This window comes from Budorcas taxicolor, chromosome 20, assembly GCF_023091745.1.
Source record: "Budorcas taxicolor isolate Tak-1 chromosome 20, Takin1.1, whole genome shotgun sequence".
NCBI lineage: Eukaryota > Metazoa > Chordata > Mammalia > Artiodactyla > Bovidae > Budorcas > Budorcas taxicolor.
The window spans coordinates 35,823,794-35,967,972 of record NC_068929.1 but is presented as its reverse complement, the minus strand read 5'-3'; positions in this window follow the sequence as shown (position 1 = coordinate 35,967,972).

Sequence of the window (144,179 nt, the reverse complement as noted above, 5' to 3'; positions counted from 1 at the left end):
TTTGAACAAACTCCAGAGGTGGTGATAGACAAGGAGGCCTGGTATGCTGCAGCCCATGGGGTCATGAAGAGTCAGACACAGCTGAGAGACTGAACATGAACTGAAACCCTAGTACCTCGGAATGTGACCTGATTTGGAGACAGGGTCTTTACAGAGGTATTCAAGTTAAAGTGAGTCCTTTGTTAAAAGTTAAAGTCCAGTTCAGTTCAGTTCAGTTCAGTCGCTCAGTCATGCCCGACTCTTTGCAACCCCATCAATCACAGCACGCCAGGCCTCCCTGTCCGTCACCAACCCCTGGAGTTCACTCAGACTCATGTCCATCGAGTCCGTGATGCCATCCAGCCATCTCATCCTCTGTCATCCCCTTCTCCTCCTGCCCCCAATCCCTCCCAGCATCAGACTCTTTTCCAATGAGTCAACTCTTCGCATGAGGTGGCCAAAGCACTGGAGTTTCAGCTTTAGCATCATTCCTTCCAAAGAAATCCCAGGGCTGATCTCCTTCGGAATGGACTGGTTGGATCTCAAGAGTCTTCTCCAACACCGCAGTTCAAAAGCATCAATTCTTCAGTGCTCAGCCTTCTTCACAGTCCAACTCTCACATCCATACATGACCACAGGAAAAACCATAGCCTTGACTAGACGGACAAATTCAATAAGACTGATGTCCTCGTAAAAGGAGTAATTTGGACATGCATAAAGAGGTATGCATAAAGGCAAAATGATATGAAGAGACACAGGGGAAAGATGGCCATCTACTAGTCAAGGAGAGAGTCCCCTCCCTAACACTCCTTAGAAGGAAAAAACCCTGCCAATAATCTTAATTTTGGGCTTTTAAACAGTTAATTTCTGTTCTTTAAGCCTTCCAGTTTGTGTTACATTGTTACAGCAGCCCTAGCAAACCAATATATTGCTCTAAGAGATGGAAGGCTAGTTTAAGACAGAAATCTTCTTATATTGCCATATGACACTGTGGTGTCTCTCAGGCATCATATATGCATGTGATTCTGGTGCCCTAATTATTGGGCATCAGTTATTGTATTTGAATGTAACCTGAGAATTTTATTCTGTACATCCTTTTGTTTAAAATGTTTGGAGTTTTGAGGATACAAATATGAATGAATAGAAAAATACAAATATTTTATAGAATAGATATTGGTAAACTTTTCCCTAAAGAATCAGATAATAATATTTTAGGCTCTGTGGCCATATGGTCTCCGTGGAACTGCTCAGTTCTACTACTATAGCATGAAAGCAGCCATGGTTAATACATACATCAATTAAGTCTGGCTGTGTTCCAATGAAACTTTGTTTATGGATCCTAAAATTTGAATTTCACGTAGTTTTCATGTATTCTTCTTATGATTGTTCCCTATTCATTTAATAAATGTGAAAATCATTGTTTTTTAACTTGTGAATTATACAAAAACAGATGGCACGCTAAATTTTGCCTGTGGGCTATGGTTTGACTACATTTCCTATAAAAATGATCCGTGAAATTTGGTAGTTAATTTTATGTGTCAATTTAGCTAGACCTTTGTACCCTGATATTTGTTCAAACATTATTCTAGCTGTTTCTGTTAAGATATTTTTTATATAAGATTAGAAAGTGAAGGCAATGGCAACCTACTCCAGTACTCTTGCCTGGAAACTCCCATGGATGGAGGAGCTTGGTAGGTTGCCATCCATGGGGTCGCTAGGAGTCAGACTCGACTGAGCGACTTCATTTTCGCTTTTCACTTTCCTCTTTCATGCATCGGAGAAGGAAATGGCAACCCACTCCAGTGTTCTTTCTTGGAGAATCCCAGGGATGGGGGAGCCTGGTTTGCTGCCGTCTGTGGGGTCACACAGAGTCGGACACAACTGAAGTAACTTAGCAGCAGCAACAGCAGCAGCAGCATTTAAATTAGTAGACTTTGAATGAAGGAGATTGTTCTCCATAATATGATTGGGTGTCATTTGATCAGTTGAAGGCCTGAAAAGGAAAAAAGCCTGAGCCCCACCCAACCCTCCCCAAGAATAGAAATTCTAAGTCTGTCTTCAGACTTGTACTCACTCTTCCTTGGGTCTCTGGCCTGTTAGCCTACCCTGCAGAGTTTGGCCTTGCCAACCTACACAGTCATGTAAGGCAATTCCTTAACAGAAATCTTCCTTTCTCTTGATATGTGTGTATTTTGTTGTTCAGTCACTAAATTGCATCCAAATCTTTATGATCCCATGGACTACAGCATGTCAGGTTCCTCTGTCTCCCACTATCTCCTGGAGTTTGCTCAAATTCATGTCCATTGAGTCAGTGATGCTACCTAACCATCTCGTTCTCTGCCACCCTCTTCTCCTTTTGCCTTAAATCTTTACCAGCATCAGGGTCTTTTCCAGTGAGTTGGCTCTTTGTATCAGGGGGCGAAAGTATCGGAGCTTCAGCATCAGTCCTTCCAATGTATATTCAGGGTTGATTTCCTTTAGGATTGACGGTTTGATCTCTTTGCTGTCCAGGGGACTCTCAGGAATCTTCTCCAGCACCACAACTCTAAAGCATCAATTCCTTGGTACTCAGCCTTCTTTATGGTCCAACTCTCACATCTGTATATCACTAGTGGAAAAACCATAGCTTTGACTATATGGACCTTTGTCAGCAAGGTGATGTCTCTGGTTTTGAATATACTGTCTAGGTTTGTTATAGCTTTTCTTCCAAGGAGCAAGCGAATTTTCATTTTAGAAAATTAGTGTCCTAAAGGAGGTACAAGCTATAAAAATTTAGAGGACGAAGTACTTACCACTCAGATTCTCTCTCTAGTAAACATTTCCTGGTAAAATACCTGCTTTTGTGTTTTTTTTGTTTTGTTTTGTTTGATGACTAATTAAAATAATCAGGCTTCTCCAGGTAAACAAAATCAATAGGATATATGTGTTTATATACATATAGCCTTGTATACTGGTTTTGTGTGTATATATATACATATGTTTATATATACACATATCCTATAAGTTTTTTTTCTCTGGAGAAGCCTGACTATTGTAATTAGTCACTAAAAAATCACAAAAGCAGGTATTCTTATCAGGAAATGTTACTAGAGAGATGATCTGAGTGGTAAATACTTCTTCCTCTAAATGTGTATAGCTTGTACCTACTTTATAGCACTAATTTCTTAGAGTAGCATTGCATTATTTAAATTTATACAAATTAATAGGCATAGTTTAGCAACAGTTTCACAGTAAAAATTCAACAGGAAATCACTGTAAAAGGATCTTTTGCTTCTTTCATCTTTGTTATATTTCATATATTAATGTGTATATTGTGCATTTAAAAACACTGCAATTAAACTGTATATGCTGTACTTTTTGGAAAATTTAAGAGGTTTTCAAGATATGTTTTGATTACACTTCTTTTTCCACAATCTAGGAATTGATTTTAAATTCTAAGCATCATGTGAGCTATGAAAAGAAAAAGAAAGTGAAGTTGCTCAGTTGTGTCCAAATCTTTGTGACCCTATGGACTGTAGCCTGCCCAGCTCCTCCATCCACAGAATTTTCCAGGCAAGAATACTGGAGTGGATTGCCATCTTCTTCCCCAAGGAATCTTCTGACCCTGGGATCGAACTCAGGCCTCCCACTTTGCAGGCAGACTACCCTCTGAGCCACCAGGGAATCCCATGTGAGCTATAGAGAGCTGCAATTGACTTACGTTAAAATTTTAAAACTACTATCCATTCTTAAAGTTAATTTTGCAAAATCCTCAGGGGTGGAAATCTATATTATTCTTTTTATTCTTCAAATAAAACATTTAATAACTATTTACTAATTATAATTCATGGATATGTGCTACATCTAAGAGGAAAATTTTATATTGCAAATATGCCTAGATTGAGTCCCCAGTCACTTTCTTTATCTATTTAGCGGTGGGTGGGTAATACAAATAGCTTTAATGCAACATTCGTTTTCACCTAGAGCTAATGAATATGATTCTTAGGTAGTCTAATTCATTAGACCTTAATAGTCTTACTTATAATATACTTAAGCATTCCTGTAAAATTATATCTTTTCATACTTAAATAGCAAATCCATTCCATCAGTTGTATGGAATCAGTACATAGTTGATTATTTCTTCTAGGTTGTACATTTTATTGGCATACACTTATTTGTAGTAGTCTCTTATGATTTTTTGTATTTCTGTGTTGTTTGTTGTAACTTTTTTATTTCTGATTTTACTGATTTGGGCACTATCTTTTTTCTTGATGAGTCTGGCTAAAGATTTATCAATTTTGCTTATGGTTTCAAAGAGCCAGATTTAGTTTGATTGATCTTTTTATTATTTTTTTTAGTCTCTATTTCATTTATTTCTCCCCTGATCTTTATGATTAATTTCTACTTAGTATGGGTTTTGTTTGTTCTTTTTTCTCCATTTCATATAGGTGCAAGGTTGGCTTGTTTATTTAAGATTTTTTTTCTTATTTCCTGAGGTAAGCTTGTATTGTTATAAACTTCCCTCTTAGAACTGCTTTTGCCATCTCTAGGTTTTGGATTATTGTGTTTTTGTTTTCACTTGTCTCTTTGTATTTCTTTATTTCTTCTTTAATTTCTTCAGTGATCCTTTGGGTATTGTTTGGCGTCTACACGTTTGTTTTTCTTGTAGTTGATTTCTAGTCTTATAATGTTGCAGTCGGAAAAGATGCTTGATATGGTTCCAATTTTCTTGAATTTACTGAGACTTGTTATAGAGCCTAGAGTGTGATCCATCCTGGAGAAGGTTCCAAGTGAACCTAAAAAGAATATATATATGCATTCTGCTTCTTTTGATTGAAGTGCTCTCTATAGATCAATTAAGTCCATTTGATCTAATATGTTTTTTAAGGCCTGTGTTTCTTTCTTTTTTTTTTTTAGCTTTATATTTTTTTATTTTTAAATTTTATTTTTTAAATTTGCAATACTGTATTGGTTTTGCCATACATTGACATGAATCCACTACAGGTGTACATGAGTTCCCAACCCTGAACCCCCCTCCCATCACCCTCCCCATATCATCTCTCTGGGTCATCCCAGTGCAACAGCCCCAAGCATCCTGTATCCTGTATTGAACCTAGACTAGTGATTCGTTTCTTACATGATAGTATACATGTTTCAATGCCATTCTCCCAAATCATCCCACCCTCTCCCTCTGCCACAGAGTCCAAAAGACTGTTCTATACATCTGTGTCTCTTTTGCTGTCTCGCATACAGGGTTATCATTACCATCTTTCTAAATTCCATATATGTGTGTTAGTATACTGTATTGGTGTTTTTCATTCTGGCTTACTTCACTCTGTATAATCACTCCAGTTTCATCCACCTTATTAGAACTGATTCACATGTATTCTTTTTAATGGCTGAGTAATACTCCATTGTGTATATGTACCACAGCTTTCTTATCCATTCGTCTGCTGATGGACATCTAGGCCTGTGTTTCTTTATTGATTTTGTTTCTGGATAATCTGTCCACTGATATGAGAAAGGATTAGAAGTCCCATACTGTTATTGTATTACTGTTGATTTCTCCTTTTATGACTATTAATATCTTCTACTTTTGAACTGTGGTGTTGGAAAAGACTCTTGAGAATCCCTTGGACTGCAAGGAGATCCAGCTAGTCCATTCTGAAGGAGATCAGCCCTGGGATTTCTTTGGAAGGAATGATGCTAAAGCTGAAGCTCCAGTACTTTGGCCACCTCATGTGAAGAGTTGACTCAATGGAAAAGAGTCTGATGCTGGGAGGGATTGGGGGCAGGAGGAGAAGGGGATGACAGAGGATGAGATGGCTGGATGGCATCACGGGCTTGATGGATGTGAGTCTGAGTGAACTCCGGGAGTTGGTGATGGACAGGGAGGCCTGGCGTGCTGCGATTCATGGGGTCGCAAAGAGTCGGACACAACTGAGCGACTGAACTGAACTGAACTGAATATCTTCCTTATGTATTTCGTTGGTGCATATATTTTCAATTGCAGTATCTTCTTGAATTGATCCCTTGATCATTTTTAGAAAGCTGGGGTACATATACACAATGGAGTACTACTCAACCATTAAAAAGAATACATGTGAATCAGTTCTAATGAGATGGATGAAACTGGAGCCGATTATGCAGAGTGAAGTAAGCCAGAAAGAAAAACACCAGTACAGTATACTAATGCATATATATGGAATTTAGAAAGATGGTAATGATAACCCTGTATGCGAGACAGCAAAAGAGACACAGATGTATAGAACAGTCTTTTGGACTCTGTGGGAGAGGGAGAGGGTGGGATGATTTGGGGGAATGGCATGGAAACATGTATAATATCATATAAGAAATAAATCACCAGTCTAGTTTTAATATAGGATCCTTGGGGCTGGTGCACTGGGATGACCCGGAGGGATGGTATGGGGAGGGATGTGGGATGGGGGTTCAGGATGGGGAACATGTGTACACCCGTGGCGGATTCATGTTGATGTGTGGCAGAACCAATACAATATTGTAAAGGAATTAGCCTCCAATTAAAATAAATAAATTTTAAAAAGAAAGAATTATTTTTTTGTCCTTGTAACAGCCGTTATTTTAAAGTCTACTTTGTCTGAATATTGCCACTCCAGCTTTCTTTTGATTCCCACTTGCATGGAATATCTTTTTCCATCCCCTTGCATCCAGTTCAGTTCAGTTCAGTTCAGTCGTGTTCGACTCTTTGCGACCCCATGAATCGTAGCACGCCAGGCCTCCCTGTCCATCACCAACCCCTGGAGTTCACTCAGACTCACGTCCATCGAGCCAGTGATGCCATCCAACCATCTCATTCTCTGTCGTCCCCTTCTCCTCCTGCCCCCAATCCCTCCCAGCATCAGAGTCTATTCCAGTGAGTCAACTCTTCGCATGAGGTGGCCAAAGTATTGGAGTTTCAGCTTTAGCATCATTCCTTCCAAAGAAATCCCAGGGCTGATCTCCTTCAGAATGGACTGGTTGGATCTCCTTGCAGTCCAAGGGACTCTCAAGAATCTCCTCCAACACCACAGTTCAAAAGCATCAATTCTTTGGCACTCAGCTTTCTTCACAGTCCAACTCTCACATCTGTACATGACCACTGGAAAAACCATATCCTTGACTAGATGGGCCTTTGTTGGCAAAGTAGTGTCTCTGCTTTTCAATATGCTATCTAGGTTGGTCATAACTTTTCTTCCAAGGAGTAAGCATCTTTTAATTTCATGGCTGCAGTCACCATCTGCAGTGATTTTGGAGCCCCCCAAAATAAAGTTGGACACTGTTTCCACTGTTTCCCCATTTATTTCCCATGAAGTGATGGGACCAGATGCCATGATCTTCATTTTCTGAATGTTGAGCTTTAAGCCAACTTTTTCACTCTCCACTTTCATTTTCATCAAGAGGGTTTTTAGTTCCTCTTCACTTTCTGCCATAAGGGTGGTGTCATCTGCATATCTGAGGCTACTGATATTTCTCCCGGCAGTCTTGATTCCAGCTTGTGTTTCTTCCAGTCCAGAGTTTCTCATGATGTACTCTGCATAGAATTTAAATAAGCAGGGTGACAAGATGCAGCCTTGATGTACTCCTTGTCCTATTTGGAACCAGTCTGTTGTTCCATGTCCAGTTCTAACTGTTCCTTCCTGACCTGCATATAGGTTTCTCAAGAGGCAGGTCAGGTGGTCTGGTATTCCCATCTCTCTCAGAATTTTCCACAGTTTATTGTGATCCACACAGTCAAGGGCTTTGGCATAGGCAATAAAGCTGGAACTCTCTTGCTTTTTCCATGATCCAGCAGATGTTGGCAATTTGATCTCTGGTTCCTCTGCCTTTCCTAAAACCAGCTTGAACATCTGGTAATTCACAGTTCACATATTGCTGAAGCCTGGCTTGGAGAATTTTGAGCATTACTTTACTAGCGTGTGAGATGAGTACAATTGTGCGGTAGTTTGAGCATTCTTTGGCATTACCTTTCTTTAGGATTGGAATGAAAACTGACCTTTTCCAGTCCTGTGACCACTGCTGAGTTTTCCAAATTTGCTGGCATATTGAGTGCAGCACTTTCATAGCATCATCTTTTAGAATTTGAAATAGCTCAACTGGAATTCCATCACCTCCACTAGCTTTGTTCATAGTGATGCTTCTAAGGCCCACCTGGCTTCACATTCCAGGATGTCCGGGTCTAGATGAGTGTGAGTGATCACACCATCATGATTATTTGGATTGTGAAGATCTTTTTGTACTGTTCTTCTGTGTATTCTTGCCACCTCTTCTTAATATCTTCTGCTTCTGTTAGGTCCATACCATTACTGTCCTTTATCGAGCCCATCTTTGCATGAAATGTTCCCTTGGTATCTCTAATTTTCTTGAAGAGATCTCTAGTCTTTCCCATTCTGTTGTTTTCCTCTATTTCTTTGCATTGATCACTGACGAGGGCTTTGTTTTCTCTCCTTGCTATTCTTTGGAATTCTCCATTCAAATGAGTATATCTTTCCTTTTCTACTTTGCTTTTCGCTTCTCTTCTTTTCACAGCTATTTGTGAGGCCTCCCCAGACAGCCATTTTGCTTTTTTGCATTTCTTTTTCTTGGGGATGGTCTTGATCCCTGTCTCCTGTACAATGTCACACACCTCCATCCATTGTTCATCAGGCACTGTATCAGATCTAGTCCCGTAAACCTATTTCTCATTTCCACTGTGTAGTCATAAGTGATTAGATTTAGGTCATACCTGAATGATCTAGTGGGTTTCCCCACTTTCTTCAATTTAAGTCTGAATTTGGCAATAAGGAGTCCATGATCTGAGCCACAGTCAGCTCTGGGTCTTGTTTTTGCTGACTATATAGAGCTTCTCCATCTTTGGCTGCAAAGGATATAATCAATCTGATTTCGGTGTTGACCATCTGGTGATGTCCATGTGTAGAGTCTTCTCTTGTGTTGTTGGAAGAGGGTGTTTGCTATGACCAGTGTGTTCTCTTGACAGACATCTGTTAGCCTTTGCCCTGCTTCATTCTGTGCTCCAAGGCCAAATTTGCCTGTTACTCCAGGTGTTTCTTAACTTCCTACTTTTGCATTCCAGTCCCCTCTAATGAAAAGGACACCTTTTTTGGGTGTTAGTTCTATAAGGTCTTGTAGGTCTTCATAGTTAGTGTTAGTCGCTCAGTCGTGCCCGACTCTTTGCGACCCCATGGACTGCAGCCCACCAGGCTCCTCTGTCCATGAGATTTTCCAGGCAAGGATACTGGAGTGGGTTGCCATTTCATAGAACCTTTCAACTTCAGCCTCTTCAGTGTTGCTGGTTGGGGTACAGACTTGGATTACCATGTAATTGAATGGTTTGCCTTGGAAACAAACAGAGATCATTCTGTCATTTTTGAGATTGCATCCAAGTGTTTCAACCAAGTATTACATCCAGTCCTTATGTATCTCCTGATATGAAGTGAGTCTCTTATAAGCAGCATATATACAGGTCTTGTTTCTGTATCCATTCAGCCACTCAATTTATTTTGATTTGAGCATTCAATCTTTACATTTAAAGTAATTATTGATATATATGTCATTTTGTCAATTGTTTTGGATTTATTGGTATTAGAATACTCTCTAATACCATATATAAGAATAAACTCAAAATGAGTTAAAGGCCTATAGGTAAGATGAGATATTATAACAAGCCTAAAGAAAAACATAGGCTGAACATTCTTGAACATAAATCAGAGCAATATATTTTTTGGATCCATTTTTTTAGAGTAAAGGTAATAAAAGCAAAAATAAACAAATGGGATCTAATTAAGCTTAAAAGCCTTTGCAAAGAAAAGGAAACCATTGACAAAATGAAAAGATAACATGGGAGAAAATATTTACAAATAATATGACCAGTATTTTATTAATATCAACAACTATAACAGCTCATACAACTCAACATCAAAAACACAAACAACCCAATTAAATAATGGGTGGGAGAAGTGAATAGACATTTTTACAAAGATGAAATGCAGATGGCCAACAGGCACAAGAAAAGATGCTCAACATCACTAATCATCAGGGAAATGCAAATCAAAACCACAATGAGATATCATCTCAGACCTGTCATAATGGCTATCATCAAAATAATACAACTAAAAATGTTAACAGTGATGTGGAGAAAAGAGAGCCTTCATACACTGCTGATGGGAATGTAAATAGATGCAGCCACTGTGGAAAACATTATAAAGGTTTCTCAAATAACTAAAAATAGTACTAGCATATGACCTATTAATTCTACTCCTGGGTATATATTTTTTAAAAAAGGCCAAAACACTAATTCAAAAAGATAAATGCATCCCAGTGTTCATAGCAGCATTATTTACAGTTGCCAAGATTTGGAAGCAACCTCAATGTCCATCAACAGATGAATGGATAAACAAGATGTGGCAAACACAGTGGAATACTATTCAGCCATTAAAAATGAAATTTTGCCATTTGAGGCAACATGGATGGACTTGGAAGCAATTATGCTAAGTGAAATAAGTCAGACAGAGAAAGACAAATTCTATATGTTATCACTTATATGTGGAATCTAAAGACTGCAATAAACTTGTGAATAAAACAAACAAACAAAAAAACAGACTCACAGATATAGAGAACAAACTATTAGTTTTCAGCGGGGAGGGGTAGGGACAATATAAGGATAGAAGAATAAGAGAGACTAACTATTGGGTGTAAGATACATTCAACGATGGGGAATATAGCCAATATTTTGTAATACTGGAGTGTAACCTTTAAAACTTATATAATAAAGATTTTAAAAAAATTAAATTAAAAACATATTAGACCAGTCTCAAATATTTCTAGAATTGGGTGGTGATAAGGGCTGCTTTCTGGTTAGTAGTCACATATGACACAAGATCCACTCAAAGATTTCCTGTTTCTAATCATTTGCCTGTATTTGTTACCATAAGAAACTTAACAATTTGGACTAGCCATTGAGAAGGGGAATAAGAATAGCCAGAAGGAAAGGAAAAGAATGAATAATGGACTTGGGAAGAATCTTATGAAGATGACTCTAACTAGAGAATAATGAGACATTGTAGTGTTACTGTTAACTTATTGCTAAGAGATATAGAATTCCAAGAAGCTGGAGTCTACTAGGTAATGTGTGAATAATAAGTAAGAAATTGGTCACATATTGGCTCAGGGATAATTTCAGTTACTGATGCAACAAAGTCAATAGGTCATGCGCGTTCCATTATCTTACATTCAGCTGAACTGAATGAAGAACTGAGTATTGACATAGGCCTAATCTAGAATGTATGCCTAAACCTGTTTTAGAGTTTTGGGTACTAGACATACCAGCTTGATTTTGATTTTTTTTTTTTTTCTTTTTTGCTTTCCCTTCTCATCCCAGAATAGAGCTACTAGAAGTAAATTTGGGCAGATTGATGGAAAATCTTTTCAATGGGTTTGTCTCAATAATACAGTGTGGTCAGGGCTGGATTCCTTTCCAGGATGTTGTGGGTTAACTCTAAGGAAGCATGTCCTAATAAACTTGCTGGCATACTTTCACCTTTTACCTAAGTTCCGTTCCTAAATAGGATGTGAACAATAAGGGAAAATTATAAGATTTGTTAATTAAAGATATTATAGCTGAAGTTCCAATACTTTGACCATCTGATGCGAAAATACCTTGATGCTGGGAAAGACTGAAGGCAGAAGAAGAAGGGGACAACAGAGGATGAGATGGTTGGATGGCATCACTGACTCAATGGACATGAGTTTGAGGAAGCTCTGGGATATGGTGAAGGACAGGAAATTCTGGCGTGATGCAGTCCATGGGGTTGCAAAGTGTTGAATGTGACTGAGTGACTGAACAATGACAATTAAAGATATGACCATGTCAAACTTGCCAATGGCTTCTTTCACCTATGGGTAGAATTCTTTGTTTTAGGAAGAATTACTCAAATTTTTTCTTTTATGTATGTGGATGTGAAACAATTAAGCAGTTTTGTTTAGGAAGTAACAAATACTTTTCTCAAATTACTTAATATGCTAAGCCCAAAATAATTGGGGGAAAAACTCAGGAAGGTTGATAAATTTAAATGAGAGTCAAAAGGCCACAGAAGGAAAGCTATAGAGACATTGGATTGCTTTTTCCTTGAAGTTCAACGTAATTCAAATCTCTAATGGGTTCGGGAACTCTAATTAAGAGAAACTGTCAAGAATTAGACAGCAGGGTCCCCAAAGGGTTCATGGATGTGTCTTTAACAGATGGTCTGGGCATAACTCCAGGGACTAGTTTGACCTGGGAGAAAGCTGGAAACCCTGGCTCTACAGATGCCTCTTGAGTAAAATGCCTGAGTGAGTGTGTGTGTGTGTGTGTGTGTGTGTGTGTGTGTGAAAGATCTGTGTTACTAAAGAGCTGTAACTTTGGATGCCCAGGCCTGATGTAGAGACATATTCCAAGAAACTTGTGCTTTTCCAGTGAGGTGGAGAGGGGAATCTTTTATTAGGCACTGTTTTCAGTGACTTAGGACTCATCTAGGCTCTGGGCCCCTAGATTTCGGTGACAGTGAATACCTCAGTCATTATGAGTTTGGACAGCAATCCAGGACTGTGTTGGGTTTCTACAGTGTTGTGTTGGGGGTTAGGCACATCTTTCATTACCACTGGACTTCCAGCAGGGAACAAGGATTGCATTGGTTTGCTTCATGCTTGTTCCCAGCAGCATCATCATATGCCAGAGCTGTCCATAAAGACAGAGGCATTGGGGTACAAGAGACAATGAAGGAAAGGCCTTTAAATCTAGGTGAGTTTTGTGTAGTTTCTGAATCTGGACTTCAGTGTCTTCATAAGCAAAATGGGCATGATTATAGCTCCTTTTTATAGGTTTGTTGTAAAGATTAGACACACTAATATACATGAAAGACTCATAATGATGCCTGTAATAAGGCAGTGATCAGTAATGTTAGGTAGGAGAAGTAAAGAACAGAAACCTTATAGGGAATTGACTAACTTTTCAATTTTTTCTCCATAAGTATGTAGAGTCACATCTGAGACGAATGGTTTGTTGCAGATTCAAGATGTGAAGGGAGAGAAGACTCTGTAGTTATTTGATTCAAATATTAAAAAGAGGGTTAATACCACTTTTTATTCTAATTTGGTGAAGTTGAACATACCTTTTCATATTTCCAATTAGGTGTTCTTAAGTTTTTCTAAATTATTTCTCCTCAAATTGTCTTGTTGGCTGATATTTCTTTCAAGCAATAATAACCATTCCCAAACCACTCAGGCTAAAAAGTCTGGATCTTGCTTTAAGTCGTTTTTCTTCTTTGGCATCTACCCAGTCGGTCCCTGTACCCTCTCAGTTTTTCCTTCATAGTGATCCTTGAATCTTTCATTTCCTCTCCATCCTCACCTTTATTTTTCCAGCTAGTCCAGACAAATTCCCAATAAGCTGCATTTGCTCAAGTGCCACAGGACAGAAATAGGTTTTATGAGCTTGTGTTGAGTTGGGAGCAAACAAGGCTGTACCCTGGCAAAACGTGAAGTAGGTAAAGTTTGGCTTTGTCACCTTACCCTTTGCCAGCCTTTCCCCAGGGTTGAAGAAAGCTGTAGCTTCTGGCCAGGAATGCACATCAGCAAGGGAATCCTTCATGAATTCAGTGCTAGCTAATGACTTCCCACTCAACTGCAAAGAGAAGGCAAGAATCTAAGGTTTGTCTGTAAGCTTCCTTCCAAGACCATATGTTCCCTGAAGGTAGACTATATAGCTATTTCTTTTTTCTAACCACTGTAGCCTAGTCATAACTAGATGGAATTATAAGAAAGAAAAATATATCAAGACTGCCAATATCTTTAGAGAGGTAGAGATTTAACTTACTGCGCTGAGCCAAGTGTGGTTTCTTTGTTAAGAAGACTTAATGAGACTTCCCCACATCACCCTCACACTACTCCCATACCCTCATTTTTCCATCCAAAAGTCTAGGACTTTTGATTTGTTCATTGTGATTTTTAACATTTTGGAGAGAACTACACATTAATTCCTGCAGCTTCTGTCCCTACATATTCTGGCATTCTCTTTATCTGTGGATATCACATTTGAGAATCATTTTCAGTAATTTATCCTATAAAAACAAGGATATTTGTGAAATGTGAATATAAAATAATTTTACATTATTGAATATGCTTTTTAAAAATTTCATCCTTTCATTCCACATATCTGACATACAACTCTGAGAGAGAACAATTTCTTTAAAGCATGTAGGCATTTAGGTTCAATAGGTCTGAATTAAAATCCCAGCTCCATGATTTGCCAGCTAGAGTTCCTTCAGCATGTTATTTAAACTCTCTGCATCTGTTTTCTCTGCTATTTCACTAGGTTTTTATGTTGTTGTTAAAAAAATATATATATATATAAAGTGCTTTAGCTCAATGCTTGGCACATAAAGAACACCCAAAAAAGAAAGTTCAGTGTTTTAGCTAAAATGGATTTTAGTTATCAGTTCACCTAAGTCTGCCCTTTTTAAGATGAGAAAAATGAAGTTTGGGACTAGAATCCATCTCGTGACTCCCTACAAGCTCGTTGGTATTCATCAGAGAGCATGAGTTTGGAACTTGAAGGATTTGAATTTAATTCTGGATTTTTCTGATCACTTCACCAACTTTAACTTTTCTCAGTCTTAGTTCTTTCATCAATAAATTAGGGGTAAAATATCTCCTCTGATATGTTACATAAAAGGTATTGAAAAATTACTGGTATAGTGTGAATGTACAAAATGTCTTAGTTTTCCCCAGTGCCATACCAAGGTTGGGTTAGTAGGCACAATGTGCTCCAGGTATAGACAATAAGGGGTGGGAGAATATTATCTGTAGAGGATTTAGAAATGGAAATAAAACTAACTAAAATTGGTCTTATTTTCAGTGTCATTACTATACATAGCAACACTAAGCATGTGATTCAGTCACCAATAAACATTCCTCTCTGAAGAAACTCTTTGGTTGGTCTGAGTTCTAAACAATTGTTGAGAATACTGTTGAGATTAACTTCATGTGTATATGTGGCATGTTTTATGACTTTTCTTTAAAAAATGTATCTAAATTGAAGTTAATTCAGAGAAGAGTTGGTCCTTGAGGCATACAGGTGACTTGTTCATTTTGAGAGTGATTTTGTAGTGAAGTAGCATTTGCCTTCTTCATACTCAAATCAACCCATATCTTCAGGCTGATGATGCTTCCAATTTATTAGATATATCCATATTTATATCAATCTCTTATCTAAACATAAATATGCTAATATGACACTTTCTGAATATTAGTTCCCCTACAGTCAGAGGCTGGGAAGAAGACTCAATTCTTAACTCTTTCTACTCTGGTAGGTTAATGGTCAGAAGGAATATAACTAAACTGATACTGCCAAAGAGAAAAGTATGCCATGGAAACAAGACTAAGGTGTGTTTTTGGAAATCATAGCATAATGGAGAGACTGATCTCATGAGATTCTGTTTCAAAGTGAGTGACTGAAAACATCACAAGTGTGATACATTTAGAATGTGGTGACCACCTAGTATTTATTTGGAAACAGAGACTGAGATTTGTCCCCAAAGTGATGGCACAAAACAAAGGCAAGGGAGTTAAAAGGGAATCACTAGGACGCATTCAGTGAATCAGGAAAAACATTAAAAGTGTGTTTGATAGAAATATTCAGTCCTGTTAAGGAAGAATTGATATCATCTTGGGGAGCACAAAGAAAAGATGGATAAAAGCAAATACATTAATCAATTACAATAAAAATAGAGCAATGAGTCAAGGAAGTGTTAGTTTCCAAACTATTGTTGCTGTTGTTCACTCACCCAGTCGTGTCCAATTCTTTGTGACCCTATGGACTATAGCTCACCAGCCTCCTCTGTCCATGGGATTTTCCAGGCAAGAATACTGGAGTGGGTTGCCTTTTCCTTTTCCAGGGGCTCTTCCTGACCCAAAGATTGAACCTGAGTCTTCTGAGTCCCTTTCATTGGCACGTAGATTCTTTACCACTCAGCAACCTGGAAATCCCTAGGAATATGTTGGGGGTTCTTCAAAAGATAATCTTCTCTGCTGAAAGGAGAGAGATCTAGGAGAAATGCTCTATTTCCCCTCATCTTTTCTCAAGGGTATGCCATTATAGATTTGCATGATGTTTAGAACATAGCCATCTTGCATCCAGGAGAAGAGTCATATTTGAAGCATCAAGGGTAGCAGAGTAGACAGCTAAAAAGCGCTGGCTCTTGCCTGGCATAATCAAACCACCCACCAACCTTGTAATTAACTTCATAGGGACTTCTTTTTATATTTTTAGATAAATATTTTTAATTAGTGGTACTGAAACATTATATTCTCACTAATATGTTAAATTTTTATTAATGCAAAATATTTTAAGAAATAAAAATTGAACATACAACTTTTTTGAAATTCTTTTTAAAACATTTTATGATATAAAAATTTATGATCTGGTTGCAAAGGCCATATTATTTTAATATTTTGCTGTAATGGCTGTATTACTTATAAAGAAAAACAATGGAAGAACTGTACAGTTGACTCTGGTACTAAATAGTGACACTCTTTTTTTAATCTCATATACCAGTGGCGCAAACTTTTTCCTTTTTTATGCAACCTTCTTCGCTGAAATAAAGGTCTTTACATTTCAGGAATGTTAGTCAGGTAATCTGTTACTTGAAGCCGAAAGTATAAGTGCTAACAAGACTGATAAGAAATCAAAGCGGGAAATTTATTAAGCAGCAATGTTTAGACAGTGTTTCAAATGATATAATTCTTTTCCTTTATACTCTAAGCAGTAGAAAGAGCAAAAGGAAATGTGTCTTTTATCTTTAGTTTATACTGGGAAACATAAAGCAATTTAGAATTTTCCCATTCACCAAAATAAAAAAAGAAACAATTTATTCTAATTTTTGTCCACTAGAGAGTGAAAACAGCTGTGCCATATATGCCTGAGGAAAGAGGAGGCAATGATCCTAGAATACAGTTTGTCATCCTAATTCCTTCTGACATGGGGCCTCAGGCCATGCAATTCTTGAAAGTCTGCAAATGGTGTCAGGACAGGCATCAGATGCTGAAAACCAGGCAAGGGTGGCACCAGAAAATAAACATGTAAATAAGTGCAAAAATAGTTGTAAAATATTAGCAAATTAAACTCAGCAGTCCATTAACAGATATCATAAAGAAATAAAAGTAAGGTATTAGTAAAACTCAGTTGGTTAAAATTCACTAGGTTAACAGTTAAACAAGGGACAGCTGCATGATTAACTCCATAGATACCAAAAGTGTGTTAGTTGTTCAGTCGTGTCCAACTCTTTGTGACCCCATGGACTGTAGCCCACCAGGTTTCTCTGTCCATAGAATTCTCCAGGCAAGAATACTGGAGAGGGTTGGCATAACCTTCTCCAAGATGCCAAAAATCCATTGTCTATTGTTTCCATTTTCTGTTCTTTCATTTTTAATTTTAATTTTTAAAATATTTACTTATTTATTTTTGGATGCACTTGGTCTTTGCTGTGCAAGGGCTTTCTCTCGTTGTAGCGAGCGAGGGCTACTCTAGTTATGGTGCATGGGCTTCTCATTGTGGTGTTTTCTCTTGTTGCAGAGCATGAGCTCTAGGTGCGCAGGCTTCAGTAGTTGCATCATGTGAGCTCAGTAGTTGTGACATACAGGCTTAGTTGCTCCATGGCATGTGAGTTCTTCTTGGGACCAGGGATTGAATCCATGTCCGCTCCATTAGCAGGTGGATTTTTAACCACTGAACCCCCAGAGAAGCCTCTCTGTTCTTATGAAATGTAGCAGGAATTTAATGGCATTTACCAGGCAAAGGAGTACAGAATTCTTTTGTATTTGTATAGTATTTTCCCAAAATTTTACAGTCATCTTCAGTTCAGTTCAGTTGCTCAGTCGTGTCCGACTCTTTGCGACCACATGAATTGCAGCATGCCAGGCCTCCCTGTCCATCACCAACTCCTGGAGTTCACCCAAACTCATGTCCATCAATTCATGGGATCGCAGTCAGACATGACTGAGTGACTGAACTGAACTGAATTTCATATATAATTAAATATGAATAAATTTAAAGTTATATTCTAAAAGCAATACCCAGTTCAATCATTGAAAAACGTTTAAGTATATTTGGAGCAAATTGGACATGTGAATCTACTTTTACAGCCTAAATGTATGAACTTTAAATATAGATCATGTATTTTTAACAAAAATGTAATATCTATTCAGGGTCTTTTGTGTTTCCATACAAATTTTAAAAAGATTTGTTCTAGTTAAAAAAAAAGATACCACAGGTATTTTGATAGGGATTGCATTGACTCTGTAGATTGCCATTTTGACAATATTGATTCTTCCATCCCATAATACAGTATCCCTTTCTGTCTGTGTGTGTCATCTTCAGTTCCTTTCATTGTGTTTTATAGTTTTTGGAGTATAGTCTTTTGCCTCTTTAGGTAGGTTTTTGTGTGTGCTTTGTTACTCAGTTGTGTCTGACTCTTTGCAACCCCATGGACTATAGCCCATCAAGCTCCTCTGTTCATGGGATTCTCCTTGTTGGTTACTACGAGTGAAATGACACAGAACATACAAGACACACAACAGACAGACAGGACACCACTCTGGCCAGAGGGATAAGAACTGCGCGCCAGCGAGCTCGCGGTTTATTTATATACATCCCCTCTGGGCAGAATTCCAGACTGTATGACCAAACTTGTTCAGTACAGCGCATGTGTACAAATGTTATCGTACAGTAAAAGGGAGTGAAATTCCAGCCTACTGCAGAGTCTGTCCAGAGCCCTTATCACAAGAAGGGAATGTTCCCTTATTTGCAAGGGACCATTAATCTCAAGGCTGTGTCCATCTCCTTGGCAGAACATCCTGTTTGCAAGCAGCACATCTCCACTTTCCCTATTGTGGCCGCATTAACCCTTCACTCCTGGTAAGAATACTGGAGTAGGTTGCCATTTCCTCCTCCAGGGATCTTCCCAACCCAGGAATTGAACCTGTGTTTCTTGCATCTCCTGCATACCTGTGTCTCTTGCATCTCCTGCATTAGCAGGTGGTTCTTTACTTTCCACATGGCACTGGTGGTAAAGAACCTTGTGCCAATTCAGAAGATGCAAGGGACTCAGGTTTGATGCCGGGTCAAGCCATGCAATTCTTAAAAATCTGCAAATGGTGTCAGGACAGGCATCAGATGCTGAAAACCAGGCAAGACAACCCCTGGAGGAGGGCACGGCAGCCCATTCCAGTATTCTTGCCTAGAGAATCCCAAGGACAGAGGAGACAGGCCTGCTATAGTCCACAGGGTTGCACAGTGTCAGACATGACTGAAACAATTTAGGATGAGCACAACAATCACCTGAGCCAGGAGTTAGGTAGATTTATTCCTAGGTATTTTATTCTTTTTGATGTGGTGGTAAATGGGATTGATTTCTTAATTTTTCTTTCTATGCTTTGCTGTTTGTGTATAGAAATGCAACAGATTTCTGTATGTTAATTTTGTATTCTAAAACTTTACCAAGTTTATTGATGAGCTTTAGTAGTTTTCTGGTAGCATCTTTAGAACTTTCTATCTGTAGTATTATGTAATTACCAACAGCAAGAGTTTTATTTCTTCCTTTCCAGTTTGAATTCCTTTTATTTGTTTTTCTTCTCTAATTGTTGTGGCTAGGACTTCCCAAACTACCTTGAATAAAAGTGGGGAATGTGGGCATCTTTGTTTTGTTCCTGATCTTAGAGGAAATGTATTCAGCTTATCACCATTGAGTATCATATTATCTGTGGGTTTATTATATATGACCTTTATTATGTTGAGGTATGTTCCCTTTATTTCCACTTTCTTGAAAGCTTTTAAAATCATAAATGGATGTTGAATTTTATCAAAAGTTTTTTCTGCATCTATTGAGATGACCATATGGTTTTTAGCTCTTCAATTTGTTACTGTGTTTTATCACTTTTATTTGTGGGTACCAAAAAATCCTTGCAGTCCATGATCCCTACTTGATCATGATTCATGATCCTTTTAATTTATTGTTGAATATGCTACCGTTTTGTTGAGGATTTTTACTCTTTGTTCATTAGTGATATTGCCTTAACTTTTCTGTGTGGCATCTTTGTCTTGTTTTGATATCAGGGTGATGCTGTCCTCATGGAATGAGTTCAGAAGTGTTTCTTCCTCTGTAATTTTCTGAAATAGTTTCAGAAGGATAGTATTAACTTTTTTCTAAGTGTTTGGTAGAATTTACCTGGAAAGCAATCTTGTCCCAGACTTCTGCTTGTTGGGAGCTTTTAATGTACTCTGTCAATTTCATTCCTTGTAATTGGTCTATTCATATTTTCTATTTCATCCTGGTTCAGTCTTGAGAGATTGTATCTTTTTAAGAATTTGTCCATTTCTTCTAGGTTGTCCATTTTATTAGCATATACTTGTTCATAGTAGTCTCTTATACTATTTTGTACTTCTGTGATATCAGTATTGAAAGTGAACGTGTTAGTCACTCAGTCATGTCCGACTCTTTGCAACTGTCTGTCCATGGAATTCTCCAGGCAAGAATACTGGAGTGATAAGCCCTTCCCTTCTCCAGGGGATCTTCCTGACCCAGGGATTGAGCTTGGGTCTCCTGCATTGCAGGCAGATTCTTTACTATCTGATCCACCAGGGAAACCTGGTATTAGTATTGACTTCTCCTTTTTAATTTCTTGTTTTATTGATTTGGGCATGCTTTCATTTTTTATTAATATTTCCAGCTAAAGGTTTATCACTTTCATTATTTTTCAAAGAACCAACTTTTAGTTTCACTGAGATTTTCTATTTTTTTGTCTCTTTCATTTATTTCTGCTTTGATCTTTATGATTTCTTTCCTTCTACTAACTTCAAGTTTTGTTTGTTCTTCTTTCTATAGTTCCTTTAGGTATAAGATTAGATTGTTTATTTGAGATTTCTGTTTCCTGATGTAAGCTTTATTACTATAAACATCCCTCCTAGAAATGCTCTTGCTGCATTCTGTAGATTTTGGACTGTCATTTGCAAATGATATTACTGATAAGGGATTAATATCCAACATATGTAAACAGCTTATACAATTCAACATAAAAAGTTCAATTAAAAAATGGGCAGAAGAACTTAATAGACATTTTTTTCAAAGAGGATAGGCAGATGGCCAACAGGCACAGAAAAAGATACTTAACATTATTAATCATCAGTTCAGTTCAGTTCAGTTCAGTCGCTCAGTCGTGTCCGACTCTTTGCGACCCCATGAATCGCAGCACGCCAGGCCTCCCTGTCCATCACCATCTCCCGGAGTTCACCCAGACTCACGTCCATCGAGTCCATGATACCACCCAGCCAGCTCATCCTCGGTCATCCCCTTCTCCTCCTGCCCCAAATCCCTCCCAGCATCAGAGTTTTTTTTCCCAATGAGTCAACTCTTCTCATGAGGTGGCCAAAGTACTGGAGTTTCAGCTTTAGCATCATTCCCTCCAAAGAAATCCCAGGGTTGATCTCCTTCAGAATGGACTGGTTGGATCTCCTTGCAGTCCAAGGGACTCTCAAGAGTCATCTCCAACACCACAGTTCAAAAGCATCAGTTCTTTGGCGCTCAGCCTTCTTCACAGTCCAACTCTCACATCCATACATGACCACAGGAAAAACCATAGCCTTGACTAGACGGACCTTAGTTGGCAAAGTAATGTCTCTGCTCTTGAATATGCTGATCATCAGGCAAATGCAAATCAAAACCACAATGAGAAATCACCTCACACCTGTCAGAATGACTATCATCAAAAAGAACATAAATAACAAATGTTGGCAACAATGTGGAAAAAAGAGAGCCATCATATACTATTGTTGGGAACGTAACAGATGCAGCCACTGTGGACAGCAATATGGAGGTTTCTCAAAAGACTAAAAGTAAAGCTATCATATGACTCAGCAATTCCACTCCTGAGTATGTCCCCAAGACCACAAAACTCTAATTCAAAAAGATATACTCATCCCCAGTGTTCATAGCAGCATTATTTGCAATTGCCAAGATATGGAAACAACGTAAGTGTCCATCAACAGATGAGTGGATAAAGAAGATATGATATATATATATACACAATGGAATATTACTCAGCCATGAAAAAGAATGAAATTTTGCCATTTGCCACAAGATGGGTGCATTTGAAGGGTATTATGCTAGGTCTTACCTGGAAAATCCCATGGATGGAGGAGACTGGTGGGCCGCAGTCCATGGGGTCGCTAAGAGTCGGACACGACTGAGCAACTTCACTTTCACTTTTCACTTTCATGCGTTGGAGAAGAAAATGGCAACCCACTCCAGTGTTCTTGCCTGGAAAATCCCAGGGATGGGGGAGCCTCATGGGCTGCCGTCTCTGGGGTCGCACAGAGTTGGACACGACTGAAGCGACTTAGCAGTAGCAGTATGCTAGGTAAAATAAGTTAGACAGAGAAATACTATATGATATTATTTATACACAGGATCTAAAAAGTAAACAAACTAGTGAATATAACAAAAAAGAAGCATATTCACAGATGTAGAGAACAAATTAGTGGTTATCAGATGAGAGAGAGGGAAGAGGAGCAATAAAGAAGTGGAGGAGTGGGAGATACAGACTATTGTGTGTAAGACAGGCTACAAGGATGTATTATACTACATGGGGAATATAGTCAATATTCTAAAATAACTGTAAATGTACTATAATCTTTAAAAATTGTGTAAAAATTAGCATCTGAACTAAGATGTAGTATAAGTATAGCATACATATTAAAATTTGAAGACTTAGTGTGATAAAAAGATAAAAATAAAAATATCTCATTAATAATGTTTATGTTGTTCATATGCTGAAATGATAGTATTTGGGACATAATGGGTTAAATAAAATAGATGGTGAAAATTTTATCTATTGCTTTTATTTTTTTGATGTGTCTACCAGAAAATTTTAAATTATGTATTTAGATTTCATTATATGCTTTTGGATAGCACTGATCCAGAAGTTTAGCTGGGAGAGTTTCTACTGTTTCTTTTAAGTTGTATAGTACACTTATAATGACTAGAGAATTTTTATTCCACAAAACAACTTATGTACCTTTACAAATATAACATACTGGGTATTTATTTTATTAGTGTTATGACATGATAGGAAACAACCTCAATGTTTTTTTAATAGGGTAAAATAAATGATATTTCAAACACATATGGAATGCTAATCATAAAGAAAATAAAATATGTTTATACACAGAGAGATGAAAAGATGGTAATAATACCTCAAGAATATAATAGGTCATGGAACTATATATATATATATATTTAATATATAATTAAATACAATTTTTAGTAAATAATTAAGACTCTATAAAAGTTATGCACATTTTCACTATTTTCTATAGATTTCTATTTTTTTTGCATTTTGAAAAAGCATGATTCATAGTTAAAAAATAATTAAGTGACATGGATAGTGACATACAACAACATTTCTTCACTATTTGTTGATCTATGCATCTGTTTTCTATGTTGAATAATGGCTATAAAATCATAATTTTCAAAATCATTGATGATTTATAGAATCAACCTGTAGGTAAAGTACAAAAGACTAATTTTTAGGTATAGAAAAAGTATGAATATTACAAATCCTGCCAATGTAAAAGTAATCAAATTTGGGGATAGTAGAAGAAGGCACAATTGCTGATTTTCTCATCTTAGATAATGGAGAGTCAACAGATAGTATCTAAAAAATTACCAGTTAAATTACTATTTGAGTTCAAAAATTTGTCACAAGGAGCTGAATGTAAATAACAACAAAATTATTTTTGTGCTAGTAAGCTAAATTTTCAGCCTTCATCAATTCAGTTCAGTCGCTCAGTCATGTCCGACTCTGCAACCCCATGGACTGCAGCATGCCAGGCTTCCCTGTCCATCACCAATTCTTGGAGCTTGCTCAACTCATGTCTATCAAGTCGGTGATGTCATCTAACCATCTCATCCTCTGTCATCACATTCTCCTGCCTTCAATCTTTCCCAGCATCAGGGTCTGTTCCAATGAGTCAGTTCTTCCTTCATAGCAAGGAGTAAAATGAAATTATCTGATATGAATCAAATGACAATCGAAATTCTTTTACTAAACATTTTGTAATTATTTATTGACTGGAATAAATATATAGTAAACTAGTGAAATCAGTAAACAAAAAATTCTGATCAAAATAAATGTTATAAAAATAGTTTTAAGAGGGTGACATGATAAATAGAAACCAGTATGGATGTTATATAATTTGAGATTATGTTTATCCGTAATTTTCATAAAACTTCATAAATACTGGCTTAAACAATAAAGTTATTTTTCTCATGAAATAAAAAGTGTGGGTTTTCAGTTCACAGCTGATATGGTATCTCAACAATGCTCTCAAGGAACGATGGTCTTCTTTTCTCTCCACTCTGCCATCCTTAATAGGAATAGCTGCACAACTAGCTTTCTGTCTGCATTCCAGTAAGGAAGGATGAAATGGATAAGCTGGCTTAAGTTATGTCTCATTAGCATAACTGAATAGCATGGCCTTCTTTAGCTACAAGAAAGCTGAGAAATGAAGTCTTTATCTTTGCAATACCTACATGAAAGGAAGCTGGAATGGGTTAGCCCAGGATTGTTAACTGACATCTAAACTGACTTCATGGATGAAAAGAAAGAAGCCAGGCAGATCTCTCTCTTGGTGCACTTGGACAGGAGCTGAGGACAGGACAACTGAAGCATAGGATGCAAACTGAAGTGTGGTAAGAGATGAGATTAGAAGGGCAGACAAGAATCAGATCACTCAGGGGCTTCTCAGTCATGATTAGCCATTTCAGTTTTATTCTAAATGTAGTATAAGAGTTTAAATAGGGTTTGACTTAACATTTTAAAGACTTCTCTGGCTGCTGTACAGAAATTGGATTGAAATGTGACAAGGGTTGAAGCAAGGAGTCCAGTTAACATCTGTTCTGGTGGTTCAATTAGGAAACAGTTTGGGTTGGAGTAAGAGGAGCAGAGATGTGTAGAAGAGGAAATATTCTAGATATATTTTGATCAGATAGAATTCTTTTGACTTATTGATTGATTGAAAGGAAGAAGAAAAAGAAAGAATTAGGGGTGATTTTTAATATGAGCATCCAAGTAGATCGTGATGCTATTTACAGAAGTTGGAGAGACTAAGTGGTATGATTTAGTTTAGGATAGGAAATAGGCAGAATCTAGAATCCTATTTTAGAGTTGTTAATTTTGCAAAGCTTGTTACACATGCAAGCTGGAAGCTGGCTTTGGGTGTCCAGAGCTCAGTCAAGAAGTCATGGTTAGAGTTAAAATATTTGGAGTCATCAACATAAAGACAGTTTCCCAAGCCACAGATTAAGCATACAATTTAGAATTATGGTAATAACCACTGGAAAATTAAAAGCAAAATTAGTGAAAAATTATTTTCTCCAGGGAAAGTGATTGGGGTTTGTGGAATTGGGTGGGACACTTTAACTTTTTATATGGTACTGTGTAATTTTGTTTGTATTTTAATTTCATACATATATATTTAAAAGAAACATAATGTTAAAGAACAGCAATTGAGAAATAATAAAATGGCACACAGATTAAAATGTATGACTTAGTGTATTCATTTCACACTTTTCCTATATTGATCTAAATATTCATGCTGGTGGTGGGAGCCAGTTATTTCAGAAGGACAAACTAGAGTATTTGGTTTTAACAAAAGCTAAAGAAAACTCATAGATATTTTAGTATTCAGGGCCCTACAATTAGCAATTTGGTCTCTTTCACGGTCTGGGTTAATTTTGGAAACACTTTGACTACATCTTTCTGAACAAGAAATTTTGGTTTAGCTTTTAAATGATCTCAATGACACAAAGCGTTTAAATAAATTCTGTGGGGCCTTGGGTCCATTGCACTTCAGAATGTCTCGATTCACTCTCCTTATTTGCCCTTCCTTTACCTTCTTAAAGTGACTCCCCAAAACCCACTGGAACTTCTAAGTAAATGGTTGTAGTCTTTTGTGAAAAAAAGAAAATTAATATCTGAAGGAATACCTCAGTTATAAATATGGAATTAGCTGATTTTATTTAATTGGAGTATAATTATTTTACAATGTAATGTTAGCTTCTGTTGTAGACCTAATTTTATTACTGAGCAAAACAAATACCCAGAATGCTTACAGGTAGCCAGAAAGCAGTCACAAAACTGTAAGGGTACTAGTGGTAAAGAACCCACAGGTCAATTCAGGAGACTTAAGAGACACAGGTTTGATCCCTCGGTCAGGAAGATCCCCTGGAGAAGGAAATGGCAACTCACTCTAGTAATCTTGCTTGGAGAATCCCATGGACAGAGGAGTCTGGTGGGCTATGGTCCATAAGGTCACAAAGAGTCAGACACAACTGAAGTGACTTTATACACACATACAAACACACACACACATGCTTCCCCAATGGCTCAGTGGGTAAAGAATCTGCCTGCAATGCAGGAAACAGGAGACTCAAGTCTGGTCCCTGGGTCGGGAAGGTCATGTGGTAGGAGAAATGGCAACCCACTCCAGTATTCTTGCCTGAAAAATCCCAGACAGAGGAATTAAACTATATTTCCTATACATCATCCTACTTTTAGTAATAGTAGTATTCAATTTGCATCAGCAGTTACACTGAGTTTACTCTGACATCCTGTAGTTCATAGATTTTTATCCTGTCTACTCTGACATTGTTTATTTCATAACTCTTTATCAGATTGTCTCTGAGATCCTGTTTTTTTTTTTTTTTTTTTTTTTTGATAATCCTTCATCAGTACCTCCTACGGTTGTCCTTGACAGCAAATCTTACACAGGTGATTAGTCATATCCTTCAATATTCCTCAGTGAGTTTAGATTGTTCTGTGTACCCATGTAGAAGAGCATGAGGGTAGCTGTGGAACAAAACCACACAGTCTCCTGAAACACCCCTGAATGTTTCGGGTCATTGGCATAGGATAGCTAAAATGCAAAAGGTATGAGAGTGTACGGATGAGGGAGGAGAGAGAAGCTCAGTTTGGATATTCTAGATTGCTTGCTCTGTGAGAATATAAGCATGAAAGCAAGACTCAGGTTATACTGCAAGGAAGTAATTAAAACCATATACAGGATTTTAAAAATATATAAATATATAAATGAAATATAAATGTCAGTTTCCACAATGGTATCCAAGCAATTGCCAATATCAAGTATAAATATAATAATCTTTGAAATTCTTATCTATACAGTACTTTCAGATCCATTGTCTGAATTTGAATGTCTTCCCAGATTTATTCCCCTATGACAGTCATTTGGGGATATGGTGAGAGGAGTAGAGAGTGAACTCACCTTGTAGGACTGCAAGGGACTTTTCAGAGTTTCAGACATCTTACTAGAAATTGTCATTGTAGGATAGAGTTTCATAGTTCATAAATAGAATGGTGGGTCAAATAGAAATGGTAGTATATCCCTCAAATATTTTACTCTAATAAATCTATGGAAAAGACTGAGATCAATTTTTACAAGGGAATCTGCTATTTTTGCCTGTATAGCATTTCTGTTACTTTTGAGGAATACTGTTGTCCAATTGCTGTGCATCTTTTCCACACAGCCTCACATGTAGGCACGTGCTGCAGGCCGAAGAAATTATAACAGCCTCATTCCTCTGACTAGTTATTATAGTCCATTTGGGTACATAATCTATATTAAGCTGATCATTCTTCTTCCCTGAATTGACCTTCAGGTACTGTGAGGAAGAAATACTTTCTTTCCACTGACTTTGTAAGCTAAGTGTATATGAATATGGTAATGTAGGTGGCCGTTTTTGCCATCAGACACAGGTAGCCAGTTGGCAGATTAAAGTCAGACCACTGAGAGGAGCAAAGTGGAGAGATAATGAATGACAGAGAGCCCTAAATAATAATAGCAGCCTGCAGTCCTAATTGTGTCTGACGAAGCAACTTCTGCCACTTTGTGGTAAAAAGAATTCATCGGTTCTCCATTTGAGTTGGGTTATTTGTCCCTTACAATCAAAAAAATTATTACAAATGCTGCTTTCTTTAACTGGGTTTTCTTACTGTTGTCTGGATGTGTGTTAATGCATTTTTTGCTTATGTTGTGACCTTATTTGTTTCTCAAATTCATTTGAAAACCCCACAATCTATTTATCTAAATTTTATTAATTATTTATGTCCCAGGTAATGTTCTTTCTCCCTCAGTCTTCACTGATAGCCTACACGGATTCCCTCTGAACTCTTTTGAATTTATTTTTTGTGCCATTAGATGAACATTTAATCTGATATTGCCTTATAATTCTTGAATTACAATTCATGCTGTTATTTAGTGTGTGTGCCTCACCAATTAATTTATAAACTCATTGAGGAGACATATATTACATTTTTGTTTTTAAAGTTCCCCAAAATGATAGTACATCATAAGAACTTGACAAATATTTGTTGTCTATGTGACAGAATAAACTGGAACAGTGCCATATAACAAATCTAAATGGAGGCATTGGGGTGAGAGCCAGATGTATGGAATAATCAAGTCTTCCTTAGTATAATGATACTAATTCAAGCTTTCTTTGCTTGTCTTTTGGTGGGTATGAAAGGGTAAAAGATAAGATCAAAGTTATATCTACAGAAGAAAGAGCACATTAGATTATAAAATTAGTCTATGTTACTGAGAAAAAAATAATGCTTTGAGGGATCAGTAAACTACACTTGTCTGTCACCTATTTTAATAAATAAAATTTATTGAAATACAGTGTAGAGACCATATGGCTTGTACAGACAAAATGTTTACTGTCTGGCCCTTTAAAGAACAGTGGTTTGCTGACTCCTGGCTTCTGTATGCTTACTTCTTAACTTAGAGAAAATCAGCCACAACAGTTTATGTGGGAAAAATGAATAGAAATGTATACATTCACCAATAGCCTTTGAGTAGTCTCCATTTGCATCTCACCCTGACATAAAGTACTCAAGTTATAACACATAATTGGGATCAAGGAGGGGTCAGTTTTAGACAGGTTGAGTTTGGCATGCTGTTGGATGTGTGAGTCGAGTTTGGGGAATAATGTCTAGACTTGAGATAAGAATTTGGGGGCATTAGCATAGAGAGGGTGGATCGAACCTCAGGCCTGAATGAAATAGCCAAGAGAGTATAGTTAATGAACAAGACTGAGGCTGATCCGAGATGCTATAAAATTAAGAGGTTGAGGAGACTCTGGAAAACAAGTCGAGGATAGGAGGAGGAGCCCAGTTACTTTCTTCTCTGCATTGTCAAAATTGGCTAATGTTGGTAAGTTTCTAACTACTTATTCTATTTAATAAAAGTCATCTCCTTCTCTGTAGAAAGGAGAAATTATGGGACTCATGTCCCCACAAATGTTTTTTTTGTTCTCAAAAAGTGCAAAGAAAAGAAATGTTTTAAACATGCCTAGAAACTTAGAAACACCTTTAAATTATTATCCTAGGGATACCCTCATCAGAACTCTTTCTCTGAAAAGCCCATTTTTCTTATTTTTAAAGCAGTAATCTAATTTCTAATACTTTTAGTAGTAGCATGGCTCTGGCAGCTAATTCATTTTTTTAAATTCTCAGATTCTAATAAAAAATGCATTTGTCTTCTAATGACTGTGTTAAATTAGCTAGAAATGAAGGCTGACCACTTCTTTTATGCTTGATGGAAACATGCACATAAAATTAGTAGTACCTCAATTTCATCTATTGGTAGATAACAATTTGTATTTACATGTCTTTTAAATGGAAAAGGCTAAGATGTGTATAAATGCAAATCCAGTCATTTTTATTGCACTAAGTACCAAAAGCTTAGATTCATTATGGACAGAAGCATTTATCTCACTGTTAATGAGAGCTATTTCAAATGATTAACATTAACTAGATAACAGAAATTATCTTGATTTACCATTGTCCAAAAGAGAAAATATAATATCAATTTTTCTTGATGTATTTGCCCAAATTTTAAAAAGCTCACAGATTGCTTCAATTAAACAGCTTTTTTTTTTGGTAGGGTAATTTCTATAAAAATTAGAAAAAAAATCTACATATTTTTAGAAATCTATAGCAAATATCCCAAGGTACTGCAGACTGATCCTTTTTATCCTAGTTAATTAGACCAAATAAACATATCTACAGTGTGCTGTGAAGCAACTCATTATCAAATGTGCCTAGCAGGTTGAGTGTAATTTGAAATTAGTTTAGAAGAAAACCTAGCAAAGATCAGAGAAACTGATCTCATTAGACACAATAATACTTTTTGAGAAATTTAATTTAGGTTTAACAGTTATTCTGAGTATAAAAATCTTAAGAACTCATAAGACTATAATAAGCAATATTCAAAGGAGAATGAAGAATAAGCTATAAAAAGATGTTCATTAGATTTTTGAGCTAGAAAAATATTTAACCTGGCAGTCAACATAGCCAAACAGTTGTGAGTGACTGAGGAGTTGCTGAGAGATCCCTGATGACTGCTAGTGAATGATATTCTTGGTCGACTTGGATAATTTAGCATGTTTATTAACATTTGAGGAGTAGTACCCATTTACCAGCCAAAAGCACTGTCAAATTTTTTTGAAGGTGTTTGTTGGCTTGCACTGCAGATGGCTTTGCTTAGGAGGCTTATTCTCTGATATTTGTCAAAATACAAGGACAACTATTTCATAGACAATTGTCCTGTGTTTATTTACATGATGATTCCATGTTTGGTTGCTATTGATGTGTTTACTGGCTGTAAGTTGATTTTTCATTCACATTTTTAGCACTAAACCAAACCAAAACAAAATAAGTAAAATAAGGGATGGTTTTAATTTTAGACTCTGACTAAACCAGTTTAAGGACAAAAAGTCTTGCTCTATTTTTATCTATACCTAGGAGCAGGGCCAGGACTAGGGTGAGGCGAACTTGCTCAGGCAGCAAGATTCAGGCGGGCTGGGCCAGAGAATAAAGGATCTTTCTCCTATGGAATTTGAGTGTTACTCTATAGGTGAGGAGTTAGCTAGGATATTTGAAAAAAAGTAATGATGTGACAATATCTTCCTTTGTCAAAACCAGCTCTTTCCCCAAAACTTACTGAGATAATAAATGAATAACAAGAGTAGAGAGTAATAAGAATGATATGCCACAAATGTAATATCAGTAGATTTCTAGTAGAAAAGATGGATGATATCAGATTAAAGAAGCCACCAAAAACTCAAACTAAGAAGTTAGTTCCTGGAGAAGGAAATGGCAACCCACTCCAATATTCCTGCCTGGAGAATTCCAGGACAGAGGAGCCTGGTGGGCTACAGTCCGTGGGATTGCAAAGAGTCAGACACAACTGAGTGACTAACACAAGAAGGTAATGAGGTGTTACAGCCTTTGCAGGAAATGAAAAAAAGCTGGCCTACCTTTTTAAGACTTCCTATTTTGGAGAAGTTAGAGTTAGTTGATGGCAATGATGAGCAGGGGCAAGACAGGGACCATTCCTCTAGGTATCCCTAACCATAAGTATCACTTGAAGACAAACTGAGTCAAACAAGAAATACATTTAAATAAAAACCCATCAGCTATATCATGATAGGAAAGGACTGATATTGAGCACTGCTGCTGCTGCTAAGTTGTTTCAGTCATGTCCGACTCTTAGCAACCTCATGGACTGCAGCCCACCAGGCTCCTCCGTCCACGGGATTTTCCAGGCAAGAGTACTGGAGTGGGTTGCCACTGCTTTCTCCGGATATTGAGCACTGAAACTATTTAAAGTATAAACAACTGTTGTGTATTTTCAAAATGAAATATACTGTTTGAAATGATGATAATGCTAAAAAATAATCCCAGATGATAATAAAATAATTCCAAATTATAAACAAAAGGATGTTACAGAAGGTATAAGTATGCTAATTATTTTGTGTATCATTGAATGAACAAACAAAGCCTGTTTCATTCTCAGCATTGATAATTAGAGACTAGTGGTTTGATTGTAAGATTTATAAGTAAAACAGCATATTTACCTTCCAAGTTACTGGAACTAAAAGAAATCAAATAATACATGGACCCTATAGCACAAAACTGAAAACTAACAAACAAAAAAAGCCAGGAGGCAAAGCATAACATGAGACCTCTTCGGATGTTACATGTAAACGGGAACACCCAAAGAAGTAGGATGAGGAAGAAGCAGTAATGAGCAAATTCCACATCAGACTTGCCCCAAATCTGAGATACTATGTCAAGTGAAATGTACAATTTGTTTTAGATTCATCTGTGGACACTAATTCTTTTATGAAGGCAATTTGAAGGATGTTCTGAAAAATGATTTCATTCTCATGATTCAGTTTCTGAGGCCCCAGAGTCCACCAACAGAATATAACACCTCTTTTCTTTAGACTAGAAATTCTTCCTAGAGAGCCATTAGACATTTCCAATTTCATTATAAATCAATCACCCAAATTATTTTTGTTTCCTTTCAAATATATTTTACTGCTTTTATTTAGTTATCAACTACCAATGCCTTAGCTGAAGCAGTTTTTCATGCTGTTTCTCAAGATCAAGTGTGAAATAAGATAGCATTCTGGCATGGCCCAGATAAGTGTTGACAGCCCATCTATTTGGAGTAATGGTTTCCTTGCTGAAGTTTCCACTAGTATGAAATAAGAAAATAAGAAAAATACAGTGAATTTCTAGAACAGTAAAGTATACTCATTTCTTTCTAATGCAATGGATTCTTTTTTATGTATTTATTTGTATTTTTATTTCTTTTAAAGTTTTATTTTATATTGGAGTATAGTTGATTAACAATGTTATGTTAGTTTCAGGTGTACAGCAAAGGGATTCAGCTTTTAGTTACATATATACTTGTAGGTACTCTTTTTCAAATTATTTTCACATTTAGTTTTTTACAGAATATTGAACAGAGTTCTCTGTGCTAAAGAGAGGTCCTTATTGGTTATCTACTTTAAATATAGCACTGTGTATATGTCAGTCCCAATATATCCCCTCCCTTCCACCTGTTAAACATAAGTTTGTTCTCTAATCTGTGAGTCTGTTTCTGTTCTGTAAATAAATTCACTTGTATCATTTTTTTTTAAGATTCCACAATAAGTAGTAACATCTGATATTTGTCTTTCTCTGTCTGGCTTACTTAGTATGATAATCTCCAGGTCCATCCATGTTACTGCAAATGGCATCATTTCATTTTTTTAATGGTTGAGTAATATTCCATTATATATATGTACCACATCTTCTTTATCCATTCATGTCAATGAACATTTAGGTAACTGCCTTGTCTTGGCTATTCTAAACAGTGTTACAATGAATACTGGGTTCATGCCAAAGCCTTTGACTGTGTGGATCACAATAAACTGTGGAAAATTCTGAAAGAGAGGGGAATACCAGACTACCTGACCTGCCTCTTGAGAAACCTGTATGCAGGTCAGGAAGCAACAGTTGGAACTGGACATGGAACAACAGACTGGTTCCAAATAGGGAAAGGAGTACGTCAAGGCTGCATATTGTCACCCTGCTTATTTAACTTCTATGCAGAGTACATCATGAGAACCGCTGGGCTGGAAGAAGCACAAGCTGGAATCAAGATTGCCGGTAGAAATATCAATAACCTCAGATATGCAGATGACACCACCCTTATGGCAGAAAGTGAAGAGGAATTAAAAAGCTGCTTGATGAAAGTAAAAGAGAAGAGTGGAAAAGTTGGCTTAAAGCTCAATATTCAGAAAAACAAGATCATGACATCTGGTCCCATGACTTCATGGCAAATAGATGCAGAAACAATGGAAACAGTGTCAGACTTTATTTTTCTGGGCTCCAAAATCACTGCAGATGGTGATTGCAGCCATGACATTAAAAGACACTTACTCCTTGGAAGAAAAGTTATGACCAACCTAGACAGCATATTCAAAAGCAGGGACATTATTTTGCTAACAAAGGTCCATCTAGTAAAGGCTATGCTTTTTCCAGTGGTCATGTGTGGATGTGAGAGTGGGCTGTGAAGAAAGCTGAGCACCGAAGAATTGATGCTTTTGAACTGTGGTGTTGGAGAAGACTCTTGCATGTCCCTTGGACTGCAAGGAGATCCAACCAGTCCATTCCAAAGGAGATCAGTCCTGGGTGTTCTTTGGAAGGACTGATGCTGAAGCTGAAACTCCAGTACTTTGGCCACCTCATCCAAAGAGTTGACTCATTGGAAAAGACTCTGATGCTGGGAGGGATTGAGGGTAGGAGGAGAAGAGGATGACAGAGGATGAGATGGCTGGATGGCATCATCAACTCGATGGACATGCTGCTGCTAAGTCGCTTCAGTCGCATCCAACTCTGTGCGACCCCATAGACGGCAGCCTACTAGGCTCCTCTGTCCCTGGGATACTCCAGGCAAGAATACTGGAGTGGGTTGCCATTTCCTTCTCCAATGCATGAAAGTGAAAAGTGGAAGTGAAGTCACTCAGTCGTGCCTGACTCTTAGCGACCCCATGGACTGGAGCCTACCAGGCTCCTCCGTCCATGGGATTTTCCAGGCAAGACTACTGGAGTGGGGTGCCATTGCCTTCTCCCAATGGACATGAGTTTGAGTAAACTCCAGGAGTTCATGATGGACAGGGAGGCCTGGTGTGCTGCAATTCATGGGGTCTCAAAAAGTTGGACACGACTGAGCGACTGAACTGAACTGAACTGAACTGATCCTTTTGAACCATGGTTTTCTCCAGATATACACCCAAGAGTGGGATTGCTGGATCCCACTGGGTTTTACTATTAAAGATTCCTTTGTTTTAGAAATGAGTCACTAGTGGGTAGCAGTTTTTAAAATATCCATATTGGCAAAATAGACTGTGTCTTTTAGTAACTCTGCTAGTTTACCTTCTTTTCTTTTAATATTTATTGTTACCTGAGGTCAGAGAGACTCCATTCATTTTTTACTTAAGCCCCTGTTATCTATTGAGATCCTACTATGTGTCAAGCACTGGTTTAGGTGCTCAGAACACATCAGGGAATTACAAAAGTGTTTATTCTCAGTAATCTTAAATACCACTGAAGGTGGAGTCAAGCTACAAGCAAATAAATATATAATACATGGAGTGAACATAAATTCAAAGAAAAAAGCAAAGCAAAGTAAGGAGACAGAGAGTGGTGAGTAAGTATCTAAAAGGTAAGGGAACATAAAATATTTGAGTAAGTATCTAAATGGTAAGCAAACATTCCAGAACAGGGATTCGGTAGGGGGGTGCGGGTGGGGAGGGAGTTGTCTGCTTCATACATTTCAAGGAACACTGAGAATGGCCTTTCAGCCTAGAAGTCAGTGAACAAGGAGGAGGTAAATGAGATAAGATTTACTGAATAGCTCATCTCTATTAATACAATGCCTTGCATATTATGTAATTCAATAAATTGTTTTCACATATGATAGAAAACCCAAATTATAAGAACTTTAAATTGTCAAGTAAAGAGGCAGTAGGACGACTGTACTAAGTAGGTTATATGGCAGATATTTTTCACAGTTTAAAGAAGCTAAATTTATAGTGCCGACACTTGGACAAAAATATATGTAAAACTTATGATAAAATAAAAATAAATGACTAAAAGCTATATTGGCTAAGATGTATTGAAGATAGAAATATTTTGAATTTTTTCCAACTCTTTTTGAGTGCATCAGTTTGAATCAGTTGCTTCTAGTTGAAAGAATAAAGATACAATTAATAGTCATTTTAGTAAGTCTATGTGAGCATATGTCCCAGAAGTTGAAAAAGTACATTGCTCTCTTGACTGTGTAACAAATTATTTAGCAATTCAGGCCAATTGTTCTCTCTTAGTGATAGTGAGGAGCACACATTGAGTGTCAGACAAAAGATCATTGAAGATAACTTCTGATGATACATGAGTGTGATGGTTTACTAATATAATCAGTATGTAATTTTTACCATATAACTGGGAAGGAATTCAAAGAATGAATGACACTGGTATACAAAATTCCTTCCATTTCTATCTATATAATTTCTCATCAATTATATCTATCAAAAATACCCAGAGAGATGATATGGGGAGAGAGGTGGAAGGGGGGTTCAGGATTGGGAACTCATGTACACCCGTGGCGGATTTATGTCAATGTATGGCAAAACCAATACAGTATTGTAAAGTAAAATTAAACATCAATAAATAAATAAAATAAAATTTAAAAATATGTAATAGGCATGGAATGTCTATTTCTAAATATTACTAGAAATCAGTAATGTTTATCCATAGTGAATAAGTTGCAAAAAGCAGCTCTACTCATGAGCTAATATTTCCAATAAAGTTTTACTTTTCTATATCTAATAATTATCAATATGTATTTTATTTTGATTAATTGATTACTAACTATAATATACTAATTAAGAAGAAATATTTTAACACAAGTTTATGGATTTAATAAATTTTAAAACACCATTTTATATTATATATAGATTTTTATGCTCCAAAAGCAAGTTAGATTGAGTAACAAAAGAATTTCAAATATAAAAATAGACTGGGCTCAGATAAAATTCAGTAGAGAAAGTGGAATAGAAATACAGCTTCAAGCATAAAAGGAAGTGATGTAAAATTTCTGGCTTTTAAAGAAGAGCTAAGAAATATCAATAACCTCATATATGCAGATGACACCACCCTTATGGCAGAAAGTGAAGAGGAACTAAAGAGCCTCTTGATGAAAGTGAAAGAGGAGAGTAAAAAAGTTGGCCTAAACTCAACATTCAGAAGAATAAGATCATGGCATCTGGTCCCATCACTTCATGCCAAATAGATGGGGAAACAGTGGGAACAGTGTCAGACTTAATTTTGGGGGGCTCCAAAATCACTGCATATGGTGATTGCAGCCATGAAATTAAAAGACGTTTACTCCTTGGAAGGAAAGTTATGACCAACCTAGACAGCATATTCAAAAGCAGTGACATTACTTTGCTAACAATGGTCCTTCTAGTCAAGGCTATGGTTTTTCCAGTAGTCATGTATGGATGTGAGAGTTGGACTGTGAAGAAAGCTGAACACCAAAGAACTGATGCTTTTGAACTGTGGTATTGGAGAAGACTCTTGCGAGTCCCTTGGACTGCAAGGAGATCCAACCAGTCCATTCCAAAGTAGATCAGTCCTGGGTGTTCATTGGAAGGACTGATGCTGGAAGCTGAAACTCCAGTACTTTGGCCACTTCATGCTAAGAGGTGACTCATTGGAAAAGACCCTGGTGCTGGGAGGGATTAGGGGCAGGAGGAGAAGGGGACGGCAGAGGATGAGGTGGCTGGATGGCATCACTGACTCGATGGACATGAGTTTGAGTGAACTCCAGGAGTTGGTGATGGACAGGGAGGCCTGGCGTGCTGCAATTCATGGGGGGTCGGACACAACTGAGCGAGTAAACTGAACTGAACTGAATTCAAATATTTAATTAAAATGGGCAATGACATTGATTCCTTTGGGGCATATTTAGAAGAAAGATTATAACAGTTTTACTTACATTTCAATAGTTATGTATACAAGAAATTATATTGCTTTCAATTATTTAAGCTTATAATTAAAAAACTGTAGTTTTTAAGTTAAAAATGTGTAAATAGCTGCACAGTTTGCCAAAGTTCTTCCTGGTAATACAAGGGTAAAAAAAGTTGGAGGTCATTGTCCTGTGATATTTTCTGATATAGTTCTTATATAAACAGTTTCCAATTTCCCCCTGCCTCCCTTGCAGTAAAGAAGCTGAAATAAAATCAAATCCTAAGGAAACTCCAGCAGTTAAAATAAAACTAAAAAGGATTTCCATTTCTTATCATTGACAGTGAAGTCAAGCAAGCTATGTGCTCTTGAATTCCTGGAGTTCTCTAATTTGAAACAAAATGTTCTGAGGCTAAAGGTGAATAATACGTTTCTCACTTTTTAGAAAAAATATCATAATCAATAGACTTCTATTTTTTCCTCTCCTAAAATTTTGTTAAAAGTTTAAGTGACACTGGTTTTTGTTTCTTAGTGATCTTTGCTATTGAATTACCTAACTTAGTATTATTTATTATACTATATGCATGCTAAGTCACTTCAGTCATGTCCAACTCTTTGAAAGCCTAAGGACTATAGCCTGCCATGCTCCTCTGTCCATGGGATTCTACAGGCAAGAAGAATAGGGTGGGTTGTCATGACCTCCTCCAGAGGATCTTCCTGACTAAGGGACTGAACTCATGTCTCTTACGTCTCCTGCATTGGAAGGTGGATTCTTTACCACTAGTGCCACTTGGAAAGCCCTATTATACTATATAATAATATATAAATTATTTATTTATTATAGTATTTAATATATAAATATATCATTTATTATTTATGATTTTTTATTATTATTGAGTTAAAAGTAGAAAATGAAATAGAAAACATGAAAATAGTTCATACTTGATTTGATAATTCATCTTTCCTTTCAAAGTTTGTATACTAATGGTTGTTACTTTATATTGTGTGTGCATGTATCTTTTTTGGAGGGGGCTAAGAAAGTTTTTAATTTGTTTAAGAAAATTTAAATGTCAAGATTTCAAAGTGTGGTATAAAGATCACGGTGTTCTGAAAAGATCTTCATGAACTCTCTACCATCTGAACAAATCTGAGAACCATTAAGATGGATCATTGTAAATGATTAAATAATCTAAAAAAAACAGCTAGCTTTATTTAGGGTGTCAAAATGGCTAAACTCTGTGCATATACACAATACATTTAATTTAGAACAATGCACATTTCTACATAAAATTATTATTCAATAAATGGAATTTCTCCAGAAGGACTTAGTCTCTAAATATGATTGTTATTTTCTTAAATAATTACAAAGACTACTGACAATGAAGTTCTGGATTTTCAAGGATCTCATTCAATAGTGATGTATAGAATTCCTATAATAGTGAAGAATTTTTAAACATAATTTCCACTCATTAGTTAAAAACCAGAACTAGCATTTATGTCCCCCCAGCATTTGCTTTTTGGTTCTGTACCTTCTCAGGTGGTGCTAGTGGTAAAGAACTCGCCTGCCAAAGCAGGACACATAAGAGATCAGGGTTCAACCCCTGGGTCAGGAAGATCCCCTGGAGAAGGGCATGGCAACTCACTCCAGTATTCTTGCCTGGAAAATTTCATGGACTGAAAGCCATGGAGGGCTACAGTCTATAAGACCACAAAGAGTTGGAAGTAACTAAGCATATGAATCAATAGTTTTGCTTAAAACTTCATATCTATTGATAGGGGTTCTTACACACCAGCTTTTAGCATTAGCCTGTTTCTGGAAGCATCTCATTTTCTACTACATTAGCTTGTCTTTGGAGTTGACTTCAATGTATCAACTGTATATAGCTTTATTTTGAAGATGAGGTGATTTGAAATCTCTTAAGAAAAAGTCTGCTTGTGGAATTTTGGGAAACATCCCAAGTGTTCCAGTTTTCACTTTCTCATGAATTCTGAAAGAATTGTCCCCTTATTTGAGTTATAGATGCACGTCCTTTTTTAAAAAAGCAAAAAACAAACAACAAAAAAAACGACGTGTTAGATCAGAGATGGATTTCAACAAATCTTTCATTTCTCCCCAGCTTTCATTAATGCTAAGTTGTACATATGAGAAATTTTTTTAGGTATAACACACATTTGATGTCTCAGTCTGAAGAGCACAGCTTGATCACTTTTCTGCATGCATGTATATGCAGAGTGAGAATCTTTTTAACCCTTTGAAGGCATTTTTCCCATTCAGTATTGCAGCTCAAGGTAACCACCTTTATGCATTCTGTCACCATTGATTAGGTTTATTTGTTCTTGAACTTTATTAATGTTATCATGCAGTATGTCATCCACACGTCTATTTTCTTTCAGCCTGCATAATCTCTGTACAGAGTATAGTTCATCTCTTTAAAGGCAAACATGAGACTAATAAATTAACATGAGAGAAGATGTTATTTGTTTTTTCCTAAATGAAAAGGAATTAATGCCCTTGACAAAATTCTGGTGATCTGTTACAGCCTAGCTCTGGAGGAATTCGTCTTAGGGTGTGAGAGTTTGTGCTGGCTCTCCAGCTTCTAGGCATAGGGCAGGATGGAGCTGCCTGCCACCTTGTGGTTAGGTGGGGCCAGTGACTAGTTTTGGGAAATGAGTGTCATGTACAGAAACGACATGTGTCAGTTTTGAGTTGGAGCATTTAATTGCTGCTGCCTGACTCTCTAGAGTGTTCTTGCTCTGTCTGCCCTCTTGACCAACATGTTCCAGACCGGGGATGTTTCATTAGAGTCTTGAATGAAAATGGTGCAGAGCAAAACCAACTGGTGGACACTTGTGTGAGAAAGAAAGAAACCTTTGTTGATTTAGGCCTCTGGAGTTTGGTGGTTCTTTGTTCCCAAAGAATAACATTCTATGCTGACAGTTTCTGAGAGGAGAAGGAAATGTCCGGTAAGGTCTTGGTTTATATTCCTGGCTGATAAAAGTTTCAGACGTGGTATTGGGATGTAAAAACAGCCCCTCAAGGGGTTCATGTCTCCTCCATTGCTTTTTGTACAGTTTCTTAGCAGATAGCTTTTTTCAGTTCAGTTCTGTTCAGTCACTTAGTGTGTCTGACTCCTTGCAACCCCATAGACTGCAGCATGCCAGGCCTCCTTGTCCGTCACGAACTTTCAGAGTTTACTCAAACTCATGTCCTTTGAGTCAGTGATGCCATCCAACCATCTCATCCTCTGTCTTCTCTTTCTCCTCCTGCTTTCAGTCTTTCCTAGTATCAGGGTTTTTTCTAATGAGTCAGTTCTTCACATCAGTGGCCAAAGTATTGGAGTTTCAGCTTCAGCATCAGTCCTTCCAGTGAATATTGAGGACTGATTTCCTTCAGGATGGACTGGTTGCAGTCCAAGGGACTCTCAAAAGTCTTCTCCAACACCACAGTTCAAAAGCATCAATTCTTTGGCACTTAGCTTTCTTTATAGTCCAACTCTCACATCCATACATGACTACTGGAAAAACCATAGCCTTAACTAGACGGACCTTTGTGGACAAAGTTATGTCTGCTTTTTAATATGCTATCTAGGTTGGTCATAACTGTTTGTCCAGGGAGCAAGTGTCTCTTAATTTCATGGCTGCAGTCACCATCTGCAGTGATTTTGGAGCCCCAAAAAGTAAAGTCTGTCACTGTTTCCACTGTTTCCCCATCTATTTCCCATGAAGTGATGGGACCAGATGCCATGATCTTAGTTTTCAGAATGTTGAGTTTTAAGCCAAAGTTTTCTCTCTCCTCTTTCACTTTCATCAAGAGGCTCTTCAGTTCCTCTTCACTTTCTGCCATAAGGGTGGTGTCATCTGCATATCTGAGGTTATTGATATTTCTCCCAGCAATCTTGATTCCAGCTTGTGCTTCATCCAGCCCAGCATTTCTCATGATGTACTCTGCATATAAGTTAAATAAGCAGGATGACAATATACAGCCTTGATGTACTTCTTTCCCAATTTGGAACCAGTCTGTTGTTCCATGTCCAGTTCTAACTGTCACTTCCTAACCTGCATACAAATTTCTCAAGAGACAGGTCATGTGGCCTGGTATTCCCATATCTTTAAGAACTTTCCAGTTTGTTGTGGTCCATGCAGTCAAAGGCTTTGGCATAGTCAATGAAGCGGAAGTAGATGTTTTAGCTATCACTTAATTCAAAGTTCAGTGACATTCTTAGACTGGTTCTTCCATCAGCACTCTCCTCTGACTTGCCTTGAAAAGAACATCACCCAAGAAAAGAGGCTGAGATGACAGTTTGGGGAATGCTTGCTGGTAGACTGACTCATATTTTCTAAGTCCCCTCAGTGAGTTGTCCTCACTTTTCTCTAGGATACCATAGCCAGGCTGGTCTCCACATATTACTTTCTGTACAGCACTGGTATTTTTCAAGTGATTGAATGATACAAATTTTTGAGTTTTATCACTGATGAGGGTAATTGTTCCTGCCATTCCATAAATTAAATCATTTGTTCACTGGACATTTATGGAAAGCCATGTGCCAGGGACTAAGCCAAGGATTGTGGTTTCACCAGTGAATAAATTACAGACTGTGTCCTAAAGGATCTCACTTTCTGGGACAAAAGGTCAGAAGGTGGAAAAGGACAGTGAAATGTGATAAGGGCAATCAAGGCCATTTGTGGAGAAAGTGATTAACTCTATTTTTGTTAATTGTGATGGTATGGAGGTCAGGAAAAACATCAGAGTAGAAGGCTTTTTAACTAAATCCTGAAGTTATGAATAATTTTGTTAGGAAAATAAGCATAAATAAGTTTGACACAAGCTTCAGTATTGGCAATATAACACTCAATATCTCAAAATTTTCAAATTTTCAAAATTAAGTAGGATATAGACTACATATTACTCAAGGAAAGCATTACATTTATTGTAATATGCTAACACATATTAAAAATTTAGAATAAGTACTTGATTATTGTCCATTTACTGCTTTAAAATTAAAGCAAATTTATAATGTGTCAAGCTTTAATAAAAAGTTTTTAAAAATTCTAGACAAATTTGGGGGTTCTATGTGCAATTTATTAAGATGTTAGAAATAATCATATTTCATAGGTCTAGTTAAATTTAAAGTTGTTTTTACTAAAAGTTCTTACCAAAATACCCAAAGTAATCAAAGGAAACTCCCAAAGTAACAACATTCAAATTAATATATGACAAATATTGTTTAATTGCTAAAGTTGAATTTAATGGTACAAAAATGTGTTTGGATATTTACTGTTTTACTTGTGGTTAACTCAATTCCTTAAGTTTTGCTTATGGTGAACCACTTTCTAAGTCATTTTCATTAACACTGCTGTAATTTTTTCTTTTAAACAGTGAACTGTTTCAAAATATTTTTACATTATTTTAGCAACCCAATCATTTTTAATGGCTGTTCTCCAAATTATAATACTGAAAAAGGTTTAACAATCTATTAACAAAATATTCTCCATATTCTTATTACTACACTTAATGCTAATGAATGGTTTGTAAGTTGGTATCTATCAAGATATAATCAGTATACCTATTCTCAATATGTATATGGATTGAGTATCATAAGGTCAATCTTTTTGAGTAGTTTGCTTATATTCCTATCTGTTTTCTCATCACTCAGTTCTCCTTTGCTGAATTCTACTCATCACTGTTTGAAATATTCTGAAAACATTGTGTTTATATTTATCATTTCATTTATAAAATACCCCTTAACACCTCAGGGTCACCTATGCTTTTTACTCACTAACCTGAGATAATTACAGTAACACATTATTCTGTTGCATTTGTTGATTCATCACAGAAAATCAAGTCTAGAATTATTAAATAGTAAGCAAATCTTCCTCAGTGAAAATGTCTTTCAATTATAAATTACCACTCCAATAGAAGTGTAGTTTTCATATCTGGGAACATATTTTAGTATGAGTGAAAGGTCAGCTGTGGAGTGTTTATTTTCATTTTCACATGAGGACAATGTCTACTACTGAAAGACTTCTTGGGTCTAAAATTCCAATCATGTAAATTAGTATTTTGTCAGTCTGCTAGCTTTATCCCTTTGTACTTCATTGCTAAATAACCAAAGAAATAGATCAGGTAACCTTGAGAGTAAGGTATAAACCTGCTTGGCTTTTCTTTAATTATGTTAGAAAATCACATAGTGAACAAAATAATCATGGTTATAGTTTAGTTAGCATATCACATTTGCCAGAAAATTTACATATATTATTTTATTTAACTTTCACTTCACTTATGATGGTCACTTCCCAGTTTGACATCTTGCTAGGTATTGTATGTTTGGAAATATCTAACAAAGCTTAGAATACTGGTTGACCCACATAGAGGATGCTGTAGTCCCGCCAGGCTCCCTCTCAGGACTGTGTGTATATGTTTATACTGTGCGGATTGCTGAGGACAATGTCTTCATTGGAGTGAACAGAGTGGTGAGACATCCCAGGGCAGGGTATACAGCAGAGTAGAGGAAAATATTCTGAGATAATACACCTGAATTTAAGTTACTTTCTGTCCTGTCTCACTCTCCCTGTCTTCCTAACACTATTTTTCAGGTATTGACTAACCAAGAAAGAATAGTTCCCATTCAAAACCAAGTAACAATCCAAAATTAACTAGGATGTGAAAGCAATATTGTAAATAGGACAAAGAGTCAAATATTTTTTCTTTATGACGTTTTCCTCCTTTTTAGGGGCAGGTAAAACAGTGGAAACAGTGTCAGACTTTATTTTTTGGGGCTCCAAAAATCACTGCAGATGGTGACTGCAGCCATGACATTAAAAGACACTTACTCCTTGGAAGAAAAGTTATGACCAACCTAGAAAGCATATTAAAAAGCAGAGACATTACTTTGCCAACAAAGGTCTGTCTAGTCAAGGCTATGGTTTTTCCAGTGGTCGTGTATGGATATGAGAGTTGGGCTGTGAAGAAAGCTGGGCACCGAAGAATTGATGCTTTTGAACTGTGGTGTTGAAGTAGACTCTTGAGAGTCCCTTGGACTGCAAGGAGATTCAACCAGTCCATTCTAAAGGAGATCAGCCCTGGGTGTTCTTTGGAAGGAATGATGCTAAAGCTGAAACGCCAGTACTTTGGCCATCTCATGCGAAGAGTTGACTCATTGGAAAAGAGTCTGATGCTGGGAGGGATTGGGGGCAGGAAGAGAAGGGTATGACAGAGGATGAGATGGCTGGATGGCATCACCAACTCGATAGACATGGGTTTGAGTAAACTCTGGGAGCTGGTGATTGATAGCGAGGCCTGGCGTGCTGCGGTTCATGGGGCCACAAAGAGTGGGACATGACTGAGCGACTGAACTGAACTGAACTGAAACCTTTCCTGAGAACTCAAGCCAACTATTGGCCAGAGAAATGTCACAGGTCCACCTTTACACATAAGGAAAACTGAGAAATCAAACCTCCACTGTGATGGAAGGCAAGGAAGAAGCAAGTGAGAACAAGTTCCTGTCTGCCACTCAAATCCAAACAAGACATGGCTGGATTGAGTTCCAGCTCTGCCATTTACTAACTTTGTGACATTGGACAAGTTACTTAACCTCATTGTCTCAGTTTCTCCATCTTTAAGGATAATGATATTATTAGTATGTATACTTCAGAGGTAGTCATTAAGATTAAATTTATAATTGCATAGGCAGCACTTAAAACAGTACCTGACATATAGTTAGGTGTTAATAGTTATTGTTATCTGTGCTCAGAGGAACTATTTGGCACTAAAATATTGTAATTCCATAAAAGATTATTTGATAATATAAGATAGGATTTACAAGAATTACAAATGATTTAGCTTTGCAGTTAGATCATCTGCTTAGAAAATATTAAAATGCTCACTTTTCATAGAGGAAAACCAATGCCAGTAAATAGTTTTCGTGGCTTAAAAGTGTTTTTATTAGAAAAGAAATATGACTTGTGTAGTTGGATGAACTCTTGAGCAAGGAGACTAGTGAACATTGAATGATTATAAGCCTTTAACTTTAAAAACATCTGGAAAGAATCTCTTAAGGGAGTTGTTCTACCTTATTTTCCTTCAAGTTTGTAAACTGTATTTAAGTTTTCCTAAGCAAGCAGCAATGTGTCCTGAGGGGAATTGTCACAGCTCCCTTCCCCATCAGCCAAAGTTAACTTACCATGAACTGCAAATTTATGAAGACTCTCTTTGTTCCATTACTTAAATCTAAGCTTTATTCTGAAGAAACTAGTCAGATAATAAATAGGAATGCAAGTTATTCTGGATGAAAACGTTTTACTAATGATTGAAATGAAAGCTCATGTCTGGGTTAAAAATTTGTCTTTCAAAGTGCTTGTGATTCACTGAAAGAGAAGATAATTCACACACACAGAACACACACACACACACACACACACACACACACACACAAATACAGCAGTTACAGTCTCAAGCGAAAATAGGGGAATATTGGTAGCCATGTTTTCAGAAGAAGAGATTACATGCTTTAAGGTCCTAAAGAGATGGCATTGGAGTGTGTCATTAATGGATGAGCTGACTCCATACAGGTACCATTGAGAAAAAGTGTATTTATGTCAGAGGGAAAGAAGGAGCAGGCACAGGGGAAGGAAATTGGAGCACAGATACTTCATGAGACATCGGGGACAGATTAGGATTATGAACAAGTTATGATCAGTCCTTCTCTTAGGGAGCTTGCCTTTCAATAGCAAAGATATAAAGTAAGTAACAATACAACTAACGACAAAAACAGAATGAGGGTTGTGAAGTAAATTGAGTGATGGAAAAGATGGTGACTGGGAACAGGTCCAAGCTGGTGCAGAGGTGGAAATTGCTGTTTTATATAGGTTTGCCATCACATCAGCCTTTCTGAGAAGGTGACATATGAGAAAAGACCTGAAAGAACTGAAAGCTGATTATCTGGACCTCCCAGGGAAGGAGGGAAGAGCAAATGTAAATACTTTATAAAGAGAAAAGCAGGAATACCTGTGGTGCTGGAACACAGTGAAGCATCGTAGAAGATGAGTTTAGAGAGGGAGGCCGGATCCAGGGAGGCCGGATCCAGATGACCGAGGGCCAAGTGACCCAAGGTCAGTTTAGATTTTCTTGTAAGTGTAATGTGAAACTGCAGAAGAATTTAAAGAAGAAAGCAATATGATCTGATTTACATTAGTAATAATAATAAAAATCACCTTGTCTTCCAGTATAACACATAGTGAAGCAAACAAAAAGACAGCCCTCAGAATGGGAGAAAATATTTGCAAACAAAGAAATGGACAAGTGATTAATCTCCAAAATATACAAATAGCACGTGTAGTTCAATATTTAAAAGAAAAAAAAATCAAAAAATGAGTGGAAGATCTAAGTAGGCAATTCGCCAAAGACATACAGATGTCTGAAAAACACATGAAAAGATGTTCAACATCACTAACGATTCAGTTCAGTTCAATTGAGTCACTCGGTCGTGTCCGACTCTTTGCGACCCCATGAATTGCAGCATGCCAGGCCTCCGTGTCCATCACCAACTGCCGGAATTCACTCAGACTCATGTCCATCAAGTTGGTGATGCCATCCAGCCATCTTATCCTCAGTCGTCCCCTTCTCCTCAGTCATTCTCTTCTCCTCCTGCCCCCAATCCCTTCCAGCATCAGTCTTTTCCAATGAGTCAACTTTTCACATGAGGTGGCCAAAACAGTGGAGTTTCAGCTTCAGCATCAGTCCTTCCAATGAATACCCAGGGCTGATCTCCTTTAGGATGGACTGGTTGGATCTCCTAGAGTCTCCAAAGGACTCTCAAGAGTCTTCTCCACCACCACAGTTCAAAAGCATCAATTCTTTGGCGCTCAGCTTTCTTCACAGTCCAACTCTCACATCCATACATGACCGCTGGAAAAACCATAGCCTTGACTAGATGGACCTTTGTTGGCAAAGTAATGTCTCTGCTTTTGAATATGCTATCTAGGTTGGTCATAACTTTCTCCCAAGGAGTAAGCGTCTTTTAATGTCATGGCTGCAGTCACCATCTGCAGTGATTTTGGAGCCCCCCCCAAAATAAAATCTAACACTGTTTCCACTGTTTCCCCATGTATTTCCCATGAAGTGAGGGGACCAGATGCCATGATCTTAGTTTTCTGAATGTTGAGCTTTAAGCCAACATTTTCACTCTCCTCTTTACTTTCATCAAGAGGGCTTTTAGTTTCTCTTCACTTTCTGCCATAAGGTTGGTGTCATCTGCATATCTGAGGTTATTGATATTTCTCCTGGCAATCTTGATTCCAGCTTGTGCTTCTTCCAGCCCAGCATTTCTCACTAATGATTAGAGAAATGCAAAACTACAAGGTTATCATCTCACACCGGTCAGAATAGCCATCATCAAACAATCTACAAGCAATAAATACTGGAGAGATGTAGCGATTAGGGAACCCTTCTACACTGTTGTTGGGAATGTAAATTGTTACAGCCACTATGAAGAACAGCATGGGGTTTCCTTAAAAAACTAAAAATAGAGCTACCTAATTATCCTGAAGACCTACTCCTGGGCATTGATTGATTTTTGTGTGTATACTCCCGGGCATACATCTGGAGAAAATCATAATTCAAAAGTATTCATGCACCCAATGTTCATTGCAGCACTATTTACAATAGCCAGGACATGGAAGCAACCTGAATGTCTATCAACAGAAAAATGGTTAAAAAAGATGTGCTACAAATACAAATGGAATATTACTCAGCTTTAAAAAGGAACAAAGTAATGCCATTTGCAGCAACATGGGTGGACCTAGGGATTGTCATGCTAAGTGAAGTAAGTTAGTCAGAGAAAGACAAATATCACATGATATCGCTTATATGTGGAATCTAAAGAGAGTACAAATGAACTTACCTACAAAATAGAAATAGAGATACAGATATAGAAAATAACTTATGATTACCATGGGGAAAGGAGATGGAGGGACAAATTGGGACATGGGATTGACATATACACATTACTATATAAAAATTTTAAAGAGGAAAGCAGCACTGGCGTTGGAGAAGACTCTTGAGAATCCCTTGGACTGCAAAGAGATCAAACCAGTCAATCCTAAAGGAAATCAACTCTGAATATTCATTGGAAGAACCAATGATGAAGCTGAAGCTCCAATACTTTTGCCATCTGATGCGAACAGCTGACTCATTGGAAGAGATCCTGATTCTGGGAAAGACTGATGGCAGGAGGAAAGGGGGATGACAGAGGACAAGATCATTGGATGGCATCACCAGCTCAATGGACATGAATTTGAGCAAGCTCCAGGAGATGGTGAAGGACAGGGAAGCCTAGCATGCTATAGTCCATGCGGCAGCAAAGAGTTGGACACAACTGAGTGACTGAACAATGACAATATATAAAACAGATAACTAACAAGGACCTACTGTATAGGATAGGGAACTCTTTTTAACATTCTGTAATGAGTATTTTCCCTTTATGGGAAAAAAAAATCTAAATAAGAGTGAATATGTATCTATGTGTAACTGATTCTCTTTGCTTTACAGCTGAAATTAACAGAGCATTGAAAATCAACTATACTCTAAAAATTTTTTTCAAAAAAGAATGGTTCAAGAGATAGTGCTGCATTGGTCTAGAGCAGATCTAGTTTCTATATGTTACAGGTACTGACTCCAAATGATCTGATTTGGCACCCAGCTGTGCCAGGTGTTAACTGTTTAGTTTCTATATCACAGGCAGTCATAGGAGGTCACAGAGGAGGGCTCAAAGTGGTTGGCAAGGACAACTGGCAGACTCAATGTAACAGCTAATGCACCAGCTGGTCAGAAGTGGTTCAATATTTTAATGACCAGTGCAGTTGTACGTGTGCCTCCTGGCTGTCTCAGTCTTGGTCTTAGGATGAAGGTTATGGAGATGGTGAGGAGTGGTTAGACTCATGATTTATTTTGAAGATAGAGACTGTAAAATAGGCATGCTGATAAATGTTACAAATAGAATGTGAACTCTTGAATCTAAAGAACATTTAAAATGGTAGTACTAGTCTTCCTGTATTTCATAACTTTTCGTAAACCACTATTTCTTTAGGATTCTGTTGCCCTTCTTTGATTTAGTGCACATTTTCACCTTGCAAACCACATAGCACCAGAGTGTATACCAGACCTTGGCAATGAGTTAAAGGATATAAATCAATCTGTAAGTAGAACTGAAAAGCTTCAGAGCTTTATAAAGACACTATTTTCCAACCTGGGCACATTTAAAGGCACTTTTTTTGAAAAGCACTTTTAAACAAACTCTCTTCCTTCACACTTTTCCCCCATTTTAATTTTAACACTTTAGTCATTGATTTCCTTGGCAATATTAAATCATGAAAGCAGGATACCTAGCCATGATAAGTAATTCCATCTTAAATTAGTCACAAAATTCCCCTTGCTTGAGATATTGAAAGAACTCTAACCAGTCAGAAGCAGACCTTGTTTACTAAGTAGATATCATTTAGAGAAGTCACATTACCAGTTCTATTGCTGTAGCTTAGAGTTCAGTGTCCACATGAATTTGAAAATGTATACAGCCAATCTGATGTTTGCCAAGAAAATTCTGAAAGTCTTTTGATAGTTGTGTATTGCTTTATGTAATGGGTATATACCTGAAAACTTGTGTGTGACTCAAACTTAATTTAGTAAAATTCAGAATAAAAAAGGAAGAAAACTGATCAAATATAAGTGTTAATTCTTTCTAAAACAAATAGACAATCTGTAGTTTAGTTATATTGAGTTTATGTAAAGCTTGGTTTGGCTTGAGGTGGAGTATACCTCTAATAAATGATAAAAATCCTCAGGAGATAGTTCCTGAATACTGACATGGTAGTGTTTGAATTGTCACTTAAACACAGTGGAAAACAACTAAATAAAGCATTTAATATCTTAAAGATAAAAATAATTGGAGATTGTTACTTAATTCAGATTTTAAAAATTGATCTTATGTCAGATTGAGTTTAGGAGTCTATTGTCTTTATTTTATTTTATTTTGTATTGCTAAAAAAATATTTACTGATCCTATGGGATGACAACAAAGGACACCATGTTAGTATCCCAAGTCCAGGAATAAGAACATTATTGAGATTTCCATTATAAATCTCAATTGTGGGAAGAAGATAGAGGACATACACTACTGGGATTTATTAAATTCTCAATTTCCAATCTTACCTGTTTATTCATGGTTTAAGCAATACATCTGAAATGTGCACACAGATTATACTTTGCTTGAAGTGCAGTAACTATTTATTGAATATTTACTATACTCTAGTGGCAACCCACTCCAGTCTTCTTGCCTGGAGAATCCCAGGGACAGAGGAGCCTAGTGGGCTGCCGTCTATGGGGTTGCACAGAGTTGGACACGACTGAAGCGACTTAGCAGCAGCAGGGTGGCAGAATCATTCATTTATCTTCAAATGTGAATTAGGCAAAAACTTTGTATAAGTTGTTGTTCTATAAGGCAACACGATATGTGAGCAGGTCACATTTTCTAAAAATGTATGCCTTAATGGGGAAGGCATACAAGAAACCTGGAAATTACAAAAGAGCAAAATAAAGACTTTGATAGAGAAAATCCAAGGCAATGAAAATCTTGAAACTAGTTTTAGGTAGAGGTGATATTGAGGAATATGTCAGGGTAAGTTTCCCAAAGAAAGTGACAGCTAAGTTATAACCTAAAATATGAATAGGAATTAGCCCACTGATGAAAATTTGGTGAGCTAAAAAAATTCATATGATTTTAGTGATTCAAAATTATTACAGTGAAAATGAATATTTCATGTTTAGGGCATTATAATGTTTAGTATGAATGGACCATGATAGGAAGAGTTGAGATGGATGTTGGAAATTATAAAATAAACAGTGATTTTGTGTAGGTCATCTGAGGCAATATCATAAAGGGTCGTCTTAAATACTTTATGTGGATTTTATTCCGAGAGCACTGGGGAGCCATAGGAGTTTCATTCCCTGCCCCCCTCCCCACCCCCAAAGCATGATATATTAGGTTTGCACTTTAGGCAGATTCCTCTGGCTGCAGTGGAGAAAACAAATTGGGGGCAGAAAAAGACTTCAAGATCAGAGACCAGAAAAATCTGAGAAATTATAGTAGTCATTCCTCTTAGAGATACTGATAGCCTGAGCTAAGGTAGTAGAAGCAAAGACAGAGAGAAGTGAATGGGATGGAGAGTCATTAAAGAGATTGGATCAACAATTGTTCATTTGGATGGGGTGTAAGAAGGAAGAGTTAGAAACAACACAAGAAGATAATTAGACTTTGGGGCAGGACTTTAGACCACGTGTAAACATGCTGCATTTGAGTTAACTCTGGGACGTCTGTATGGTGATGTTGAGGATGAAGTTAAGTAGATGAGTCTGGAATTTAGGGAAGGAGTCTGGACTGGAGGTATAAATTTAAGAGTCACCAGTATTTACTTGATAATTGAAGCCTGGATATGAACGACCATGCCCAGTTCACTTAAAGGTAGGGGCTTTCCTGGTGTCTCAGATAGTAAAGAAAATGCCTGGAAACCCAGCTTCAATTCCTGGGTTGGGAGGATCCCATGGAGAAACAAATACTTCAGTATTCTTGCCTGGAGAATTTCATGGACAGAGGAACCTGGCAGGCTACAGTCCATGGGGTTTCAAAGAGCTGGACATGACTGAACGACTAGCACTCAAAGGTAGAGACTCCATGCCAGGAGGGCATGCAAAAAAAAGACAGGGAATGCCAAGGAAACCTGCAGCAGAGGCCGCAGTGTTGCACCACCCCTGCCCCCGTCCCAGCCAGCTGATGGTGTATGCACAGATCCTGTAGAAATAGGCTCCTGACCCAGGCTGCTCTGCTGTTATTTCTTCCCTCCCCAACTCAGCAACAGTGCAATCGCTCTCCACTCTCCACCTGCCCCCACATCCTCTCTTCTCTCATTCATTACAATTTCTTGAGGACTTACTGCATGCTCGGGTGCAGGAGGGCCTAGAGGAGCTATCCCATGTTGAAGGTCAGGAAGGGTGGCGGTGAGGAGATACCCCTCATCCAAGGTAAGGAACAGCAGCTGCACTTTGCTGGAGCAGCCGTGAAGAGATACTCCATGCCCAAGGTAAGAGAAACCCAAGTAAGATGGTAAGTGTTGCAAGAGGGCATCAAAGGGCAGACACACTGAAACCATACTCACAGAAAACTAGTCATTCTAATCACACTAGGACCACAGCCTTGTCTATCTCAACGAAACTACGCCATGCCTGTAGGGCAACCCAAGACAGACGGGTCATGGTGGAGAGGTCTGACAGAATGTGGTCCACTGGAGAAGGGAATGGCAAGCCACTTCAGTATTCTTGCCTTGAGAACCCCATGAACAGTATGAAAAGGCAAAATGATAGGATACTGAAAGAGGAACTCCCCAAGTCAGTAGGTGCCCAATATGCTACTGGAGATCAGTGGAGAAATAACTCTAGAAAGAATGAAGGGATGGAGCCAAAGAAAAACAATACCCAGCTGTGGATGTGACTGGTGATAGAAGCAAGGTCTGATGCTATAAAGAGCAATATTGCATAGGAACCTGGAATGTCAGCTACATGAATCAAGGCAAACTGGAAGTGGTCAAACAAGGGATGGCAATGGTTAACGTCGACATTCTAGGAATCAGCGAACTAAAATGGACTGGAAAGGGTGAATTTAACTCAGATGACCATTATATCTACTACTGCAGGCAGGAATCCCTCAGAAGAAATGGAGTAGCCATAATGGTCAACAAAAGAGTCTGAAATCCAGTACTTGGATGCAATCTCAAAAATGACAGAATGATCTCTGTTCGTCTCCAAGGCAAACCATTCAATATCACAGTTATCCAGGTCTATGCCCCACCAGTAATGCTGAAGAAGCTGAAGTTGAACGGTTCTATGAAGTCCTACAAGACCTTTTAGAACTAACACCCAAAAAAGATGTCCTTTTCATTATAGGGGACTGGAATGCAAAAGTAGGAAGTCAAGAAACACCTGGAGTAACAGGCACATTTGGCCTTGGAATGCAGAATGAAGCAGGGCAAAGACTAATAGAGTTTTGCCAAGAAAATGCACTGGTCATAGCAAACACCTTCTTCCAACAACACAAGGGAAGACTCTACACATGGACATCACCAGATGGTCAACACCAAAATCAGATTGATTATATTCTTTGCAGCCAAAGATGGAGAAGCTCTATACAGTCAACAAAAACAAGACCAGGAGCTGACTGTGGCTCAGATCATGAATTCCTTATTGCCAAATTCAGACTTAAATTGAAGAAAGTGGGGAAAACCACTAGACCATTCAGGTATGACCTAAATCAAATCCCTTATGATTATACAGTGGAAGTGAGAAATAGATTTAAGGGACTATATCTGATAGATAGAGTGCCTGATGAACTATGGAATGAGGTTCGTGACATTGTACAGGAGACAGGGATCAAGACCATCCCCATGGAAAAGAAATGCAAAAAAGCAAAATGGCTGTCTGGGGAGGCCTTACAAATAGCTGTGAAAAGAAGAGAGGTGAAAAGCAAAGGAGAAAAGGAAAGATATAAGCATCTGAATGCAGAGTTCCAATGAATAGCAAGAAGAGATAAGAAAGCCTTCTCCAGCGATCAATGCAAAGAAATAGAGGAAAAGAACAGAATGGGAAAGACTACAGATCTCTTCAAGAAAATTAGAGATACCAAGGGAACATTACATGCATAGATGGTCTCGAAAAAAGGACAGAAATGGTATGGACCTAACAGAAGTGAAGATATTAAGAAGAGGTGGCAAGAATACACAGAAGAACTGTACAAAAAAGATCTTCATGACCCGGATAATCATGATGGTGTGATCACTCATCTAGAGCCAGACATCCTGGAATGTGAAGTCAAGTGGGCCTTAGGAAGCATCACTACAAACAAAACTAGTGGAGGCGATGGCATTCTAGTTGAGCTATTTCAAATCCTGGAAGATGATGCTGTGAAAGTGCTGCACTCAATATGCCAGCAAATTTGGAAAACTCAGCAGTGGCCACAGGACTGAAAAAGGTCAGTTTTTATCCCAATCCCAAAGAAAGGCAATGCAAAAGAATGCTCAAACTACCGCACAATTGCACTCATCTCACATGCTAGGAAAGTAATGCTCAAAATTCTCCAAGCCAGGCTTCAGCAATACATGAACCATGACCTTCCAGATGTTCAAACTGGTTTTAGAAGAGGCAGAGGAACCAGAGATCAAATTGCCAACATCCGCTGGATCATGGAAAAAGTAAGAGAGTTCCAGAAAAACATCTATTTCTGCTTTATTGACTATGCCAAAGCCTTTGACTGTGTGGATCACAATAAACTATGGAAAATTCTGAGAGAGATGGGAATACCAGACCACCTGACCTGCCTCTTGAGAAATCTGTATGCAGGCCAGGAAGCAACAGTTAGAACTGGACATGGAACAACAGACTGGTTCCAAATATGAAAAGGAGTACGTCAAGGCTGTATATTGTCACCCTGCTTATTTAACTTCTATGCAGAGTACATTATGAGAAACGCTGGGCTGGAAGAAGCACAAGCTGGAATCCAGATTGCCAGGAGAAATATCAATAACCTCAGATATGCAGATGACACCACCCTTATGGCAGAAAGTGAAGAGGAACTAAAAAGCCTCTTGAAGAAAGTGAAAGAGGAGAGCGAAAAAGTTGGCTTAAAGCTCAACATTCAGAAAATGAAGATCATGGCATCCGGTCCCATCACTTCATGGCGAATAGATGGAGAAACAGTGGAAACAGTGTCAGACTGTATTTTCTTGGGCTCCAAAATCACTGCAGATGGCGACTGCAGACATGAAAGTAAAAGACGCTTAGTCCTTGGGAGAAAGTTATGACCAACCTAGATAGCATAGTCAAAAGCAGAGACATTACTTTGCCAACAAAGGTCCATCTAGTCAAGGCTATGGTTTTTCCAGTAGTCATGTATGGATGTGAGAATTGGACTGTGAAGAAGGCTGAGTGCCGAAGAATTGATGCGTTTGAACCATGATGTTGGAGAAGACTCTTGAGAGTTCCTTGGACTGGAAGAAGATCCAGCCCGTCCATTCTGAAGGAGATCAGCCCTGGATTTCTTGGAAGGAATGATGCTAAAGCTGAAACTACAGTACTTTGGCCACCTCATGCGAAGAGTTGACTCATTGGAAAAGACTCTGATGTTAGGAGGGATTGGGGGCAGGAGAAGAAGGGGATGACAGAGGATGAGATGGCTGGATGGCATCACTGACTCAATGGAGTGAGTCTGAGTGAAGTCCAGGAGTTGGTGGTGGACAGGGAGGCCTGGTGTGCTGTGATTCATGGTGTCACAAAGAGTTGGACACGACTGAGCGACTGAACTGAACTGAAGGGAATATCTTCTTGTTGAACAAGGATCTCCCTCAGGGAAAAGCAAGTCCCCTCCCCCAGCTCTGGTGCAGTGGTACTGGTGTTCTGCCTCAGGGAAAGGCAGGCATATGTATGGATGAAGAGCTCCAAAACTGTATGGAAGGAATGACTTCATTTGGAACAAAGCCTGGAGAACTCTAGCCTAAAAGAGTTGTTAAAAACAATGGAAATGTTGGTGAAGAGCAATTAAGAGGAGGGTGATAGCTCCCAGATATGAGGAAAATGGCACAGCAAAGCAGAAGCTTAATACGACCAGAAAAAGAGATAGCCTTTTAAGACCACTGCTCTATTATTTCCCTAGAGCTGCTATACCAATGTCCCACAAACTGGGGTGAGTGGGGAGGGGTGTTTAAACAACAGAAATTTGTTTTCTTACAATTCAGGAGACTAGAAGTCCTAAATCCATGTGTCGGTAGGTTTGGTTTCTTCTGAAGTCTCTCTCTGTGGCTTGTAGGGGCCTCTTTCTTGCTGTGCCCTCACATGATGTCCCTCTCTGTGTAAATTTCCTCTTCCTATAAGCACACCAGTCATGTTAGATTAGGGCCCACCTTAACAACCTCATTTAACTTTAATTATCTTTTTGAAGGTCCTATCTCCAAATACAGTCACATTCTGAGATACTGGGGAAGGCTACCAAATGGCTGTGAATGGCTCTCCAAATGCTCAATCCATAACAACTGCCAACCTTGGAGTTTGGCAGGCTGTGTGATTACCCTAAGCTTCATCTTACTCAAAAGAAGCCAAGTATGGTGAAGGGCAAACAACCCAGCAGTCCCAGAGCCTTGCACAGACCTATCTATTTGTTAGTTAGTTAGAATAGGACAAAGGAGTCCAAAATGTCGGTGGCTAAAAGATGTGAAGGGAAGAGAGGCCTCAGCCCAATTTTGGCTACTCTTTTTATATGTTTTTTCTCCTCCCCCTGGGCCTGCCCTATGTGAATTGGACTAGCCAGGAGTGCTGTTTGTTTTACCTGAGGTCCTCACTCCGGTTCTCGGACCTTCCTTTGTTCTATTTTCATGGGTTTTTCTTTTCCTTGTCTTTTAGCCACCACCATTCTGGACTTCTTTTTCCTATTCTAACTACCTAACATATTGACCAAGGGGGGAACTTCTCTGGCAGAAGGAGCTTGAATACAACCTCTGATGGAACACTGATGGAATAAGCTGCTTGGATGTAGGAACAGTTCATAAGAAGTCAGGCTCAAAATTAAAATCAGAATCTCCTTGGCAATCTGAAACACTATGGGTGGCTCCTTCTCACGAGCAAGCAGAGGGGGATCATTTGAACTGCTGGTCCCTGCAGACACTGGCAGACAAGGTAAACTCCATGAGCTGTTAGAGTGTGTCCAAATAGTAACACACTCAGTGGTAAAGGTTGAAAATCTCACTGGCCAAGGGAATGTGAACACAACCTCTGACCTAGGGATGACCCCTGGATATGCAAGATGAAAAGTAAATGGAAAACATCTGAGTAGGGACAACAGAGGCTGCACATAGTGGAGAGAGAGACTTCATAAAAATGTTACCAAGTCCACGCTTGTTCTGCTCCCGGCATGATAGGCAAATAAATCCAAGACAAGATGTTGTGATGAGTAAGGGACTTGATTTGGGAGCTGGCTGACAGAGAAGATGGCAGGCTAGCACCTCAAAATAGCCATCTTGTCTGGGCCTGGAATGCCAGGTTCTTTTATGGATCAGAGATTGCCGGGGAGGTAAGGAAACAAAGTAAAAAATTATTCAGTCCCCTAGGATGGCAAGTCTCAGGCAGGAGGATGTGTTAGTTTCATTTCCTTAAATTTAGTCATTTCATAGGTGGTGTGAAATGGAATATCTCCTGTCATATCTACAAGTATATCCCCAGATATGAAAGCACCAGAGGAGACACCCATGCCATTTGCCACACAGAGAATTTAAGAATGTTACAGTCCTTCCCAGGTGGGGCCAGGTTATCTCCCTAAGGCAGGCCATTATGTATGCCTATAATAATAAAAGCGGCTGAGTTAAAGTCACAGAGCAGATCAAGTGTGAATTCAAAATTAACTCTTCCTGATTACAAAAAGAATTTAGCCAAGTCACTTTAGGCTTTCAGCTATAAGATAAATAAATTCTGGGGCTCTAATATACAGTATAGTGACTATAGTTAATACTATCTTGTACACTTGAAATTCATTAAGAGTAGATCTAAACGCTCTCACCGTACTCACATTACAGTGGTAACTCTGTGAGGTGATGGAGGTGTTAATTAGCTTGATTGTGGTCATTATTTTACAATGTATTTATATATCAAATTATCACATTGGACATCTTAAAATGTACAATTTTTATTGTAAATAAAACCTCAACAAACCTGGGAAAAAAACAAAAAGCGTATTCACAGTTTTTCATACCTATTCATAGGAGCTTTACTTTTACTGGATGAAAGTGACAATAATCCAGATTTCCATCAACTGATAAATGGACAAGCAGACTGCACAGAGATTTACGATGGAATATTATTTGGCAATAAAAAGCAAAAAAAAGTATAGATTTATGTTACAACATGAACAGACCTTGAAAATATCATGCTAAGTGCAAGAAGCCCAATCATAAAGACCACATATTGTGTAATTTAATTTATAACAATTAGCCAGAATAATCTATGGAGATAGAAAGGAGACTAGTAGTTGTTAGAGGCTCAGGGGGATGAGGGATTGGGGATTTACTGCTAATGGGCATAGAGTTTCTTTTGGGAGGGATGAAATTGGCTAAATTTGCATTATGGTGATATTTTTACAAGTGTGTGTATACTAAAATACATTATATTACACACTTTACATGGATCCATTCTATGGCATGTGAATTATACTTCAATAATGCTATTACTAATTATGTGAATGAAAATATAGCACACAAAATGTTTCAATATTAGGGTACATATATTAGTATCAAGACTTCAACTCTCTTTAAAACTTCCTTATACATTTGGCCTCTAAGATAAGAAAACCTAAGCTTTAATTCAAATATTATACTGAAATGCCCTCTCCAACACAAATAGATTTGTTTGTTATGTTTGAATGCTGCCATTTCCACTCTCTCAATGAGTGGGAAGAATTCTGAAAGAATGGGTGTTTCTTTAAACTTGATTTTGTATTGGGGTACAGCCGATTAATAATACTGTGATAGTTTTAGGTGAACATTGCAAAAAGACTCACCCATACACATGCTTTTATCCATTCTCCTCCAAACGCCCTCCCATCCAGCTGCCACATGACATTGAGGAGAGTTCCATGTACTATACAGTAGGGCCTTGTTGGTTATCCATTTTAAATATAGTAGTGTATATAAACTCCCTAACTATCCCTTCTCTTCAAACTCCCCCCACACAACCATAAGTTTGTTTTCTAAGTCTGTGAATCTGTTTTTATAAGTAAGTTCATTTCTATCATTTCCTTAAGATTCCAAATATAAGGGATGTCACACAATATTTCTTCTCTGTCTGACTTTATTAAGAGTGGATATTTTAACAGTATAATTAGATTACTGATTATTATTGAATTGATGTAAGTAAGATTATTGGAACCTATCCATATTGCTTCCCTGGTGGCTCAAAAGGAAGAAGAATCCGCCTGCAGTGAAGGAGACCTAGGTTCGGCCTCTGTGTTGGGAAGATCCCCTGGAGGAGGGCATAGCAACCCATTCCAGAATTTGTGCCTGGAGAAGCTCACAAACAGAGGAGCCTGGTGGGCTACAGTCCATGGGGTGGCAAAGAGTTGGACACAACTGAGTGACTTTCACTCACTCACTCATCCATATGCAAACTGTTGCTTATATAGTTTTGGCCATATATTGACAAAGACTCTCCATGCTTGTTACATAAAAAGTAAGTTAGGTAACATTCAGACTGGGTTCAGCATTATGATTCCCTGTGTACTAAGTCAAATGGACACCTTGTTTTTTACTGTGTTCTTATTAGAGGCCCACCATTCTGTGAGCACTTACTTCCTGCATTTTAATAGCTTAAGGCTTAAAATGAATTTAACCTTGAAAACAGGCCATTAGAGTTAAGTGAACCAGTTCAGTTCAACAAACAAGATGTACAAACCATTAAATGTCCAAAATCAGGTGATGTGACCAGCTCTTTGTTCTGTTTCCTGGTACGTTAACCAGCAATGTTCCCTGTTTAAAACCCAGGACAAATAATAATGATTTTTAACCATTAGATCTGTACTGCTTCTGAGATCATTTTGCACATATAAAATTTAGCTTTATTAGCTATTAGCTATTAGCAAGAAGCTTCCCCTACTATGCTCTATTCATCTTAAAGAATAAAGTCAGAATCTAAACAACTCAGAAAAATTACATGAAAGGCCTAGATTTAGTTTGCTGTCAAAACTAATGAATGATTTAGATGTCATAGTCTTTCTGTGGGAAATGGATAAAATACAAAAAGCAAACAAAAATAACCAGGAACTGATAATGACCCTGATAGTATGTAAAGTCATGCCAATATCATCTAAATTGATACACAAGCACAGAAAAGGAATCAATTTTATTCAGAAAATAAAGTGCTGATGCTGAGGGAAAAGACATGAATAGATGTTAAATGAAAAGGGATATATGTTCCAATTTTTTCCTCAGATATAATTTGTGAATCCCAGAAAAAGAACAGTGTGCTTATTTGATGTTCTTGCCTCACAAATCTTAAAATATTCCTGCTTCAGAAACAGAGAGCTCCTCTGTGAGGGTCTGGACAAACTAAGTCCATACTCTGACATGACCAATCCTTGACAAAACTATTAAGGACTTACAGTTTTTGTTTGCCTTCCTCCCCCTTTCTGATTCTTGCCTTCTGTTGTGACCTTCTCCTAAGCAGAAGGTCCGGGCTAGAGACCCTCTAACACACTCTTGCTGCCGTAAAGTATTGCTTTATCTTCATCATAGTGTATATTTGTTCTTTTAGAACTTGATAATGTCTAGAAGTTGAAGTGATTTTGGATCCAAAGTTAAAGATTAACCTAAGACATCCTGCATTTGAAAAAAGTACATTTGTTTATGGCATGTAGTGAATATTGAATATTTAGTGATTTATGCATCAATTATTGAAATGGGAATGAGGGTGGAAGACTGTCCTGGAGAAAGAAAATCTACTTTTACCCCAAGACAGCATTCTAGGAGGGAGTGTGGACACCATTTCTGTGAAATTGAATCTTGAGCATCTCTCTCAGTTTAGTCCTTTTTATGTCTAAATAAGAAAGGTACTTTAGAGATCACCTAGTCCTGTGGGATTTCATCTGTTTCTCTATGGACAGAGACCTAGTGGTTCAGGGTTTTTCCTTAGGTATCATTTTGGAAGCTGAGAAATTGAGAGATCAAATAGGCAGAGTTAAGAGATTCACCTTTGCTTCAGGAATTTTGATCCATTTAAAAAATGTATTTATTATGTGGACAACCCTAATGGGATTTTGTTTGAACAAAAAGTTGATAGGTATTCCTGCCAGAAGAGTTGAGTCTGAGTTTAATCAGACTTCTAAATCATGGAAGAAATCCTAAAGATACTATTAGTCAAATTTAGAATGTGGAAATTCTGTTCCAAAAGAAGATTCATATTATCTAGCAAGTAACATGGTATGAAAAGGAGGAAGTTAGATATTAGAGATTTAAAGAGATTTAAAGAGACAATTGTAACTAAATACAATGTTTGGACCTTGTATGGATTCTGATTTGAATAAGCCATTAAACTTCTATTTGAAATAATCAAGGAAAAGTGCAAGGACTGAACACTATAAAATATTAAGGAATTATTAAGGAATTTTTTTAAGGCTTTGAGACTGATATTGTGGCTGTGTTTAAAAAGAGTAAGCTAAATATCCATACCAACATATTTTAGGTTAAATAATATGTTAGGGTTTGCTTTAAAACACTTGAATTGAAAAAAACTTCAGGCGAATAGGTGAAATAAGAATGTTAGTAAGTGACAAGTCACTGAAGTTGGGTTGCGGTACGAGGGTGTTCATTACACTATTGTATTGGTTTTGAGTATATCTGAAATTGAAAATTTGCATAATAAAAAATAAGGATAGTACCATTAATTGTACAATAAATAGATCCAAAGATTATGAAGTCCTAGCTCACATAAAAATGTTATTAACAGTTTTGTTACTCCAGTATTTTGGTTTTAGACATCTGCAAAAAACAAATACTGCAGAATTCAAATATATGTTTTGAAAGATCTTGCTTCTTGTTATTTGAATTGTTTTTAACTATAAATTTAAAAGCATTTCCATCATAGTGTTTCTAAATTTACTCTTTGTACTATTTCAATTTACTTCAACTTGTAAATAAGAATAGCTTGACAGTGTGGAATATAAAATAGCTCTTCTACTTAAATCAACTAACAATTGATTTTTTTAGAAAAGAATAAAAAGATGATGTGATGATTTTGAACTTTATCAGAATCCTGTGCTCCCACTGTCTTGTGTTCTGAGAAATGGCTAACGTCAAAGAAGTACTCTGCCCTCACAAAAGATAAGACTCATCTCCTTCCTTCCTCGGTGGCTCAAATAGGACCCAGCTCTAACCTTCACAAATCTTAGAACATGATGATGCTCTTGTTTACCTGCCTCTATAAAACTGCAGGCCCTCGCCCACTTTGCTTACTTTTATTTTCTTGATGTTTCTCTTTAATGAACATTCTCCCTGTTGCAATAGCCTGAATAAACTCATTTCCTTAATTGTCCCTGCATTTTGCCCCTCACAGGGTCTCTGATTGTTTGATACATCTCCAATATCCTGAGATCTCTAGCTATTTACACATCAGTTCTAGTTATTATCAGATGGAAGAAAGGATGGAAAGTAAACCTCTTTGTGATTCCATCAACAGCAATAGCATAAAAAGTTTCCAAGTCCTTATCCTTTTCCCAGACCCACACACTGCTGATAAATTATAATGGATTAGACTTGTTCAGTGGAGAAGGCAATGGCATCCCACTCCAGTGCTCTTGCCTGGAAAGTCCCATGGATGGGGAGACTGGTGGGCTGCAGTCCATGGGGTCGCTAATGGTTGGACAAGACTGAGCGGCTTCACTTTCACTTTTCACTTTCATGCATTGGAGAAGGAAATGGCAACCCACTCCAGTGTTCTTGCCTTGAGAATCCCAGGGACGGGGGAGCCTGGTGGGCTGCCATCTGTGGGGTTGCACAGAGTCAGACATGACTGAAGCGACTTAGCAGACTTGTTCAGGGGCTTCCCAGGTGGTGCTAGTGGTAAAGGACCCACCTGCCAATACAGGAGACATAAGAGATGTGGGTTTGATACCTAGTTCAGGAAGATCCCCTGGAAAAGAACATGGCAACCAACTCTAGTACTCTTGTCTGGAGAATCCCATGGACAGCGGAGCCTGGTGGGCAATAGTCCATAGGGTCTCAAAGAGTCGGACACAGCTGAAGCAGCTTAGCATAGCACAGACTTGTTCAAGCAAACTGAGCCATCAGTGTGAAACACTTCTACTCAGAGATTAAAGGTTGTTTTCTCTGATTCAAAGCAAATTGATTAGAGCATGGTGAAATTTTAATTGAAAATTTGTTTACTGTATCCAAGTGTAGTTTTAAAGCACTTATTTTGATGGGCAAACATTGAATCATGGGCAGGATTCTCAAACATTGCTAATCCCTTTAGTTCTTTGGTTGACTAATGGAGCTTTTATAAATTTCCTAAGAAGTAAGATTTAGAAATATCTACATGATCCATATTTACCTGACCCTCTTCCCATGTCCACTGTTAATTCAGTTTTTCCTCTCTCCAGTAGCCCCCCAAATTGCATTTGTTGAGTGGTTTATTTGAGAATGATTTCTCTTGATATGGTGGGATTGATTTCACTGGGATAATTTCCTATTCTAATTATTTTTCTACATTATTTGAATTATATGAACTTGTACAAATATGTTTCTATTTTGGGTAGTAATCAGCTATATTCATAAACCTTGGCTTATCTACATTCCTAAGGCTTATATCCATTCTAAGAGTTTTTAGTTCTTTGTCAGATAAGATAGGACAAATCTATCCAAATGAAATGTGTCCACTCTGTAGGATATATAGTGTGAATATCAGTTCAGTTATAGCCTAAGTGCTTAGCACAGAGCCTAATTCATACTAATCATTCAAAAACTTTTGAGGAGTAAATAAGTGAATGAAGAATTTCTATCCAATATTAATCCTATTCATCTCATGTGCAGAGGAATGGAACAGTTTCATGAAATCAGAAGTGGCTGGCTTTTGTGCTATTTCTGTGTGTTAACTCAGGTAAAATTTTTCTCAGTACTTAAAATATGTGCCTTCTTTTTTGCTTGATGTTATCTGAATTGGTTTTGATCTAAAAACCAGCTGCTGCTGCTAAGTTGCTTCAGTCATATCCGACTCTGTGCGACCCCATAGACGGCAGCCTACCAGGCTCCTCCATCCCTGGGATTCTCCAGGCAAGAACACTGGAGTGGGTTGCCATTTCCTTCCCCAAAGCATGAAAGTGAAAAGTGAAGTCACTCAGTCGTGTCCGACTCTTAGTGACCCCATGGACTGCAGCCTACCAGGCTCCTTCATCCATGGGATTTTCCAGGCAAGAGTACTGGAGTGGGTTGCCATTACCTTCTCCCCTAAAAATCAGAGTTAACTGTAAATCCATGATATATTATTTCCTGGGAGCAGATATTTCTTTCCTTTGAAAGAGAGCATAAGAGACCTAGGTACCTGTAGGAAAGGGTAACTAATTCAGAAATGAGTTGCTGGGAAAATCAAAGTAGATCCGCTTATGAATAGATTCTGTTGGTGCTTGGGGTAGACAAAATTCTCCCCTTCTGTCCGTGGCAGCATTTGGGGGAAACTTTGATAATGACAAATGCCCAAAACTTTTATTTTTTTTATTTTTTATTTTTTTTATTTTTTATTTTTTTTAATTTTAAAATCTTTAATTCTTACATGTGTTCCCAAACATGAACCCCCCTCCCACCTCCCTCCCCATAACATCTCTGTGGGTCATCCCCATGCACCAGCCCCAAGCATGCTGTATCCTGCGTCAGACATAGACTGGCGATTCAATTCTTACATGATAGTATACATGATAGAATGCCATTCTCCCAAATCATCCCACCCTCTCCCTCTCCCTCTGAGTCCAAAAGTCCGTTATACACAGCTGTGTCTTTTTTCCTGTCTTGCATACAGGGTCGTCATTGCCATCTTTCTAAATTCCATATATATGTGTTAGTATACTGTATTGGTGTTTTTCTTTCTGGCTTACGTCACTCTGTATAATCGGCTCCAGTTTCATCCATCTCATTAGAACTGATTCAAATGAATTCTTTTTAACGGCTGAGTAATACTCCATTGTGTATATGTACCACAGCTTTCTTATCCATTCATCTGCTGATGGACATCTAGGTTGTTTCCATGTCCTGGCTATTATAAACAGTGCTGCGATGAACATTGGGGTACATGTGTCTCTTTCAATTCTGGTTTCCTCGGTGTGTATGCCCAGCAGTGGGATTGCTGGGTCATAAGGGAGTTCTATTTGCAATTTTTTAAGGAATCTCCACACTGTTCTCCATAGTGGCTGTACTAGTTTGCATTCCCACCAACAGTGTAGGAGGGTTCCCTTTTCTCCACACCCTCTCCAGCATTTATTGCTTGCAGATTTTTGGATCGCAGCCATTCTGACTGGTGTGAAGTGGTACCTCATTGTGGTTTTGATTTGCATGTCTCTGATAATGGGCGATGTTGAGCATCTTTTCATGTGTTTGTTAGCCATCCGTATGTCTTCTCTGGAGAAATGTCTATTTAGTTCTTTGGCCCATTTTTTGATTGGGTCGTTTATTTTTCTGGAATTGAGCTGCAGAAGTTGCTTGTATATTTTTGAGATTAGTTGTTTGTCAGTTGCTTCATTTGCTATTATTTTCTCCCATTCAGAAGGCTGTTTTTCACCTTGCTTATATTTTCCTTTGTTGTGCAGAAGCTTTTAATTTTAATTGATCCCATTTGTTTATTTTTGCTTTTATTTCCAGAATTCTGGGAGGTGGATCATAGAGGATCCTGCTGTGATTTATGTCTGAGAGTGTTTTGCCTATGTTCTCCTCTAGCAGTTTTATAGTTTCTGGTCTTACATTTAGATCTTTAATCCATTTTGAGTTTATTTTTGTGTGCGGTGTTAGAAAGTGATCTAGTTTCATTCTTTTACAAGTGGTTGACCAGTTCTCCCAGCACCACTTGTTAAAGAGATTGTCTTTACTCCATTGTATATTCTTGCCTCCTTTGTCAAAGATAAGGTGTCCATATGTGTGTGGATTTATCTCTGGGCTTTCTATTTGGTTCCATTGATCTATATTTCTGTCTTTGTGCCAGTACCATACTGTCTTGATGACTGTGGCTTTGTAGTAGAGCCTGAAGTCAGGCAAGTTGATTCCTCCAGTTCCATTCTTCTTTCTCAAGATTGCTTTGGCAATTCGCGGTTTTTTGTATTTCCATACAAATCTTGAATTTATTTGTTCTAGTTCTGTGAAAAATATGGCTGGTAGCTTGATAGGGGTTGCATTGAATTTGTATATTGCTTTGGGTAGTATACTCATTTTCACTATATTGATTCTTCTGATCCATGAACATGGTATATTTCTCCATCTATTAGTGTCCTCTTTGATTTCTTTCATCAGTGTTTTATAGTTTTCTATATATAGGTCTTTAGTTTCTTTGGGTAAATATATTCCTAAGTATTTTATTCTTTTTGTTGCAATGGTGAATGGAGGAAAGAAATCTTAAAAATTAGGGCAGAAATAAATGCAAAAGAAACAAAAGAGACCATAGCAAAAATCAACAAAGCCAAAGCTGGTTCTTTGAAAGGATAAATAAAATTGACAAACCACTAGCCAGACTCATCAAGAAGCAAAGAGAGAAAAATCAAATCAATAAAATTAGAAATGAAAATGGAGAGATCACAACAGACAACACAGAAATACCAAGGATCATAAGAGACTACTATCAGCAGTTGTATGCCAATAAAATGGACAACGTAGAAGAAATGGACAAATTCTTAGAAAAGTACAATTTTCCAAAACTGAACCAGGAAGAAATAGAAAATCTTAACAGACCCATCACAAGCATGGAAATTGAAACTGTAATCAGAAATCTTCCAGCAAACAAAAGCCCAGGTCCAGATGGCTTCACAGCTGAATTCTACCAAAAATTTCGAGAAGAGCTAACACCTATCCTCCTCAAACTCTTCCAGAAAATTGCAGAGGAAGGTAAACTTCCAAACTCATTCTGTGAGGCCACCATCACCCTAATACCAAAACCTGACAAAGATGTCACAAAAAAAGAAAACTACAGGCCAATATCACTGATGAACATAGATGCAAAAATCCTCAACAAAATTCTAGCAATCAGAATCCAACAACACATTAAAAAGATCATACACCATGACCAAGTGGGCTTTATCCCAGGGATGCAAGGATTCTTCAATATCCGCAAATCAATCAATGTAATTCACCACATTAACAAATTGAAAAATAAAAACCATATGATTATCTCAATAGATGCAGAGAAGGCCTTTGACAAAATTCAACATCCATTTATGATAAAAACTCTCCAGAAAGCAGGAATAGAAGGAACATACCTCAACATAATAAAAGCTATATATGACAAACCCACAGCAAACATTATCCTCAATGGTGAAAAATTGAAAGCATTTCCCCTAAAGTCAGGAACAAGACAAGGGTGTCCACTTTCACCGCTACTATTCAACATAGTTCTGGAAGTTTTGGCCACAGCAATCAGAGAGAAAAAGAAATAAAAGGAATCCAAATTGGAAAAGAAGAAGTAAAACTCTCACTGTTTGCAGATGACATGATCCTCTACATGGAAAACCCTAAAGACTCCACCAGAAAATTACTAGAGCTCATCAATGAATATAGTAAAGTTGCAGGATATAAAATCAACACACAGAAATCCCTTGCATTCCTATACACCAATAATGAGAAAGTAGAAAAAGAAATTAAGGAAACAATGCCCAAAGCTTTTAATGTAGGGCCTCGAGATGGAGATGGAAGGCAGGGGATAACTGAGGAATGAAACTGTAGAGCCTAGGGAACTTCTCTCATCGAAGTCATGTGGTTCTTAATGAGGTCAATTTCTGACAAAGCGTATATCTAGTCAAATTAAACACACTCTTTCTGCAGAATATTATTATGTTAATCAATTTTTATTTTCACCTAAATTATACTAGGCTTTTTTTCTGTATCATTTACTTTCCCTTTAGAACACAGTTATTTATAATGCAAGCAAAGCATTCTTAAGTCCCATGAAAACTTTTGCATACAATGTAGCATGCTCATTATCCCTTATTACCATTCCTATGGGGGTCAAATTATCAGACTCGTCATGTAGCTTTATAATATTTTGTAACTTGTCTGTGCTAGGGAAATTTTACTTGATATACTCTTTATGAAATCAATAGGTAATAAAGCTTAGTCTCTTTTGAATTTTTATATGTGTTAGCATCTTTACTGAGTCTATTCAATGTTTCATATAAAATGAATGGAGGAATATTTTGGTATACTTATAGCTGATTCACATTGTATAGAAGAAACCAGTAAACATTGTAAAGCAATTATCCTTCTATTAAAAATAAATTTTAAAAAATGAATGGAGGAATATTTAAAGTAGAGCATACTCTTGGGAAATCTTTGATTTTATTACGTGTATCTGAAGTTCCAAATAATATAAAAGAATTTCAAGAAATGAAAAATACAAAGAATTTCTTTGCAATGTTGACCTTATTTAGCACATTGATGAAGTTCTGTTAATCCCAGAAAAGGGACATTCACCTAGACCTATTTCTAGTAAAATTATTGAATTTCTAAATTTAAAAAGAAAATTTCACAAGCTTTTATTCAGGAAAAAGTTATAAAAGTAAAATTCAAAATGGCTGAAAGCTAGTGAATAGTTAAATAACATTTATACACAACAGAGGAAATAATTAGGGTAAACAACCCTGACGTCACCCCTAATTTCAGTCCCCTATTAGAATCAATAGGAATATTACTTGTTTATGTTTTCAGATAAAGAAAACAATCACAACAGGGCAGTAACTGAACAACAGTTTAAGCACAACAGAGATCTCTAATGGAGAGCAATTTATTCACTGTATGCACAAGTTAACCTTAAAAAGACAACATTAGAAGTGACTAAGATTTTGCAATATAAATGCCAAACAAATATTCTTGAAGTAGAAGAAACACTGTATTACCACCGACTGGATTACAACATACTAAACTGATAACATTTCCTATGATTTAGAAAGAGTGTCGGTAGCTGGTGGGAGGTAAGGAGAAGTGGGAGAAATAAACCATTCTCATTTTGGTGGTTGGGAAGGAAGGGGGATGAACACATTGCTGTGGAGAAAACAGGGTATCTTGATAACATTTTCCTCTACTGTCAGAATTTGCTTTAGTTTTCTTTGCAGTGCAGTTCTGTTAACAACAAATTCTCTCAGCTTTTGTTTATCTGAAAATATCTTAACTTCACCTTCACTTTTGAATGAGTAGATATAGAATCCTGATATTCCCCCTTTGCACATTAAAGATGTCATTCCACTATTTTCTGGTCTCTAATGTTTCTAATAAAAAGTACACCTATATTCTTATAATTGTTTCCCTATGTGTAATGGATCTTTTATGTTTCCCTTTAGCTTTTGAAAATATTTTCCCTCTTAATCTTTGGTTTTCAACAGTTTGACTGTGATATGTCTAAGTGTGTAGTTGGTGTTCAAGAATGTCTCACGGGTGCATGAAAGCAATAGTTTATCTCCTTATTTTGGGGAATAGTATTTTATATTATGACCACAGATATTTACCTCCATTCAAATGATTGCCAAAAGAGACAAGCTACCTCTTCTTCTTGTTTAGAGTTTCCTCAGTGGCTCAGTGGTAAAGAATCTGCCAACAGTGTAGGAGCTGCAGGTTTAATCCTTGGGTCAGGAAGATCCCCTGGAGTAGGAAATGTTCTTCAAATAGGATTTTTATTTTCCACCTTTCACTGAGGTGTGGCCTTTCATTGTTTCCAGTTTTATATTGAGAACTTAGTTCCAAGTATACAACTTGTATGGAGATTTTTCTGACACTATGGAGCCACCAAAATCAAGGCTCTAGGTTCCTTTTATCACATAATGTCCTCAAGGGATAGATTCAGCTGTTATCTAGCTCTTTTGTTTTCAGCATCTGAGGAGTTTCTTTATTGTTTTTGAAACTCGGTTATGCAATTAAAATATTTACTGATATTTTATCCAACACTTCTAGGTATTTTTTGTTGGAAGATTTTTTCAGAAAATCTAAATCGGATTTCCCTTCCCCACTCCCAGTTCCTTGTATAGTTCTCTCTCATTATTTAGGTCATAGATCAAAATTTACCTTATTGGCAAGACCATCCTAAACCACCCTAGCAAAAGAAACCAACTCCCTTCATCCTACACCTTTCATTTTCTATCACTTGTTGAAAGTAAAGTACTTACATATTGATGTGCTTATTAATTTATGTATTAAGTTTAATAAGTATAAAATCAAAATCAAGATTTATTAAATTATTAGCTAACTTATTAACATGTCCATTTTTTGTCACCATATTCTACTCAGAATCATCCAAGTATAGGACTTTGACTCATTCATGTTAGAATCTTTCAGTTCAGTTGCTCAGTCATGTCCAACTCTTTGCGACCCCATGGACTGCAGCACGCTAGGCCTCCCTGTCCATCACCAATTCCCGGAGCCTGCTCAGACTCATGTCCATTGTGTCGGTAATGCCATCCAACCATTTCATCCTCTGTCATCTCCTCCTCCTGCCTTCAATCTTTCCCAGCATCAGGGTCTTTTTTAAAGAGTCAGTTCTTCGCATCAGATGGCCAAAGTATTGGAGTTTCAGCTTCAGCATCAGTCCTTCAAATGAATATTCAGGACTGATTTCCTTTAGGATGGACTGATTTGATCTCTTTGCAGTCCAAGGGTTAGTATCTTTAGGATTTATGAAAGTACCTAACACATGCTGGTATTCATTAAATGTGTATTTGTGTGTGTGTGTGTTTTAAGTTGCTTCAGTCATGTCAGACTCTTTGTGACCCTATGGACTGTAGACCACCAGGCTCATCTGTTTGTGAGCTTCTCCAGGCAAGAATACTGGAGTGGGTTGCCATGCCCTCCTCCAGAGGATCTTCTGGAACTGGTGATCGAATCCACATTTCTTATGTCTCCTACATTGTAGGCTGGTTCTTTACCAGTAGTGACACCTCGGAAACCCCATTCATTAAACACTTGTACCCAACCAAGTAGATGCTTATTTATCAAGGGTTTTATTTGATATCCTCAAATAAGACAGATCATTAACTATTTGACAAATATTAAAGTAACTTAGGGGTTTCCCAGGTGGCACTACTGGTAAAGAACCAGCCTGCAATGCAGGAACCACAGGAGATACAGGTTTGATCCCTGGGTCAGGAAGATCCCCCGGAGGAGGGCATGGCAACCCACTCCAATATTCTTTCCTGGAGAATCCCATAGGCAGAGGATCCTGGTAGGCTACGGTCTATAGAGTCACAAAGAATTAGACACAACTGAAGCAACAGCATGCATGCAGAGGGAAGTAACAGTGAGACAGTACATGGAGAGAGGATGAGAAAAAATAAAACAGAAATACCAAATGACTTTCCCTTTTCCACTGGACATGGAGTTATTTCTTATATGTGGATTCCTTAAAATTTCCTGGTATGTTTTCAATAAAGACATTTTGAGAGTTTTTGTTTCTTTCAACAAAATATCCCATATTTTATAAAAATTGAAATTTAAAAAAATCTCAATTTTATAAAAATTGAGAAATTTAAAAATTTGTTAAATTTGGCAATGATTGAAGAAATGGCTTCAGATACTTTTTTGTTCTCAGATGTGATTGACGTAATTTGTGCTGCATGGTAAAATATCACTTGAGAGAGAGAGAGTGAGAGTGAAGTCGCTCAGTTGTGTCCGACTCTTTGCAACCCATGGACTGTAGCCCACCAAGCTCCTCCGTCCATGGGATTCTCCAGGCAAGACTTGTAGAAAAATACTCAACAGAGATGGACCTGCCCTAGCAAGAAGGCAGATGTGTTTGTTTCTCCATGCTTGTGTCCTTGACTAATATCATGAGCCCAGTTTGCACTCTTCATGTTTGGGATTGCATGTACACCCGTGGTGGATTCATGTCAATGTATGGCAAAACCAATACAGTATTGTAAAGTAAAAAAAATTAAAACAAACAAACAAAAAGAATGTAATAAATGGAAATGAGATAAATGGGCTAAAATTTCCAATTTATTTCAGTATTTTCATAGATTTCTGCTATATAGGTGGGGCTAAGTCATGCAATGATTTTTATGGCATGGTGAAAACTAGATTTTATCAACTTGAAATGAGACACCATTCAAGAGTTTTAAGTCAGAAGTGATATGACCTATTTTGTAACAAAATTGCATAGTGTGGAAAACAGATTGGAGGATGGCAGGAGCAGAAGCAGTGCAATCAGCTGGTGAGCCTTTGTGTAGTCAATGTCAGTGCTATAGTTTAGACTATGACAGTAGCAGTGAGATGAAGGTGTATTTTAGAGGTAGAACCAAGAAGACTTGTTGTAGAATTGGATGTGAAGGGTGATGGAAGGAAAGGATTCAAGGATAGTTCTCAGGTTTCTAGCTCTAGGAGCTGTGAACTGTGGTGGCAATTATTAAGAGCAGAAGGAATAGGAGACTAGCTTGGGGGTAGGGGAAATAGAGCTTTAAAGAATCAAGTCAATTGTTATATAGGCAGGATGGTTAATTTTATGTCAACTTGAGTGGACTGAGAGATGACCAGATAGGTGGTGAAACTTTATTTCTGGGTGTGTTTGTAAGGGTGTTTTCAGAAGAGACTAGCATTTGAACCAGTAGACTGAGTAAAGATCACCCTCACCAATGCAGATGGGCATCATCCAATCCACCTAGGGACTGAATAGAACAGTGACATGGAAGAAGGGCAAATTTATAATCTGCTTGAGGTGGGACATCCATCCTCTCCTATCCTTGGACATTGGCTCTCCTGGTTCTTGGACCTTTGGACGTGGACTGGAACTTATACCACTGGCTCCCCTGGTTCTCAGGTGTTTACATTTAGGCTTGAACTATACCACAGGTGTGCTGGAGTCCATGGGGTTACAAAGTCAGGCCTCCAAGTTGCAGACAGCATGTGGGATTCCTTAGCCTCCATATTTATGTGAGCCAATTCCTCATAATAAATCTCTTTCTATGTATCTACATATAGCCTCTAGGCTTTATTTCTTTGGAGAACACTGATTAATACAATAGGCAAGTGGATAGTCAAGCCTAGAACTGAGATAATGTACCTAAGATGGGTAAATACTTGGAAATTATCAGCATAAATATGATACTTATTATTATATTAGTAATTTTATTACTATTATATTAGTAAAATATCATTTTAATTATAATAGTTTTACCATAAGTCTTTATACCTGCAAAAACATGTCTATGAAAACAAGTCAGTACTTGTTACTTTAAAAAAATATTTTTTTGCTTCTTCTCATATATATTTTCTTACATAGTAACTTTTATATCAATCACTTTACAAAATCAAAACCTTCCTTTTGATATATGACAGTGGTTATAATTTAGTGAACACTGGGTATAAAGAACAATGACATTGATATATTATTTGCTATCACTGACTTGAATGACTTTTGAGATAGACAAACTATGAGAGCTCATCTAACCTATACAGATGGAGAAGCAAATGGCAATCCAATCCAGTATTCTTCCCTGGAAAATCTCATGGACAGAGGAGGCTGCCAGGCTATAGTCCATGGGGCAGCAAGAGTCGGACATGACTGAGTGACTTCACTTTCAGCCTATCCAGATGAGGATTCTTATGGGCCCTAGAAATTCTGGGGTAGTCAAGAGATGGCCCCAGAGAGGTTTGGTTCTGAGATAGGCAAAGGGGAAGAGGCATAGGGTCATACAAGGCAGGAGCCACTGGATAGATATCCTGGCAGATCATTGGCAGTTAATGCTGTCCCATCTCAGTTCAGTTCAGTTCAGGCGCTCAGTTGTGTCCGACTTTTTCGACCCCATGAATCGCAGCACGCCAGGCCTCCCTGTCCATCACCATCTCCCGGAGTTCACTCAGACTCATGTCCATTGAGTCCGTGATGCCATCCAGCCATCTCATCCTTGGTCGTCTCCTTCTCCTCCTGCCCCCAATCCCTCCCAGCATCAGACTCTTCCAATGAGTCAACTCGTCGCATGAGGTGGCCAAAGTATTGCAGCTTCAGCTTTAGCATCATTCCTTCCAAAGAAATCCCAGGGCTGATCTTCAGAATGGACTGGTTGGATCTCCTTGCAGTCCAAGGGACTCTCAAGAGTCATCTCCAACACCACACTTCAAAAGCATCAATTCTTTGGTACTCAGCCTTCTTCACAGTCCAACTCTCACATCCATACATGACCACAGGAAACACCATAGTCTTGACTAGACGGACCTTAGTCGGCAAAGTAATGTCTCTGCTTTTGAATATGCTATCTAGGTTGGTCATAACTTTTCCTCCAAGGAGTAAGCGTCTTTTAATTTCATGGCTGCAGTCACCATCTGTGGTGATTTTGGAGCCCCCCAAAATAAAGTCTGACACTGTTTTCACTGTTTCCCCATCTATTTCCCATGAAGTGATGGGACCAGATGTCGTGATCTTCGTTTTCTGAATGTTGAGCTTTAAGCCAACTTTTTCACTCTCCTCTTTCACTTTCATCAAGAGGCTTTTTAGTTCCTCTTCACTTTCTGCCATAAGGGTGGTGTCATCTGCATACCTGAGGTTATTGATGTTTCTCCCGGCAATCTTGATTCCAGCTTGTGTTTCTTCCAGTCCAGTGTTTCTCATGATGTACTCTGCATAGAAGTTAAATAAGCAGGGTGACAATATACAGCCTTGACGTACTCCTTTTCCTATTTGGAACCAGTCTGTTGTTCCATGTCCAGTTCTAACTGTTGCTCCCTGACCTGCATACAGATTTCTCAGATGGTGCCAAAAAAAAAAAAAAAAAGGAATGTTTGAAACCGTTAAGGGAAATGTTCATAATAGATAGGAATTTGGTGAAATCTGTACACTATTTCTGATAATATGTTTCAGTTTTACGCATCATTTAAAAGCCCCAAATGTCATCCAAACTCAATTGATTAGAAAAAAATACAAGCTCTAGAAAAGTGATACAGTCAACTCTTACCAAAATATTGCTTTCAGGTAAACTTTGCTCTCCTCTGATGAGGGAACACTGTCTCTCATTTCCCCCATCTTGGAATTTGGAGCATGGTGTTAAAAGAGCATGAAGCTATTTGTAATTTTCCAAGTTCTTGTGCTCCCATTCACTGCCTTTGTGCTTGTACCTCTCGGCCTGCTTTACTCCATTCTCCTCTTCTTTTGATTGTTGTTGTTTATTGTTCAGTTGCTAAGTCATGTCCAACGCTTTGCGACTGCAGCACACCAGGCTCCCTTGTCTACCACCAACTCCCAGTTTGCTCAAACTCATGTCCATTGTGTTGGTGATGCAGTCCAATCATCTTATCCTCTGTCACCCCCTTCTCCTCTTGCCTTCAATCTTTCCCAGCATCAGGGTCTTTTCCAATGAGTCTGCTCTTTGCATCAGGTGGCCAATGTATTGGAGCTTCAGCATGAATCCTTCCAATGAATATTCAGTGTTGATTTCCTTTAGGATTGACTGATTTTGATCTCCTTGCTGTCCAAGGGACTCTTAAGAGTCTTCTTCAGTACCACAATTTGAAAGCATCAGTTCTTTGGCACTCAGTCTTATGGGTCAACTCTCATCTGTACATGACTACAGGAGAAACTGTAGCTTTGACTATATGGTAGCACCACCTCATGTGAAGAGGTGACTCATTGGAAAAGACTCTGATGCTGGGAGGGATTGGGGGCAGGAGGAGAAAGGGATGACAGAGGATGAGATGGCTGGATGGCATCACTGACTCGATGGACGTGAGTCTGAGTTAACTCCAGGAGTTGGTGATGGACAGGGAGGCCTGGCATGCTGCGATTCATGGGGTTGCAAAGAGTCGGACACAACTGAGTGACTGAACTGAACTGAACTCATCTTTTTTAAAAAATTAGTTAATTTATTTTAATTGGAGGATAATTGCTTTACAATATTGTGGTGGGTTTTGCCATACATTGACATGAGTCAGCCATGGGTGCACATGTTTCCCCCCATCCTGAACCCCCTCCCACCTCCCGCTCCACCCCATCCCTCTGGGTAGTCCCAGAGCACTGATTTTGAGTGTCCTGCTTCATGCATAGTACTTGCACTGGTCATCTATTTTACATATGGTAATACACGTTTCAATGTTATTTGCACAAATCATCCCACCCTCACCTTCAAGTCCCACATAGTCCAAAAGTCTGTTCTTTCCATCTGTGTCTCTTTTGCCGCCTTGCATATAGAATCATCATTACCATCTTTCTAAATTCCATATATATGCATTAATATGCTGTATTGATGTTTCTCTTTCTGATTTTTACTCATCTCTTAAAACCTAGCTCAGAGGTCGCCTTCTTTAAGAAGCTTCTGTGCTTCTTTCTGATCAAGTGTCTTTTACTGTGTGCTTTTCAACTGTCCTGTACTTCTCTGTATCATAATATTTATGACAATGTATTATAATATCTGTTCCTGTTCCTTCATTATAGTGTGACCTCCTAGAAACTCCATGGGGGGGTCTCTTTGATCTCTGCATCCCCAGCACCTGGTACTGTGCTCAGCACAAATTAGGTATCCAATCAATATTTGTTGGATACAGTCAATCTACCTTCCTAAGAATAATTCTACTTGTAAGAAGAAAGAGTTAAAGCATGCCCCAAATTTCACACCTTAATAGAAACATAACTATGAAATATGAAAAAGATTTATGAATGTAGGGGTGAATACATTAGCTTAAAATTCATTTTTTCCTGTCATTAACATGAAACCACTTCGAAGAGAAAGAGATGTCAGAAACTTACTGAGTGTGAATAGAACAGCCATATAAAAACTCATTTTTTCCAGATTCTGAAGATGATGATAGATTTTAAAGTCAAGAAATTTGGTGCAGTAGGAAGATGGCCATGTTCTTCAGGTAGAGTTAGCTCAAAATATGGCCCCTGGGACACTCCTTACAAAAAAGGACATCTCTTCCACAATCTGGAAATGTTCTAAATAATCAGAAGTGTGAAAAAGAGTCTTCAAACAGAGAGAAAATAAATGATCTGTTCTACTGTTATATCTAGGGTTCTCAGGAACTTGAAACTTGAGTTTTGTCTAAATACAAAACAGATGGCAGAGCAAATCTTGCTTTTCCTTCTCTGGCTTTTTGTCAGGTTGTGTTGGAAGACAGCATCTTTCATTACATAACAGAATTTTCCCTAATAGAGCTAGGTATAAAGATGAAACCATACTTTGCTTTAGAACAAAAACAGTATTTTTTCAGAAAAACTAATGTTTTTCCAATAAGTTTGTAAGAGTATCAAGGCTACAAGGATTTTTCAGTATCTTTTAATTTAACTTGTTGATTTTACATATAAGAACACACATTAAATATAATGAAGTAACTTGATCAAGTTCTCAAAAACTGATATTCTGAGGGCATCTGATATGTAAATAAATAATATAAAGCATGATAAACATACACGATATAATTGATTGAAAATTAATCAGTGTTAGTTACTAGCAATATGCTTTTATTTTGGAGGAGAAATGTCTTTTTATCTACTCTGACAATCATCAAAATGTCCTTACTCATTAATGATATATGATATTTTGGCATGTGTATAAATGGAAAGCAGGGTTCTGTTGAACTGCATGATCAGTCTCTTTTAAAGTAAATTAGGAGAGTGAGTTAGAAAATGATCGCCCAGTTGTAAGTTCCGTGGGGCACTGAGAAGTCATCATGTAATTCCTGCTTTTGGGATGGATACTTCAAACACTTTCTGAAAATGACAGTCTTGTTATATTTCCACAATTAATGGAGCAAATGTCATATCCCCCTCCAATCAGGAAATCTTCTACGTACTCACTGTGTGTACATAAAGTCATTTCTTCTTAAAGATAATCATAAAATTTCTACCCAAAGCAAAATAATATTAATGAATAATGATAAAACTTTATCTTTTGTAAAACTCTTTCACATAATTGCTCTGTTTGATCCTCATGAAAGCCAAGTATGGTACTTATATTTTCCTCATTTTACATGTGGAATCCTAAGGCTGATAGGTTAAATGACTTGCCTTAGAGCTGATGAGAGCTACAGTATTGGCAGCTGAAACAAGAGAAGGGTGCGTTCACCAATACTTGCTCATGGCAAGAGAGCTTTGGCTTCCAGATGAGAACTGATGTTTGGAAAGACAGGCTACTAACTCCCCTAAGATGAAAATTTTAGAAGGAGGAACAAATTTTTGTATTTAACTACAGAGCAACTATATACCTGATGGTTTCCTAGGTATTTTGCATATTACTTTCTTTATGATCACAGTGAATCTTTCCTGTGTTTAAAGCAAGTTGCTACAATTTCAACAATAGTTCCTGGCTTAAGGAGCCATGAACTGAACAACTCGGTTCTATACAGGTTTCAATAGAAAATTAGTCGTTTGTTTACACACACACACACACACACACAATATTGTGTATACATATAAAGGCAGCCTAATGAAGTGGTTGTGAATACAGGTTCTAAGTCAGGTTCGGTTCAGTTCAGTCCCTTAGTCGTGTCCGACTCTTTGCAACCCCATGAATCAGCATGCCAGGCCTCCCTCTCAATCACCAACTCCCAGAGTTTACTCAAACCCATGTCCATTGAGTAGGTGATGCCATCCAGCCATCTCATCCTCTGTCGTCCTCTTCTCCTCCTCCCCCCAATCCCTCCCAGCATCAGGGTCTTTTCCAGTGAGTCAACTATTCCATGAGGTGGCCAAAGTATTGGAGTTTCAGCTTCAACATCAGTTCTTCCAATGAACACCCAGGAACGATCTCCTTTAGAATGGACTGGTTGGATCTCCTAGAGTCTCCAAGGGACTCTGAAGAGTCTTCTCCAACACCACACTTCAAAAGCATCAATCCTTCGGCACTCAGCTTTCTTCACAGTCCAACTCTCACATCCATACATGACCACTGGAAAAACCATAGCCTAGACTAGGTGGACCTTTGTTGGCAAAGTCAAGTCTCTGCTTTTGAATATGCTATCTAGGTTGGTCATAACTTTCCTTCCAAGGAGTAAGCGTCTTTTAATGTTATGGCTGCAGTCACCATCTGCAGTGATTTTGGAGCCCAAAAAAATAGTCTGACACTGTTTCCACTGTTTCCCCATCTAGTTGCCATGAAGTGATGGGACCAGATGCCATGATCTTAGTTTTCTGAACGTTGAGGTTTTTTTTTTTTTTTTTCACTTTGGCAACAGGACTTTTATTCAGTCAAAATGAGTGTGACAAACCCAAGACGGGCCAGGTGGCCCCATCCGCCCTCCCGCATGCCCACCCTTCCCTAGGGAGAGGGCGTTCCAGGAGGAAGGGGGTGTGGAGACGACGCTGCAGGGACCATGGGGCACTGCCTGGGAGGTCTGAGGCACCCTGGGCTCAGGCCCAGCACTGGGGAGAAGGGACAATGCCCTTCCCCGAATCCACATGTTGAGTTTTAAGCCAATTTTTTCACTCTCCTCTTTCACTTTCATCAAGAGGCTTTTTAGTTCCTCTTCACTTTCTGCCATAAGGATGGTGTCATCTGCATATCTGAGGTTATTGATATTTCTCCCAGCAATCTTGATTCTAGCTTGTGCTTCTTCCAGCCCAGCATTTCTCATGATGTACTCTTCGTATAAGTTAAATAAGCAGGGTGACAATATACAGCCTTGATGTACTTCTTGTCCTATTTGGAACCAGTACATTGTTCCATGTCCAGTTCTAACTGTTGCTTCCTGACCTGCATATAGGTTTCTCAAGAGGCAGGTCAGGTCGTCTGGTATTCCCATCTCTTTCAGATAGGACCAACTTAATCCCAGCTCAGCTGTTTACTAGTTGTTGAACCTAACCAGCTGTATGACTTTGGTCAATCTCTGAGTTTCAGTTTCTTTATCTACAAAATGGAAAGAAAAATAATACTTTTACTAGCAAAGTAAAAATTAAATGAGATAATATTTATAAAGTGCTTAGCATATTTTCTAGCATATAGTATTCTCAGTAAATGTTAGCAAGGATAACATATATGATATATGGTTCCAAAAATAGATCTGAGGAAGCTATGGCTTACTCATACAATTTATTAAGTATGTGAAGAAATTGAGGGGATGGAAAATAAGAGGATCATGAATAAGATGATGTTGACAATAAGTTTAGTACATAATATTTGTGGCAAAATGTCCTGTGCACTGCTCTGTGTACACCACAAATATTGGTTCAAGCTTCCTAGAAATTAATACATAGAGAAAAACAAAGTTAGGTAAATTTTGTTATGCCCTCAAACAAAAATAAAACAACACTTCAGTAGAAGACTAGGTTTTTGACGCTGACCAAGTCAGTAGCTTTCTTTATTTGGTAGATGTAACAGTAAACAATGTCTTTAACACCTTCCCAAATGAATAAAAAAAATTCTCTATTTCTTACACACTGGATGTAGGCAAAGGCCTAAAACCAAAGTATAATTCAGTAAAACAATTTCGTGAGTGAGGGGAACATATGACATATGCATAATTCTCTGATGGCCTGGTTTAATCCAACCTTGGTTCCAAATTTCAGATACTCAGAGGTATAAATAAACTCAATTCAGCAAATCTTCCATAAATATTGTTTATTAAAACTAACTTTTTGAAAATATGTTGCTCGGAACAGATTGGAAATTATGTTTCCAGAGAAGTATGTTGGAATTAATTTTTTGGTTTAATTATGAGAGATCCATAAACTTTAATTGTTAAATGAGCTGGAAGGTCGGTTGACATTACTGAGTAGATGTCTAATCACATGACAAGCTGATACAACTTAAACCACCTAATTAGAGAGAAGTGTGGATTTTTTTTTTTTTTTTGGCTCGGATTTTCCAAAATCATAGAAGTCTTTACTAAAACAACACGTGCTATAAAAGTGTAAGCTCCAAGAGGAAATGAATTCTGTCTTACTTAGGGCTTTATCCCCAAACTTAAAATACTTCCTGGCACACGGTAGTGATAAAGGATGACTTTTATTTTTAATTAATGAGGGAACAAATAGATGGTATGACTAGTTCAAAGGAGAATCTTAAAAGCAGACAAGTTTATAGGCATCAATACCTGAAAGGAATTTATAAATAGACGCAAAACTGAGGGTACTAGTCAATATCCACAGAGAAATAATTGATTGTATTCCAACAGATACAATTGCATTTCTGAGTAAGAATCATTTATATTGCTGTCAGTTTTCTACAACTTTGTTGCAAAACATTTCAGAGACAATAGGCTGAAATAACTCTAGAGTATGTTTTATACAGGAAAGCCAGTAATCATTTTAGTCTGTTTCAGATTTTCCCTTGTAGTAGTCACCCCAAAATATTTTTACTATTTTTAATGAGCTAATGATACATACAGATTAGGTAATACATTTAAATTGGATGTATCATATAGAGAAATATTTAAAGAAGTACAAATAAAAAGGTATGATTTTTACCTTTCCTCACTATTCTTAGCACTGTGAATATAAATACTTTTCTTAACTTGACCTTAAATATATAAACTCAAGTGCTTGTTTTGCTTATTTGTGTTGAAATCTTACATACCTATAGTTATTTGTGTCATTTATTTTTCTGCTGCAGATGCTCAGCTCAAAGGAATATATTATTTCTTATGCACTTTCTTTAACTTTAGATCTCTTGCTATCTAACTACTCAATTCCTGCTTACTACTTTATCCAAGGAGGATAAAAACCAGAACTATGGGTGACCCAGGGACTCACAACTGGTGGGTGCCCTCACACTGAAGTGGAACAGTCTTGTTGGACTGGGCTTTTAAACCTGGGGAGTCAGATGCTAAGTCCAGGTAGTTAGTGTCAGAAATGAATTAATCATTGGACATCTAATCAGTGTCTGGAGAATTGGTTGTTGGTATTGGAAAACACCCTAGATAACTATGAGCAGAGAGGGCTGTGGAGAAGCCAAAGGAGTTAGAGAAAACTTGGGAGATCATTGTGTGGTGAAAACCAAGAGAGAATTTTCTTTCTTTTTAAAAAAAATTTATTTATTTTTTAATTGAAGGATGATTGCTTTACAGAATTTTATTGTTTTCTGTCAAACCTCAACAGAGAATTTTCTTATATGTGGTCATGGGCATCAATGCTGCCAAGAAATCAAGTAAGGAAGGGCTCGAAAAGTGTGGATGGTGTTTAGTACCACCTTTTGAAAGCAGTTCCAAGGAAGGGTCAGGGCAAGAATGAGGACAGGATGGGGGGAGTGCATAAAATGGAGCTTGAGGAAAACCAGATGCAGTGAATTTAAAAGAGAAATGAGGAAGTGAAACATTGTGGAGAGTGCATATGAACTCTTTGACTCTTCATGTGCCAAGCAGCAATTCCAAGTTGTTTTACACACTTTGTCATCCTCAGAAAGCTCAGTATTTTATTCTTTGCTTTGTGGAAGATGGTGACGAAATTAGCACAAGGTAGACAAGATAAGATATGAACCTAGGTCTGTAGGACTACAAATCTGCTCTGTTTTTAGCCACAAGAAAACCTGAGTGTCTCTGTATTAGAAAATTCTCTAATTCAGAATTTCTTATTCCCCCAAGATACTGGAAAACTGAGATAATTATGTAGGGGTCTCTTGGGTCACATCACAGTAATGTAATTTAGCTAGATCTAAAGTTTGGCACCTTTATACTTAAGACTAATGTTTTTCTTTACATCACTTCCTTAATGCTGTCTTTGAGTTAGGTCTCAGAAGACAATTGACTCTAAATGCCTAATGTAGTTTCAAAATGCCATGAACTTTTAAGAAGACTTCCGATGGTCAACACTAAAATCAGATTGATTATATTCTTTGCAGCCAAAGATGGAGAAGCTCTATACAGTCAGCAAAAACAAGACCGGGAGCTGACTATGGCTCAGATCATGAACTTCTTATTGAAAAATTCAGACTGAAATTGAAGAAAGCAGAGAAAACCACTAGACCTTTCAGGTATGAAATAAATCAAATCCCTTATGACTATACAGTGGAAGTGAGAAATAGATTTAAAGGACTAGATCCGATAGATAGAATGCCTGATGAACTATGGATGGAGGTTCGTGACACTGTACAGGAGACAGGAATCAAGACCAACCCCAAGAAAATGAAATGCAAAAAAGCAAAGTGGCTGTCTGAGGAGGCCTTACAAATAGCTGTTAAAAGAAGGAAAGTGAAAAGCAAAGGTGGGAAGGAAAGATATACCCATTTGAATGCAGAGTTCCAAAGAATAGCAAGAAGAGATAAGAGGAAAACAATAGAATGGGAAAGACTAGAGATCTCTTCAAGAAAATTAGAGATACCAAGGGAACATTTCATGCAAAGATGGGCTCGATAAAGGACAGAAATGGTATGGACCTAACAGAAGCAGAAGATATTAAGAAGAGGTGGCAAGAATACACAGAAGAACTGTACAAAAAAGATCTTCACGACCCAGATAATCACGGTGGTGTGATCACTCACCTAGAGCCAGACATCCTGGAATGTGAAGTCAAGTGGGCCTTAGGAAGCATCACTATGAATAAAGCTAGTGGAGGTGATGGAATTCCAGTTGAGCTGTTTCAAATCCTGAAAGATGATGCTGTGAAAGTGCTGCACTCAATATGCCAGCAAGTTTGGAAAACTCAGCAGTGGCCACAGGACTGGAAAAGGTCAGTTTTCATTCCAATCCGAAAGAAAGGCAATGCCAAAGAATGCTCAAACTACCGCACAATTGCACTCATCTCACATGCTAGGAAAGTAGTGCTTAAAAATTTCCAAGCCAGGCTTTAACAATACGTGAACCGTGAACTCCCTGATGTTCAAGCTGGTTTTAGAAGAGGCAGAGGAACCAGAGATCAAATTGCCAACATCTGCTGGATCATGGAAAAAGCAAGAGAGTTCCAGAAAAACATCTATTTCTGCTTTATTGACTATGCCAATGCCTTTGACTGTGTGGATCACAATCAACTGTGGAAAATTCTGAAAGAGATGGGAATACCAGACCACCTGACCTACCTCCTGAGAAATCTGTATGCAGGTCAGGAAGCAACAGTTAGAACTGGACATGGACAACAGACTGGTTCCAAATAGGAAAAGGAGAACATCAAGGCTGTATATTGTCACCCTGCTATTTAACTTATATGCAGAGTACATCATGAGAAACTCTGGTCTGGAGGAAGCACAAGCTGGAATCAAGATTGCCAGGAGAAATATCAATAACCTCAGATATGCAGATGACACCACCCTTATGGCAGAAAGTGAAGAACTAAAGAGCCTCCTGAAGAAAGTGAAAGAAGAAAGTGAAAAGGTTGTTTTAAAGCTCAACATTCAGAAAACAAAGATCATGGCATCTGGTCCCCTCACTTCACGGGAAATAGAGGGAGAAACAGTGGAAACAGTGTCAGACTATTTTTCTGGGCTCCAAAATCACTTCAGATGGTGATTGCCGCCATGACATTAAAAGATGCTTACTCCTTGGAAGCAAAGTTATGATCAACCTAGACAGCATATTAAAAAGCAGAGACATTACTTTTCCAACAAAGGTCCATCTAGTCAAGGCTATGGTTTTTCCAGTGGTCATGTATGGATGTGAAAGTTGAACTATAAAGAACGCTGAACACAGAAGAATTGATGCTTTTGAACTATGATGTTGGAGATGACTCTTGAGAGTCCTTTGGACTGTGAGGAGATCCAACCAGTCCTTTCTAAGGATCAGTCCTGGGTGTTCATTGGAAGGACTGATGTTGAAGCTGAAACTCCAATACTTTGGCCACCTGATGTGAAGAGCTGACTGATTGGAAAAGACCCTGATGCTGGGAAAGATTGAGGGCAGGAGTAGAAGGGGATGACAGAGGATGAGATGGTTGGATGGCATCACCGACTCAATGGACATGTGTTTGGGTGGACTCTAGGAGTTGGTGGTGGACAGGGAGGCCTTGCTTGCTGCAGTTCATGGGGTTGCAAAGAGTAGGACACAACTGAGCAACTGAACTGAAATGAACTGAAAAACAGTTGTATTTAAAAATAAGTATTCTGTCTCTGAGATCACAAATGAAAGATTAGTTACAGCCAGTGCATTAAACAAAGAAGTTTGAGGAAGAAATCATTAAATGAAAAAATTTTTACAGGCATTGTAAATCTAGTGATTCAGGGCTATGTACAAGTTTACTATGAGAAGATATAAAACACCAAAATAATTCATTTTTAGAATTATCTTATTTATCTGAATTCACCTTCATGTGCTGCAGTTGGCAATTAATGCCGAGATCACAGAAATCACTCATTAGATGGCAGCTTTCCTACTTTGAGCTAATTAATTTTTTAAAAGACATTTTGACTAACATCCATTCTTTAGAAAGTCAAGTTAGAACAACCACTTTAATTTTAGTCAAGTCATCCATTCACAGGCCCTCCTAAGATGGAGAAGATATTTTTATTTTTTATTGCTAATTGATATGAGCTGGTACTATTGAGGTTTAATTAGCTAAAGGATATGTTTTTTTTTCCTTAAAAAGAAATGCTGTTTTACCATTTTAAACCAAGTTTCAGTTTCCTCCATAACCTTATACTACTTGAAAAGAAAAAGAAAACTTTAAAATTTAATTGAGAATAGGTCTCCTAAAGCTTGGGCACTAATATTAGAGAAAACCAGTAATTGTTTCAACTCACTATTGAAGCAAAGTCAGTGTGTTGCAGTGGGAATGCAAAGGCAGCATATTCTATTGGATAAGCTATTTTTTGTTTTTGAGATGAACTACCACCATTTATGGTAATTTTTGAGATTAGAAAAATTCATATAATTTTAGACTGGGAAGCATTTCATAATCTTTCTAGTGCATTGCTTCACAAAATAAAGTACACAAACTGAGGGGTTACTATACGGGGTGTGTGAATTCTCTATAAATTTTTAACTGTTTGTTTTCATTTTATTGATATTTTATAATGTGACATAAGCATATTTGAAATCATCTGAGGGCCCTTTATACAGTTTCCTCATTCAAGTTCTTCCCTGTAGCTCAAACAGTAAGGGATCTGCCTGCAATGCAGGAGATCTGGGTTCAACCCCTGGGTTGGGATGATCCTCTGGAGAAGGGTATGGCAATCCACTCCAATATTCTTGCCTGGAGACTCCCACAGACAGAGGAGCCTGGCAGGCTACACAGTCCGTGCTATTGCAAAGGGTCGAACATGAATGAGTTTCTTCATTCAGTGATCATATTTGCCTTTATGTTTCTAATAGTACTCCCACGAAAGAAATCTCAAATGATGACGTGGTGTACTCCATAAATGAATGTGTAGAGCAGATTAAATTGATAAAATTAGTGAGAGTATTGACTCTTCTTGAGCACACAGAACAGATGAACCAAACTTAACAGAACCTACACCGTTTTATTCTAAACTATTACCTAGTGAGGGAAAAAGCTTTAAAAAGTTATCAAGTAAGAACTTGTTACCATTGCTACTGGAGAGTTTTTTGCTAGCCAAGTTTTAATTAAAATGAGGACTGATTGTCCTGAACTGCTGTAAAAACCTGAAAGTTACTAATGAAATTTTATAGAACATACTTAAACAATAATAACAGCAGAACTCTCTGAATTTGTGCTGTTGAGGTTAAAATACAGGAACAGACTAAATATAGAACCAAGTCTAGGGCTACATCTTTGTGTTTTTAAATCCAACATCAGCAATTTAGCTTCAGAAAAACATAAATCTGTCACATTACATTAGTGTTGTAAGTTTAAATTTTATTTGTGCTTTGGTTTTTAATCTAATTGGCAAGTTTGTTTTGCTTTTATAGTTTTATTAGACCTAATCACACAAGTAATCTACAAATAACTTTCCAAGTATATTTAATTAACAGTAGAATAAAAGTGATTTTCATCCACAAAGAGTATAGATTTTTCTGTCATAAAATCTTCTGTTACTGAGAGAGGATTGTTCCAAATGATCCATTTGTTATCTGTCTTAGATGGGGTTTCCTCTAAGCAGAGTCAGGGACCAGAATTCTTGTGCAGTGATTTATTGAGGAAGTGATTTCAGAAGAGGAGTCAGAGAAGGATAGGGCAGGGGGAATTGCTAAGCAAGGATGCTGTCTTAGCTGGAGACCAGCTGGAGCCAGTTTGGTTGCACTGGAAGCTAAGGAGTGTGAATTTCACCCCAGTTCCCCAGTTTGCCCAGTGTCAGCATGGGTGCCACCCATGAAGTTATTATAATGTCTTCTATTAGGAGAAGGGAAAGAGCTGTGAGCTACTAACAGCTGCTGAGGTGTGACTACTGGTGGATGGCTGTTCCAACCCAGTTAGGAGGATCTAGGCAGAGCAACCATGGGGTCCACTATAGCACACTATCTGCCTTGCAACACTCAGACTCACTTGCTTCTCAAATTAAACTCCATCCAGGCACAGCTTTTCTAGAGTACTGAATTTTCTGAGAACACTTACAAGAAGAAGATTATTTAGACAAGTTACAGCTCCTGCTGGTGCAATTGGCCCTAAGCCCCCCATTATCTGCCCCCTCTACCAGCTATTCTAGACTTCCCTCTCTCTAGGATAGCACCTTTGTTGGACTAGTTGACTTGATTTGTGGCATCTAAGACTCCAGTTTTTGTGCTTTTATCAGTCCATGGTTATTAGACTTGCTTATTATATTATAAAAAGAGTCAGCTCAGGATATTACGATGCTTGCTTTAGCTAGCAGTACTTTATTTCTTAATGATCAACAGGGTCAAATACCCCTGCCAGTATGATATTTGCTCTTTGTCTGATGATCTACTGCCATGAGGAACCTAAAGTGACCAGGAGTAGGTCATAGCTTTAAGTTTATGGGGACTTTCCCTGCTTCTTCTGGAAGAAACACCCACCCTCTAAGAATTAGGACTCACAGAGCCTAAAATTGCAAGAGTGAGGAAACACAGATTCCCTGAGATGACAGGGAATGATGATGAGTGGGCTCACTCATACTTCCATTCCTTTGTTCCCAGACCGTGCATTCTATTTACTAGGGACACAGCACTACTAAGGTCCATTCAGTTCAGTTCAGTTCAGTCGCTCAGTTGTGTCCGACTCTTTGCCACCCCATGAATCGCAGCACACCAGGCCTCCCTGTCCATCACCATCTCCCGGAGTTCACTCAGACTCACGTCCATCGAGTCCGTGATGCCATCCAGCCATCTCATCCTCTGTCGTCCCCTTCTCCTCCTGCCCCCAATCCCTCCCAGCATCAGACTCTTTTCCAATGAGTCAACTCTTCGCATGAGGTGGCCAAAGTACTGGAGCTTCAGCTTCAGCATCATTCCTTCCAAAGAAATCCCAGGGCTGATCTCCTTCAGAATGGACTGGTTGGATCTCCTTGCAGTCCAAGGGACTCTCAAGAGTCTTCTCCAACACCACACTTCAAGAGCATCAATTCTTCAGCGCTCAGCCTTCTTCACAGTCCAACTCTCACATCCATACATGGCCACAGGAAAAACCATAGCCTTGACTAGACGGACCTTAGTTGGCAAAGTAATATCTCTGCTTTTGACTATGCTATCTAGGTTGGTCATAACTTTTCTTCCAAGGAGTGTGTGTCTTTTAATTTCATGGCTGCAGTCACCATCTGCAGTGATTTTGGAGCCCCCCAAAAAATAAGGTCTGACACTGTTTCCACTGTTTCCCCATCTATTTCCCATGAAGTGATGGGACCGGATGCCATGATCTTCATTTTCTGAATGTTGAGCTTTAGGCCAACATTTTCACTCTCCACTTTCACTTTCATCAAAAGGGTTTTTAGTTCCTCTTCACTTTCTGCCATAAGGGTGGTGTCATCTGCATATCTGAGGTTATTGATATTCCTCCCGGCAATCTTGATTCCAGGTTGTGCTTCTTCCAGCCCAGCGTTTCTCATGATGTACTCTGCATAGAAGTTAAATAAGCAGGGTGACAATATACAGCCTTGATGTTCTCCTTTTCCTATTTGGAACCAGTCTGTTGTTCCATGTCCAGTTCTGACTGTTGCTTCCTGGCCTGCATACAGATTTCTCAAGAGGCAAGTCAGGTGGACTGCTATTCCCATCTCTTTCAGAATTTTCCACAGTTTCTTGTGATCCACACAGTCAAAGGCTTTGGCATAGTCAATAAAGCAGAAATAGATGTTTTTCTGGAACTCTCTTGCTTTTTCCATGATCCAGCAGATGTTGGCAATTTGATCTCTGGTTCCTCTGCCTTTTCTAAAACCAGCTTGAACATCAGGGAGTTCACGGTTCACATATTGCTGAAGCCTGGCTTGGAGAATTTTGAGCATTACTTTCCTAGCATGTGAGATGAGTGCAATTGTGCAGTAGTTTGAGCATTCTTTGGCATTGCCTTTCTTTGGGATTGGAATGAAAACTGACCTTTTCCAGTCCTGTGGCCACTGCTGAGTTTTCTAAACTTGCTGGCATATTGAGTGCAGCACTTTCACAGCATCATCTTTCAGGATTTGAAATAGCTCAACTGGAATGCCATCACCTCCACTAGCTTTGTTAGTTTAGGGTATATGCTACATGCTTCAGAAGAGCTGTTCATCCTTGCAAAGTGTGTTCTTCAGGGTAGGGTGTCATCTGTGCCCTTAAGAGGACTTTTTACCACTCTATCAAGCCAGCAGCTTCTGGATGATCCAGTATATATATGGTGGGCTCAATAACTAGACCTCATGCCATGGGATCACCTGCCACTGTGCCATAAAGTTTGTCTCTTGGTCCCAAGGAATGCTATGTGGGGCTTAGAGTCAGATCAAACACTCCGAGCCCCTGAAGCGGTGCAAGCTGAACCGTGTAGGTAGGGACTGAGAGTTGATTGACAGTTTGGATGAAATATGGCCCCCTGTAGTATGGAATAGGTTCAAGGTAGTCAACTTGCCGCTGCTATATTCTCAGTGTTACCTGTAACTGGCATATGGAAATTCAGTGATGACAGCAGTTGATAAGACTTTGTGAGAGGGAACTTATGCTGTGTGGGCCAAAACATAGCCTTCATCTCTGCCACCGTTGCTTCTCAGTTTTAGAGCTCACTGTAGGAGCAGTGAGCTGTCCAACACAGCTACTTGTTGCCATCTACTGATCAGGTCACCCAGTCAGCTTTGTGATGTAGTTCCTTGTCCAGGGCAGGTGTTTTCTGTAAGCACTGATTGACTGTGCAAAGATTATTACATGTTGTGTTCACTCCTGCAACACCATCCAAATGCTTCTTCCCCAAACTTCTTTGTCCCTGATCTAATCATGCTCCTTGCAGGCTTCTAACTAACCACAGAAACCATATATCACTGAGTCAATTTTTACCTTTATTGTATACTACTAACTTGTGACTCTCAGAGTGGATACCAGATGTACAGCTCTGAGTTCCTCCCACTAATCACTGTCTTTCATGGCCATCCCAGAGCACACTGTGGTTCAGTGGCAGTTAGATTTTAGTTTGCACTCATGTATTGAGTCAATCTACCTGTGAAGTAAGGGCAGGCTTTTTTTTTCACCACCAGGGATAAATAGAATCTGTTTCTGATCCCCCTTTCTGTTCAGTTCAGTTGCTCAGTCGTGTCTGACTCTCTGCGATCCCATGGACTGCAGCATGCCAGACCTCCCTGTCCATCACCAACTCCCAGAGTTTACTCAAACTTTTGTCCATTGAGTCAGTGACGCCATCCACCCATCTCAATCTCTGTCATCCCCTTCTCCTCCCACCTTCAATCTTTCCCAGCATCAGGGTCTTTTCAAATGAGTCTGTTCTTTGCATCAGGTGGCCAAAGTATTGGAGTTTCAGCTTCAGCATCAGCCCTTCCAATGAAAATTCAGGACTGATTCCTTTAGGATGAACTGGTTGGATTTCTGTACAGTCCAAGGGATTTTCAAGAGTCTTCTCCAACACCACAGTTCAAAAGCATCAATTCTTCAGCACTCAGCCTTCTTTATGGTTCGACTCTCACATCCATACATGACTACTGGAAAAATCATAGCTTTGACTAGACGGACATTTGTTGGTAAGGTAATGTCTCTGCTTTTTATTATGCTGTCTAGTTTGGCCATAACTTTTCTTCCAAGGAGCAAGCATCTTTCAATTTCATGGCTGCAGTGATTTTGGAACCCCCCAAAATACAGGCTTTCACTGTTTCCACTGTTTCCCCATCTATTTCCCATGAAGTGATAGGATCAGATGCCATGATCTTAGTTTTCTGAACTTTGAGCTTCAAGCCAACTTTTTCACTCTCCTCTTTCATCAAGAGGCTCTTTAGTTCTTTGCTTTCTGCCATAAGAGTGGTGTCATCTGCGTATCTGAGGTTACTGATATTTCTCCCAGCAATCTTGATTCCAGCTTGTGCTTCCTCCAGCCCAGCATTTCTCATGATATACTCTGCATTTAAGTTAAATAAGCAGGGTGCCAATATACAGCCTTGATGTACTCTTTTCCCTATTTGGAACCAGTCTGTTCCATGTCTAGTTCTAACTGTTGCTTCCTGACCTCCATACAGATTTCTCAAGAGGCAGGTGAGGTGGTCTGATATTCCCGTCTCTTTAAGAATTTTCCAGTTTGCTGTGATCCCCACAGTCAAACAGCCTTGTCTAACAATGAAACTATGAGCCATGCCGTGGATGTGACTGGTGATAGAAGTAAAGTTCGATGCTGTAAAGAGCAATATTGCATGGGAACCCCCTTTCTGTGGGTTGGAAAATAATGCCTTTATAGATAAACAGGTACATACTACATGCTATAATTTGTTAATTTGTTCTGACAAATATGCCATATCTAGTATATTCGTCTGGTGCAAAACTGCCTGATGGGGCTATTCTCGGTTAGACTATGGGGCTATTCTGGTGGTCGTCTGTCATATGTTTGGATTTATGCAATTTCTTCTGGGGTCACATTAGTGAATTAAATGTAGGAATCATCACCCCTACATTTTGGCCTTTCCCACTATAAATGCTCTTAAATCCAGAGTTCAGGGTACCAATATAAGGATTCTGCTAGTTGCTAAGAATGTCCATTCTGATTATATGGCAGAACCCAGAAAAATAACACCAAGTGGGCCCATTGATCTAGTGGTTCTACTGTGGGATGGACCTGGGTAGGGGCTTTATTCAGAGAAGGCAATGGATCCCTACTCCAGTACTCTTGCCTGGAAAATCCCATGGACAGAGGAGCCTGGTGGGCTGCAGTCCATGGAGTCGCTAAGAGTCGGACACGACTGAGCGACTTCACTTTCACTTTTCACTTTTATGCATTGGAGAAGGAAATGGCAACCCACTCCAGTATTCTTGCCTGGAGAATCCCAGGGATAGAGGAGCCTCATGGGCTGCCATCTATGGGGTCGCACAGAGTCGGACACAACTGAAGCGACTTAGCAGGGACTTTGTTGATTACCTGCAATGGGGGCCATGGTAGTTCCTTGGATCCTTTGGCATCAGTGTCAAAGAAAATGCTACATTCAACAAATTTCTGGAGATCTGGGTATTCCTCTCTTTCCAGCATACAGTTGTAGGCGTAACTCATTTTTTGTTCTCTACTTTATAGTGCTTCTCAAATATTGCATTTCTTTTTTTTACAAATTGAAGGTTTGTGGCAACCCTGAGTTGAGCAAGTCTATTGGTACCATTTTTCCAACAGCATTTGCTCACTTAGTGCCTTCAAGTCACATTTTGGTACTACTCACAATATTATAAACTTTCATTATTACTATGTTATGGTGATCTGTTATTGGTGATCCTTGATGTTATCACTGCAAAAAGCTTATCACTTGCTGAAGGTTCCACATGATGACTAGAATTTTTTAGCAAGAAAGTATTTTTAAACTAAGGTAGATACATTTTTTTTTGCTTTAATGCTATTGCACACTTAATAGACTACAGTGTAATATAAACACAACTTTTATATGTACTGGGAAACCAACAAAATTCATGTGACTTGCTTTATTGTGATATTTGCTTTAGTGCAGTAGCCTGGAACTGAACCTGGAATATCTCCAAGGTATGCTATATTCAAATAAATGGCCTTAGGTCTCTTTTAAGTCCCTTCCTAGTCATATTATGGCTTCCCTGGTAGCTCAGCTGGTAAAGAATCCATCTGCAATGCAGAAGACCCCAGTTCAATTCCTGGAATTGAACCCTTCCTTCCCTGCAGGAAGGCATGCCAACACACTCTTGACTGGAGAATCTCCATGGACAAAGAAACTTGGTGGGCTACAGTCCATGGGGTCACAAACAGTCTGACATGACTGAGTGACTAAGTATAGTACATACCACAGCTTGTCATATTATGAATTTTGTGGCCAAGAGGAAAGGCAGGGGTAGATGCAGAGGAAGGCAAGCATTGTTTTACTAGACATGTACTTCAGATAAGGTCCAGGTAATATTTTAAAGCAAAGTATGCCTTTATTTTCTAGGAAAGGAGAGTGGATTACTTCTGTAGTAAGTCATATCCTCATTTCAGATCTCTGGAGAAGGCAATGGCACCCCACTCCAGTACTCTCGCCTGGAAAATCCCATAGAGGGAGGAGCCTGGTGGGCTGCAATCCATGGAGTTGCTAAGAGTTGGACACGACTGAGTGACTTCACTTTCACTTTTCACTTTCATGCATTGGAGAGGGAAATGGCAACCCACTCCAGTGTTCTTGCCTGGAGAATCCCAGGGACGGGGGAGCCTGATGGGCTGCTGCCTATGGGGTCGCACAGAGTCAGACACGACTGAAACAACTTAGCAGCCGCAGCAGCAGCAGCAGCAACTCACCTACAGACTGGGGATAATGATGTGAAAAACAGACATGGTCACTGTCCTCACGAAGCTTACAGTCAGTTGGCATAGATGGACATTTGTCCAATAGTCACACAACCTAATGGGAAATGTCAGCTGGGGCTGCGCATGTGTTGATCACAATCATGCATATGTTTATCACCATTGTCAGCAGCAGCTTCAAACATGGGAGATGTTGAACACCATTTTTCATTTTCTGTAGATTCTAAATGTACATCTTTTCCATATTTCAACATCTCAAATAAGGATGTACTTTCTGCTGTAGAGTATCTCAATTTGAAAAAACTTTTAAGAAAACTTTAGCTAACTTAACTTTATTTGATATGAGCAATGAATGAAATATCTAAGTCTCATACAACTCTTTCACTAGGAATAAAACCATTGTTTTAGTTGGCAGTATTTTTTTCTTCCTTAGTGATATATAAAATAATGGTGCATTTAAAATCAGTACTACCTACATTACCATATGTAAAATGGATAGCCAATGGTAATTTGTTGTATGACTCAGGGTATTCAAACAGGGACTCTGTAACAGACTAGAGGAGTGGGATGGGAGGGAGATGGGAGAGAGGTTCAAGAGGGAGGTGACATATGTGTACCTATAGCTGATTCATGTTGATATTTGGAAGAAAACAACAGAATTCTATAAAGCATTACCCTTCAATTAAAAAATAAATAAATTTTTTTAATTAAAAAAAAAATCAATAGTACCTCAGAGTATATATGGCAGTGCATTTTGCTCTGTGCTGGGAATATAAGGATATAATTTACAGCCTCCAGCTTCAGAAAAATCACTTAAACTTCAACTAAATGTAAACGCTCTCTGGCAGAAGTCATTGATTGTTCTTCGGCTGGGGCCCCAAATAGGAAGTAGATAATGGCACTATTTCGTGTTCTAAACATCAGGATTATCTGTGCTTATGTTTTTGGCCTCTTCTTCACTTGCTAAGTGTTCACTTTTCCCCCTAGTTTTCCTAATGTCTCTGTAGCCAATAATGCTCTGAAACAGCAAATACCACAGGCTGATTTGTTTTACGATAGTATTTTAGAAGCTTCACATAATCAAGTGACACTGTCTGAGATTTTAAAAGCCAAATGGGAGACGAGGAAAAGAAAGGACACTATGTGCAAATATTGCTGTGATAACATGAACTAATTTGGTCAGAAGCACATTTAGGCCAATACTGGGTAGCACCCCTTCAGAGAGGACAGCTTCAAAGCTTGATTCTGTCTGGAAGGGATGCTAACACAGAGGAGAAGAAGACTGTTTAGTCTGGGTGGACAAGTTTTTCAAATGCGAAGTAGATGAAAAAGAGCCTCTGTGTGTGTGTGTGTGTGTGTGTGTGTGTGTGTGTGTGTGTGTGTGTACAGAGAGGGGAACATGTGTTTGACTGTGTTTGAGCATTTATCTCCAGCCTTTTTAATTAGCTTCTGAAACATAATAGATCCTCAATGAATTTTATTTAACATATGACTGATAATGAAGTCTGGAATACTCTTCTGAAACCCAGGTTTATTCTTAATGTTCCCCAGTCTAGACAGAATACTTGGTAAATTTTAGGGACAGAGAAACCCTAAATGATTCCATTTTAATACTTTTTTTTAAAGGTTTTACTGTGGAACGTCATAATACTCTTGTTTTTATTTTTCCTTTGGGAGAGTCACGTTGTGAAATAGCCTAATAGCTAAAGCTAGCTACTGATAAGATACTTCAAGTATGTAAACAAGCAAAGTCTCTTGACTTCAAGTCAAAATGGAATTTTCTACTGTTGTCTGCAGCATTAGAATAGTGTTCGAGAATATATCAATTTATTTCTGTTAGATGAATACAGTGGTGGTCTGAATACACAATTTCTGGTTACTAATGGGTTACCTTACCAAACTACATTGGTTAAAAGAACTGGAAATTTAATCGATTTGGATAAGCAATCAATTTGAAGGTGTCTTCCCACCCTGTTACAATTTAGGAAGTTTGGTTTCTTCATTAGCTTTTGAGACAGAATTCTCCTCATGAATTGATTTCTTTCTTTTAGATAAAAACAAAACCAAACAAGATAGTATCAACAGAAAGAGAAAATATTTGGCATTACAGAGTTCTAATACTGTGAAAAAGAAGCACCATGATTCTCAGCTCACAAGGCTACCTCTTGAAAATGGCTCCTGAAAAAGCATCACAACACTCTATAACAGATAAAAATATAGTGCAAAAATCTCAAGTCCATATACTCAAGGTCCGATTTGTATTTGCTTTAAGGAAAAGAGAAATATTCTGATGAGAGAGTATTGTGAAAGGCTCGTTTTGGAGGCACCAGCGGATATGGGAATAAACATTTACTAAAGACCTATGATCTGGCCCTAAAATTCTACTTTTCACCAGCAGTGTGACCTAGGACTGGTGATATTATGCCTCTGGGCCTGTTTCCTCATCTTTACTTAGACTCACTCACTGAAGAATATCAAACCATTGAAGGTTGGAGAAAATAATCTCTTAAGATAATTTTAGTTCAAATGTTCTTTGATTTTATAAAAAGGATGATGTTTGAAATTAAAGAAAGATTCTTTGACAAGATTTGTACTGGGGGAAATAATAAACTGTAGATAAGACCAATAGTTATAGTTCAAGAGAAATACTAGCATTTACTGGAGGGTTTCCCTGGTGGTTTCCTAACGGTAAGGAATCTGCCTGAAATGCAGGACACCCAGGTTTGATTCCTGTGTCAAGAAGATCCCCTGGAGAAGGGAATGGCAACCTTTTCCAGTACTCTTGCCTGGAGAATCCCAGGGGCAGAGGAGCCTGGCAGGCTAGTCCATGGGGTCGCAAAGAGTCAGACATGACTGAGTAACTAACACACTGGAATGGGTACCCATTCCCTTCTCCAGGGATCTTCCCAACCTAAGGACTGAACCCTGGACTGAACTCCTGCATTCCAAGATTCTTTACTCCTTGAGCCACTGAAAGTGAAGTGAAAGTGAAGTTGCTCAGTCATGTCCAACTCTTTGCGACCCGATGGACTGTAACTCACCAGGCTCCTCCGTCCATGGAATTTTCCAGGCAAGAGTACTGGAGTGGGTTGCCATTTCCTTCTCCAGAGGATCTTCCCGACCCAGGGATTGAACTCAGGTCTCCCGCATTATAGGCAGATGCTTTACCGTCTGAGCCACCAGGGAAGCCCTTACTGAGTGCCAGCTGTATGCTAAGCATGGTGCTTACTATCTTAAGATTCACAACACAGCCAGGCAGGGTTATTATCTTTATCTGACATATGAAGAGAATAGGTCTCAGTTAAGCAACTTACACAGCTAGTAAAAGATGGAACCAGAATTTGAATTCAGGAAAAGTTCACCAAAGCCACTGTTATTTTCAGGAAGTAAAGAAGAAGGAAAAAAAGATATACCTGTTAGATAGTAACTAGGTTATTTGGGGAAAACAATTTCCTGAGTAAATTTATAACATAGGAGCTTCTGTGTTGTGCTGCTGGCTTCTGAAACCCTTTCCAATGTGCACATTTGGCTTGGGCAGTAGAACCTATGTGATAGCCATGCTATTTATTTCTACCTGGTAACCTTCACAAAGCAAAAATGCTTTCACCCTTTATTCATGCCACCCACAGGAGCTCTTTGGTTATTTCTTATTATTTCTCTTTAGAAGCAGAAGATAAATATTCTTTTTTTGATGGTTAGCATTTTTAAGTAATAAAGTATTTAACTAATTTATTTTTAGAATTTTTTTTATTGAGATATAGTTGATTTGCAACATTTTATTGGTTTCAGCTATATGACAAAATGATTCAGAATTTTTACAAATCATTTAAAGTTTTTGTAAAATAGTTGCCATATGCCCTGTTCTGTACAATATGTCATTGTATCTTATTTTATATAGAGCAGTTTGTACCTCTTAACCCCCTACCCCTATCTTGCCCCTATTATCGTCTATCTCTCCATCAGTAACCACTAGTTTGTTCTCTGTATCTGTGAGCTTGTTTCTGTTTTGTTATATTCATTCATTTCTTTTTTATATTCTACATATGTGGTAACATACTGTATTTCTCTTGCTCTGTCTGACTTATTTCACTAAACATAATACCCTCCAAGTCCATCCATGTTGTTGCAAATGGCAAAGTTCCATTCTTTTTAATAGCTGAGTAGTGGGTTTCCTACTACAAGGAAATCCATTATGGGCTTCCTTGGTGGTTCAGTGGTTTAAAAAATCTGCCTGCAATGCAAGAGACATGGGTTCAATCCCTGGTCAGGAATGTCCTCTGGAGAAGGAGATGGCAACCCACTCCAGTATTCTTGCCTGGGAAATCCCACAGACAGAAGAGCCTGGTGGGGTCCATGGGGTTGCAAAAGAGTTGGATACAACTTAGTGACTAAAAACAACAACATTCTATTACACACACAAATACACAGACACACACTAAATATTCGCAATTAGAAAATGGAAAAAGAGCTTCAGCTCTGAGCCCATTACATACTGTCTCTTTCCCCAGATGCCAAATAGTCCAGAAGTCCTACATTCTACCTCATCTTTGATGTATATTACAGGGTCTGTCAATACTAAGCACTCAATGAATGGAATCCCTCTCTGATACAAACTAGACTCATATTTTAAATAAAAAATGAGGATGATAATAGTCCATGTACCTCTCAAGATAAAATGATTCGGTAGCTATGCAAATGTCTTGCAATTAAAAACTATGAATTATACAAATACAAACATAAAAACAAATCATGCATGATTGCAATTTTTGCAGAGCATACTTCTGATATGAAGACATATGTGCCAATTTTAGCACCTGAAATTTTCAGGCAAGTTCTAGCCTATTTGAAATTCCCCAGCCATGTTAACAAACACTGAACACCCCTATAAAATGCTACGGTTGTATTCCCCATTAATAGTCAAGAATAGCTTCCTGAGTTATTTTCTTGGCTCAGGTTTGAAAAGAGATCAGAACAGCTGCACAGGAGTGTTGGATATCCACATAGTTCATCCCTTGAGTGATGTTTCTTCCATTTACTGCTCCTTGTTCCTATTTTTAAATCATTGTCAGTATTTTTTCATTGGCTATTTTCATTGTTTGCACTTTCCTGGCTCTTCTACTCAAATGGTTTCATGTCCTTTTTTCTCTTGGATTTAGTGTTAATTGAACTGATTTGCACATTTTTGGTCAAAGGTGAGTCAAGAGTTTGTTTGTTGACAGCAAACAGCAGATGTAGATACTAATTTTGTATTCTTAAGGTTGCAAACAATGTAAAATATTTCATTTATTAAGTTCTTGGATGCTTTATTTAAAATTTTTTAAAAATTTGTGTTCTTATAGCAACAACACAGCATTCTTGGAGGATGTGTTTTAATACTTTTCCTCTCCTTTTTTTAGTCAGAATAATTTATATCTTCAGAGAATACTATCTTTTCTTTGCTTTCAGTACTGTCTTGAATTTTGTAAGTTTCAAATACACTAAAGACACAGAGAGGAAAAAGTGGAAGCAGTGACGGATTTCATTTTCTTGGCCTCCAAAATCACTGCAGATGGTGGCCACAGCCATGAAATTAAAAGATGCTTGCTCCTTGGAAGAAAAGCCATGAAAAACCTAGAAAGCATATTAAAAAGCAAAGAAATCACTTTACCAACAAAGGTCAGTATAGTTAAAGCTATGATCTTTCCAGTACCATGTATGGATTTGAGAGCTGGGCCATTAAGAAGACTGAGAACTGAAGAATTGATGATTTCAACTGTGGTGATAGAGAAGATTCTTGACAGTCCCTTGGACTGTAAGGATATCAAACCAGTCAATGCTAAAGGAAATCAACCCTGAAGAGTCATTGGAAGGATTGATGCTAAGGCTGAAGCTCCAATACTTTGGCCACCTGATGTGAAGAGCCGACTCATTGGAAAAGACCCTGATGCTGGGAAAGATTGAAGGCATAAGAAGAAGAGGGCGCCAGAGGGTCAGGTGATTAGATAGCATCATGGACTCAATGGACATGAATTTGAAAAAACCCTGGGAGATAGTGAAGGACAGGGAAGCTTGGCATGCTGCAGTCCATGGAGTCACAAAGAGTCAGACATGACTTGGCAACTGAACAACAACAACAAAGACATAGAGATCCTTCTCCTTTGAATTATTTAAATTGTATATTAGGGGATAGCTCCTAGGACTGGTGTTAATTGGGAGCAATGTCATTATTAAGTTAATCATGGAAGGGTTTAAAAACTAATCAAGTGAGGCATTCATTTATTGGACTTCTTAATACCACCCACATTCTTGATCTCTTCCTACTTTCATCAGAGTCTAAGATTCTACACTCAGGGAAGTTACAGCTTTCACCAAACTAATTTCTAACAAATCCAAATGCCAGATGACCTGGGCCATGGCCCTTCAGTAACAGTATCAATATCTGAGAAGAAGTAAGACTACATAGGTGGACGTGAAATAGGCAAATAGAGAACAATTAGTTTCTATTTTTGAAAGATTTATTTTGAAGGTTTATTCTTGAAACCAGAGGAGATTGTAAGCCGCATTAGCTATATTTGATTAATCTTTTCATTTGCAAATAAATTGGACCATACTTGGCAATTAAGTGTCCCATATTTTATGTAGTGAAGATACAGAAAGAGTCCTTCTTTGGCATAGTGCCAGAAAGTAATCTCTAGAGGTGTAAATTCTTTTGTGAAAGGGATTACCTCTCACTCATTTGTGTCTTCCCATCGCTTAGTCTATTTCCTGGTGTATAAGAAATGTTCAGGAAGTGTTTGATAAGTGAATCAATAATGCAACAGAGAATCAATGTGTCACCTGAAGTGTTTGCTTTTTTACAGAAGAAAAGGGAGCCAAACATTTAATAGGTGGCCAGTTAAGAAGTTATAATCATAATAGCTGTTATAATAGAGGCATTCTGAAAACAGCAAACTTACATGCAGAACCTTGATTGCTATGTGTTTTAGAGCCAAACAAATATCTTATCCTTTAAAATGATGGAAAATTATTGTGAACATATCAATTTGAATTCAAACCAGCAAAAAAAATCTGAACAGATTTTATTTCCTTGGGCTCCAGTATCACTGCAGATGGTAACTGTAGCCATGAAATTAAAAGATGATTCTTTCTTGGAGGAAAAGCTGTGACAAACCTAGACAGCAAATTAAAAAAAAAAAAAAAAAAAAAACCAGAGACATCGCTTTGCCAACAAAGTTCCCTATAGTCAAAGCTATGGTTTTTCCAGTAGTCATGTATGAAATATGTGAGTTGAACCATAAAGAAAGCTGAGTATCAAAGAATTGATGCTTTTGAACTGTGGTGTTGGAGAAGACTCTTGAGAGTCCCTTGGAGAGCAAGGAGATCCAACCAGTCCATCCTAAAGGAAATCAGTCCTGAATATTCATTGGAAGGACTGATGCTGAAGCTGAAGCTCCAATACTTTGGCCACCTGATGCAAAGACCCAACTCATTGGAAAAGACCCTAATGCTGGGAAAGATTGAAGGTAGGAGAAGAAGTGGGCAATGAGAGGATGAGATGGTTGGATGGCATCTCTGACATAATGGATATGAGTTTGAGCAAAGTCTGGGAGATAGTGAAGGACAGGGAAGCCTGGCATGCTGCAGTCCATGGAAAAGAGCCAGACATGACTGAGTGACTGAATAACAACAGCATAGAATCTAATATTTATCAAACAAAGTTTTAATTTCATGCTTAAGTTATATCAAAACAGAAAGCTTGATCACTTTGGCAGTTAGCCTTATTGGTATGCAGTTAGAAGAATTTAAGAAATTTGTTCAAGAGTCCTTGAAATTTTTGAGTTATTCTTTCAACTACCATTGCCTCACTTCAGGGTCATCACCTAGAAAACAAAGCAAGAAAAGTGTTACACTTTCTTGCTAGCAAAGGGCTTGATCCCAAATGCCAATGGAAAGTCCTGGAGAGCTACATTAATTTTGGTGGAAAATGTGTTATCTTATCTTGGCTGGCATCAATTTATTTGAATGAAGTGGCAGAGAATCCTGCTCAACCTCTATGCAAGGTCTGATATTTCCACACTTGGAAAGTCTTAAAGAAGTAGAAGAGAGTATAAGAAAATAAGAGAATTTGTCAAAATACATGGGTAGTTTGGAGGTGCACATCCAAAGTGAGAATGACATCCTTTTTCTCTGACGTCCGTTGAGTGTGAGAAGAGAAAAAATCTCATATTAGTGGAAAAAGGAATTCAACTGAGAACCTATAAAGCTCAACCTTCAGAAAATGAATATCATGGCATCCGGTCCCATCACTTCATGGGAAATAGATGGGGAAACAGTGGAAACAGTGTCAGACTTTATTTTGGGGGGCTCCAAAATCACTGCAGATGGTGACTGCAGCCATGAAATTAAAAGACGCTTATTCCTTGGAAGAAAAGTTATGACCAACCTAGATAGCATATTCAAAAGCAGAGACATTACTTTGCCGACTAAGTCCGTCTAGTCAAGGCTATGGTTTTTCCTGTGGTCATGTATGGATGTGAGAGTTGGACTGTGAAGAAGGCTGAGCGCCGAAGAATTGACGATTTTGAACTGTGGTGTTGGAGAAGACTCTTGAGAGTCCCTTGGACTGCAAGGAGATCCTACCAGTCCATTCTGAAGGAGATTAGCCCTGGGATTTCTTTGGAAGGAATGATGCTAAAGCTGAAGCTCCAGTACTCTGGGCACCTCATGCGAAGAGTTGACTCATTGGAAAAGACTCTGATGTTGGGAGGGATTGGGGGCAGGAGGAGAAGGGGATGACAGAGGATGAGATGGCTGGATGGCATCACTGACTCGATGGACGTGAGTCTGAGTGAACTCTGGGAGTTGGTGATGGATAGGGAGGCCTGGAGTGCTGCGATTCATGGGGTCGCAAAGAGTCGGACATGACTGAGTGAACTGAACTGAACTGAACTGAAAGTATCTATTCAATACAATGAAAGTATTCCACGCCCTGCTGCAAAGGACTTTATAACTTCATTCTTTTCATATTATTCTAAAACTCTAGTTAAAAGAGTGTGTTATTGGTGAAAAAATAGAGAAAAATAGATCAAAGGAACAAAGAAGAGAACAAAGAAATAGATTCACAAAAATATAGTAGTCAACTGATCTTTGATAAAGGAGCATAGGTAATACAATGAAGCAAAGATAGTTTTTTTCAATAAGTAGTGCCAGAAAAACTGGACATCCACATCAAAAAAGTGAATCCAGACACAGACTTGAGACCATTCACAAAATTAACTCAAAATGTATCATAGACCTAAATTTAAAGTGCAAAAAAAAAAAAAAAAAAAAACACCTCTTAGCAGATAAAATGAGGAAAAAATCTAGGTGATCTTGGGCTGGCAATGGCTTTTTAGATACCAGACCAAGGGCACAATTCATGAAATGAAAGACAAATGATTTGGACACCATTAAAATTAAAATCTTTTGCTCTGTGAAGCACACTGTCACAAGAATATAAAGACAAGCCAAAGAGTGGGGCAAAATATGTGCAAATCACATTTATTAAAGGACTTGCATTCAAAGTATGCAGAGAACTCTTAAACAACATTAAGATAACAAGCAATCTGATACAAAATGGGCAAAAGGTATGGATAGATCCCTTATCAAAAAGATATATAGATGGCAAATTGGAATTTGAAGAGATGATCAAAATCATATGTCTAAAAGTGGTACAAATGAACTTATTTACAAAACAAATAGAGTCACCAAAGTAGAAAATAGTTTTATGGTTACCAGTGGGAAAGTCAGTCAGTCAGTTTAATCGCTCAGTCATGTCTAACTCTTTGTGACCCCATGGACTTCAGCATGCCAGACTTCCTGTCCATCACCAACTCCCAGAGCATGCTCAAACTCATATCCATCAAGTAGGTAATGTCATCCCACCATCTTATCCTCTGTTGTCTCCTCCTCCTGCCTTCAATCTTTCCCAGAATCAGGGTTTCTTTCAGTGAGTCAGTTCTTCACATCAGGCGGCCAAAGTAGTGGAGCTTCAGCTTCAGCATCAGTCCTTCCAATGGATATTCAGGATTGATTTCTTTTAGGATTATCTGGCTTGATCCCTATGCAGTCCAAAGGACTCTCAAGAGTATTCTCCAACACCACACTTCAAAAGCATCAATTTTTCGATGCTCAGCTTTCTTTGTGGTCCCACTCTCACATCCATGCATGACTAGTGGAAAAACCACATCTTTCACTAGACAGAACTTTGTTGACAAAATAATGTCTCTGCTTTTGAGTATGCTGTCTGGGTTGATCATAGCTTTTTTTCTAAGGAGCAAACATCTTTTAATTCCATGGCTACAGTCACAATCTGCAGTGATTTTGAAGCCCCCAAAAATAAAGTCTGTCACTATTTCCATTATTTCCCCATCTATTTCCCAAGAAATGATGGGACCAGATGCCATGATCTTAGTTTTTTGAATGTTGAGTTTTAAGCCAGCTTTTTCCACTCTCCTCTTTCACTTTCATCAAGAGGCTCTTTAGTTCCTCTTTGCTTTCTGCCATAAGGGTGGTGTTGTCTGCATATCTGAGGTTATTGATATTTCTCCCTGTAGTCTTGATTCTAGCTTGTGCTTCATCCAGTCCAGCATTTCACACCATGTCCTCTGCATAGAAGTTTAATAAGCAAGGTGACAATATACAGCCTTGACGTACTCCTTTCCCAATTTGGAGCCAATCCATTGTTCCATGTCTAGTTCTAACTTGCTTCTTGATCTGCATACAAGTTTCTCAGGAGGCAGGTAAGGCAGGTAAGATGGTATAGTATTCCCATCTCTCGAAGAATTTTCCACAGTTTATTGTGATCCACACAGTCAAAGGCTTTGGTGCAGTCAATAAAGCAGAAATAGATGTTTTTCTGGAATTTTCTTGCTCTTTCTATGATCCAGTGGATGTAGGCAATTTGATCTCTAGTTCTTCTTCCTTTTCTAAATCCAGCTGGAACATCTGGAAGTTCTTCATTGATGTGCTGCCTAGATGGGAGAATTTTGAGCATTACTTTGCTAGCATGTGAGATGAGTGATATTCTTTGGTAGTTTGAACATTCTTTGGCATCGTCCTTCTTTGGGATTGGAATGAAAACTGATATTTTCCAGTTCTGTGGCCACTGCTGAGTTTTCCAAATTTGCTGGCATATTGAGTGCAGCACTTTCACAGCATCACCTGTTAGGATTTGAAATAGCTCAGCTGGAATTCCATCACCTCCACTAGCTTTGTTTGTAGTAATGCTTCCTAAGGCCCACTTGACTTCACATTCCTGGATGTCTGGCTGTAGTTAAGTGATCACACCATCGTAGTTATCGGGATCATTAAGATCTTTTTTGTTTAGTTCTTCTGTGTTTTCTTGCCACCTTTTCTTAATATCTTCTGCTTCTGTTAGGTTCATATCATTTCTGTCCTTTATTGTGCCCATCTTTACATGAAGTATTCCCTTAGTATCTCTAATTTTCTTGAAGAGATCTCTAGTCTTTCCCATTCTATTGTTTTCCTCTATTTATTTGCACTGATCTCTTAGGAAGTCTATCTTATCTCTCCTTGCTATCCTTTGGATCTCTGTATTCAGATGGATATATCTTTCCTTTTCTCCTTTGCGTTTTGCTAGTCTTCTTTTATCAGCTATTTGTAAGGCCTCCTCAGACAACCATTTTGCCCTTTTGCATTTCATTTTCTTGGATATGGTTTTGATCACTGCCTCCTGTACAATTGGAGAAGGAAATGGCAACCCACTCCAGTACTCTTGCCTGGAAAATCCCATGGATGGAGAAGCCTGGTAGGCTACAATCCATGGGGTCCTACAAGTCAGACACGACTGAGCTACTGCAATTTCACTTTCCTGTACAGTGTCACAAACCTCTGTCTGTAGTTCTTCAGGTACTCTATCGATCTAATCCCTTGAATCTATTTGTCACTTCTACTGTATAATCATAAGGGATTTGATTTAGGTCATACCTGAATGGTCTAGTGGATTTCCCTACTTTCTTCAATTTAAGTCTGAATTTTGCAATAAGGAGTTCATGATCTGAGCCACAGTCAGATCTTGGTCTTGTTTTTGCTAACTGTATGGAGCTTCTCCATCTTTGGCTGCAACAAATATAATCAATCTGATTTTGGTGTTGACCATCTGGTGATGTCCATGTGTAGATTCATCTCTTGTGTTGTTGGAAGAGAGTGTTTGTTATGACCAGTGTGTTCTTTTGGCAAAACTCTGTTAGCCTGTGCCCTGCTTCATTTTGTACTCAAAGCCAAGCAGGTGTTTCTTGACTTCCTACTTTTGCATTCCAATATCCTATGATGAAAAGGACATCTTTTTGGGGTGTTAGTTCTAGAAGGTCTTGTATGTCTTCATAGAACTGTTCAGCTTCTTCAGCATTAGTGGTTGGAGCATAGACTTGGATTACTGTGATATTGAATGGTTTGCCTTGGAAATGAACTGAGATCATTCTATCGTTTTTGAGATTGCACCCAAGTACTGCATTTTGGACTCATATTGACTGTGAGGGCTACTCTATTTCTTCTAAAGGATTCTTGCCCACAGTAGTAGATATAATGGCCATCTGAATTAAATTTGCCCATTCTGGTCCATTTTAGTTCAATGATTTCTAAAATGTCAATGTTCATTCTTGCCATCTCCTGTTTGACCACTTCCAATTTACCTTGATTCATGGATCTAACATTGTTTTAGGATCCATCCTAAAATCTTAAATCCTACAAAAGGCTGATGTGCTGATTTTTCAGAGTTGGTTATTAAGAGTGACCAGTGTCACCCTGCTTATTTAACTTATATGCCGAGTACATCATGAGAAACACTGGGCTAGAAGAAGCACAAGCTGGAATCAAGATTGCCAGGAGAAATATTAATAACCTCAGATATGCAGATGACACCACCCTTATGGCAGAAAGTGAAGAGGAACTAAAAAGCCTCTTGATGAAAGTGAAAGAGGAGAGTGAAAAAGTTGGCTTAAAGCTCAACATTCAGAAAACGAAGATCATGGCATCTGGTCCCATCACTTCATGGGAAATAGATGGGGAAACAGTGGAAAAAGTGTCAGACTTTATTTTTCAGGGCTCCAAAATCACTGCAGATGGTGACTGCAGCCATGACATTGAAAGACACTTACTCCTTGGAAGAAAAGCTATGACCAACCTAGACAGCATATTCAAAAGCAGAGACGTTACTTTGCCAACAAAGATCCATCTAGTCAAGGCTATGGTTTTTCCAGTAGTCATGTATGGATGTGAGAGTTGGACTGTGAAGGAAGCTGAGCGCCAAAGGATTGATGCTTTTGAACTGTGATGTTGGAGAAGACTCTTGAGAGTCCCTTGGACTGCAAGGAGATCCAATCAGTCCATTCTAAAGGAGATCAGCCCTGGGTGTTCTTTGGAAGGAATGATGCTAAAGCTGAAACTCCAGTACTTTGGCCACCTCACGTGAAGTTGACTCATTGGGAAAGACCCTGATGCTGGGAGGGATTTGGGCAGGAGGAGAAGGGGATGACAGAGGATGAGATGGCTGGATGGCATCACTGACTTGATGGACGTGAGTCTGAGTGAACTCCAGGAGTTGGTGATGGAGAGGGAGGCCTGGCATGCTGCGATTCATGGGGTCGCAAAGAGTCGGCCACATCTGAGCAACTGAACTGAACTGAGTGTACTTAAAATGTTACATTTTATTGAATGAAGGAAATGAAAAGAATCTTCATTGTCAAATAAACAGGATTTGACTCTTTTAAGGTGTAGAATATGGCAATTATTACAGCCAGTAGGAGAAAGTGTGAGAAAGAGATGGTTCTTAAACCAGCTCTTCTGGTCATAAGCAGAAATTTATTGATCAGGAAAGCTGGTTGGTGGAGGACAGAATAGAATCCGAGCAGGGTTCTTCACTTAGAAGTAAACAGCGGAAAAGGAAGTTAAATCTATAATGCTTTTACCCTTTGTATGATATGTGCAAAGACCTGTATGTCATCAAAATTCAAATATTACCAAGTAGTTTCATATGCTGTGATCAGTCAAAAGAGATTCTCTTCAGAGCAGAGCTGGAAGATGAACTTTCTCCTGATTGAGCATCTTTCCCACCCCACACCCTGCTTTCCTCCAAAATAGTTAGAGGGCCTAGAATCACAAGCCCAGACTTGAACATGGCTGTCTCTCTAGGAATTGAAGCCCTCTCAGTGATCAAGATTCTCCACAATTGTATTATCATCAACATTATAGTCTAGTATAACTGGAATGAGTTAAGTACTGCTCAGATATAATCATAATTAAAGAGAAACAGGAAACACTGAAATTTCCCCTCATTTGAGGAAATATCTGATTTAATTTTTTTAAATAGTGAAAAATGACTTTATTCTGAAAGGGAAAAGGGGGAAAAGACAGAAAAATATTTAGATGATTAGTTTCCTACTGCTGTAATAGATGACCACAAACTTAGTGCCTTACCACAACACAGATTTCTTATCTTTCAGTTCTATAGGCTAGAAATCTGAAATAGGTCTTATTGCCTAAAACTGAGATGCTTGTAGGGCTATGTCACATCCTGGAGGCTCTGGGGAAGAAGTCTCCTTGCCTTTTTCATCTTCTGTAGGTTGCTGACATCCCATGGCTCACAGCCCCTTTCTATCTTCAAAGCCAGCAATAAAATACTCACACTGAAGTACTCTGACACTTACTCTTGCCTCCCTCTTCCACTTTTAAGGAAATACATTGGGCCCACCCAAGTAATTTAGTCTACTTTCCTTTCTTAACATCAGCTGATAGCTACCTAAATTCTATCTGCAACCTTAATTTTCCTGCCGATGTGGGCATCTTTTGGGGGGGTTGATGAAGTACTATTCTGCTTACTATAATATGTAGTAAGTCCAGAGCTGCTGCCCATATCAGAGGATGAGTTGTTCTCTAATACCCCAGCTCTTTACAGTATTCTCTAAATCCTCAGAACTTCATGGAAGCAGTATAAATGATCTCATTAACTTGATTGAGCTAACTAGTAAAAAGGTCATTTGGCAAACTCTACTTTGAAATTCTTTCCACACAAGTTTGTGGCAGAAGGCTGGGGTGGACATAGCTTTTAGACATCAACTTATATCTACAGTTTTACTTATAGATCCTAGTGAATTTAATGTCTTGCTTTGGCACTCTTTTTTTTTTAATGAAGGAAATGTTAAAAAAGCAATTTATTTTCAGGACACAGGTCTCTCCTTTGCATGGGACATTGGGAGGGAACAAAAATAGACAAGTAGACATAGCAGACATTCTTACTAACTTTCTGACAACAAATGAATTACCTTATTGATGACTGATGACAGACCTATTCCCAACTTTCTTAGAAATGCTTTGGCATGAAAACAATGACCAGCAGAGAAATATCTGAGCCTGAGATCTAGGCAGTGACAATTTCAGAGACTAGTGAAGGGATACGGATTAAAAAAGAGAACTGTTTAGTTTCTCTTGATACTGACCAAATTGGGAATGGATTCCCTGGTCTCACAGACACACCCTTCTAAAAGGAGTAATCCATGATATGTCAAGTCCCCACACTCCCTAAAGTTGCCTAGACAAGGGAATTGACAGACCCACTTCTGAACATTCTTTATCAATCAGAGAACTTGAGAGGTGGAATTTGAATTGCCCAATAATTTTGAAATTTATCCTTTCATACTTGAGTCCTCTTGGTTGAAAGGAGGAGACATTCATTGGGATATTTCAAATATAGAATAATAAAGTTTGGAGACTTCCACCAAGTCCAAGGGTATAATATGTCTCCTAACTGTGTCCAGGACAGATTTTTTATGATTATGCAATTGTTTTCCAATTCTCAGCCTCTGAAATAAACATCTGGACAGGATTATAATACCCTGTGTGTAGTGACTGGATTCCTAACTGCTGTTTACCAGTGATATGCTTTAAGTTCCAGGCTCAATAGCACTTCCTTCTCTGTTCTGTAACCTTCATCTTTATGTAAAGATGACTTGAGAGAAATGTTACCTGGAGAATTCAAACTTTAGAATGTTTCAGTCACGAGTCTTCTCAGAACTTGTTCTAACTGCTGATTCTCTGCCCCATCACCAGTGAGTCTGATTCCTAAGGTCTAGATGGGTACAGGGAATTGGTATTTTTAATAGGCTTCTTGAGATAACTCTGGTCATGCAGGTTTCTCAGCACACTTTGAAGAACATGGCCCCTAGTCCCCTGAACCATTCTGGATGAGCTCTGTGTGCATCCACTTTGCACAGCCACCTTCATTAAAGAACACACTCTCACACCACACTCTGGACCAATTAATCTGATTTCTCTCATCATGAGTGTTCTAATCACTCACTCTTCAAAGTGGCGAGAGATTTCTCAGAAACCACTTTGGTTTTTGGAGAAGTGGAGTGACTGCATCAACACTGATTTTATTTTTGTAATGTGGGCAGAGGACAAAATTAACCTTTTGTTTTCTGGTTTAGGGCAATAATTTCATTCCGAAAAGGAAAGCCATTAAAATATTCATTGTATCATCTTTTGTACAAACCCTCTTTGTGCTCATATTCTTAGTAATTGAGATTTTGATGAGTTTCAACATTCAATGTCCCAGTATCCAAGTTGGGAAGTGGTGCTGTAAGGGAAGAAAGGGAAGGAGTGAGAGTGGGTGAGGTTATTCAATAGTTTATTTTGGGCACCCTTGCCAGTATTCCTGATTTCAGCTCAAGCATTCCACAAATGAGTGGTTCTTGATATTTGGGGGAGACTCATGAACTACCTTAGGGATCTGACTAAAGATCTAAAACTCCTCACCAGGAACATGTATGTAGACAAAAATTTTCAAGCAATTCTAAGTATGTCATGGGTGTGCCTCTCCCAAGCTCATCTAGATTTAAAAGTTGTGTTCTGAGAAGATTGTGACCCCTCTTTTAGAGAAATCCTTTTGTTCCAACTACAGACATTCTTGTATTAGTCTTTATTAGTTCTATAATAGTGACCCCAGGTTTTAGGTCACCTGAGTGTAACCGTTAAGTGAATGTCTGACCTCCACCCTCAGAGAGGGATTCAGCAGTTATAGGGTCCAGCTCAAGACACTGAATTTATTTTACAAGCCTCCAGTGATACTGATGCAGGTAATAAATGGTCATAATTTGAGAAATTTCAGAATTGACAAAATGGGCAATGACTCAGAAAGAAATGACTCAACTAGGACAAAAATATAGAAAAAGAAAAACAAAAAACCAATCAGACTACTTTCTTCTACCAGATAAAAATCTAAGTAAAAACAGTGGGGTTGGCTTTTCACATCCTAAACCCTATTCCCTATCTATCTTTCTGTTCAGTTTGGCTATCCTAGAACACTGTATTCATTTACCCCAATGAAAATTGCACATAATGCCCCATTTTAACCTTATATTTTCTGTATGAAATATTGGGAATGGAGATGGGTAGGCAGAAAGATTTTTTTCTCACCCCAAACTCTAATAAGAGGGGTCCTTGGGCCCATTCATTCTCTTCAAAGTGACTTCCTTGTGTTTATGTTTGTGGAGCTGTACTACTTACAACTCAAAAGAGACAAGGACAGGGTGTGTTGAGTAGAAAGGCTGCAGAGATTCTTCTTTACCAGCTGTTAAATGTTTCCAGACAGTAACTTGGCTGGATGTTTTGAAACTGTGCAGAAGACCTTCTGTAGGTTGGCAGCAGTTTTTGGTGACCAATTTTCAACATTTGTTGAGAGTTATGCTTGTGCCAGTGTCCAAGACTACTATAGAAGGAAACAAATGAAGTTTAGACACTCTCCTTCCTTAGAGGGCAGGTTCATCATTTGCCTCACTGATGTATCAGAACAGTGGTCAGAATATAATACAAACCCATCCACCTGACTCTGATCAAATAAGACACAAGCTGAAAATTCTATCAAAATATCTAAACACAAAATTTTAATTTTTCTTTTCAGAAAATAAATACACACTGTTTCTATGGCATTGACCTCAGCTAACTTTTACAACCCTGGCTTGTCAAACTTTCCTCTTTCATCCCTCACTGAAAATAAAGATTGCTTTCAGATCATATGAGAAGTAATGGGAAAAAATATTGACACTTGTGCTCTGATGCAAGAGGACATTTTAGTGGCTCTTATCAAAGTAAAAGAAAACAAAAATCTGATGAGTCTTTTATTGTTGACCCAGTGAGATGGTTCCCTTAGCAACTAACATGGGAGGTGATAAAGATGGAAGGGCTGAGAGCTCCTATCCAACTTCACCCACCGCTGACTAAAAGATTTTCAGACAACACTGTTGATGGCATAGGAACAGTGTTGAATGCAATGGTGGGGAGAAGTAGGGGTAGCAGGTTGGGGAAGCAGGGTACCTTCTTAACTCTCATCAAAGTCTGAGTGATATAAAGCATACCAGAGGCACTGCTTCATTTACAGTCAAATCAATTAGATTCCATCAAATCTAATTATTGTATGTTGCTATTTGTCTCCTAAGTGATTCCTTGAGTTTCAAAGAACAGAACATTCTTGGTGAGAAAACAGTCAACACATACTTTATTAAAAACCTAATGAGACTTGCACTGTGGTAGGCCATGGTATTTCAAAGAGCAAAAGAGACAACTGGAAGTTTGTATTTCAAAGCGCAAAAGAGACAACGGGAAGTTTGAAAAACTTGGGTAAACTGAGCTTCCAATGGAAGTAGTATGTGAGGCTGTAACACTCTCAGCTTGACAGCAGAGAACTTAAACTCAGGGCTGACCTCTCACTAATATGCTTTGGAGAAGGAAAAAAAGAAACAGTTAATTGTAGATGTTCTGAGAGGTACTAACAGAATGGTGATGGAAATGCCTCCATTCCCTCTGTGTCAATGATAGACATGAACATTTGAACAAGAACTTTTTTCTTGCTTTTCCAGAACCCTTTCCATAAACTTAGTACACAAATCTTGGTAAAGCTGTCAACTCAAATTCATATCTCACCTCGTCCCTTAATTGGAGGCATTGGCTGCATTCAGATAACTTTACCTTGGAAATTTGCACCAAAACTCCATTTGTTGGTTTTCTGCTTACAAATATGAATTTAGTGAGTTAAGATGTCAACTTCCTATATATAAAGACAGGATCCATTGAAGCATATATAATTTTTGATAGAACTTAATGCCATTTCTGTGAAGTTATAATAATTTAGAGAAATAAACTGAAATGTGGTTGAAAGGTTGTTGCTGAACCATGAAAGACGCTGGGATTCTTGGCCTCCAGAGGAGAAGAATTCAATCCTGGGCCAGAGATGAGGCTTGATCGCTCAGAGCTTTTGTGTAACAAAGTTTTATTAAAGTATAAAAGAGATAGAGAAAGCTTCTGACACAGACATCAGAAAGGGGCAGAAAGAATGCCCCCGTGCTAATCTTTAGCTGGATGTTATATAGCTACTAGCAGTCTACTAATTAAAGAAAGGAAAGCTCTCAAAACTCAGAATGGCACCAGGCCCCTCACCCATAAGATGCATTTTGAGATAATCTTGGCACCAGGTGAGTCATCCCAGACCATAAAATGATCAACATGTATCTTGAAGAAAGGCAGATTCCCATACAAATATATAGTTTCATTAACATAGATTAGGAGAACAATGTTGGAGAAGGAAATGGCAACCCCACTCCAGTATTCTTGCCTGGAGAATCCCAGAGACAGAGGAGCCTAGTGGGCTGCCGTCTATGGGGTCACACAGAGTCGGACACGACTGAAGTGACTTAGCAGTAGCAGCAGCAGGAGAACAATGTATGAGTATAGCATACTGGTTTGTCAACTTGGTTCTGAGCCTTTAGGCGGAACCGACTTGAAGACAGAGTCAGGATAAATGCATAGTACATTAACATAGCTTAAGACAAACACTAAATGCATTGGTTAGCACAGGGTTTGAGAGAAGTTAAGTTCAGGTGGAGCCAAGGGTCATTATGGCAACACAGATTTTTAAGAGAAACCTCTTTTTAAATTTATATAGAAAAGGGGAAAAAACATAACTAGTTTGTTTCTTCCTGCCGCTTAAGAGAGAGATAAAAAATGTCTGACACTTGCAGCCTATTTCCTCCATTTGGAGACCCCTGGCCTTCCTGCCTGTTACCCTCTCATGGTTAAAGACTTACATGCAACAGTGTTCATCACAAGAGTGTGATTTATTATACTGTAAAATTAAATATGATATATGTGTTCAACTATACAAAACTGGATAAATAAATTATGACCCCTCCATTATAGCTATTGAAAATCACATTTGTAAATATCAAAGAGTACAGAAACATGCTCAATATTAAATATATATACTATAGAGTGAAAAAAAAAACAGATGATAAAATCATGTAAAAATAGAATATAAGTGATATGTTTACTCATAAAAATCTGGAAGGTCATGCCATTTAAAATTTCATTTGATAGTAAATATCTCTAAGTAGTAATGTTAGGGGAAGCACACTGACCAAAACCACTCACCCTGGCCAGGCACTATAGTAACCATTCGCATGAGCTGTTTACGACAAGAGGTACTGCTGAGGGAGACAGAACTAATAAGCCACCACCAACCGGAAAAGCTCAGGAAAGGTCAAAATGAGACACCACATAATTGACCACCTCCCAGAATCCTTCTCTATCTTGGCTGAACAAGGCGTGAACCACCAAGAAGGACTGAGTCAGATGATTGGCTAAAGACAACCGGGAAACTAATCCCATCACCATAAAACCTTCGAGCCATGTGGCAGGTCTGTCCTCCTGGGTTCCCTTATTCTACTGCTCTCCACCCGGGTGCCCTTTCCCAATAAAATCTCTTGCTTTGTCAGCACATGTGTCTCCTCGGACAATTCATTTCCAAATGTTAAACAAGAGCCCAGTTTCGGGCCCTGGAAGGGGTCTCCCTTCCTGAAATAGTAAGATTATAGGTAAATTCTGCTTTCCATTTCATGTGTCTGAGATTTCAAAATATTTGACAATGGCCATGCCTTATAGTTGCCTATTTTAAAATTGAGTTGTTTTATTAATGAGTTCTTTATATATCCTGACACAAGTTGTCTGTCAAATATGTGTTTTGCAAATATTTCCTCCCAGTTCATTCATTTTCATTTTCTTAATATTTTCTTTTAAAGAGTAAAAGTTTTTAATTTCAGTGAAATACAATTATGAATGTTGTTCGATTATGCTTTGAATGTCATATCTAGGAAACGAAACATACAGTGGAAGGGTATTCTATTGGGCTAATTTTAGCAAAAAGCCTTCAAATCAACAACTTATTCTTAAATTTTGTTGTACTTATGTTCACAATTTTGCATCATATTTCAAGATAAAATTTTATAAAACCATTTAAAAATAATTTAACGAATAATTTTGGTTTCCTTTTGAAAGTGAATTCACTTAAAAGTGTTTTTTTTTTTAAAAAAAAAAAAAACAATTCTTGGATAATGAAGACTGTTTGTATAAGGAGAACCTAGTGAGGGGTCTTCAGGAAAAAGAACGGTTGTTGTTGTTTAGTTGCTCAGTCATGTCCAACTCTTTTGTGACCCCATGAACTGCAGTCTGCCAAGTTCCTTTATCCATGGGATTTCCCAGGCAAGATAGTAGGTTGCCAGTTCCTTCTCCAGGAGATCTTCACCACCCAGGGATCGAACATTCATCTCCTACATTGACAGGCTGATTCTTTACCACTGAGTGACCTGGGAAGCCCCCAAGAAAGACTGTAGGCACCACCAACAAGTAGGAAATTTTCACTGCCTTCCTGACATCAGTTCCAGATCATTGTTTCACAGCAATAACCTTCACCTCACCATTTAGAGATCCTTGCCATTAATAGGAATCTCTCAACCCCTCTCCGATATAACATGCAACCCTATATTCTTGATTTAGTCTATTTGAATAATTTAACAAATAATTTTGGTTTCCTTTTGAAAGTGAATTCACTTAAAGGTGTTTTGTTTTGAAGCAAATGGGCAACATTTAATAGACTCTTTCCCAGTGGCTCAGACAGTAAAGAACCTGCCTGCAGTGCAGGAGACCCAGATTTGATCCCTGGGTTGGGAAAATCCCCTGGAGAAGGAAATGGCTATCCACTCCAGTATTCTTGCCTGGAGAATTTCATGGATAAAGGAGCCTGGCAGGCTACAGTCCATGGAGTCACAAAGAGTCAGACACGACTGAGTGACTTTCACTAAAGCACTTGAACAGAGTGTAGTTTAGAATTCACCAGCATTTGAAAACAGTTCTGGAGAATCATAGACTGGATTGTTCTTCTTAGTACATTAATAATGCTCTAAAAGTGCTGGGGCCATTTTCTAAAGTGCCTCAGACTTCTCAACACTCTAAAGTGTTTGGTTCTGGGATTCTGGTGCTGACAGGAATCTTACCATCCCATCTGCTCTCCCCACTGCCCTCGATGATGAAAAACCAAGATTCTTCAATTTTTTTGAAAAAGAAACCAAAATCAGCACTGCAACAGAAAACATTACTGGGCTTTGCCTCCTTTATACTGATGATAAAAGGGAAAGCCCAGCAAAAAAAAAAAAAAGGAATTAACGTACCCTACCAAGGCAAGACAGCATGGCCACAAGAATGTCATACATAGCCCCAACTGACTCAAAAGTGTGGATCAGTTGGTTCTTAAAATGGTATCAGTAAGTCAAAGAGGATGCTGTACATGTTTCAAACTGCATAAAACAAAGTTAAAGTTATTTAAGTCACCACCTTTAAATTTCATTGCATATTTATTGTTTCATAGATAATAACAATTCAATCAAACAGTACAGTTAAAATTTCAAAACAAGTACTTAACTTTTTTCCACCTCTTTATTTGGAAAATGTTCAAACTCACCAAAATGTTGGAAGAATAGTGCAATGAACATTCAAATATATTTTGTTTAGATAAACCAATCTGCTACATTTGCACTCTGTCTCTCTCTCACATCTCCTCTTTTTCTCATTCACTCTCCAAACTACTTGAAAGTAAATTGTGCACAGCATAACACTTCATCCCTAAAATTCTAATGAAGCATTAAGAATAAGGACATTTCAAAAAGAACCATAATTCTACTTTTACATCTAGTTTTTTTTCCTCAAAGATTCAACCCAGTTATAAAAATTACATTTAGGTGTTTTTGCCTTTCAAAGTTTTAATTTAGAATAGTCCTCTTGCATTTTGGTTTTGCTTTTCATGATATTGCTTTGGCTATTTGGGGTCTTTATGTCTCTATACAACACTTTACAATTTTTTAATTCTAGTTCTGTGAAAAATGCCATTGGTAATTTGATAAGGGTTGCACTGGATCTGTAGATTTTCTTGGTAGTATAGTCATTTTGATAATATGGATTCTTACAATCCAAGAACAGAGTGTATCTTTCTATTTGTGTCATCTTCAATTTCTTTCATCAGCATCTTATAGTTTTTGGAGTATAGGTCTTTTGTCTCCTTAAGTATGTTCATTCCTAAGTATTTTTATTATTTTTGATGCAATGGTTGTTTCCTTAATTTTTCTTTCCGATCTTTTGTTGTTAGTGTATAGAAATGCAAAAATTTTTGTGTATTATTTTTGTATCCTGCAATTTTACCAAGTTCATTGATGAGCTCTAGTAGTTTTCTGGTACCATCTTTAGTTTTGTTTTGGGGAAATGTAGGACATGGAACAACAGACTGGTTTCAAATAGGAAAAGGAGTACATCAAGGCTGTATATTGTCACCCTGCTTATTTAACTTATATGCAGAGTACATCATGAGAAACGCTGGGCTGGAAGAAACACAAGCTGGAATCAAGATTGCAGGGAAAAATATCAATAACCTCAAACAGGCAGATGACACCACTGTTATGGCAGAAAGTGAAGAGGAACTAAAAAGCCTCTTGATGAAAGTGAAAGAGGAGAGTGAAAATGTTGGCTTAAAGCTCAACATTCAGAAAATGAAGATCATAGCATCTGGTGCCATCACTTCATGGCAAATAGATGGGGAAACAGTGGAAACAGTGTCCGACTTTATTTTTTGGGCTCCAAAATCCCTGCAGATGGTGACTGCATCCATGACATTAAAAGACGCTTACTCCTTGGGAGGAAAGTTATGACCAACCTAGACAACATATTCAAAAGCAGAGACTTTACTTTGCCAACAAAGGTCTGTCTAGTCAAGGCTATGGTTTTTCCTGTGATCATGTATGGATGTGAGAGTTGGACTGTGAAGAAGGCTGAGCGCCGAAGAACTGATGCTTTTGAACTGTGGTGTTGGAGAAGACTCTTGAGAGTCCCTTGGACTGCAAGGAGATCCAGCCAGTCCATTCTGAAGGAGATCAGCCCTGGGATTTCTTTGGAAGGAATGATGCTAAAGTTGAAACTCCAGTACTTTGGCCACCTCATGCGAAGAGTTGACTCATTGGAAAAGAGTCTGATGCTGGGAGGGATTGGGGGCAGGAGGAGAAGGGGACGACAGAGGACGAGATGGCTGGATGGCATCACCGACTTGATGGACATGAGTTTGAGTGAACTCTGGGAGTTGGTGATGGACAGGGAGGCCTGGCATGCTGCAATTCATGGGGTTGCAAACAGTCGGACATGACTGAGTGACTGAACTGAACTGAGAGCAATTATGATTAGCTTTTTTGATGAACTGTTAGGCTATTAAGCATTTTTTTTTGCTTAAAGTTACCTTTAAGTTACCTTTCTTGCTTTACCGTAATCTGTAGACTTGGGAAAATTCTTGCCATTACTCATATTGTATGAGTGATTTTGATATAGGAGGTAACTCTATCAAAATTTTTGTTTCAAAAATCTTCCAAACTAGACAAATCTGGTAAGCAAAGTTTCAGCTCAAGAAATAAGTACTTAAAAAATTTAAATATAGGGCTAATATAATTGCTTATAAGAACCTTCCTGATTTATTTATATTTTAGTGTGGTTCTTTTTTTTTTTTTTTTTTTGGCTCTGGAAAAGCAGTCAAAATGCCACAAAAGAAGTGTAAAAACATGACTCTCAGTGTCCAAACAATCTGGTCTAAAAAGTAAAATAAATTGAGGGAAAAATAAATAAAATAAAACATTACCTTCACCCTCTCTTATGTTCCATAATTTAAACATCCAGCGTGTTCATGTTTTTCTTTTATCAGGACAATGCTCTGTTCAGAGAGTCTGGCACCTTCGTTCCCAAAGGCTGGAAAATCATTTTACCTACAGCAGTAGGGCACCAAACTGCAGGGGCACAGAAGAGCCAGAATCTCAGGCTTAACTTTGGCCTTTGTAGCACACACCTTCCCAAAATGCATTCTCAAATGTCAAGTATTTACTGTGAGTATAAAGCCTCATTCCTGGCCCATGCATATTGCTGAGACCTTTGTAAATGAATTAATGAGCATATCTCACCCCAAGATAAACGAAAAATCTTCCTTACACAATGAGACCCTGCTCAGGAGGTGGCCTCCTTTTTTCCTGGATTGGAATTTGTGTTTGTCTGCCAAAGCTACTGTGCCTCTCTGAGAGCCAGATTAGGCCCTCATGGGGGATGCAGGGTCACTGTTCACATCAGATGCTACCTCAGGCTCAGGCCTACACTCACATTTTCCCCTCTGAGTGGAACACTTCTCCTGGTTTTTCATAACTAACACCTCATCCTCAGGTCTCCATTTAAAGGTTATGTCTTCAGAGGTATCTTTCTAGGTCACCCAATAGAGATGGATTTTCTAGACACATTTTCTTATAACTCCATATTCTTGTCCTTTAAAACATTTATTATACTCTTCAAATATATCATTTATATCTGTTTATCTCTTCCACTGAACTCTGTTTGATGAGGCCAGGAATCATTTCTATTTGACTAACCACAGCAAATATGGTTGCTAGCGTAGAGCCTGGCTCATAGCAGGCATTCAGTACATGTTTGTTCACTGAATGAACTAATCACCTTTCGTCCACTCACATCCTGCACAGGGGGTTATGGCAGCCACCTGGAGAGATCTACACCAACCAAGCAGAAGCAAGAGCAAATTCACCTTATTCAAAGCTATGCAGAAGATTCACAAATGCACTCTATGGCAGGGGTCACAAGTAGGCAGAGTGAATTGTGCAAAGCAAGGTCTCTGCTCTCTGCAGCCAATGAGGGAAACCAGAAATCACACAGGCCACGTTTAACTAGATGCCTTGTACAAATCCAGAGTAAAGGGCAGGGCCTTTATTATTTATTTTATAAACTGAGGTTTTTAAAAATTTATACGCTGGTGTTAATATCTTTCTCCCTGTGGGTAGAATAATGAAAGTAACTAGCACTGGAAAAGTAAAACAAAAGAAAATCAGCTTATTGGGATAAAAACTTCCAGAGATAGGGCACAGAGTAAAGCATTTGACACTATCTCTTAGCCAAGTGGGGAAATACTTGTCGGAGTAGGCTCAAGTGAATATTGAGTATTCAACTAAAAGGAATGTACTAAACAAAAACATCACACCATCTTCCCAGTGCAACAGAGAACTTTGGGAAGCATTATATTCACCTTTAACTCTAATCCAGAGATGGCAAAGAAATTGCATCCAATGGGCTAAGTCTGATCCATTGGCAATGGCTGCCCAGAGTGCCAGGCTCTGACAAGTTCTAAGGCAAAGTCTGGACTCAGTGAGGAAATGAGCTATGACCAAGTAGTAATGTCTGATGGGCAGAGAGTAGGGAATTAAAATATGCATGCCATATTGTTGTTGTTACCAGTTAAACTGGAAAAAAAAAGTGACAGAAAGGAGATTCTAATAATAAAGAAAATTTTGAGTCAAATTGTAGATGAGGGTGACAAGTGGCTGAACTTCAGGAAAATACCAAACAACAGGCAGAGTCTAGTGGTAACAGCATCAAACCCAGAGAGATGCCATTTTTCCCCACCCCATAAAGAACTGATTTCATTCAAGGTCCATGGCCTTCAGAACACCTCCTTTGCTCATCCTTCTTGGACCTTCCTCTGGAAAGTAGGCACTTTCAGGGCAGTGATCAGTGTCTGGTTGCACTTTGCTTACTCAGTGCCATACCAGCACTGATGCTGGGGTCTATGTTGGCCCACAGGAGATACAGCTACTTGGATAAATTAATCAATGGAGGGAATCCATCATCTCAGATGTTGATAGAAAAGTGCACAATAACTATTTCATTGTGATGAGCCATGAAATTACCCCCTAAAATTTTTTCTAGAACAACATGATTGTTTACTTATGATTGAATAGTTTGTATAAGAAATAGGATGAGTGACCATCCAGGCAGATTGTAGAAGAGAACTGAAGTTGGTTTGGTGTCACTTCTGTTCTTTGACTCACTCTCTTTTTCTCCCCACTGCAGCCATGCCACCATCCTCCCTTCCCCAATCCCTTTCCTTATAACAAGATCAACATTTTACAATAACCTTTACTTACAGCTAGTATTCCTTCCTCTTAAGTTTTACAGCATTTTCTGTCTACATGACTAACTTGGCATTTAAATATGACCTGTAGTCTTAACAGTTTTTCTGTGCCCTATTTCTTCTATTAGGTCATCAGGTTATGGAGACAGGAACCATGCTTCTGACATATTTGTTCCCTTTATTAAATCCATCAGTGTGCCTTGCACATGGGCAGTGTTTTGTACAATATATAAAACATATAGTCCATTATGTAACAATGTGGGAGCACACAGAGCTTTAGTTGAAAATCAGGAAGCCTGAGTTGAGAACCTAAGCCTTCACTTAAAAGCTTTGTTGTTGTTGTTCAGTCGCTCAGTCATGTCTGCTTCTTTGCAACCCCATGGACTGAAACATGCCAGGCTTCCTTGTCCTTCACTATCTCTCGGAGTTCGCTCAAACTCATGTCCATTGAGTTGATGATGCCATCCAACCATCTCGTCCTCTGTCGTCCCCTTCTCCTCCTGCCCTCAATCTTTCCCAGCATCAGGGTCTTTTCCAATGAGTCAGCTCTTCACATCAGGTGGCCAAAGTATTGGAGCTTCAGCTTCAACATCAGTCCTTCCAATGAGTATTCAGGGTTGATTTCCTTTGGGATTGACTGGTTTGATCTCTTGGCAGTCCAAGGAACTCTCAAGAGTCTTCTCCAGCACCACAATTTGCAAGCATCAATTCTTCAGCATTCAGCCTTTATATGGTTCAACGCTCATGTCTGTACATGACTACCGGAAAAACCATAGCTTTGACTATACAGACCTTTGTCAGCAAAGTGATATCTCTGCTTTGTGATTTGGGGCAAATTATGTAACTCTCTAAGCTTCTGCTTCAAGATATATAGAATCAAAGTAATTGTATTCTTCTAACAGAGTGCTTGGAAGGATAGCATTAGATTATGTCTACAAAGTGCTTCATCAACTAGGAAATATCCTGCAAATATTGAGGATTATTATTGTTTTAGGAGGAACACCTTATTTTTAGGATCACTTCTTTTCTTTTAGCTCCTCTGTCTCTTCCTTGTAGCTGTAAATAATTTCTTGTTTCCTGGTTGTCATTTAGTTTCTCACTTAGGAAGAGAGCCATTTACCTCTGCCAACTCTACTTTCTCTTCCAAGAGTGTCAGATGTGCTGGTTTCCTGCTTTTCTTCTGGTTCTATATTAATATGTGAACTAGTAAACATTTCAAGAGAAACAAGCCTTCATAACATATGAGGTTTATAACAAAAATATAGTCTTTGTTTGTTCCAACTTTTAAAAACATGCTTTAAAAATATATATATATATAAAAGTAATATGTTGATGAGAGATCACTTGAAAAGTATAGGTAGATAGAAAAAGTCAGACTTAAAATTATCCACAGTCCCATTACAATCACCAATAACACTTTGACATATTTATTTTCAGAGTATTTTCATGCATACATATTTCATATAGTTCTAATAATTAACCATTAATTAATTATTGCTCCACAATAATTCAAATGTTTGATAAGCCAACATTTTAATGGTGACAAAATTTTCATGTGAAGATTTTCCTTAACTTTTACCTAATTCTTAACCCTTAAGTTTATTTTCAGTTTTCATATTATGAATAGTGAGAATATTAATATCATTGTATATGTCAGTTTTTACTTTCTTTTTTTCTCCACATAAGATGACTTGTTGAGGAAAAATCAGTAGAAGTGGCATTCCTGTGTTAGAGGCTCAAACATTTCTAAACCTCTAATGGCCTGTTTCAATTTATTTTTCTTAAAGAAACCTACTGTACACTGAGTGTGGCAGCTTTGATGGTGGATATATAATAGTTCAACAGCTCACTGTGATAATGATTAATGTCAATAAGATGAAAATAAAGAAGTGGGCAGAACCAAGGTCACATTATTTAGAAATAGAAATGGCCATAGTTCTACTCTCCAGTATAAAAGATAATATTCCAAAGAACATCTCAAGCTTTTCAACACATTTTTCTTTATGTAAAGCTGTTTGTTAAATTGAATAAGTTTCACTTTGCTTTCCTGAAGGAGAACTCTGACTTAAAGGCTCTCTGTCAAATTCTTCCATGAACTTTAGGTCATAATGTAAGAGTGCAAAACCAAAATCCAACTGGATTGAGTTTCAGAGCCAAGGAACATAGGGCAGGGTGATATTTTTAGAGAAAAATTAAAGTGATCTTTAAGAAGATAAAGTCAGTAACTAAGCTATATCACTGAAACAACACTTTCATTGAAACTTGCTCCCAAATTTGAGAATGAGTAAGACCCTGGCATAACTAACTCAGTAATTTATTTATAATTATTTGTTTAATTAAACATGGAGGAGAAGCAATTCTACCATTACATGCAGTATTTTGACAGAGATTTTCTGCTGAAAAGCAAATAGCATGCATTTTATTTGGACTTACTCTCAAGAAGATATTTGGAAAAGAATTTACCAAGAAAATGGTATTTTCTTCCTTTACCCTTCCAAAATGGTGGAGTTCTAAACTTTTCTCTCTTTTTCTCCCAAAACAAAATTTTGTTGACAAATATACACAAATCATCGAGAGATTTGGAGACTTGCATTGGTTGTTTTTGTTTGCATTTTTATTTCTTAAAATGTGAACTAGAGGGGCAAGGAGAGAGAAATTTGGTGTTTTCTTCAGCAGTGATTTGGAATTGTGTTTTCTCCCTGTCATTTGACTTATCATTCTGGAGGAGCCAAAGAAGCTAACCAGGATAATGTGCATCCTAACCCAGTGTGGGCAGTGGCTGCCTCAGGATCCAAGCTGAGAGACATTTTCTGTACACACACACACACACACACTGAATATTACTCAGCTATAAAAAGAATAAAATCTTGCCATTTGTGACAACATAGATGGACCTAAAGGGTATTATACTAAGTGAAATAAGCCAGACAGAAAAAGACAAGCACTGTATGATTTCGCTTATATGTGGAATCTAAAACATAAAAAAATGAAGAAATATACCTAAATAGAAGCAGAGTCACTGATACAGAGAACAAACAGGCAATTGCCAGAAGAGAGATGGTGGAAAGAAGAGAGAAATAGATGAGAGAAATTAAGACAGACACACTTACAGTTATAAAATAAATGAGTCACAGGTGTGAAATGTACAGTATGGGCAATATCATCAATAGTTATGCAATATCTTTGAAAGGTGACAGATGATAATTAGACTTATGGTGATAATTTTGAAAAGTATAAACTTCTATTTCTTGATTTATCAACTCTGGACAGTGTCTTTTGACACCCAGTAAGAAAGAAGAAATAAACATTCTAATGTATTTATTACAGTATTATTTTTGTATTGTCTGGGCTTATAGAATTTATAATCTGTGAACTTTTCCCTACCACTTTTTAGAGCAGTTTTATATTTCACTGAAGTCTGTGTTCCCTTCTAGTTTTTGTATTTTTATGTCTTTACCAGTGGGAAACATTGGTTGGCAAAAAGTTCATCAACCAGATTTTTTATGAACAGTTGCTGGATCATGGGAAAAGCAAGAGAGTTTCAGAAAAACATCTATTTCTGCTTTATTGACTATGCCAAAGCCTTTGACTGTGTGGATCACAATAAACTGTGGAAAATTCTGAAAGAGATGGGAATACCAGACCACCCAACCTGCCTCTTGAGAAATCTGTGTGCAGGTCAGGAAGCAACAGCTAGAACTGGACATGGAACAACAGACTGGTTCTAAATATGAAAAGGAGTACGTCAAGGCTGTATATTGTCACCCTGTTTATTTAACTTATATGCAGAGTACATCATGAGAAATGCTGGACTGGAAGAAACACAAGCTGGCATCAAGATTGCCGGGAGAAATATCAATAACCTCAGATATGCAGATAACACCACCCTTATGGCGGAAAGTGAAGAGGAACAAAAAAGCCTCTTGATGAAAGTGAAAGAGGAGAGTGAAAAAGTTGGCTTAAAGCTCAACATTCAGAAAACTAAGATCATGGCATCCGGTCCCATCACTCCATGGGAAATAGATGGAGAAACAGTGGAAACACTGTCAGACTTTATTTTAGGGGGCTCCAAAATCACTGCATATGGTGACTTCAGCCATCAAATTAAAAGATGATTACTCCTTGGAAGAAAAGCTGTGAGCAACCTAGATAGCATATTCAAAAGCAGAGACATTACTTTGCCGACTAAGGTCCATCTAGTCAAGGCTATGGTTTTTCCTGCAGTCATGTATGGATGTGAAAGTTGGACTGTGAAGAAGGCTGAGTCCCAAAGAATTGATGCGTTTGAACTGTGGTGTTGAAGTAGAGTCTTGAGAGTCCCTTGGACTGCAAGGAGATCCAACCAGTCCATTCTAAAGGAGATCAACCCTGGGATTTCTTCGGATGGAATGATGCTAAAGCTGAAACTCCAGTACTTTGGCCACCTCATGCGAAGAGCTGACACATTGGAGAAGACTTTGATGCTGGGAGGGATTGGGGGCAGGAGGAGAAGGAGACGACCAAGGATGAGATGGCTGGATGGCATCACTGACTCGATGGATGCGACTCTGAGTGAACTCCAGGAGTTGGTGGTGGACAGGGAGGCCTGGCGTGCTGCGATTCATGGGGATGTGAAGAGTCGGACACGACTGAGCGACTGAACTGAGCTGAACTGAACATGACTACTATGTTCTCAGATTCTTTATGTTTATGCCTATCTGTTTCTTTACATATGAATCACTATGTATCTATACAAGAAAGTCTTTGAATTATGTTATCTTTCCCTCAGAATTCTAGAGATATTACTCCACTATCTGTTTTTATAGTTGCTAGGGAGAAACATGAAATCACCTTTCCATTATAGGATGATGTATTTTTTCTGCCTAGGTGCCTAAAGATCTTTTATCTAATCTTCAAGATTTTGTTAAATTACAAAGATATGTCTTAATGTCATTTATGTTGAATCATATTTTCCTTGGACCACAATGTTCCCTTTGAATCTACAAATTTTGTTCTACTTTAATTTCAGAAAATGTTCTCATTATAGCTTTACACATTTTTTTATCCTGAGGTTTCCTAGTTCATTGTCAGCAATTATTCTTTTATTCATTCATTTGTCTAACCTCACTCTTGAGTAAATTCTTCAGCTTTTATTTGTCTTTTTATTCTTTACTTACTATGTTTCTCTTATGATTTCCCTCTATAGCATTAATTTGATTTTCAGTTCTTTTTGTGCTTTACTTACTGATAATATTTTTCCAGTCCCGAAACAGCATATCCTTTGTGCCTAATTTATTTGCTTGGTTCTTATCTCCTTTTCTATTTTTTTAAATTCTTATTGGAGTTCAGTTTTTTTACAAAGTTCTATTAATTTCAGGTGGGCAGCAACATGAATCAATTATTATATATCCACTCTTTTTTAGATTCTTGTCCCAAATAGGTCATTACAGAATATTGAGTAGAGTTCTCTGTGCTATACAGTAAGTTCTTATTAGTTATCTATTTTATATATAGTAATGTATATATGTCTCTCTTCTCCCAATTTACCTCTCCCTCACCTTTCCCCACTGATAATCATAAGTCTGTTTTCTACATCTGTGACTCTATTTCTGTTATATAAATAAGTTCATTTGTACCATTTTTTAACATTCCACATTAAGTGATATGCAATATTTGTCTTTCTCTGTTTAACTTACTTTGCTTAGTATGACATTCTCTAGGGCCGTCCATGTTGCTGCAAATGTATTATTTTTATGGCTGAGTAATATTCCATTGTATCTGTGTGCCACATCTTCTATAGTCACTCCTCTGTTATGGACATTTAGGTTGGTTCCATGTCTTGGCTATAGTAAATAGTGCTGCAGTGAACACTGGGGTCCATGATCCAATGAATGTTGCCAATTTGATCTCTGATTCCTCTGCCTTTTCTAAATACAGCTTGTAAATCTAAAAGTTCTTGGTTCACAGACTGCTGAAGCCTAACTTGAAGGCTTTTGAGGATTACCTTGCTAACATGTGAAATGAGCACATTTATACAGTAGTTTGAACATTCTTTGGCATTGCCTTTCTTTTGGATTGGATTGAGAAGTCACCTTTTCTAGTCCTGTGGCCACTGCTGAGTTTTCCCAAATTTGCTGGCATATTGAGTGCAACACTTTCACAACATCCTCTTTTAGGATTTGAAATAGCTCAACTGGAATTCCATCACCTCCACTAGCTTTGTTCATAGTAATGCTTCCTAAGACTCACTTGACTTCACACTCTGGGATGTCTGGCTCTAGGTGAGTACCACAACATTGTGATTATCCAAGTCATTAAGACCTTTTTCGTATAGTTCTTCTGTGTATTCTTGCCACCTCTTCTTAATATCTTCTGTTACTATTATGTCCTTGCTGTTTCCGTCCTTTATTGTGCCTATCTTCGCATGAAATATTCCCTTGGTATCTCCAATTTTTTTGAAGGTATTTCTAGTGTTTCTCATCCTATTGCATTTACCTGGGTTCAAATCCCTGATGTTACCATTTGCAGCCTGTGACTTCAGGCAAGTTACTTGGCACCTCTGTGCTTTAGTTTTCTCATTTCAAAAATGAAGGTAATTATTGTACCTATATTACTAAAGTCTTTGAAAGGATTAAATGAGCTAATATACATAAAATGCTTAGATTATTGACTACTGCATAGTAAGTGCTATAGTGTTTATTATTAACATTTCTGTAGAATAATTATAAGTTCATAATGCTAACTCTAAGGCACTAAAATAACCAGTTAGTTTTCTGAAAGATTAAAGAAACATAAAGTGATGTTAAACTGGAAAAATCTCTTACTTTCCCACATTTGAACTACATAATATTCTGTATTTTATTGTATTGTATTTCCTTAAAAACCAAGCATTCATGTGGCATTTGTATTTAATTTTGATTAAGCCAAATAGCCCAGTATTCAACCATTAGGATAACTCCTTATTTCATAGATAGTTTATGACAAATTTAACTAATTTAGTAGTTTATGGCTAACTTGACACTAAATTGTAAATTTTGGATACCCCTCAGATACTGAGTAATAGAATCAAAAGGTATATGTAAAGAATAAACATTAAGCAAGTTATGTGCTCAATGAGGCTAATACATAATTTTGCTGTGAAGCAGAAATATAATATTGTCAACCTAGCTTTCATATTAGTGCTGTTTCTACTGTGCTCATTGTATTTAATTCAAGGATAAAATCAAATTTCATTTGTATGCTTAAAATATCTAATGGAAGTATTCACTCTCACAAGTAGTGTATTTTGCAAAAGTATCTATATTATATAACAAAATTAAGAACTTTTAATGCATATTTTGCTTAACAGTTTTCTTAATTTTAATTTTTTAAAAGAAGATTTTTTTCAAAGGCTATAAGTAAAAAGGAAAGGAAAAATCCCAACCTTCAGAACGAAGATTACATGACACAATATTGAAAACAGCAGAAAGAAGGCAGTGGGAATTAATGTCTTTATAATCTGTGGACCAAGCAGGTCATTTTTTCCTCAGGAACAAAAATCAGTGAGCCTCATGTACCATGACTAGACAATACTTGCTCAATAGATAGGTAGATTGATAGACTGATGATAGATAGATATATAGGTAGATAGTCATCCAATCTCCAATAACACTTGGATTTCCCAAGTTTGCTAAGTCGCTTCAGTCACGTCCGACTCTTTGCAACCCAATGGACTGTAGCCCACCAGGCTACTCTTTCTGTCTGTGTGATTCTTCAGGCAAGGATATTGGAGTGGCTTGCTATGCCCTCCTCCAGGGGATCTTCCTGACCCAGTGGTCAAACCTGCATCTCTGACATCTCCTGTGTTGGCCGGTGGGTTCTTTACCATTAGCACCACCTGGGAGGCCCCTTTTCTAAGTTTAGTCTTATCTCAACCTCAACAGAGCCTCCACCTGGAAGTGAAGGAAAACATCCTCTTACACTAGGAAAGTCTAAGTTGTTTACAACAATTATCAGGCTGATTTCATTTTATTTTCACTTAACAAATACAGTTGCTATACTAGGTTAATATGTCTCCATAAAATTCATGTTCACCCCAAACCTATGAATATGATTTTATTGGGAAATAAGATCTTTGCAGATGTAAGATGAGCTCATACTGGATTAGTGTGGGCTCTAAATCCAATATGACTGGTACCCTTATAAGAAGAGGGAAATTTGGACACAGGGATATAGACACACAGAAAATGTGTGTTGATGAAGGCCAAAATTTGAGTGATGTTTCTGTGAGCCAAAGAATAATGAGATTTGCCAGTAATCATCAGAATCTAGGAGAGAGGCAAGAGGTTCTTTCTTGGAGTTTCTAGCAAGAAGCCAATGCTCTTGACAATCTGATTTAGAACTTCTGGCCTCCTGCACTATGAGAGAATAAATTTCTGTTGTTTTAAGCCTGCTAGTTTGTGGTAACTTGTTTTATCAGGCCTAGGAAATGAATGCAGATGCTTAGTTACCTGCTTTCTCATCTCACAGTTAACTAAAGCAACTAATGAGGAGGGATAAGAAGGTATATTTTGAAATAACTTTTAATGCTCAAAACGGTTTAATGACTGTTCCAGCTCAGTAAAATGGGAATTCCCTTCTTGGCTGTTGGGACTCCCTCAGTATCTATTTGCAAGTTAATATGATGAGAACTTTGATTTTGGTTGATAGAAAAATCAGAACAGTCAGAGAAAATATAGGTGGGAAGAGGTGGACAATGGAAGGGAGTAACATGGTAATTCTCTCCAACTCCAGGCCTGCTGGACTATTCATCAGTGTTTCTGAAGGGAGGGATTTAAAAGGAGAACATAAATCAGCTGTTTTCATGGGCAATTTCATGAAAGTTTGGTGTTGCTAGGATCAAGTAACAACGTAGAAATCAAGGTGAAAATAAGTTTCTCTTTCCACATTTGGTATGCAGCTCTTGGAGAAGGAAATGGCAACCCACTCCAGTATTCTTGCCTGGAGAATCCCATGGACGGAAGAGCTTGGTGGGCTACAGTCCACAGGTCGCAAAGAGTTGGATACAACTGAGCAACTTCACTTTCTTGTACTATAATTGTTCTGAGGATAACACTGGTGAATTAATGTATAATAAGTGCTTAAAATAGGTTTGACTTGCAGTAAGTGACAGTTTCCGTATGTGTTGAATACCTCCTAAATCAATGAACACAGTGAAGGGATAGACCATGTTTAGTCACTGTTACCCCAGTGACAAAGCAGACAGTAAGTGATAACTGATTGAATACTGGATTTGCCATGCACAGCACTGAATGCCAAAAATACAGGGGAATGAGACATCATTGTCCCACAGGCCAGCAAAACTGAGATAAAATAATGAAGCTAATCCAAGTGGAATATTTTAAAATAAAATTTTAATATTTTTTCCCAACATGACCCAAATAAAAGGTTTTGCTTTAAATATCTGGGAAATTAATTGATGTGAATGGAATAACTTGTTTTTCCCAAACTCTCAGATAAATCAAATGAGAATGAAATTAGGGAAAGCAGCAGAAAAATAGTCATTTCAAGTGAATGCACTGAAATGAATGCATTTCCTTTAACAATTCTTGGAGCACAACTCCTTAGCCATTAGAAGATAGTTGGTTGGGTTTTTTTTTTTTTCCCTAGACACAAGCAAGGCATTTCACTCTTATAGCTCTCTGAATATAGAAATATACTGTAGAATACCCAGTTATAATATTTTTATTAAAAAAGCCAACAGGATCTATTTCTTCCTATAACTTATAGCAGAAACAAGATCCTTTTCCAAGCAATCTGATTAAGAATATTACTTTGAAAATGTCTAATAGCCACTTCTGATCTTCCTCAGACAAAAAGAATAGAAAACATCTACTGTACTATCCCTTGAGCTTTTGGCTGAACTCAGGATATTTTGGCAATCTCTCTTTCTGATCTCCCCACCCTGTAAATATTTAATATTGCCAGTTTCCTGTAATGCAAATGCATTATGAAAACAACACGACAGCTGTGTGTATAGAAAATTTGGACAGGGCTGTGCAAATGGAAGAATTCTTTGAACAAGAGCAATGAAGTCAATAGAGTTCTAATGATAAATAGAAGGAGATTGAATCTCTCAACTCCCATGCCAACAAATAATAAATTTCCTTCCAGTCTCACTACAAAACAGAGCTGAATTCTGAGGTTCCCAGAAGGGCATGCCCCAATGCCAATCCTTATCTTAGAGAAGGGGAGTCCATTGCCTAGTGGAGAGTGTCATTCAAATGGATTTATTGTCTATTTTATAATGGATTTATAATCTTAGTAAGAATATTATGTTCTATACTGCAGCAATGTGATTGCTTACCACAACACTGCTCAGAATTTAGAGGGATCATCACATAGTTTCAGAGTGAAAAACCATAACAAACAGTAGAAAAAAGATTTGTCAACCATCTAAGCAAAATACACAAAATACTTAATACACATTAGCTTCCTTCCCTACATCTTATTTCTTTTTATCCTTTGTCAAGCTTTCAAAGTGTGAGTACTTACTTTTTAAAACAAACAACACTTAAAAAACAAACAACAAAGAAACCCCCAGTGATTTCCTTTGCTTTTCCTATCCCTTTTCCATAGATAAATGCACTGTCTTTTGTTGGTTTCCCTTGATTCTCCTGACATACATAAATGGTGCGTGTGTCCTCAGGCTTTCAGTTGTGTCCAACTCTTTGAGACCCAATGGACTGTAGCCTGCCAGGCTCCTCTGACTGTGGGATTTTCCAGGCAAGACTACTGGAGTGGGTTGCCATTTTCTCCTCTAGGAGATCTTCCCGACCCAGGGATCAAATCTGCCTCTCCCACATCTCCTGTGTCTCCTGCATTAGAAGGTGGATTCTTTACCACTGAGCCACACATATAAATAGAACTTTTATTAAATTATCTTCAGTTAATCTGTTGAAGTAGCTATCTGTTTTCTATCAGAACTTTGATACATCCATCATTTTTTCTTTCTTTCGTTCAAATCTATTTCAGGAATTAGGAGGAAGATATATATATCATACATCTTACAATTCTATGAACTGACATTGGTTAACGTTCACCATTGATAAGATGTGAAGAGTAATGTGGGAAACAGAAAATATTTCTCTTTTAATTCAAGTTTTTATTAAACACCAATACTCTATAGAGAAGCACAGCATGGCCACACTTTATTTCTGTATTTTCCGCAGAAGTGAGAAAGATCACATGTTGACCTCATTTTCCTTTTGACTTCCTACCGGTGAGTCATTTTTAGTCTCATATCATCTCGTTAGCCAAGCCCCATGATTTAGGTAAAGGTCTACTGCTAGCTGTGACTAAACACAGAATACTGTGACAAAAAAAAAAAAAAAAAAAAGAACACAGTTCAAATCAAGGATATGTATGTCCCTGAGAGGAAGAAAAGCATCATGAGAAATTAAAAATTGCAAAAATAGTGTCATGCATATCTCACTTAGCCATTCAGGATGTGTGAGAATTACCCACCCGATGACTACTACCCACCTCCACTGATTCATATGAGGATTAATGATAGGAGAGAAGAAATGGAGGATGCTCCCTTCAGCACTAGGAAATCTTGGGCAGAAAAGTGAGCAACTCTTAGGTACTAAGTGCTGCGTTTCCCTCAGTGAGCCTACTTCAGTACTCATAATCCTCAACCGTGATTGAGGATTGTGGTGTGTGCCAGGAACCAGACCAATTACTTTAAATAAATATATTGCCTCATTAATTACAATAAACCCATTTCTATGCTAAGAACTCTATTCCTTTTCTATACAAGGAATCTGAAACACAATGTTTAAGCAAGTTATAGAAGTTAAAGTGAGAATGCAGAGAACCCAGGATGTAAATTCCAGCCACCTTGGTCCCAAAGCTATGCTCCAGTACTCTATACTGCTCCCAAGAGGTGGGAGAATTTTTGAAGAAAGAAAAAAAAAAAAAAATCAGCCAGAGGATAAATTTCTGGAATTGATGGAAACTATGACCATGTCAATTTTAGCGAAAGGAGTGTAGTTGATTTATATTTAATGATGATACATGCTTGACTTAAAGTCTAATTAATAAAAACTAAGTATTGACTAAAATATTCTGGCTAAATTTGTTTCTCCACAGTGAGATTATTGAAACAACCTACAAGAAACTAAAATGGGCAACTATAAAACTGATACTAAATTTTTATTTTAAGATTTTACTTGCTAGAAGATTAATCTTTTCTTAACTACATGAACAACAGCTCTGTCCTCTCTCACTCAGAAAAATAATGAGTCATCACACTGATTTTTTTTCCTGTTCAGAAACTAGAGAAATTCACCCTGCCCAAGAATCTGGCTTGGCCCAAAACATTAGAGTTTCATTTGAAAACTCTTCTCTGTCTGAAAAGAGAAGGGTGACTACTCTTGTAACTTGGATTGCCCAGAAGCAGATCCTAAGACACGGATTCAAGTGCAAGTTAATCATTTGGTGGGGCATCCCAGTAAGCCCCCCTAGGGGAATAGGGACATAAGATAGTAGACAAGGTAGTTAATAAAGGGTAGACTACCATATCAGCCACCACTGAGGCTACCAGAACTTAGGTCCATTAAGGAATTCTGGAAAACAGCAAAGAACCCTCCTCAGAATAATCTATCCAAGCTGAGGTATTTATCCACCAAGTCTTTGTCAGTCGAGACAAAAAGTCCTCCTGCAGAGAATCACTGGTATTTACAAAAAGCACCTTTTGGGTTGGGTGCAGTCATCATAGATGGAAGTCAGTGGAATTTTCTATTTCTTATGTAATGAAAGGCTCCTGAGCACAATCTGAAAACAGAAGGGTTAACAAAGGAAAACTTTTGCCCTCATATATTCTATTGTTATGTCCAGAGACAAATGTACCAATTATTTTTGTAATTAGTAAAAATGTTTCTCTATTTAAATAAAGATTTATGTTATAGTCTAAGAATTAATATTTATCGTAGGAGGATATTTGTGGGTGTATGTTTTTGATCTATTTGGATTATTAGAAAGGATACGGAGACATACACATAACTAACAAATTTTAGAGAGCCATATCACATTCTCACCCCCAAACCCACTGATCTAGCTGGTACTGCTTTATGTTGAATAACTCAGAATTTGGAATATATATTACTGGTGGATTATGATATCCACAGATGTCCTTAGGGCAGGGAGTGGGTGATTTTCAGATTCATATCAACTTGTGTAAATAGAGAATAGAGTTGCTCCCTCTAGAGAGGTGCAGATCTCCTTTGGGAAGTTCAAAAGAGGGAGTCTTAGGAGGGAGGATCTAACTGCAGTGGAGCAACCAAGAATTGAGGTACAGCCATGAGAGAACTTCCTGTAAAGGGCTTAATATTCTAGTGGTTTTTCTTTCTTTCTTTTTTTTTTTTTTGGTGGATAATGGAAAAAGCCCTATTTGATATACAGTCTTAAATGTACCTGATCCCCATTGTAGTTTCTTTTACTAACCTGCAACCTTTCAATAAAAGCTATGCACCATAGAGACTTCTATGGAAACCATGGGAAGTATTCTCCACCCTGTACTAGTTCACCACTGAGAACAGCAAAGAGAGCTGCATCATTTATTGCACCACAGAGAATGGCACTAGCACCGCATCTCCTTACAGATGTGACATTTTAGTTCAGGAACTTCAGGACAGGACTAGCAGTGAAAAGAGAGACAACCCAGAGGAGATGAGACCAAGTGGAGGAATATATGATCAATGAGTGACTCAGGGTGGATATTAAACAAACTCATATTTTTTATAGATATATCAGAAAATGGAATGAGGGAGCTTGATATTTGCCTTGCAATTAGCAGCAAGAACAACAACTAGCAATCATAAATAAATAACTCAAATTCCAATTATGATGCTGCCCTGATAGCTAAGCTTGTTATTGTCGTCATTTCTAAGCTTTGCATGAGAGCTGACTCAATAACTGAGTACTGAATTAGAGCTCAGGAAACTCAAGTAATAATTTAATTTTCATTTTTAAATGTAAAGTTTAAGAATCTATTATTACTCCCTTAGTACTTATGTCAGCAAATATTTATTATACATAGATAAAAATTAATTCCTTTGAAATTGTGTGTCATTTTCTTGTATGATATTGAGAAAGTATTAATTTTATGTGATCATTTTTCAATCAGGCAGCAACCTAGGAGACATGACTAGATTTTGCCAAGCACTATTATAAGTTGGGAATCAGTTATTATAACCAATACCTTCTAAAACATGGAAAAGAAGCATAAGGTATAGGAGGTAGTATAAAGAGGTAGATATGTTAAAATATTAACGTATTTGGAAGTTAAAGATCCTGAGAAATATACATGTTACACTATAGGATAGGAGAATATAATAAGTAGGAATATGAATCAACAGAGTAAAAAATAGTATCATATTTATCACTACATGTTTTAATATATTAAGTATTAGAATTGTTAGGATAAAATAAAAATGGATATATAACAAGGAATGTGTACCTCATTCAAAAGAATCATATCAGTTGGAAATGAAGACAGAATAATGTTATATATCAAGAAGATATAACTTGAAATAGCTTTCTTATTTTTTTACTTTTTTTTCTACTTTGGATTATTTTTTCTGTTTAATAAAGTAATATACGGCTCTTGCAAAAAAAAAGTAACAACAACAACAGCAAAACAAACATCCAAAAGTTAGGAGAAAAAAGAATAAAAAATCACTAATGTCACCACCACATATTTATTTATATTCTAGAAGAAGATACACACAAATAAATCTCCACATTTGAAGAAGAAAACATGACATAAATATTTGCATAGAGATAAAATCAGAAGCCAAAACAGGGGATCTCATTGTTAGAGGTGACTTGATCAGTTGCTCAGTCATGTCTGACTCTTTGTGACCCAATGGACTGCAGCATGCCAAGCTTCCCCGTCCTTTGCCATCTCCAGGAGTTTGTTCAAACTCATGTCCAATGAGTCAGTGATACCATCCAACCATCTCATCCTCTGTCATCTCCTTCTCCTCCTGCCTTCAGTCTTTCCCAGCATCAGGATTTTTTCTAATGAATCATCTCTTTGAATCAGGTGGCCAAAGTATTGGAGCTTCAGCTTCAGCATCAGTCCTTCCAATGAATATTTAGGATTGATTTCCTTTAGGACTGACTGGTTTGATCTCCTTGCAGTCCAAGGGGATATGCTGCTAAGTCACTTCAGTCGTGTCCGACTCTATGCGACCCCATAGATGGCAGCCCACCAGGCTCCCCCGTCCCTGGGATTCTCCAGGCAAGAACACTGGAGTGGGTTGCATTTCCTTCTCCCAAGGGGATATAGTCTTCTCCAACACCAAAGTTCAAAAGCATCAATTCTCCGGCACTCAGCCTTCTTTATGGTCCAACTCTCACATTCACGTATGACTCCTGGAAAAACCATAACTTTGACTAGATGGGCCTTTATTGACAAAGTAATGTCTCTGTTTTTTAATATGCTGTCTAGGTTGGTCATAGCTTTTCTTCCAAGGAGCAAGTGTATTTTAATTTCATGCCTGAAGTCACCATCTGCAGCAGTTTTAGAGCCCAAGAAAATAAATTCTGTCACTGTTTCCATTGTTTCCCCATTTATTTGGCATGAAGTGATGGTACCAGATGCCATGATTTTAGTTTTTTGAATGTTGAGTTTTAAGCCACCTTTTTCACTCTCTTCTTTCACTTTCATCAAGAAGCTTTTCAGTTCCTCTTCACTTTCTGCCATAAGGGTAATGTCATCTGCATATCTGAGGTTATCGATATTTCTCCCGGCAATCTTGATTCCAGCTTGTGCTTCATCCAGTCCTGCATTTTGCATAATGTACTCTCTCTGCATACAAGTGAAATAAGCATGGTGACAATATACAGCCTTGACATACTCCTTTCCCAATTTGGAACCAGTCCATTGTTCCATGTCCAGTTCTAACTGTTGCTTCTTAACCTACATACAGGTTTCTCAGGAGGCAGGTAAGGCAGGTAAGGCGGTCTAGTATTCCCATCTCTTGAAGAATTTTCCACAGTTTGTTTTGATCCACCCAGTCAAAGGCTTTAGCATAGTCAATGAAACAAATGTAAATGCTTTTCTGGAATTCTCTTGCTTTTTCTATGATCCAGTTGATGTTGGCAATTTGATCTCTTGTTCCTCTACCTTTTCTAAATCCAGCTTGAACATCTGGAAATTCTTGGTTCATGTACTTTTGAAGCCTAGCTTGGAGAATTTTGAGCATTACTGTGCTAGCAGGTGAAATGAGTGCAATTGTGCAGTAGTTTGAACATTCTTTGGCATTATCCTTCTTTGGGATTGGAATGAAAACTTACTTTTTCCAGTCCTTTGGCCACTGCTGAGATTTCCAAATTTGCTAAGATATTGAGTGCAGCACTTTCATAGCATCATCTTTTAGGATTTGAAATAGCTCAGCTAGAATTTCATCACCTCCACTAGCTTTTTTCATAGTGATGATTCCTAAGTCCCCCTTGACTTTGCACTCCAGGCTGTCTGACTCTAGGTGAGTGATCACACCATTGTTGGTATCTGGGTCATTAAGATCTTTTTTGTATAGTTCCTCTGTGTATTCTTGACACCTCTTCTTAACATCTTTTACTTCCATTACATACATACTGTTTCTGTCCTTTATTTTGCCCATCTTTGCATGAAATGTTCCCTTGGTATCTCTAATTTTCTTAAGAGATCTGTTAGAGGTGACTAGCTGGTGCCTAACTGATATGAAAGCTGGATATAAGGGTTGACAGTTCAAAAACTATTAGAGGTTAGATATAACAGTAATGGAAATAGTCACAGAATAAGTGATAGAAATTATAATGATAATAATAGCTACGATTTAAGACAGCCTAACTCTATGCCAGGCACTATACAAAGCGTCTTACATGTATTATCTCTTTTACTATCACAAACCAGTGAGCTAGATATTACATCCTTTGCATGTGATGCTAAGTAATTTGCCTCTGTATGCACAGCAGGTAAATTATATTAGCCATCAAGGACTTCAACTCCCAGATATATACTAAAAGTTTCATTCAGCACAGCATATTACATGTTCACTAGACTGCTAACAGTCTCATGACACTTGTAGCTGGGAAAATCATCAGAGCGTCTCTTTTACTACCAGGAAGGAATTAGTTGTTGAAGTGATGGAAGAAATACTGACCTTGAGAAACAGGGCATTTCTGAATTGCTCTTGTACCCACTATAATAACTTCTCCACTACTTTTCTTTCCTGAGTCATGAGTATCCTACATCTTATTCTGAGCTCAGGTCACATAAGCTGGGGAAGTGAGCTTCTGACTTGTTTACTTTGAGGCTGGATGCCATCTATGCTTCTCACCATGGTGCAGAGTGAAGGGCTCCGAATACTGGAGGGAGGTCAGCTCCTCGGCCTCCAGAACATGGCAAATGCTTGGGGAAAGGCTACTCTCATTAGAGAAATGCTCCATGGAGGGAGGAAATAAAGGGAGAAGAAAGATTTAAAAGAAAAAAAAGTAAAAGCTCTGTCATATATCAACTCTTTCTTCTTGTAAGTTCTTTTGTTCTCATTTTTATTAATTTTTTAATCAATATGCAGTCATTTATTTTTCACATATTTTCTCCATTTCAACACAGGTAGTCTCTGACTAATGAATTTAAAATGTTTTGACTGAAAAAAATGTATGAAAAATAAATGACTTCCATTTCTTTATAGTAGTCGTTTTCAAATTGTCCTCTACGTAGTTCCACAAGGGTTTTGAAGAGGTCCCTTAAGAGATAGGAGGGCTCGAGACTCTTTGATTGATTGCAGCTTTCAGTTCAGCTCAGTTCAGTTCAGTCGCTCAGTCGTGTCCGACTCTTTGCAACCCCATGAATCGCAGCATGCCAGGCCTCCTTGTCCATCACTAACTCCTGGAGTTCACTCAGACTCACATCCATCGAGTCGGTGATGCCATCCAGCCATCTCATCCTCGGTCGTCCCCTTCTCCTCCTGCCCCCAATCTCTCCCAGCATCACAGTCTTTTCTAATGAGTCAACTCTTCACATGAGGTGGCCAAAGTACTGGAGCTTCAGCATCATTCCTTCCAAAGAAATCCCAGGACTGATCTCCTTCAGAATGGACTGGTTGAATCTCCTTGCAGTCCAAGGGACTCTCAAGAGTCTTCTCCAACACCACAGTTCAAAAGCCTCAGTTCTTTGGCACTCAGCCTTCTTCACAGTCCAACGCTCACATCCATACATGACCACAGGAAAAACCATAGCCTTGACTAGATGGACATTAGTCAGCAAAGTAATGTCTCTGCTTTTGAATATGCTATCTAGGTTGGTCATAACTTTTCTTCCAAGGAGTAAGCGTCTTTTAATTTCATGGCTGCAATCACCATCTGCAGTGATTTTGGAGCTCCCCCCCAAAAAATAGTCTGACACTGTTTCCACTGTTTCCCCATCTATTTGCCATGAAGTGATAGGGCCGGATGCAATGATCTTCGTTTTCTGAATGTTGAGCTTTAAGTCAACTTTTTCACTCTCCTCTTTCACTTTCATCAAGAGGCTTTTTAGTTCCTCTTCACTTTCTGCCATAAGGGTGGTGTCATCTGCCTATCTGAGGTTATTGATATTTTTCCCTGGAATATTGATTCCAGCTTGTGTTTCTTCCGGTCCAGTGTTTCTCATGATGTACTCTGCATAGAAGTTAAATAAGCAGGGTGACAATATACAGCCTTGACGTACTCCTTTCCTATTTGGAACCAGTCTGTTGTTCCATGTCCAGTTCTAACTGCTGCTTCCTGACCTGCATACAGATTTCTCAAGAGGCAGATCAGGTGGTCTGGTATTCCCATCTATTTCAGAATTTTCCACAGTTTATTGTGATCCACACAGTCAAAGGCTTTGGCACAGTCAATAAAGCAGAAATAGATGTTTTTCTGGAACTCTCTTGCTTTTTTCATGATCTAGCTTTACTGAGGTATAATCAGCAAATAAAATTGTAAAATATTTAATGTGTGCATTGTGTTGATCTGATATTTGTATACATCATGTGAAGGCATCTCATCACCTAGTTAACACATCCATTGCTTTGAATATTTATTTTTCTTTTCTTCCCTTTTCTTTTCTTTCAGTAGTTTTTCTTCTTTCCTTGAGAAAATTTAAATTCTACTCTCAGCAAATTTAAATACACACTACTCCCTTTTTTCAAGTTTATTCAGGTGACTCATGTAGGTGACAACTCTGTAGAAGCAATAAAATATTGCTCTGAGGTTTTAGATAAAAATCAAATAGTTGTTGCTGTTCACTCACTCAGTGGTGTCCAACTCTTTGTGACCCCATGAACTACAGCACACCCGGGTTCCCTGTCCTTCACTATCTCCTGGAGTTTCTCAAGCTCATGTCCATTGAGTTGATGATGCCATCTGAAATAAGGATATTAATTAGTTAAAATGGTTTAGAATCTATTGATCTCTGCAACTAGAAGATAATGGCACAGAGTGTCTTTGAACTCCAAATCTCTTCAAATGGGGCATGGTAGGGAGAGGGAGGACCTTTAAAATTGGGTTTGTTTTTGAGTGGCCAGGATCCAGGTGGAACTACACAGGGAAGCTAATTCTTTTAGCAGCAAACCAGAGGAAAAAGTCATTGACCCTGTCATCTTAGGTAAATTAGACTCAGAGCTAGGAATTTCTGTGGTTTTGTGGGGAGAAACTTTCAAATTTAGGATTAAAACTCATCTTCAATTTGTCAGAGTGTCAAAAGGCTCTTATGATTCCTAGGGATTACATTTTCAATTCTTCTTATAGCTATTAATGTGTCTAAAAGTTATTAACATTTTAAATAGATGAACAGTTTATATTTTACTCAAACTATATTTCATTCTCTTAAGGCAGAGTAATATATATATATATATATACATATATATGTATATATATATATGTATATACAGCTTCCTGGTGGTCTTGCAGCTAGGATTCAGCGCTTTCATCACCACTGCCTGGGTATATATATATGTGTGTGTGTATATATATATACATGAAAGAGTTGACATATTCTTCGAACTTGAAACTTAAACCACTGTTTTGCCCTTCTATAGTCATAGAAATGTAGTTATTTTTCTCTTCATTTTCCGTAAACACCTACCACGCTGTCAAACAATTATATACAACTGTGCTGACTCAAAGAATAGGTGTATAATGAAATGCCTTTACACTAGGAAATAGCCATTCCAATAAAAATGGTTCTATTAAGGTCATTTTTATACTACTGAATTCTCCAGGGTTTGGTTGGTTCTGTTTTTCAGATAACAGAGCATTAATGCAGCTATGGGCCATTCTACATTCTACACAGAAAACTCTTTTTATTTGGGTCTCCCACTGGGCAGAATTCACATGCTCTATTTTATTTCTTTTGTAACAATATCACACATTTACAGTTTACTTGATTGGTGCCATACACTTTTTGGCATATCACTTATTCTCTATGGAAAATACTTTTAGTGACAGCAGATTTCAAAGTCATGTTTTTTGTACCAACTTTTCTCTCTGGTTGTTCCAGCACAAGCTGGAATATGGCTACATTATTAAAACATTTTTAGGATGTCAGCACTAGATATTCATTTGAAGAATATTAAAAAATATATTAGATTGATGGCTTTTTTCATATTCACAAGTAATATATTTCTTTTACATATGCTAGATTATGTAGAATTACAAATACATCCTTATTTCTCTCTATTCTTATATTTCTGTGAGGCTCAGCTTCAGCTGACTTGTGGAATAATAGACCAACATCAGTGTTGTGGTGAGTTCAAGTTCATTGGTTAGATATTTCTTATAATTATTAAAACATTCCAATATTTCAGTGACAAATCTATTTCAGAGACAACTGAAAGCATTGATTATCTCAACCATCTAAATAAATTCCAAATCATTGCAACAACAGTGTTTTGGTGAGTTCAATTTCATTGGTTAGATATTTCTTTTAATTATTAAAAAGTGCCAATATTTCAGTGGCAAACCTATTTCAGGGAAAACTGAAAGCATTATGATTATCTCAACCATCTAAATAAATTCCAAATCATTGCTTAAACAGTCATTTAAATGCAGGAGATTAAATTATATAATACAAATGAGTGTCCATAGATTCTACCTATGTAGTTTGGTAATGATAATACAGAAATTGATGAACTATAAACAATTAAGAAATCTGCATTAATAAGTTAATAAGGCAAGTTTCCAGAAAGATAAAATCTCTATCCTTCCCTGTATCTCAGGATATTTTGGAAAATAAAACAGAGGAGAGTGTTTTTATTTTGAAAGCCTAACTTCAAGGTAAGAACTGAAAGGAAACAAAATTTTATTTATAAGTAAGGCAAACCAAAACCAAATTATAAAAAGCACACGTATAGTGGAATAGAAAAATTTCAACACTGCCTGAAGGCACATAGTGAAAACATTTCTGAGTAAAAAGGCCCACCGGCCAAGCCACTTATATTATTATCAAAGGCTTTTGCCAGCAACTTGCCCGCTGGCACCTATCATTTTCAGCATGTGTGTGTTTCACACTATGTCTCTCCTCTTAGCTGTCAGCCTATATAACACATGATTGTTCTGTCTTTGTCACACTAAAAAGGATGAGGTGAACCTTGTGGTCAACACTGAGTATCGAGTTGTATTTTCTTGTGCAGAAAGTACAGAAATAATCTGATGCATGTCTGAAATAAGACATGGGAGAAATATCCCAAATCATGACACTTATATTGGAAATGTACTTTCTTGTATCAGAACTTTAGTATAAGTGGCAAGATATTTAAAATTACTCTTTCTAAAAATGTTAAAATCCCAAATGATCAGGATGAAAGTGATCTTTTTTTTTTTTAATTGCACAGAACTTTGCAGATATTCTTTTTTCCAGTAAGTCACCCAGAATGTTTCTCCTGGAATGATTTTTCTTCCTCTGAATTCTCATTCTTTGAAATAAAGCAAAGCTTGATTTTGTTTCCGAATTTATAGCCAACTTTTCCTATGATAGTCAGCAAACTATTTTGGTTTTATTTTGTTTCTTCAGTAGCAAACTTGGAAAAACATAATGGAAAACAAATTAGAAAAAAACTTATAAAAGCAAAATAACACCATTCTATAATTTTGTAATAAATCTACATCTAAAGTCCCAAATAGATTTTCTGAAGTATTTTTAATGTGACATCTTTTGTATTGTAAATTGATACCCAAAGCATCATTAATTTTTTTTAATGTAGTACCAATGTTTTTATCTACTTTCACCAGGGACTGATCCCTTTGAGTAGACTGCCATGAAGTTTCCAGATGGTCTTTAACACTTTACCATTTACAGGGTACCAGGTGGCTGCTGGAGAAATGTGGCAAACAGAAAAGTTAAGAGAATTCTGTGTTGCTGAAGTTGGAGAGCTGGCTTTCATCATTGACTCTGTCTTTAATTATAATGAAAGTGAAAGTGAACATCGCTAACTCATGTCCAACTCTTTGTGACTGTCCATGGAACTCTCAAGGCCGGAATACTGGAATGGGTAGCCTTTCCCTTCTCCAGGAGATCTTCCCAACCCAGGGAGTGAACCCAGGTCTCCCACATTGCAGGCAGATTCTTTACCAACTGAGCCACAAGGGAAGCCCAAGAACACTGGAGTGGGTAGCCTATCCCTTCTCCAGGGGTTCTTCCTGAACCAGGAATCGAACCAGGGTCTCCTGCATCACAGATGGATTCTTTACCAATTGAGCTATCAGAGAAGCTGCCAATGACTAAGTTAAATTCTCTGGCTGTCTGATTCCTCATTTGTTGTGTAAAGGATTTCACTTCAAAATTCTTAGGATCAATTCCATTTTTTTGTAACTTAATTTAATTTTGATATAACATCTTTAACAATGCACAAAAATCAGAGGGAGAAAATATTATGGGGATATAGGGAAGCACAGTGTTTATATGTAATTATCTATACA